Source organism: Drosophila persimilis, unplaced genomic scaffold (assembly GCF_003286085.1).
Source record: "Drosophila persimilis strain 14011-0111.01,24,50 unplaced genomic scaffold, DperRS2 tig00000652-arrow-arrow-pilon, whole genome shotgun sequence".
NCBI classification, from domain to species: domain Eukaryota; kingdom Metazoa; phylum Arthropoda; class Insecta; order Diptera; family Drosophilidae; genus Drosophila; species Drosophila persimilis.
The window spans coordinates 309915-411989 of NW_020825329.1; the positions used below are offsets into that span (position 1 = coordinate 309915).

At 42.8% G+C, this 102075-nt stretch overlaps 2 protein-coding genes and 1 pseudogene across 2 annotated transcripts; 2 read left to right on the forward strand and 1 right to left on the reverse strand.

Moving 5' to 3' along the window:
- Positions 1-2494: 2494 nt before the first annotated feature.
- LOC6602924 (dynein regulatory complex subunit 3) lies at positions 2495-57200 on the forward strand. Its single transcript, XM_002027911.2, has 6 exons — positions 2495-2705; positions 7402-7685; positions 19637-19815; positions 23321-23897; positions 23948-24282; positions 56902-57200. The coding sequence occupies exons 1-6, from the start codon at positions 2495-2497 to the stop codon at positions 57029-57031; spliced, it is 1716 nt and encodes a 571-aa protein (XP_002027947.2). The 3' UTR covers positions 57032-57200.
- On the reverse strand, positions 49868-50209 carry LOC6604348 (annotated as a pseudogene).
- A 9548-nt stretch (positions 57201-66748) lies between the features above and the next one.
- Positions 66749-81299, forward strand: LOC113566246. Its single transcript, XM_026991030.1, has 3 exons — positions 66749-66806; positions 70055-70390; positions 78124-81299. The coding sequence occupies exons 1-3, from the start codon at positions 66749-66751 to the stop codon at positions 81297-81299; spliced, it is 3570 nt and encodes a 1189-aa protein (XP_026846831.1).
- The last annotated feature ends 20776 nt before the right edge of the window (positions 81300-102075 follow it).

Consider the following 102075-nt stretch of genomic DNA (forward strand, 5'->3'; position numbering starts at 1 on the left):
GTATTTTTTTATACCCGATACTCAAAATGAGTATTGGGGTATATTAGATTTGTGGTAAAAGTGGATGTGTGTAACGTCCAGAAGGAATCGTTTTCGACCCCATAAAGTATATATATTCTTGATCAGCATCAATAGTCGAGTCCATTGAGCCCTGTCTGTCCGTCCGTCTGTCCGTCCGTCCGTCTGTCCGTCCCTATTAGCGCCTAGTGCTCAAAGACTATAAGAGATAGAGCAACAATGTTTTGGATCCAGACTTCTGAGATATGTCACTGTTACAAGAACATTTCAAAACATTGCCCCGCCCACTTCCTCGTAAACAAAGGGCGAAAATCTGTGGCATCCACAATTTCAAAGATACAAGAAAACTGAAAGCGCAGAATCTATAGGTTCTAGAGTGTAAAATCTGAACCAAATCGTTTAAATATTATAGCCACAATCAAGAAAACAATTTCATTCTTTCTCGCTCTGTCTCTCTCTAGCACACATGTTTCATGATCGATTTTGCCAATGGCAAAATGTGAGCTCAAGGATCTCAGAACCTATAAGAGCTAGAGCAACCATATTTTTGATCCACACTCCTGAGATATCGGACCTTGACGAGTTAGTTTCAAAATTTCGAAACACCCCCTTCCGCCCTCGCAAAGGACGAAAATCTGCGATATCCACAAATCTCAGAGTTTATTAAGGCTAGAGTAACCAAATTTGGTATCCACACTCCTGATAGATCTCACTATAAAACGTATATCTCAAAGGTTCGCCCCACCCCCTTCCGCCCACACAAAGGACAAAAATCTGTTGCATCCACAATATTGCAGATTCGAGAAAACTAAAAACGCACAATCATAGAGAATGACCATTTCTATCCGGTTGCGGAATCTGGATCAGATCGAATAATTTGTATAGCCAAAAGGAACAAATCAATTTGCAGTGGCTACGCAGCGCCCGACGTCACGCTCAGACTGATTTTCTGTCTCTCTCGCACGCACTCTTTGTCGTGTCGTTTAATATTCGCGGCGTCTGCCGGAGGAGAGCCATACTGACTAAGTATCGGGTATAAATGTAGTGTTGTGGTGTCCGCAGCAACTCACAACGTTCCCCCTCGTTTTTATGCATTAGCGAAATGCATGGAATGCGAGCAATGCAATTTAACACAGTGCACAGAGCAATGCACAGCTTCAGTACAGTGGTCCCTAGCCGAAAGGCGCTTTTCGTTGTGGAGCTGTGGAAACAATGTTAATGTGTGCCCATGTCGGAGGGGGATAAATCGAAAAGGGTGGATATTCGAAAGGTTTTTTTTACTATTATTAAGTTTTTATTTTTCCAGCCAGCAAATTAAATTAAGTTTTGGGAACTTTCACTGCTATCGAAATTTACATAAGAATGGAAGGGTTCAGAGGGAACCAAAGAAAATTAAAATTAAAGCTAAACTGTGCTAAAAAAATCTTGTTCCGGATCCATAACGGATTCTTCTACGCCGTCGCAGACAGCGAGTTAGTGGAGCATACGGGGGAGGGGGTGATGTGTGATCTGTGATCTGTATACCCTCTCTGGTCCGCAACTGCAAGGCGCAAAGAGGTCTGCGCGTAGTTTATGGATGGCGCAAGGGTTATGGCCGGGCAAGTGCACTTTTCCAACGATTTCCAAAGGCGAAAAAACTCGGCCCACACCAATATCGGCTCACGAAGAGAACTCCTGTCAAGGGGGGGAGTTTTGTGTGGGGGCAGAACTTTAGAGGGTGATGTGGGACGCAATTGGTGGCGAGGCGTGACAATTAGGCACTTTACGCCAGGGTAGTTGCCTTGCCAGTTTCCCCGGCGCACGGTTATTAATTTAGCCCGATTTTCGAGAAGCGCACTCCGCACGGGATCTCCGAAGTTTTTTTTCGAATCTATTTGGTTTCTTCCCTTTTTGGTTTCTTGCACGTGGTCGATTTTAAATATATATTTGTTACCGAGGCGGAGACAATCACCGGCTGCACCGACTCGAATTTTCAATAGTTAATTAGTAGTAATAGTTAATTAATAAATATTGTAACCTTAAGTATCGGACCTCAATCATATGTAAACGCTGAAATTCAGCGCGCATAAAAAGTGCATAAAGGCATTAACATAAACAGGAGCACGTAATTTTAGCTATTGGCGACAATTAAGAATGGCTGAAAGTTATATAGTTCTGAGTGGAAAATAATATTTCGATTTTGGAGCTGATCTCCGACTATTGCCTGACAATTTCCTCGTCGGGTAAAGTAAACACTGAAATATAATCAGTCTATTTCATTCTGCTAGCCTGCAGCATACTACTCTCATCGGTTTCTCATCAACAATTGTTCCCCGATTTATCCATTTTCACCAAAATTATATATGTCTACACTAAATAGAAAAATAGTAGCCTTAAACTATAAACTCATCGTAGAAGCGATAATTTACAAAATAATTCGGTAAACGTACGCTTCACAACAAACTTCTTTTTGTGCTAATCTGATTGTGTATCTAATATGGAAAATGATTATATTAAACAAGGAGACGATAGTAACAAGCCTCTCCTTGAGGAAGTTATTTATCCCGATATTGAACCTGGTATTATTAATCGAATAATGATTGAGAACTCCTTTTTGCAAGATGCATATCGTGGTGAAGAGCGACGCCTACATAAAATGGAACCCGTTGTATTAGATCAAATTACATCAATTCGCTTGGAGTTTAAAAGTAAGTTTATAAAAAGACATACAAAAGACATACAAATCCAATTAGCTCTTCTGGAGTTCACTTGTTCCTATAAAGTGGAGTATAAATATTAATTAATATGACATTTGAACTTAAAAGCAGGCAATATATATGCGAATCGCAGCATATAAATAAAAGTACTTTATTGGGGACAGTGAAAGGTTTTATTAAGACCACAAATACCCAGCGTACAGTGGGAGCAACCGTTATTATTGCTAGTGGGCAATAGCGGGAAGCGTAGGAAAAATACACTCGGAATCGGTACCTGTAAACCCTATAATACAAGGGTAGAATAAGTTGTTGAACTTCAATTTTGCTATTTTTACGTACTTCCCTACCTACTCATGCATCGCTAAATTACGCTCTAAGAACTCTGCACAGAAGGCAACTTATCCATAACTTGAGTCTCGGTCCCTTTTGCGATCACACGCGCTCCCAGCTCCATATCTCGTCTCCCCGAGCTGCTCAGCTCTCAGAGCAGAGCTCATCAGCCCTTTTCTGCTGTTTCGCAGCAATGGTTTGACTGGCAATTTAAGCTTGTTTGTTCCGAAAACTTTAATGCGCCACTATGCTAATAAACTACGTTCATTTCACTAATACGAACGAAATGCGGTGAAGCGTAATCAATTGAGCAATCGTATTGAAACTCTGTTCGATACAAATCATCCCTTGATGATTTCTTCCCGCTTGTCAAATATTATCTTGTACTTAAAATCTACGTTGAGATCGAATATTGCTGACTGCCCCCCGAGTCATTTTACCATATTATATCCACCACTTCCTTTTATTATAATACTAATACTCAACAATTTTATTTTTTTTTTTTTTGGTTAGAAAACGTTTGACAGCCCTGCAAAGACCTAGTTCATACAAAAAATTTAAATCGCCATGTTCCGCGGTCTTTTTTCCATTTTAAATATAGCCATCCTGGGACTGAATTTTATGATTTGGCCAAATTTCAGCTCAAGCGTTGTAGAACTCATCAAGCTTTCATATGAGCTATCATTTATATGTATGTAACATACGCGGATTAGTTTATTGATATTATTAAATCGCGGTAGTCTGGTATGTAGGAGAATAATAAGTGTTAAGCTTACGGCTTAAGCACGGCTGATTTATACTGCCGATGCTTAAGTTATTTCTTCTTTTGCTGTTCCTCTTCTTTTCTGCGGTGTTCTGTACCTACTCGGGAAATCCACATGCTTCAGCTCTGTGTTGCACGTAATAATCGTAGTCCTGCGGGTACAGGACCCAATGGGCTACCTCCCGCGGAACATCCTTTTTACTTAGAGTTTGCTTAAAAGCAGCTCAATCCGTTACAAGCTTAAAGTTTGTTCCAAGTATGTACTGACTGAATTTTTTGCACGCGAGGAAAATTGCCTTGGCTTCTTGTATATAGATATACTGTCGTGCTTCAGATTTCGGGGTGTTTTTACTCGGATGCAATTACCACTATAACAACACCGTTGCATACCCGTCCTTCGGCGCATCAGTGTGTATCACGATTTTTAGATTCCTGCATTAGATCGGCTCTGTCACCAATCATTCCTTTAATGTAGCAAAAGCCTGCAGCTCCTCCAGACTAATTTTAAATTAAAAATCTTTTTGTGCAGATTCGTCAATGGTTTGGCGATTAGCATATACTGATAAATTTACGGAAAAACCCAACTTATCCTAAAAACGACAGCACGGCCTTTATGTTTCTTGTCATCGGGAACTTGCTGATGTTGGTTGGTTTTGGTTTTCGGCAATTCTGCCTTGATTTCACCTCCTCCAACTTGATAACCTACCTCCTTCACTTCATCTTTAGCCCGTATTCAGCTGCAGCATCAAAAACCATCTTCAGCTTTTCCAGGCATTTTTATAGTGAAATTGACCATTAAACTATCTTTATTGATAAAAACGTGGGGGAACGATGTGAGTTGCTACTGCTGCCACTCTACATTTATACCCGATACTTAGTCAGTATGGCTCTCCTCCGGCAGACGCCGCTAATATTAAATGGCACGTCAAAGAGTGCGTGCGAGAGAGACAGAAAATCGGTCTGAGTGTATCGTCGGTTGATTTAATCCTTTTGGCTATAAAAATTATCCGATCTGATCCAGATTTAGCAATCTGATAGATATGGTCAATTTTTATGATTGCTCGTTTTTTTCTCGTTTCCTTTGTGGGGCGAAATTTTGAAATACACGTTTTATAGTGAGATCTAACAGGAGTATGGATACCAAATTTGGTTACTCTAGCCTTAATAGTCTCTGAGATTTGTGGATGCCCCAGATTTTCGTCCTTTGCGGGGGCGAAAGGGGGTGTGCCGAAATTTTGAAACTAACTTGCCAAGGTCCGATATCACAGGATACCACAGGTACCTATGGATACCAAATCTGGTTGCTCTAGCTTTTATAGTCTCTGATATCTAGAGAAAGATGTTAGAGAGATGAGATGATGTTAGAGAAAGACAGAGCGAGAGAAAATGAAATTGTTTTAGTTTTTATTATTTTGTTAATATTTATTTATTTTTTTTTGTTTTTTTTTTATTTTTTTAAGAGTTTATCAAGTGTTTTTCTACTTTCTCCCTAAATTGCGTTGCTGTACTAATACTTTTAATGTTGAAAGGTAACTCGTTCCATTCCAGAATAGCATTTTTTTAAAATTATTTTCCTGACTTGGCAAGTTTGTACCTTATGCTTACAAGATTCAACGTTCTATTTGATGAAGCAAAGGTAAATTTATCACATAATTTATATATCATATAATTATATAATTTATCATATAAGTAGCTCTGCTGTCTGGTATAGGTTATTCGATGTAGAAAAATAATTGTTCTGTACCCGATCGATGTCCTTAAATCCATATTTGTCTTGCTAAGATTGAGATATGATCGATTAGTCTTTTATTATATATGTATCGGGCAATGTTGTTATTTAACATTTGTTACCTTTTTTTAAGATTGAGCGTCACAATTTCCAAATATCTCAATCCCATAGAATAAGGTGGGTGTCAAATATGTCTTAGCTATCATTAGTTTGAGTATATCTGGTAAGAATTTTTGTGTTGGTGCGAGTTGTCTTAGTAGACTATATGTTTTACCAGTAGCTTTCACTACCTGGCTACTCTAAGAAAGCGTATTGTTAAATGTTAATCCAATGTTTTCCACATGATCTACGTAATTAATTTCTTTTCACGACCACGATTCTGAATTTTCAGCGAATTTTGGTAGATTTGGAGTTAGCTCAGAAGCCATTATCCACTATGTGCGATTTTGTCCAGTTCTAGAATTACAAATTTCGCAAATCTACCCATCCCTACCTCGTGGTTCTAGAGCGGATTCGCGGATCTAAGAGACCAACTGACCCAGGAGTCGTTCCTTATATACGTTTTGCTGGGTATTCCAACAATTTTGCTTCTAGCACAAGGTGCTTTTGGTACTGGGTCGTCTAAATTCAATTTTTTTATCACTAAAAATTACATTTTTAATCTCGATGTCCCAAAAAGGCCATGCACACATCTTTTTGGCGCTTAGCTAAGCGAGGTTTGCCAACTCTGTTTTGATATGTGAGGTTAAATTGGTTCAAAATTTGGTTCACACGCCTGGGCGATTGGTAATCCGAGCTCCACCTTAATTTTTTTTATAGCCGATACTCATAATGAGTATTGGGGTATATTAGATTTGTGGTGAAAATCGATGTGTGTAACGTCCAGAAGGAATCGGATCCGACCCCATAAAGTATATATATTCTTCTGTCTGTCTGTCCGTCCCTATGAGCGCCTAGTGCTCAAAGACTATAAGAGCTACAGCAACGACATTTTATATCCGGACTTCTGTGATATGTCACTGCTTCCGCCCCCACAAAAGGCGAAAATCTATGGCATCCACAAATTCAAAGATACAAGAAAACTGAAAACGCAGAAATTTTGACATAAAACGGTCAAGGTCCGATATCACAGGAGTGTGGATACTAAATTTGGTTGCTCTAGCTCTTATGGGTTCTGAGATCCTTGAACTCATATTTTGCAATTGGCAAAACCGACCATGAAACCTGTGTGTTAGAGAGAGACAGAGCGAGAAAGAATGAAATTGTTTTCTTGATTCTGGCTATAATAATTATACGATCTGGTTCAGATTTTGCACTCTAGAAGATATAGTCATCTTCTACGATTCTGCGTTTTTAGTTTGCTCGTATCTTTGAAATTGTGGAGGCCACAGATTTTCGCCTCTCGTGGGAGCAGAAGTAGGCGGGGGGAAGTTTTGAAATACACTTGTAACAGTGACATATTAGAGAGGTCTGGATATAAAATGTCGTTGCTTTAGCTTTTATAGTCTCTGAGCACTAGGCGCTCATAGGGACGGACAGACAGAGAGACATATAGGGCTCAATCGACTCGGCTATTGATGCAGATCAAGAATATATATACTTTATGGGGTCGGAAACGATTCCTTCTGGACGTTACACACATCCACTTTTACCACAAATCTAATATACCCCAATACTCATTTTGAGTATCGGGTATAAAAAATACAATCAGCAGTTTAAATAACAAACAATAATAAAAGGATATACTTTACTGCTGAACCACTGGCAAAAATATATATATAAATTTATATATTTATTATAGCTAATATTGAACTGCGTAAACTAACAATTGGAATCCTTCGAACTAAACCTATTTTATTTTACAGATATATTACGCATAGATCATTTGTGGATCATTCCAAATCTTACCAAGCTCAGTTTAAACTGTAATAAAATTGAAGTGATTGAAAATATGGAAATGCTGCCTGCTCTAACGGAGTTAAACCTAAGTTTTAACTACATTGAAAAAATAGAAAACCTTGAAAAACTTGTTAATCTTGAAGTTTTATCGCTATTTAATAACCGGATCGAAAAAATTGAGAATATGGATGCGCTTGAAAAACTTGTTATTTTAAGCCTTGGATGTAATTTAATTAATACTGTTGCAGGCGTAAGTAACTTATTATAAGTGCGATTTTTATACCCGATACTCAAAATGGGTATAAGGGTCTATTAGGTTTGTGGTAAAAGTGGATGTGTATTGGGATGAGATGTTGGATGGATGTTATACCCAGAAGGAAGCGTTTCCGACTCCATAATATACATATATTCTGTCAATCCGTCTGGTTTGACTCCAAGTCTCAGAGACTATAAGAGATAGAGCAACGAAATTTTGTATCCAGACTTCTGTGATATTACACTGAATCAGGTTTCTTTTACAATTTTGCCACGCCTACCTTCGCCCCCACAAAGGACGAAAAACTGTGGCATCCACAATTTCAAAGATACGAGAAAAGCATAAAAACGCAGAATCATGTAGAATGACCATATCTACCAGATTGCCGAATGCAGGATCAGATCGGGATATTATTATAGCCACAATGAACAAATTAATTTGCAATGACTACGCAACGCCTTCCACGCGCTAACTCATTCCCTCTCTTCCACACACTCTTCCTGGTGCAGTGCAGGGCGCACCACTCTGGCTACAAATGTAGAGTTGGGGCCTAGTTGCAACTCACATATTTCTGCTCGTTTTCAATATTATTAGCTACCGACAAACTGCAGTGTGATCTAATTGAAGACAGTAGCAATAAAAGACACATCCGCTATATTCTTTATTCCTTCTTATATTATCTAACTCAATAACCGTCAACTACACTTACAAATCGCCATGCTGTGAAACAGTTCGACCTTTAGGACACGGACAAAGCAGATAATCCATCTCTAATCATGTATATACCTGGTTTTCACTTTCACAAAATTTTTCCGAGCCATGAAATCAAATAAATGTTTACATTCCGCAAGATTTCTCTGTTTTCAAAACAAAAGAATTATCCACGACGAAATGAAAAGTAAACCGCTTTTTATACAACAAACCGAATCTTGATAGAAAATTTAAAAAAAATAGATGACCTATTGATACATTTACAAATGTTGTTTTACACCATTATCAGGGCAATTTAGCTTGTGCCTTCTTTATAAATAATATTTTCTTGACCCAACCTCAAATTTTGGGTCGGAAATAATTGGTCAGGGCAACGGCAGTTTTCGGATTCATACAAACACCTGACGCAGTCCGATTTTGTTATCGTTGGCAAGAAATACATTTTTGCGCATAACAGCACAAATTTGCTTTTAACAGCGCAGACTGTGCTCATAAGAGCATACACACCTTCAATGTAGGTGTTTCAGTTAAGATGTCTTGATCTTTAATTACGCACTTTCTGTTGCGTGACCTTCCATCCATGGCGGCGATTATTAGTTATTGATCTTAATTATGAAGTCTAGTGTAAATTAGGCTAGGGCAAAGCGGGGCGAATTCGCCAAGAGCGAGAGAGCGAGCTTTTATTGCGCCCGCTTTGCCACCGTAGGATAGCTAGAGTAAGAGATTTGAATTTTGAAGGAAATATAGTTGTTTGCTAACATTGAAATAGATCGAGCGTATCAATTTTTCACCCCGCCGAATAAATAATTTAAATTACAGCCACCCAAAGTTTTCGGTTAATTCATTAGAAAAACTCTTCTAATTTTTCATGGCGCCCCCGGGTGGACTGTAAAGTTAATTATAGGCAACAACAATAAGTGACAGTGACACAAGAAATTGCAGTATATGCAAACATATTCGTTTGCCCGCGTCGTGGTGTGTGTGTCAATCGGCAATCAATTTGCATAATATCATCGCGTCGGTCGCGCCAAGAATAATTTTTGTGCAAATTTCTGCTACCGCCGAGGGATGCCCTGCGATAAAGCCAGGAAAGTAGCAGTTGGATTCAAAGATCCAAAAGAGGAATCAGAGGTATTTGTGCAGAAAATTGAAGGCTGAGCAAAAGACATTCAGATCTCTCCTTGAGGTGTCTTGTGCTGAAAACATTGCACATCGCCTTCAATTCTAGGCACAGACGTATGATATACATATAGTAGAGCTTGATTGCATGCATTTTATTAGTAATTGCATAAATATAACTAAACACACATAAATACATACATATCGACCCATACAGACGTATGTGAACCGCTATTTGGACGCAACAGTTATATGTACATACATCTATCGTTTACTGCAATCACTGTCGCCCTCCCCCCTTTATTTTGTTCTACCTTTCTCGTCGTTAGAACCTCACAACGAACCTCGTTCGTTCACCCAAGCCACGGCGTATAGAAAATATCCACACATACATACAAGCAGCAGCACCGGTGCATTATTTCGTTTTCGCTTCTCCACTGCTGCTTGCGTTGTATTTGTTGGGAGAATTTTCGTTGCAGCTCTTGAGCTTAACGGTGCGCCAAGTGACGCGCTACCCTGTATCTAACGGGTATATTGTTTTCGGCCGTCACTTGCAACTACTCTTTCACTTGATACCTCGTGCCTCGACATTCAATTAAAATTCGTTTTCGATTATCGTTCTCGTTCAAACATTACAAAAAAAAAAATAATAATAATAATAATAAATAAATAAATAGAAATAATAGTGGTTTGTTGCGTAAAAACTTCATACACAAATATTATGGCAGAAAACAGTAAGTCCACTCTTGAAGACTTAAAGATTAAGCTCAAAAGTCGAGTAAAAAGCATTCGCCGCTTAGAGGATCGATTAGATCAAGGGTCGATTCCTTTGCAATTACCGGAATTACAATGTAGATTAGATTGTTTGAATGCTTCAATTGAAAAGGCTAACCATTTGCAGGAGCAAATCGAGGACATAACAGGTGATGATGCATATGCAGCCGAGTTGGAAGAGCTGACGATTGTCACCAAGGGAAAGATAATGTCGCTTATCGCCGCCTTTGATGCAGCAAGCGAGACGAAGCCAATGTCTTCTCATGCTCTCATGCCCCAACTCATGCTAGACTTCCGAAATTGGCATTACCCAAATTTAGTGGTAAACACTCGGAATTCAAAAATTTCATTAGCCTTTTTGAGAGACTAGTCCATAGCGACAACAGCATACCGGTGATCGAAAAATTTAATCGTTTGATTTCGTGCCTCTCTGATGAAGCATTAGGAACAATAAAGGCGTTCCAAGTCACCGAGGCAAATTATGAAAAGTCCATGGCTGGCCTAAAACGAGTATATGACAACGATTATTTGATTTTCACGAATAATATTTTCACATTTTTCAATCTGCCGAGAATATCGCATCAATCTGCATCATCTCTAAGGGCTCGCGCACACTGTAGCTGAAAGCGGAGCTGATAGCTGATTTATAAGCTCTGAAAAAACAAACACACTGCACCGGTGCAAGTGCGCACATTGCAGACTGAGCTGAGCCGAAAGCTGAAAAAGCTCGCTGAAATCAGCTCAGCTTAGTTTGATCGATCAAGCATGTTTGTTTTTTCAACAAGCTGATTGCTTATTTTGTTCGTGTGTATTGGTTCATAAGTGATCGAAAATGGGCTGCAAAACATTTTTAAGCGAAATTGCGGTTAACCCAGCGCTGGGGAATAAGCGGGACTATTAAAAATATTTGAATAATAGTTTTAGTTCTATAATTTCTGGAAGGCGATAAATTGGGCAATAAAGTTTTATTATTTACCATTACCAATGTAATGTAAAAATGTAATAATAATTCGTAAAAAAAAGTAATACGAATACAAACTCAACGGAAATGTGGTTAAAATACACTAACTTAAAAAAAAAACGAAGAAAACTTCCGCGTGGCTGTGTACGTGCTGTGAAGTAATAATCCATTAACAATATAATAATAATAATTATAATGATATCTATTGATGCCACTTAAGGAGATAGACAAAGGGAGGCAGTGGTTTTCAGCTTTCAGCAATCAGATCAGCCGACAATGTACGCACCTGCAAGCTGATTCTGCCTGAGAAAAGCTCTCAGATCAGCTGAGCTTTCAGCTTTGATTTCAGCTCCGCTTTCAGCTATAGTGTGCGCGAGCCCTAAGAACTCTAATCGATACTGTTTCGTCGATTTACGGATCTTACTGTCGATCGGAGATGATACAAAAATTTCGAATGCAATACTCATTCATCTCGTTTTAAACAGAGTCGACCCAGTGACGAAACAAAAGTGGGATGAACAGCTTACTTATGAGAAGTTGCCGCTTTGGTCCGACTTTGAGAAAGTCTTGAATCGTCGATACCAGCATCTGTCTGCTGAAGAATCGACCAAGCCAAGGCAAGACAGTCATGCCAAGCAAGCAACATAATCGCAGTTCATTTGCTTGTTCTTCCAATTCCACCAACAGTAGAACTCAGCAAACTTGTAGCTACTGCAATTCAGGAGACCATTTAGTGTCAAATTGACCTCCATTTTCGCGTCTCTCGGTGATGCAAAGGTTTGAGTTTGCTAAGTCGGCATCCCTATGCATTAATTGTCTGCGAAAAGGCCACGCTGTTGTAAAATGCAAAGCCAATAAATGTCGAGTGTGCAGCCGCTCATACATTATTGCATCGATACACAGTGTCGGCTAATAGTCTCGCGTTGCCACCACCCCAAGAGAGTTTTTCTCCTCCATCAAATCAGAATCAACCTTCCACGTCACATGTTTTGCATGCGACAGCGTTGGACAGGGTAATTCTGGCTACGTCGATCGTAAGCGTCCGAACTAAGAGCGGTGAACACATTCTGGCCAGACTGCTGCTCGACTCTGGATCACAAACAAATTTCATTACCGAGGACCCCGCTAATCGCTTACAGATCCGTAGAGAGGAGTCCTGTATTAACTTGCTTGGAATTGGTGAATCTAATTCTCAAGTAAAGGATAAAATACACACAGTGGTGAAGTCGCGAATAAATGGTAGTGAGTTCTCCTTTGATTTTTGGATCCTGAAATCAATTTCAGGTTATCACCCTGACCAGTCAGTGAATGTGACTGACTGGAGAATCCCAGAGAACCTACCACTGGCAGACCCTTATTTCTACAAGCCACAAAGAATAGATATGTTAATTGGAGCAGAATCGTTCTTTGAATTATTAGCTGTTGGTCAAATTAAACAAGGTCCTGACTTTCCAACTCTTCAGAAAACCCTTCTTGGTTGGGCTGTGTCGGGAAAATATGTTTCCAGGAGTTCTGCTCCTCAAATTACAAACAGTTTGAGTTGCAGTGAAGAGTTGCTAGTATCCATCGATAGGACCTTGAAAAAGTTTTGGTCACTGGAAGAAATGCCATTTACCAAGAAAATTGCCACACCTGAGCACAAGCTATGTGAAGAACACTATCGTAAGACGACTCAGGTACTATCATCAGGTCGGTTCGAAGTAAGGCTCCCGTTTAAATCAGATCCAAATTGTTTAGGCAACACCTTTGAGGTTGCGAAACGGCGCACGATTGCATCGTGACCCTGAGTTGAAGAAAATGTACTTGGAATTCATGGAAGAGTACCTCTCCTTAGGTCATATGTCTCCTACTGACAATACGATTCATTCTACTCCACACTACGTAATCCCTCATCAGTGTGTTCTGAGGCCCCAAAGTACGTCTACCAAGCTCCGAGTCGTGTTCGATGCTTCGTCCAAAACGTCCTCACAGGTGGCCTTAAATGACATTCTGATGGGACCTACCATTCAAGAGGAATTATACTCGACACTGCTCCGTTTCCGTCTGCACAGGTTTGCCCTGACTGCTGATGTTAAAAAGATGTATCGCCAAGTGATGGTGAACTAAGCGGATCGGCAGTTTCAGCTCATAGTGTGGAGAAGAGACCCTTCTGAATCCTTGAGATTATACAAGCTCAACACTGTAACCTATGGGACTGGACCAGCCCCATTCTTAGCTATCCGGTGTTTGAAAAGGTTGAGTGAGTCTGCGAAGCTCTCATTCCCTAGAGCTGCTAACGTTATTGGGTCCGACTTTTACGTCGATGACTTGTTGACTGGTGCTGCATGCGTAGAGGAGCTAAGGGCAATTAAGTCCGAAGTGTCTCAGGTTCTTCAGACCGCAGGGTTTGAGTTGACTAAGTGGTTTTCAAACTCACCCGAGATCACCGCATCTGAGAGCACAGCCAAACCCATAACAATCTCGGATTCAGAGTCGACAAAGGCGTTAGGAATCTCATTGTTACCTACTGACGATGCCTTTAAGTTCAAAATTGACAATTCAGTTATGGGTCTCCGAGCGACAAAACGGAACATACTATCGGTGACATCAAAGTTGTTTGACCCCCTTGGTTTATTAAGTCCTATCGTTATAAAAGGCAAGATCCTATTGCAGGAGCTTTGGCTTAACAAACTAGATTGGGATGAGTCGATCCCGCTGCATTTGGAAACAGCGTGGAATAAGTTGAAAAATACACTATCTCAATTGGAAGACATATCCATATCTCGGTTTGTGTATTCCGATCCGATGTCACCGGTTCAAATACATGCCTTTGCTGACGCCTCCATGAGAGCGTATGGAGCGTGCGTCTATATACGTAGCAGAACTGCAGAAGGTTTAAAAGTATCATTGTTGACTTCGAAATCCAAAGTAGCGCCGCTCAAGACCAAAACGCTCCCAAGGCTTGAGTTATGTGCCGCTCACCTTCTCGCAGATCTCTGTCACAGAATCAAGCCCCTATTAAACGTGCCAAGAACGCTCATTTCGAACACTCCGATGATCTTCAGCTGGAAAAGAGGAAGACTGCGGTCGGGCTGACCGCGGCTGTGCGAAGTTCGGAGCTGTTAGATGTCATCGAGGGATTCTCGTCACACCTCAAACTGCTTAGAGTGTTCGTGTATGTGTTCCGCTTTATAAGAAAATGTAAAGACCCAAGCCTAAAATTCGGAAAAACTACCTCACCGACCGAATACAATGAAGCCTTTTATAAAATTGTTGAAATCGTCCAGCATCACGAGTATCAAGGAGAAATCGAAAAGGTTAGGAAAGGATCTACAATTGGTCCTAGTCTTCAGCGGTTGAACCCATTCATCCATGAAGACACAGGGACTTGGTGTAACTTTTCGTTGTTGCGAGTGGGGGGCGACTAGCCAAAGCTCCTATATCATACGATGCCAAGTTTCCTCTGCTTTTGACTAAGCGCTCGCAATTCGTGCGAAGCTATATTCATCATCTGCACCATTCGAATTTTCATGTCGGCCCACGAGCACTTGTGAGCATCCTTCGACAGAGCGTGTGGATAGTGAAAGCTCAGGAGGTCTGCCGTCAGACAGTTCGATCATGTATGCGCTGTTTTAAATGCAAGCCTCGATTGCTGACGCAACTCATGGGGAATTTACCCGCAGATCGACTCCGTGCTCTCCGCCCATTTTCAATTTGCGGCGTTGATTTTTGTGGACCAGTGCACACGACATTGAAAATTCGCGGAAGGCCCCCATACAAGTCATACATTGCGCTTTTTGTTTGTTTTGCGTCCAAGGCGGTTCACCTAGAAATAGTTTCCGATCTAACCACTGATGGTTTTTTGTTGGCTTTTCAAAGGTTCGTCGGGCGCCGAGGATATCCCCAAGTCGTTCATTGCGACAACGGGACGAACTTCGTCGGAGCGAGCCGCCATCTCAGCGCTCTGCGGATCAGGCTCAAGGAGCAGGGAGACAAAATTCGCGACTTCGCGTCAAAAAACGGATGCGAATTTGCGTTCATACCGCCGCGAGCTCCTCACATGGGAGGGCTATGGGAGGCAGGTTTAAAAACTGCCAAGAGCCTACTCCTACGGGCGGTAACCTGACCGCCGAAGAGCTCGCCACAGTCCTCGTCGGCATCGAGGCCATAATGAACTCGAGGCCGCTGGGAGCCATCAGCCAAGATCCAAGCGACGGCGAGGCCCTAACACCCGGGCACCTGCTGACAGGCGGGTCGCTCATCGCCCCCCCATCACTGCGGACTCCGGACCAGGAGAGTCTCAGTTGCTTGCGGCGATGGCGACTTGTCTCGTCAGTCAGGCAAGCGTTTTGGCAGCGATGGTCCCGCGAATATGTCCTGGGGCTGCAGATTCGGGGCAATCTGCCGCCTCAGGAGTGGCTCGTGGGGAGGGTCATCGCCACGCACGCGAAATAAGGACTAGCACTGGAGCGGTTTTTCGGTGGGCCATACACAAATTAGCGCCGCTCCCAATGTGTTGAAGCCGATGCAGGCGTTCAACGGGGCCGGTGTTGCGTGACCTTCCATCCATGGCGGCGATTATTAGTTATTGATCTTAATTATGAAGTCTAGTGTAAGTTAGGCTAGGGCAAAGCGGGAGCGCAATAAAAGCTCGCTCTCTCGCTCTTGACGAATTCGCCCCGCTTTGCCACCGTAGGTTAGCTAGAGTAAGAGATTTGAATTGTGAAGGAAATATAGTTGTTCGCTAACATTGAAATAGATCGAGCGTATTAATTTTTCGCCCCGCCGAATAAATAATTTAAATTACAGCCACCCAAAGTTTTCGGTTAATTCATTAGAAAAACTCTTCTAATTTTTCACTTTCTGCCGTCGTTTTTCTTCAAAACAAGTAATTGAAAAAAGCCATTTTTATTACTGTGACGCCCAGCACCAGGAAGACCAAGCGCCGGCGCATAAACACAACAAAACATTAGAAACACCGAGAAGAAACCCTGAAGACTAATTATACTAGAAACACCAAGACAAGCTATGAAGACTAAACTATAAGTATTAGTAGGATAAGTAGAACATAAGCGACAATACATGAAGACTTGCCACATAAGGACAAAAGAAATAAGTAGAAATAAGCAAACAATGAAGATACATAAAACCAACCACAGCTGATCACCACCAATGGGCCCGAAGCACAGCCAACCACTGTCCCACCCACAGCTGACCGCCCCAAGTGCGCCATAACCCAAGCACTAACGGGCACACTATCAGCCGATCCGTACAAACGCGGTAGGGACACATCAGCACAAAGCGCTAGGGACATGCCGTACGGATCAGCTGCTTTTCGGAAATAAAAAGGGCTCCGCCAGAGTGATCATCATCAGTTCGGCTCCGGACAGTGGAGAGGTAAGCATCAGTAGCAGCCACCAGCAGCCCCAGCGATCCTCCTATTCTACTCGGAGCGCATTTACCCTCCGCAACATTATTTCTCCTCGGAGCGCATTTACCCTCCGCAACATTCTTTCTCCTCGGAGCGCATTTACCCTCCGCAACATTATTTATCCTCCGCAACATTATTTCTCCTCGGAGCGCATTTACCCTCCGCCACATTATTTCTCCTCGGATCGCATTTACCCTCCGCAACATTATTTCTACTCGGAGCGCATTTACCCTCCGCAACATTATTTCCCCTCGGAGCGCATTTACCCTCCGCAACATTATTTCTCCTCGCAGCGCATTTACCCTCCGCAACCTTATTTCTCCCCGGAGCGCATTTACACTCCGCAACATTATTTCTCCTCGGAGCGCATTTACCCTCGGCAACATTATTTCTCCTCGGAGCGCATTTACCCTACGCAACATTATTTCTCCTCGGAGCGTAGTTACCCTCCGCAACATTATTTCTCCTCGGAGCGCATTTACCCTCCGCAACATTATTTCCCCTCGGAGCGCATTTACCCTCCGCAACATTCTTCTCCTCGGAGCGCATTAGACCTCCGCGCCCTCAACCGACACCGACCAGAAGACTACGTGGACCCGCACGCAACCATCCGCCACGTGCGGCCCACCCGAAGGACGACCCCGGCAGCCGACCCCGGCAGCCGACCCCGAAGGAAGAGCCAGAAGAAAAAAACCCGCGCACCTACCCAAACTTTGTACCTTTTTAAGAACAATAAAAATAACTCCACCTCTTTTATTACCGCTCAAGCCCCGCCTTATTCTTGAACCACGAGACTCTCTTTCAGCTACCACACCCAGAGATCAAACAAATTTCTGTGGAACCCGGCGCGACGAGCATACCCCGGCCGAAGCGCCGTCACATTACGTTGTATATTTTCTAAGCAACTGACATCAAATTTGTAATCAACGAACCCAAAGGCCACCGAATGACGAGTTTCAAACAAATACGATCAATTTTTCAAATGAGCTTCCATATGTTTTGACCATATTGGTTTTGAGTTTAAGAAAAAAGCCTGACGTGATGTAGCAAATCTGACCTTGGATTTGTGTTCAGGGCCTGGTCTGGTCAGCCGCGCATGACAATTTTTTTGGTGGGCTGTCTAATTGTCACCCTTCTTCTTTTTGAACTCAGTGAAAATTGTGAGTTTTTTAAAGTGAGATTTCATCGCGACAAACTTATTTTTGAGCAAGGCGGTTCCAGCCATTTCACATTGCTAAATTAAGTTCTTAAACGAAGTTATTAACTGAACGAATACTTTTATAAAACAAGCTGCAAAGAAAAATCTTTAAACATGTAGTACACGGTACTACGCCGTCTAGAAGCTCAACAATATTGTGTGCATATGTGTCTTTATAATATAATATTTTTTAATCAATAAAGAAATTTCGGGGAAAATACCTAATATATTGTCGTAAAGTAAAGTAAAAGTTATAAAACAGCCCAAGCATTAGGTGGGTTGGAAAACAGGATCATTTTTTAAATTAAGTATTGATAACAATGAATGCACCTAATACAAGATACAACAAAAAGAATGCAAAACAGGTTCTTTCAGTTATTTCAATATTCATTACTTGTTCGCATGTTCCACCGTGCTTGGAGATCTCAATACAAGAGCACCTGCCCGCTTTTAACGCTGTTTCTTCCTCGCTATCAGATAAAGATCATATGATAATTCTTGGTGACGTCTACTTGCCAGGAACTGTTCAGTCTTCCGTAAACGAGTCTAATAACCTAGGACCCATGTCACGACATGACTTTTTTGACGGCTTGCTTAGCCTGTCTCAAGTCAACCGTGTGAAAAATTCCTTGGATCGATTGCTTGATCTGTGCTTTGTTCCGGATCCGACCCCAGTGTTGTGACCGGGGCGCTTCCACTCACTATACCTGAAGACGCCTACCATCCTACTGTCGAAGTGTCACTAGATGTAGGACCAAGTGTATTGGATCGGAGGAGTAGGCTGTCTCAATGTGTCCGATAAAGCCGAGTTTGCGAAACTTTAAAACCACATTAGGGATTTTGATTGGTCCGCCTTGTATATGTGCACTGTTATGTTAGTAAAAGGCACAAGCAATTTTTGCACTTGACACATTTTTTCACTCACATCATTTTTGGGTCCCCCTTTCTTGTCCGATTAGATCTTGGAAACCGCCCTAGTTTACCAAAGAGTCATCCAAACCAAATAGTCTAACAAACTTAAAATCATAACTTCATAACAAATTTCAAGAAGTTGGTTCTCCTACTTTTTTCTCTCGTAACAGTTTGCTCAAACTTTTCATTTCTTAATGCTCAATGCTATAAGAACTATCTATACCGATGCAGGATACGTTTTTCACAGGATACACACCTATCCTCGCTATCATTTCTCAATACGTCGGCAAATCGTCAAGCAATCGCCGATCTTTCATCCAATTTTTCGAAACCACCAATTCTCAGGAAAGCTACTCTGGTCAGCCGTACCCCTACGATTTACCGTGGTCAAACGGTATTTTCAGTGCCTTGCTTAGTAAAAGCTTGCTGCTTCATGATATTCGACTAGTTAAGTCATTGTTTTCCCCAGGTCCGTTCTGTGTGGACCCATTCTTAAATTATTCACCCTGTCCATTGATTCTTCATGCTTCCCCCTGATCAGAAAGAAATCGTTTATAAATCCTTTCCATAAGAAAGGTAGCAAGTCTGATGCAAAGAACTATATCTAAGTTATCCGTTTGCTGTTTGCGTTTGCTCTGTTTGCTGAGTTAGCACTCAAGCTTTCTTTAAATTTATGTTGTTATTTTTCCATTATAGTTTAACTGTGTTGTTAAAATTTAAAAAATAAATAAGTAATTTTCCTCCAATGATCAAAATTTATTGTCTCATTCTACAGATTATAAATTATTCAAAAATTTTATAAACTATTTATATTTTGACGATATTTCAAATTTTCCATTATTTATTCTTTTCTCCGATAGATTGAACGATTCCGTTTTATGACTAACTTAAAGGTCCTTAATTTGGAAGGCAACCCAGTTGCTAAGAGGACTGATTTCTGTTTATTGCTATATGTAATTGCTATATTACCAAAACTGAACTACTATGAATACACTTTCATAAAGAACGAATTACGTGAAGAAGCTTGTGCTTTGTTCTAGTAAGTTTAAAAATATATACAGCAATGCTCCGATTTTCGCTATCTTTTTCGATTCAAATTTTAACAAACATTTTTACGAATTAATATTTGTGTGCTCTTGTTTTCGCCACTTTTTACTATCCCAAATTGTTTTGGAACAATTGAAATATATTGGTTAAAAGGAAGACAAGAAAAGAAACGGGGATTAAAAGACAGACGACATATGTAACCCATGCACATTAAAGTGTCCCTTATATGGGGGAAATTTTTTTTTTCGAATTTAATCGCGCATACCCTCTTATTTTTTTATTATTATTTTTTTTTTAATCTTATTATTTGAAAATTTCGTCATTAACCCATGCCGAATCACACTCAAAGTTTTACATATGTACGTGAAAGGCTTTTGAGATATTTTACTTAGTAACCGATTTTTCATATAACTATACTATACTATTTATTGGAAATATTTCCTTTTTAAAGTTTCCTTTTTACAATCCGAATACATGATTCTATGTTCCTGAACGCAACGTAACAAAAACTGTTTTTGTTCTTCATCCACTGTTAGACGCTCGTGAAAGTGTTGCACCAATTTCACAGCTCTTTCGGCTGTATCATTTACTGCCTTAAGTAATGAAAGACTCTTCTTGCTTTTTAAGTAAGATGGGTTAATGTTCCATAATGAAGGGCACAGACTCAAAAAACTGTCATCAATTTTAAGGCGATCAAATGAGGACATCATTTTTTTTTTATACCCGATACTCAAAATGAGTAACGTGTGTAACGTCCAGAAGGAATCGTTTCCGACCCCATAAAGTATATATATTCTTGATCAGCATCAACAGCCGAGTCGATTGAGCCATGTCTGTCTGTCCGTCTGTCCGTCCCTATTAGCGCCTAGTGCTCAAAGACTATAAAAGCTAGAGCAACGACGTTTTATATCCGCACTTCTGTGATATGTCACTGCTACAAGAATATTTCAAAACTTTGCCCCGCCGACTTCCGCCCCCACAAAAGGCGAAAATCTGTGGCATCCACAATTTCGACGATACGAGAAAACTAAAAACGCAGAATCGTAAAAGATGACTATATCTTCCAGAGTGCAAAATCTGAACCAGATCGTATAATTATTATTAACACACAGGTTTCATGGTCGGCTTTGCCAAATGCAAAATATGAGTTCCAGGATCTCAGAACCTATAAGAGCCAGAGCAACCAAATTTGGTATCCACACTCCTGTGATATCGGACCTTGACGGTTTTGTGTCAAAATTTCGCCACACCCCCTTCCGCCCCCGCAAAGGACGAAAATCTGAGGCAACCACAAATCTCAGAGACTATTAAGGCTAGAGTAACCAAATTTGGTATCCGCACTCCTGTTAGATCTCACTATAAAACGTATATCTCAAAATTTCGCCCTACCCCCTTCCGCCCACACAAAGGACGAAAATCTTTTGCATCCACAATATTGCAGAATCGAGAAAACCAAAAACGCAGAATCATAGATAACGACCATATCTATCAGATTGCTGAATCTGGATCAGATCAGATAATTTTTATAGCTCGACGACACGCTCAGACTGATTTTCTGTCTTTCTCGCACGCACTCTTTGTCGTGTCGTTCAATATTAGCGGCGTCTGCCGGAGGAGAGAAATACTGACTAAGTATCGGGTATAAATGTAGAGTTGCGGCGTCCGCAGCAACTCACAACGTTCCCCCTCGTTATAGATATAAAATCGTCCATATGTTTGTCTAAAATGGAAGAAAAACAAGAAATTTCATATTTGAGTTAATACTTGAAGTTTCTAAAATTACTTACCAAATAGTGCACCGTTAAGATCTTCCATCGATGGTACATATCGTTTTTCTAAGCTGGTTCTATTTTGTTACATACAATTTGTGACCTTTCTTTCCTTTACATCAAATGTAACGTCATTTCATCATGTAGATAAAATAAATGATGACAACACGTCTTTAAAGCTGATTTTGATATAGCTTCATCAATAGTTTCATATTCGTTCAAAGATTTTAAAAAACATAAATCCTGATACGGTGCTTTTATAGCCGAGGAACTTTCAAGCTATGGTTTCACATAGGTAGACTCTATGAACAATTTCCATTGCTTCGGAATGGACAATATCAAACAAATTGTCCAAAGTTTGAACAAAATTCTCTCGACGGGATCTCTGATACTTTTTTAGCATCTTTTGAAGGTCTCTCCAAGGTCACCAAGATTTTGTGCTTTTCCCAAAAGATAATGCATTCGCGAAGCCAGATTAGCACTTTAATTTGTTGTCATTTTTACTTCACGCGTATTGTAAAATAGAACCTTAAGCACTTGGCGATTCGACGGAATCAACAATTTGTTGATTTATATCACCAACTAAAAAATATTCGGTTTGGAGCTGCGTAACACTTGAGTACTTTTAAAAGTATTATATTGTATTTTATTACTTGGTAAACGCTTTGCCGCCAAAAACACAAAAGTAACGGGGTCTGCCATATGTTTAATAAACAGTGAAATTTAACCTTTTTGTTATATATGTATATAATATATATTTAAAACATATACTTTTAAATGTATATAGATGTTTTATATATTATATTTAGTCAAACAAGGAATACAAATTAAATTTGACGCCAGTAACAAACAGGTTGCCACAAACCCAAATGTATAATGTATGCGTGGCACGCATAACACGATTCGGCACGGTTTAATGAAATTTAAAAAAGCCAAAATAATTTTTTTGTTATAAACATCAGATCAGCAAACATCTTAATAGCTGTTTTCCCGCAAAATTTTGTGCCATATGAAATTATATTTTTAGATTATCGTAGTCTTTACATATGGCACAAAATGTTGGCGAAAAACAGCTATGAAGATATTTGCTGATGTTTATAACACTATATATAGCAAAGGCTGCAATCCGAGAACGCAATTTTGAGATTTGACAGTCAATTCACAACTTTTGTGATTTGCAATAGCAGGAGAATGGCCTACACTCATAACCATTTCACAAAAATTTAATTATCCACTCAATGAGCTATCTACTTTTTAGTTTCCGCTTTTTCACCAAACTTTTCAGAGGTCTAATATCACTATGCAGCAGCATTTTTACTCAACGAACCAAACCACCTTTTCTTGATATATTTGGGGTTTTAAAATATTTAATAAACTATGGTTTTTCTGGGCAAATTTTAGAATTTAAAAAAATATCGCAAAAAAGATCAATTTTGCATTTGAAAGCTTAATAATTCCTACACGGTAAGCAGAGGCTGCATTTATAAGTTTGTCATACATGAAAAGTTCACTAAGATAAGCTACTTGAGACGTAAGAAACTTAAGTTATGTGAAAAAATAAGCACTACCTCTAATATAAAAAATTAATTTGTTAACAAAATAATAACAGTGGGTTGAATGCCACGGATTTTGTTGCTAATAAAAATCGGAAATGACTAAGTAACGTCAGTCTCCGATACTAGATTTTCTTTAATAAATTGAATACCACATATGCTTTAATTTAAACAGCCGAGAACTGCGCGAAGTAGAAGATAAACAAGAACAAGAGATACAATCACGCGAGTTAGAAGAACTGGAACAATCTGAAGCGAAACGGCTAGCTTCAAGTTTTGTTGAGCACTTGGATGGCCATCAACTTTTTGAGTCTTTATGGCGAGGTGACGAGGATGGACGTATATTGATGCTTGTGGGACAACAAGCGGTAGAGCTTGCGGATGAATACGATAAAGATATATTTGAGCTCACTCAAGAAATTTATAAACTGGGATTGGAACGATTTGGTGAGCGAGATGAAGAAATTCAAGATTTTTTAAACAATCTTAAGGAGGGTCAAGAAGAACTACAAATTATGGGACAAAAAGGGATCGAAGATTTTTTACAATTTAAAGAAACCATTTTTGAAGAAGCTCGTACTACACTACGACAGTTGGAGTATAACACAATGCATGGTGAAGACGAAGAATCTCCGGAAAATCTAGTCCTTTCTGATATTGTCGATAAACTAAATATTCAATTTGAAGATGCTATGAATGATTTGTGGCAAACTTTGATGACACAAGAACTGTATTTGCATGAGGCTATCGAGGTAGCCCAATTTTCTAAGTGAAAACTTTGAATTTTAATAAATATTTTCAGGAATCAACAACAAACTTTCATCGCAAAATTGCGGAGCTTATGTCAAAATTTGTGGAACAATCGCAGTCATTTTTTGTACAACTGCGAGAAATTTCTGTTCACTTTTCTGAAAATATGACGGAAATTGTGACACGTTTTATTTCTACAAAATTGGCACTTCAGGACTTTGATGATGTACCAAGTGATTTGCGAATGTGTATGGAGGATCGTGACGCTATATTAAACTTAATAGCTGGTATGAAGGATACACATACGTTGAGGATAGATGAACGAGAGGATAGAATTGCGACACGCAGTAAGGAATTTATAGATCAAATGATTGATAATCTAAATAGGTAAGCATTTTATTGTATTACATTTTATGCGATGTAATACAAATTTGGTGAAGCTAGGTTTTTAATACTGATGCTCACAGTTTGATAATGTAGTTTGTAATGTATCCTCTTCCAGTAGTTCGCAGGAACTCCGAAAGTGGGGTCGGCTCGTCTTACTGGGGCGGACGTGAAGGTCGAGAAGAAGGGGAGGGTGTCTCTTTATTGATGGCACATTTATTATATGCATTCTTTGTTCTTTAAGAGAAAAAAGGGAAAAATAAGGCGGTGACCATCTCCGTTTCCAGTAGCGGCTGCCGTATCTCCTCGATTAGCTAGCTGGGCTAGCTCTTCGATCAAGGAGAAGTCCGCTGGACTTTGCCTCTCCCGCGTAGAGTCGGCTTGAAGAAATCGTAGGATTTCCTCCAAGTCGCAGTCCGCCAGTAACTCATCCTGTCCTTCCCACACCATAGTTTGGGGGGTCGCCGCCATCTCTTGTTTCACCCTCCGTACGGTCATGGTGGGGTACCCGCAGTCCGGCCCCGTTTTTTACTGCTCCTCAGTTTCGGTCAGCTCCGCTTGTTGAACCGGAGCGGCGTTTCCATCTTCTGTAGTCCAGGAGGGCCATTCAGTGGGAGGGCCTTGCGCTGCTTTCGCGTGGGGCGCTTCGGCGTGTGTCGGCGTGGCCGCCGCTGGCTCTCCTGGAGGATTGGTGCGTCGGGGAGGATCTGATGCGCGCGTCGCCGGCTGCGCTTCGGCGTGCGTCGACGTGGCCGCCGCTGGCTCGTCTGGAGGATTGGGGCATCGGGGAGGATCTGATGCGGGCGTCGGTGGTCGCGCTTCGGCGTGCTTGGCCTGGCTGGGGCGGCCGGTTCGGAGCGGTAGTCGATTGGTTCCGCGGCTTCTCGGAATGTCCTGAAGAACGCGTTGACATTCCGGCCGGGAGGGACGAAGACGTCTACGGACATCTGGTGGTTCTCCATTCTCCAGGTCTCCATTTCGGCTATGAAGTGCCGACCGTAGGGCTCCTCCTCTTCGCTCTCCCCGTCGTCGTAGTACGCGTTGTATGGTTTCGGTGTGTAACGCTCCAGTCCCCTCTCGGGCCGGTAAATGCCACGGCCGGTTCGGGGATCGCGGCGCTGGTGATAACCGGTATCTTCGAACTCCTGTTCGAATGATGATGACCCTGGCTCCGGGGAGCAGGGCGCGGCTCGTCGTTTAAGCCGCGGCGGCGCTTTAATCTATTTAATCTACCTTCTTAATTCTAGGGCCTTCCGGGGGGCGTGACGAAAGCTTACATTGTTTTGGTTCTTGTATTATAGAGTTTTATCAAATCACCTTGCTCGCTCGGCGCTCGGAATCTGACGTATCTCGCGTATTTCTAACGTTATGCATTTCCCTCTGTTGACAGCGCGACTCACGGGAGTCGGTGTCAGCGGGCTTGCAATTCTGTAACCTAAGCTATAGTGAACGGATCCGTGGGACGATTATGAATGTTTGGGGCATGGGTTTATGAATGTGTGTAATGAGCGATGCATGAATCTCTTTATTTTTTTCTCTTTATTTTTCTCTCTTTTCCTTTTCCGAAGGCCTTGGGATTTAAGGCGGCGGTATAGCACCCAGATGATGACGCAGAGAGGGATGGCGACGGCGAGGGTGAACAAATAGGAGGCGGCGCTCCTTATCGTCGCCGTCTGGCTCAGGTCGTCGATGTAGTTTGAATTTTGCAGGCTCAGCTCCCGTAGGAACGGCAAGCTTAGCTTTTCCTTGTGCGCCGTTACGTTTATTCGAGTCATCGCCGGTACCACCGCCTTTCTTTTGGAGTCGCCGTGGTGATTTACGTACCAGTTCCCGTTAAACGAGACTCGGTGGGAATACGTAATCAGGTACGATCCCGTGATTGCTTGGGTGGTCCCCGCATCATCCACAACGGTGAACTTTGCGTCGTTGACGATGATGGTGCCGTGGTCTACCACGACGACCGGATCCAAGTGACCTCGCCCGGTCGCGCAGTGTGCGACGGACCTGGATAGCATCTGCTAAGCGCAGGTGGTCCCCTCGCGTCCTCTGCAAAACGTGGCGCCGATGATGGCTTCGCCATCCCAAATGTTGAGGGTTTGGGGCCTGCACTCTGCCACGATGTTTCCCTCGCTGAAATTTAGTATTTTGTTGTGGTGTTGGACCGGGAAAATAAGCATTTTTCTACAGACCAACAGACCAGGTTGGGGAAACTTGATGAGAAAGTGGAGTAGGTCTGCGCTCTGAAATGCTAATGTTTGAAACTTCTAGTAACTCCACTAGGCTGATGTTAGCGAGGTGTTGCTCGCCCAATTCCTTAATGTCAGCGCCGTCCAGAAGGGCGGGGCTGATCACGTTGATCTTGGCCAGAGTTAAGGCTAGGATGAGGTCTTCCAGGGCGGAATTGTACTGATTGGTGGTGGTGGGGTCTCGGACTGCCGAAGACGCTTATCGTGGGCTACGCCGTCGGCCGATCTAGTGTCGGTACCTCTCGGGATCCGGGCGGTCGTCGCTTGCCTCGCTCGGGTTTTCCGCGGCACGGGCGCCCCTTCTCCGCCTTTCCCCTTGGATGGATTCGAACTCTGTAGCCAACATCGTTGAGCTCTTGGGCAGCATCGTACCCGGCGTGGTGCATGAGCAACCTGAGCTCGATTATGAAGTCCTTTAATAATTCACCCGTCGCTTGATTGCGGGCTCGGATCTGATCGAAATACCGGGGCGGGAGAAAAAAGTCCAAAAATTCTTGCCGGAAGTCGACACACGAATCGCCTTGCAGCGTGCTGGTGCGGAACCAGCGGCTGGCTCGGTCGATAAGGATTTCCGCTATAGCTCGAGGCAAGTGGTTGGTGTCTATCCCGTACGAAAGCGCGTGCTCTTCCAACAGCTCGATGAAGGACAACGGATCGTCCTGTCCATCGAATTGGATTCCCCACCGTCTAGTCCGTTCCGCCATCTGGGCAGCTTGACTGTATCGATGGGCTTCCATTGCGTCGTTACCTCCCCGGGGTCTATCGCTTTCAGGGAGAAGCCTCCTCATGGGTGAGGGGCGGACCTCCGGGTACGGGGGTCTTGGGGGGTCGGTTGCGGTCACCACGACGAGCGGACCGGTTGGTCTGCCTTCGGGGGCTCCAGGGATCTGCAGACCGCTTTTGGGGTCTGCCTTCCGTCTCTCCGCCTCCCGAATGGCTGCCGCTTTGCGGAGCGTCCCAAAGCCGCGAAGGCAAGGGAGCGGGGGTTCTTATCGGCTAGTCTGTGCTTCGGGAGATTACGGTTAGAGGTGGGGGTAATGTGTTGGCACGGTGGGGAGTTGTCACCGGCAAACGGTTCGTGTCTCGGTAGCTTACGACTAAACGCGGGGCAATGTGTTGGTGTGGGGGGCGTTCTTATCGGCTTCGGGAGCTTACGGCTAAAGATGGGGGCAATGTGTTGGTATGGGAATGTGGGCTTGGCTGTCGTGAAATGGTAGGCGAAACGATATGGGGAAGGAGTCTCTTTATTGATGGCACATTTATTATATGAATTCTTTGTTCTTAGGGCTAAGTAACGATATATTTAAGAGAAAATAAAGGGAAAAAATGAGGCGGTGGCGATCCCGCGATGCAGCGCGCTGTGACGAACCGTCTTAAGGTTCGTTACAAGTTGTGTAAAGGAGGATATCAAATATATCTCCTTGATTTCAAATAGTTACGCAACGAACTTTTTAATAACTGAAATAATGTTTACGAAGGGTGCTATTTATATTTCGGGAATTGGCAATTCTAATGTCAATACGTAAAAGCTGACAACGCCTTAATAAATTTTGTAATTTTTTAGCACATATGTACGTACAACGTTTTTATATACAATTGGTTTTTGTTTTGTTCACAATCAGTTAAAAAAATTAATTTGGCAAAACAATGGAAATTTCTCGAGAGGGTTTTCGTTGTATTATTTTTCACAACTCAACAAGAATGTGTTGATGAACTTAGTTATTTTTATTCACCATCAAAACGACAGTTTATCGCTGGTTTGCAGAATTTAATCGTGATCGTAGTTCAGTCGATCACTAATTTCGTGAAGGTCGTCCAAAATCAGTTGTTTTGCCACTGTGGAGATAATGTTTTTTATCCCCAATCGGCCGACTAATTATTCCAATTAAATAAAACTCGGCGCAGAAATAAAATTGCGATATGTTCTTTAATGCGTGACATCCAAATTGCAAGTGTGGCTTGCCTGCCCTTTACATTGCCGCTCCGATCGCTAAGCGAAGCTTCGCTCGGCCGACGTCGGTAGGCAGACGCAAAGCGGAGATAGCGAAGAGCGAGCTGGCAGAGAGCGTTTAGCAGGGCAAGCAAGCGCAAAGCTTTAACAAACAAATGAGTGACATAGACATAAGTAACAAACAACATAAGCGGCTGAGGGCCAAGAATTAGGTGCTATTTGGTAAGCAGCTAATCGGCTGGGTTCTGCTCCGAACATTCACCCCCCGTTGGAAGGCAAAGGCTTTCAACAGATCCATCCTGAAGGGGCAGAACCGCTATTTTTCCAACGGCCCTCTTGAAAAGTCCTCTTTGAGTGCGGATGACGGCTACCCTGATGGTTCCATCTTTTCCTGGGATGACGCTCTCAATGCGGCCAAGCGGCCACCTTAATGGTGGCAGCGTTTCCTCCTTCATCATGACTAGCGCTCCTAGCTTGATGTTTGGAGACGATGACCGCCACTTGCTCCGCTCCTGAAGAATCGAAAGATACGCCGCGCTCCATTTTCTCCAAAACGCCTGCTTCATTTGACACAGCCGCTGCCATCGACTAAGTAGGTTGACCCGGAGATGCGTCACATCTGGCTCGTCGAATGCAGCTTTCGGGGCTCCATTGAGAAAGTGGTTTGGAATTTGGGAATTTAACAAAGCAGAGATTTCACAAGCCAAGGTCTGAATTTCATCAAGAGTAAAAATGTAGGTCCCGACGATGCGATGAAAATGATATTTAGCTGCTTTAACAGCCGCCTCCCACAAACCCCCAAAATGTGGTGAGCGAGGGGGGATGAATTTCCAATCGGTTCCACTGAAACGCAGAGATGTGACACAGCCGACGTATGAGGATCGCTGAGGAACATTTGACGAAGCTCCAAAAGCTCATTTTTTGCTCCTACAAAATTTGTTGCGTTGTCTGACCAAATGATTCGAGGTTTAGGACGTAGACTTATAAAACGCCTTAATGCTGCCAGAAAGGATTCTGTAGATAGATCCCGAACGACTTCCAAATGAGTTGCTTTGGTGCTAAAGCATACGAAAACAGTGATGTAACATTTGATAGGAGGCTTGCTTCTGACTTCCGACTTGTGATAAAAGGGTCCGCAAAAATCAACGCCCGTTGTGTGGAATGCTGGATTAGTCCTTACGCGATCCGCAGGCAAGTTTCCCATGATATGTTCCCTCAGCACTGGCTTCAAACGAAAACATCTAACACATTTGCGAATGATTCCCGCAACATATTTGCGTCCACCAATAGGCCAGAATTTTTGCCGAAGCCGTCCGAGCAATCCTTGAGCTCCTGCGTGGAGAAACCTTTCGTGAAAGAAGATAATAATAGAGACAGTGACAGGATGTCCCTTAGGAAGCAGGATCGGGTGCTTCGCGTCGTAGTCCAATTCGGCATTTTGGAGGCGGCCTCCAACCCGCAGCAATCCAAATCTATCCAGAAATGGATTCAGTGAGGCCATCGTGCTTTTTGGCGGTAGGGCCTGTTTGCTGGTGAGGGCCCTTATCTCTTCCGAAAATTGTTGCTGCTGTATTGCCCTTATGAGCAAATGCGTACCATTTTTGATGTCGATTACGGTAAGTTGACCCTTCGACCGCGCTATGCCTTTTTCCTTGATAATGTAGAATCGATATATGTAAGCAAAGACGCGCTGCATGGATCCGAATGAGTTTTGAAATTTGCAATCGTACGATGCATCCCTTTCGTTTGAAACAACCAATGCTGCATGACGACGTTCTGGTACATCGGTCGGCAATTGCAAGCCTGCAGGCCACTCTGAGCTCTCAAGACGTAAGAATGGTGGTCCAGAGATCCAAAGGCTGCTATCCATTAGTTGAGCGGGCGTGGATCCACGTGATATGATGTCGGCAGGATTCAACTTTGTGGGCACGTGATGCCAAGTCATTCCAGCGGTGAGCTCCTGAATCCGCTGAACTCGATTAGAAACAAATATATTAAAATTCAATGGTGATTCTCGAATCCAGGCAAGGGCTATGGACGAATCCGACCAGCAATGTATTTGGCAGTTCGGCTAGTTCGGCTAATACGAGGGCAGCGGATAGCTCAAGCTTGGGGATAGTCATACTTTTCAAGGGCGCGACTCTGGATTTAGAGCATAAGAGATGACTTTGCACAATGCCAAGAGCTTCCGAACGCATGTATACACAGGCGCCATATGCTGCTTGGCTCGCATCACAAAACGCGTGCATTTCTAATTTGGCTTGCTGCCGAAGCACGTAACGTGGAAACTTAAAGTTTTCAACCATCGACAACTGCGAAGTCAGCTCAATCCAAGTCGTATGTAGATCCTGGGGCAGGCTTTCGTCCCAATTCAACTTTAGGCTTTCGTTCCATAGCGACTGCATAAATATTTTAGCTTTTGTGATGATGGGAGAGATGAGCCTTAGAGGATCGTAGAACCCAGCTAGTGTAGACAGGACCGAACGCTTCGATATTGGGCCTGCAGCGGTTGCGACGTGAGCCAAGCTAAACAGAAGATTGTCCGTGGTCCCAAAACTAGACCAAGCGCCTTGGTTACTTCATTAAAGGTAGGGAACTTTTCGCGATCCGTCTTCCAAAGCAGCGGGTTCATTGGAACACCATTTACGTATGGGAAAACATCCTTTCGAAAGTAGCTCCTTTACCTGCTGACGAATCTTGATGACAGAATCAATGCTGTCCCCTCCAGATATGAGATCATCGACATAGAAATCTCTTCGAACAACATCACGCGACAAGCGGAAAACGCAATTCTTCATCATTTGCCAATTGATGCATAGCACGAATTGCTAAGAAAGCGGCAGGTTTGGTTCCGTACGTAACAGTCTCCAACTTGAACACCTGAATCTCCTCCTTCGGGTCATTGCGCCATAGGATGCACTGCACGTGCGTATCGGGATGGGAAACGCGTACACAGCGGTACATTTTGCAGATATCGCCACACAATGCGACTTTAAAAAAGCGGAAACGAAGCAGAGTTATCAGAATTTTAGGTTGGATGGTGGGTCCAGCCATTAGCTCATCATTCAGTGATACTCCAGACGCTGTTTTGGCAGATCCATCGAACACTACGCGTAATTTGGTGGTTGTACTATCCTGCTTGTGGACGCAATGGTGAGGCAAGAAGTACTGCGGGAGGTCTGACTGCCGCGAAGCTGGCGACATGTGTCCTAAATCACGATACTCCTGGAGAAACTCTATATATTTTGCCTTAGGCTGTGCATTTTTTGCTAGCTTCCTCTCCAAATTGAGAAATCTACGTAGCGCCTGCTGATACGATTCTCCTAATTCCTCTAGACTGAATTTGGTTGGCAAACGCACGGAGTAAGCTCCGGAATCTAGGCGAATGCAGTTTGTGACGAAATGCTGTTCGCAATGAACATCTTCCTCCGAAACTGATGAGGGAGAATAATCTCCATCGACTTCCCAAAAACGCCTTAGAATATCGCACAAATTAGTCTCGCAAGCGGAGATGACAGGGGGATCTTCAACGGCTGCTAGCGCCGCACGGGCTTTCTCAGAGTTTTTAATACTTCCTGACACAATCCAGCCAAGTTTCGTCTTCTGCAATGTTGGCAATTGGTCTGACAGTCGAATCTGTCCAACGCACATTATTTCGAAGAACAAACCAGCACCTATCAACAGATCGACACGCTGGGGCTTGGCGAAATTAGGATCAGCCAGTTTTAGATTATTTGGCATTGGCCAATCCTTTGCGTCTAGGCCGAAGTTAGGCTGCATTCCTGTGATTGAGGCAGTGATAATTGCAGAGAGGAAACCGTGATAGCTTTTGTCTTGAGATTGCAGGACGATGTCTACAGCCTTGCTGGATGGTAGAATTGACTCTCCAATACCGGCGATTTGAATGTGAGACGGGTGAGGATCTAACTGCAGCTGATTGGCGAGTCTCGATGTTATAAAGTTAACTTGAGAAGCGGAATCTAAAATGGCACGACATGGAATAAGCGATCCAAAACGGCCCCTGACATATACGATTGCGGTAGCTAGCAGCACGTTTTGGCTGGGCAGAGATTTCTGACTCGAGGGGGGAGGGCTAGTATATTTGCTGGCTACTAGGGCACTCGCAGGATCATGCTGGGCCGATTCCGTGCTCGGCGACGGCAACTCAGCGTCAGCGCCCGACTGCATGTGGAGCAGTGTGTGATGCTTGGCTTGGCAATTTCTACATGCCCCTGACTTGCAGGGTTGCAGTGAATGGCCTTTGTTGAGGCAGTTTAGACTCAAATGGCGCTTCTTCACCTCCTTGTATCGAGAAAAAACAGGGAGATCTAGAAATGCCTGGCATCGGGATATGTAGTGATCGGAAGATTTGCAATACTTGCATGTTGAGCTATTATGATCGTTAATGGAGGTGATTAGGGTGCTAGGTTTACTTTCTCCCACCTGCTGGCTAGGAATTGTTACCATAGCCGATCCCAAATTTTCCAGCATCCGACATCTTGTTTCCAAGAATGAGGCCATGCTTGCAATCCTGACGTCGGCAAGTTCTCCTCCCATTTCTCCTTGGTCTTGTGGTCCAATTTCGTGCCTATGATGAAGATCAGCAACCCATCGGAAATCTCCTGCGGGGTCGCCAAGGTCTGAAGTGCACGCAAGTGCGAATTGATTTTATCGCTGAGCGCGCGCAAGCCGATAGCCGAGCCCTTCTCCACCCCTTGCAGACCGAAAATAGCCTTGACGTGTGCCTGAAAATGTAACAGTTTATTATCGAATCGCAACATTAGTAAATTCAACGCCTTGTCGTAATTCTCCTCAGAAAGTTCCAAGGAACGAATCGTATCCAGCGCAGCACCATCTAGACATCCACGATTGGGATGGGATGATTGGACATGATTGGGATACGATGGTCTTTGTGCACCATTGTCGAGAACATTGAGTGGAATTCTGGCCAATCCATGTAGTTCCCACCGAATCGCGGAAGCTGCAACTCGGGCTTTCGAGAACGGCCTATACTACTATAGGCGAACAAACTACGAATTCCCCTCGAGAGTATGCCGAGCTGTTGAATTGGCAACTGTGCGAGCAGCCATCAACTCCCGCGACAGCCTGGACCTAACCTTGACATAAACATTCGAAAAGTCCAGCCGGGCATCATGGGCTAACTGCAGGAAATCCAGCCTTTCAAGGCTCGTTTGAGCGGCATCGAAATCCGCATTCATTCGCTCGATTTGCTCTAAGCGAGCTTGAAATTCTGCCTCATCTAACTCGGCAAGCTCTTCCTTGGTGAGAAAGCGATCCATGGCCTTTAGTTGGCGCGGGACGGACTCGGCCTTGTGCTTGTAGAAATCTACATCACTCGGCATTGCTGCGTTCGCGACATTGGTAGGCTCAGGTGCTACCATGTTGAGGTTTTAAAAGAGTCACTAAGCACGACCGAAAAAAACACCCTGTATACGTATAAACGTGGGAACCGAAAGCAAAGGGATTACAGCTAATGCCTTTAGCTGTGCGGCTGTGCGAGCTGTACGATTCCGCTTTGTACTCCGCTTGTGTGTATTACTGAGTTCGCTGCACTGCACTGACCGAATTGTCGCGACAGAGAAATTAATAGCCAGCAATGCGTGTATGTAGGTGTATGTAAGTATGTTTTAGCACCGAATTGTGCTTAACCGCCGAAAATTTATTAAGGCTAACGAATGTCGATCGCGAATGATAATTAATTGACACTGCTACTCAGAGATCACGTCGGGGTCACCAAATTTTATGTGGAGATAATGTTTTTTATCCCCAATCGGCCGACTAATTATTCCAATTAAATAAAACTCGGCGCAGAAATAAAATTGCGATATGTTCTTTAATGCGTGACATCCAAATTGCAAGTGTGGCTTGCCTGCCCTTTACATTGCCGCTCCGATCGCTAAGCGCAGCTTCGCTCGGCCGACGTCGGTAGGCAGACGCAAAGCGGAGATAGCGAAGAGCGAGCTGGCAGAGAGCGTTTAGCAGGGAAAGCAAGCGCAAAGCTTTAACAAACAAATGAGTGACATAGACATAAGCAACAAACAAAATAAGCGGCTGAGGGCCAAGAATTAGGTGCTATTTGGTAAGCAGCTAATCGGCTGGGTTCTGCTCCGAACAGCCACAAAACATCGATGGTGTGCGTGAAGTGATAGTGCAAGATCGCCACGTGACATATCGTGAGATAGAGAAATCCTTCCATTAGTTCTATTAGTTTCACTTCAATACATTCCATTTTGCATGAACACTTAGTTTTAAATAAGGTTTGTTCTCGTTGCATACCACATAACTTATCAATCGCTCAAAAAAGGCTCGCGTCGATTGGTGTAAGGAAATGCTTAAAAAGTTCGACCATGTTGCTTCAAAAGACGTTTATAAGGCATTCAAGGACGGATGTTACAACTTTTTACTCTTTGCTCTGTGGTGCCTTAACTGGGATGCGGGTCTGAGAATCACATCTTACTCTAGTAGACTGTTATTAGATGTTTACTAGTGGTTAGTTATTAGTGGTTTCCCATCCTTAGTTAACCGTAGAAAAATGCTTGGTGTGATTTTTGTGCACAACGTGATCATGGGTGACATAGACAGCCCTGAACTGTTGGGCCGCATAAACTTCACGATTCCTATTAGACTAACTAGAAAGTTTATACCGTTGTTCTTTTCCACTTTCATTCCACCTTCATGCTGAATTATTCCTTGTATGAACCGTTTAGGGTCTTATGCTCGGATTATAATTCCCTTATTAAGTTACTAATCCTCACAGACCTTCTAGTTATTAGTAATTGTAGTGGTATTTGTGTTTTGAATGCATGCTTAGTTTCTTAGTAAGTGTATTGCTAATTTTCCTCGAATATTAGTCTTTCTTTCTTTCTTTCTTTAGTCTTAGGACTCGCTACGCGCTGCGCGTCATGTGGCAACGCCCCTCGGTCGATTGGACGGGAGAAGGGCTGCTTTTTGCCTGGGATCCGCGCGTATCAGCTTTCTGCTGGTGTCACACGGGCCACTTGACGGTGCAGTAATCGCACCGAATCTTAAAAGATGCAGTATTTCATGTCAACGTCGAAATATATATAAAATCTTGATAGGTGATGAAACATGGATATATGCGTATGAGCCGGAAACTTAACAGCAATCGACCGTGGGGGTGTTCCAAGATGAGCCAAATCCATCAAAAGTTGTTCGAACACGAAGCACTTTGAAGCAAATGGTCGCCTCTTTTTTGGGGAGAACGGGTCATGTAGCCATTGTTCCACTAAAGCTACGTAAGACTGTCAATTCTGAGTGGTACGCGAGCAAAACCATGTTTTGGAGGTGTCTCAAAAGTAATGGAAAAACTGCTATGAGCAATGGTTCGAACGCATGGAAAACAAGTAAAAAAAAAACCAGCGCATAATAGCATATCGATTCGCTGATATCTATAAAAAAAAGCTTAATTTATATTCTTCGGTACATTCCACCTCACAGCATTAATATTGTAATGCGGCTGATAGTCAGTAATGTACTTTGCAACGACCGCCCTGAAAGCAGAGCTTTAGCTCCCATACTGAGGCTGCATGACGAAAATTACTGAGGATGCAACCTGGCTTTATATCATATGGAGCATCGTACGATTGTATTTGTTGCATTTGGTTGTGGTATGATCCTTTCTATCCCTATGTGGAGATAATGATTTATATTCGAATTAAATAAAACTCAGCGCAGATATAAAACTACGATATGTACTTTATTGCGTGACAACCAAATTGCAAGAAAATCTTGGTTGCCCTCTACGTTGCAGCTCCAATCCCTAAGTGCAGCTTCGCTCGGCATACATAGATAGGCAAACGCAAAGCGTATATAACGAAGAGCGAGCTTCGAGAGAACGCTTAGCAAGGCAAGCAATTGCTAAGCTTAAACAAATATACGAGTGACATAGACATTAGTAACAAACAAAATAAGCGGCTGTTAATCGAATAAGAATAGCATTCGAGAAGGGTGCACTTTCGCTAGATCCACTAAAAAAGCAATGTCGTTTGGAAGCAATGGCCCTGCAGTCCGAGATCGACAGTTTAGGTTAGGTTAGGTTAGGTTAAGGCGGTAGCCGGGAGGAGGGGGATAAGAGCCTCCCGCCCCCAAGCTCACTTGGACCTATAAAAGGTCCGTTGTGTTGCCGCATGGGCATGTGCCCCTTCGCGTTGCCGAACCGTGAGAGCATACTACTGCAGGTTAAGGGCAGTCCCATCCGGTGGCTTGGATGTATTTGGACAAGGTCCCTGGTTTGATTTCGGACAGGTCCGAAATGTCCGTGAGGAAAGCGGCCCCGAGAATACGAAGACGACGATTTCCAAGGGCTGGGCAGTGGCAGAAGAAGTGGGGGACCGATTCCTCCTTCTCCTCGTCGCGACAACTTCTGCAGAAGTCGTTATGAGGGATTGACAGTCTAGAGACATGAGTGCCGATCTGCCAGTGTCCCGTAATGGCTCTAGTAACTGCAGAGCACTGTGCTCTGCTGAGTTTATACAGCTCTGCTGAGCGCTTCTTCGATCGATATGGCCACATCAATCTTGAGACTTTACAGGAAACGGTTTGCTGCCATCTCCTATTGGCATTTTGCTCGAACAATTCGTGCGTTAGGAGCCTGCACGTAACCAAGGGCATCGCTACTTGCTCCCTCTCCGATAGGAGAGGAATCGTAGTGCCCTGCCTGGCTAGCTCGTCGGCGGCGTCGTTCCCCTCGATGTCCCTGTGGCCGGGGACCCATATAAGGAAGAGATCTAACTGCTCTGCGATCTCGTGCAGAGACCTGCGGCAGTCATTTACAGTCGCTGAGTTCGACGATATTGAGCCTAGAGCTTTGATAGCTGCTTGACTGTCCGAGAAGACGCACACTAAGTGCGTATCTAGAAGTAGTTTAGAGACGATCGAAATGGCCTCCCTGATGGCTTCAACCTCCGCTTGGAACACACTGCAGTGATCCGGGAGCCTGAAGCAATGACTGATGTTCAGTTCGCTGCAGTAGACTCCGCCTCCCACGCGGCCGTCTAGCTTTGAGCCATCAGTGTAGAAGTGGACCGCATTTGCAGGTCCTGGTTGTCTGAGTCTGAGATCAGACTGGACGGAATGCACGCCGTGAGATGCAGCCCCAGGAGCCGCTCCATCGCCTTTAGAAGAAAAGACGATAGACTTATGGGTCTGAAATCTTTTGGGGCAGTGTGCGAGGGCTTGCCTGCCTTGGGTATGAATACGACTTTGGTCTGAAGCCAGGTGTCAGGAATGCACCCGTGGGAGAAGATTCCCTCGTAGATTATTTTAAGCCAGTTAATGGCTTTATGTCCCGCGTGAATCAGTTGGGCAGGGAAAATGCCGTCTGGCCCTGCGGACTTGTTGGGTTTAAAGCTTCTGATCGCCCAAGAAATGTTTTCCTGGCTTAGCAGTCTCAGGATGTCATTTGAGGCGACAGAAGGAGGCGCGAGGTAGTTGGGTCTGTTTTCATCGCAGCCAGGGAAGTGGGTATTTAGGAGAAGATTTAGCGACTCATCGCTGGACGTAGTCCTCGACTGGTCGGTGTTCTTCAAGTAGCCCAGGGTGGGTGTTGTTTTCGAGAGAACTCTGCGCAAGCGTGAGGCTTCTGAGTTACTCTCGATTTCGCTGCAGAACTTACGCCAGGAGGCGCGTTTAGCTTTCCTAAGTTCTTTTTTGTAGGTTGACAGACTGGCCTTGTATTCGGCCCAGTTTTGCTCAACGTTTTCAGCCTTAGATTTATTGAAGAGTCTCCGGGAGGCTTTCCGGAGTTCACCCAGCTTCGGATTCCACCATTCAGGTTTCTTCCGGCCTCTGTTCTTGCCAGAGGGGCATGCTTTGTCGAGCGCCTTATTGCAGGCGTCGGTAAAGATCTTAAGAAGACGAGTCGTGGCCTCCGTGGAGAACTCCTCCTCAGATGGGGGCTCAGGGAGAACACGACAGAGGTAATCAGAGTACCGAGTCCAGTTTGTCCGCCTGATGTTCCGGAATCGGACTGGCTTCGGTACTGCGAAGGAGAAGACAGTTTCCACGTACCTGTGGTCCGAGAAGGAGTGCTCTTCCAGGACCCTCCAGGATACAATGTTACGCTGTATCTTATGAGAGGCAAGCGTGAGGTCCAGGACCTCCTTGCGGTTTTTAATAATAAAGGTGGGATCACTACCCCGGTTTAATAAGATCATCTGAGTGGTCAGTAAGTAACTGAAAAGGTACTCACCCCTTTCGTTTGTGTCAGTGCTTCCCCACTGACAGTGATGTGCATTGGCATCACACCCCACAATAAGGCCGATGTCCTTGGCCGAGCAGTCTGCGATTAGAGCCCGGAGAGGCGCGTGTGGAGGGGGGTCTGGTTGTTCATGCCCCATGTATGCGGAGCAGTTCCTCAGTGAGCGCTCCTGGCCTTCGAGGCTCACTGCGGTGTGGTCTTCATTGCTGAAATTTGGGAGCAAAAATAAGTGCAACTCTCTTTTTGCAAGAATGCAGGTACGAATTTTACCTGCGGTTTCAGCTACATATAGCTTGTAGTCAGAAGTCCTCAGACCGGAGACCCTGTTTCCGAGGATCCAGGGCTCCTGAATGAGGACTATGTCGGCTCCACCCTTGGCCAGGTGGAGCAGTAGAGCAGCGAATGCTGCCTTACAATGGTGGAGGTTTATCTGCAGGAGCGTCAACGACATTCCTGAGGCTCGCCTCCACCATTGTTACTTCTAGATCGCTGTCAGGGGACTCCGGCTCCTCCCCGACAACGATATGGCTGAGACCTCTGGCTAGGTCGCTCTCGTCGAACGCGTAGTCGTCCAAGATGTCGTCCGACATCCGACGCCGGGTTGTCTTCCTCGCACGAGGCCCCCTCTTTCGGGATCTCCGGCAGCTCCGGGTCTGGCTCGACCTCCGCTTGCCTGCCCTTGCGATCGGACTTGTAAGTGGATATGGTGACCTTCTTGTAGCCATAATCCACTACACCGTCCGACTTTGCGAGGAGATCTATGGATTCCTCATTTAGGACGAGGATAATCTGGCGCCTCTGCCCTTGGATATCCTCCACCTTTGCCACCTTCCAATCGGCTGTAGGAAGGTGGGGGTTGCAGACCTGCAGTAACCTGAGAATCTTCTCAGGCTCTGCAGGCTTAGCCGAGACCCACGCTCTGGCTCTCTGGCGACTAGGGACATCTTCCCACTTCACGGCCTCCAGTTTCGCCCCTGGATAGACCTCTTTTAGGGCCGCCACATGTAGAGGGCCGCAGAGCGAGCGTCGTGGCAGGCGATGGCTTTCACCTTGCCTTGATGCCACCCTGCGTCCTCACACTTTGGCGGTGGTCCGCCGTTCTCCTCCAGTTCCAGTAGGAACCGGTCCTGGAGCTCGTTCTCCACCAGGTGCCACTTATCGCGAGGGACATGGCCGTCCTCGGCGCCCCTGTCCAGGACACCGATCAGGGTCTTGCCCCTCGCCACCTCAGCGAACGACCGGTTCGTGAGGTGGGTTTTCACCCGCTTGGCTTGCTGGGCTTGGCCTGGCTGATTTGCGGGGTCCTCCGCTGAGCGTTGCCGCTTGTTGGGGGCCTTGGCTGCGCCCTTTCCGGCTTTGGCTGGCTGGAACAGAGGAACTTCGGCTGACGCCCTGAAGTTCGGGTCTTCGTTGGACAGGATGAAAGCCGCTCGTCTCCTGTCCTGGTACGACGGCTTTCCTCCCCGTGGTGCAGAGACGCTGCCCGCCGGGGTTCCCAAGGGTTCTTCGGTCCCGGTGCGCTTACCAGCCGCGATTACGCTCTGCTTGGCAGCCACCCCGGTATCCGCTTCGCCCTTGGAGCCACCCGACTTGGAAGGACCCGATTGGCTTTTCGGGCCCCCCCTCGCTGCGGCTGCTGCCTGAAAACGGTGGACCGACTCAGTCTCCTTCCCCGTCTTCTTTGGACCCGGTTTCCCAGGCGCTGGTGCAGAGGGATTGGCTTGTCCCTCCGGTACTTTAAGAGGAGTACCGAGCTCCTTTGCGGCTTTGTTTGTTTTTATATATTTATTATTTGGCATAGTAGTTCCCACGAGTAGGCGGGAATGGGATGGTCACCCGAGGCATAGCCCGCTTGCCCCGGGAAGCCTGATTTAAACTGGAGGTCGGCAGGTATCCAGAGTCCGCATATTAGCGACCGGGCACCCCCCGGCCATGCATCCCTCGGCATATAACAGTGTCACCTTGGATTGGGGTAATTTCACTGAGAGTTTTCTTCTCTCCGCCCGACTACCATTCGCCAGCATCCTAGCAGAGACATGACCGTGCTAGGACCTGTTTCCAGCCGCCCTCACGGGGAGAGTATAGTCGCACTTCCACCGGTGTGCACAGTTACGGCGGGTGACGGTTCGCTCGCAACCCTCTGTGTCCTAGGGGGGGTGTGAGACGCAGACCGCACCGGGTATTACTAACCGGAGAGGCTGCGCCTCAGTTCCGAGTTCACAGTTGTGCGAGCCGACCCGTCATCCGTTTGTCCCCCTGTAGCACCCGATGGCTGACGGCCAGATCGACAGTTTAGATCCAGAAAATCCGTTCTCTTTCGTAGTGATCAGACGTGTTTTTGTTTTGCGCTCCGCATTTTTTCCTTTTGTTTTGAATAAACAGCCGGTGTTTTCCTAACTAAATTCTAATTATACTTCCTAACCAGACAACAATCTGGAATCCTATTCTATTACGCGAGTGCATGCCTTTTGATTTGTGTTAAAACATTATTTAACTTTCTATTTTTCGGCTTTGGCTTGTGTTGTGTTGTTGCAGTGAGTGAGTATTGCATTGCAGTCCGCTCTCGTCTGGTAGCTTTTGTTGTTTTATCACTCTCTCGCTATCACCTCAACTTCAATAACTGTTCTTTCTCTCTCGCTCTTTAAACTTTCTGAGCAATAGCGCTCTCTGTTTAGTAGCTCTCGCTATAACCGCTCTCCACTCTGCTCTCTTTTTTTTTTCTTACCAATTCCGCTTTGAGCGTTGTCTGGCACATTGGTCTGATACCAATTTGTTTTGGAAATTTTAATTTTTCTTCGTAAATTTTCTTAAGAAAATATTTAAATAATAAAAATGGAATTCGCTGTGGTCTGCGCCAAAAAAACCTGTAAGAAGCAGATCACTCACGATCAGCCGAATGTCCCCTGCTGGCTCTGCGACAGCGTAGTCCACGAAAAATGCGCGGGATTTTCTGGCCTCGTGAGTGATGCTATAGCCAAACGTAATGGCTTGCATTACAGTTGCGAGGCATGCCGTGCGGTGGAGAAAGACATGGTGGCTTTCATGAGGCAGACGCGGAGTGGCTTTAAGGAGCTGACCGTTGGTTTTAAAAACCAATACGATCGGCTCCTAGCCATGGAGGCTCAGTTTAGCGGTTTAAAACTGCTGAATGAGTCTCCGAGGCGCAAAAAGGTCACTCCGCGGGATCTGCAATTGCCAACCGTCACTCAGCCGTGCGCCGCCGAAAAACTGACTCCGACCACTCCAAGTGTGCAGCAGTTGATCTCGTTTGCCACTCCAAGGGTAACGACAGCTGCTGGCGATGCAGATTCGGTAGCCGAATTCATCGCCTCGGAGAATGTGCAGCCAAGTACGTCTGCAGCGTCCGTGTCCGTGGTGTCCGCAAGTTCGCTAGTTGTCCCGTCTATCCCGATCCCACCAGTAAATAGACGTTCCGGACCTCCGGATATTGCCACCACAGGTACTAGGCCTGTGGTGACTAAACCACTGGTGGGAGTCCCACCAAAACGACAAGTTTTTGTTTCACGGCTGGCCCCTGACCTCACATCTAATGCTGTAATTGCTTTTATTCAAAGCAAAATAAAAGCCGTGGGTTTAAAGGTGGAGAAATTTAACTTCTCTTATGCCAGGGAGATAGCCTCGTTTAAGATAAGCATCTCCCCAACTCAATTTGACACCATTTGCTCCGCCAAATTTTGGCCGGAGCATTTGGTGGTGAAGGAGTTTAAGGCTAAAATCTTAAAATCTTTCCAGTGTGCCACCCTCAATCTCAACTTCCTCTTCCTCAACTTCCCGTCTTGCTTCCACCCTTCCAAAAAACTAACTTCTCTTTTAGTAACCTATCAGAATGTAAGAGGCTTGCGTAGTAAGGTTAGGTTAGGTTAACCCGGACGGCCCTCAGCGGGGCCGCGCATAGGCCAATATGGCCCTTAGTTATCCGGATGGGGGGGGGGGGTGTATGGACCGTCGCGGGAGTGTTAATGTCGTTTTAAAAAGTCCCCGAGAATCGAGGTGTTTTTAGCATAGGCCAGCAGTTCCTGAGGCGTCCTTTTGGAGGCATCTTCCAGTGATGCCAACACTGGGGCGCCCAGGTATCTCCTCCTCGCCCTTGAGAGAGCCGGACAGTTGCAGATGAGATGTTCCAGGGTTTCGATAGCCCCAGGTTCCTCACATTTCCTACAACTGTCTCTGTTGGTGATGCCTAGCTTTGCTGCATGTGCAGCAGCCAGACAGTGACCTGTTAGTATTCCCACTATCAATCTACAGTCCTTTCGTAGTAGGTGCAGTAGGTAGTGGCTAAGTTTCTCGTTGCGCTCCTTGCACATTATCTTCGAGGTTCTGCAGGTGGTGGTACTCCTCCACCTGCTATCAGTCTGTGCTCTAGCCTGCTTCTCTAGATCGCCTTGCAGCGTTCTGAGGGAGACAGGCACGTTCTCGGTTCTCCTATTCTCCAGCCCGACGCCTTCCTTAGCTAGTACGTCCGCCGCTTCGTTTCCTTCGATGCCCTGGTGGCTGGGAACCCAATAGATCCGCACTGTCTTTGTCGTGCTTAGGATGTCTAATGCCTCCCTGCTCGCCAAGACACTTCTGGAACTGACCACGGACGACTGCATGGATCTTATCGCCGCTTGGCTGTCGACGAATAGGTTGACCGCATCGTGTGCTCGTTCTGTGAGGAGAGCGACGTCCGCTGCTTTCCCGATGGCAAAAACTTCTGCCTGGAATATGCTGCATTGGTCCGGTAGCTTATACGACAGCCTTATCTCAGGGTCTGTGCAGTATAGGCCCGCTCCTACTCCTCCGTCCATCTTGGAGCCGTCTGTGTATATATTGAGGTGCTCAGTTTGGTCCCTTCCAATTTTCCAGTCTTCAGGTCCCAGAGATGTGGTTGTTTTGACGTCAAGGCAAGTTTGGGGGGTCATGTAGTCAGTTGATCTGGTCATTTCCCTGCCGATTGAACTATGCCCGTATCCTTGTGGCGATAGATTTCCTGATGCTATGAGGCGTTTCCCGCAATCAGGCGAGCGTGAATGTCCAGGGGGTCGATTCCGAGTATGGTTTCGAGTGCTTTTGTTGGGGTTGACCTCAACGCCCCTGTAATACAGAGCAGAGCCTGTCGCTGAGTCTTTTCCATAAGCTTATGGTATGTCTTCTTTTCAGTAGCCTGCCACCACACTAAGGCTCCATACAGCAGAGTTGGTCGCACCACCGAGATGTAGATCCAGTGCATTAGAGCAGGTGACAGGCCCCATGTGCTGCTGAGCATCTTCTTGGATGCATAAAGCGCAATGGTAGCCTTTTTCACCCTTTCCACTACATTGGGCCTCCATGCCAGCTTGCTGTCCAGTACTGTGCCTAGGTATTTCACCTGTGATTTTGGGGTCAGCCTAGTTTGGTCAATTTTCGGGGGGGTCCATATCGGTACCTTGTACCTCTTGGTAAAGAGGATGAGGTCCGTCTTGTCCGCGTTGATACTGAGTCCTACCTCTTCCGCCCACTCACGTATCTCCCTGAGTGTACGTTCCATTAAGGAGCTGAGGGTCGATGGACATACACCCGTAATAAGTATGCTTATGTCATCTGCATAAGCTGTTATCTTTGGGGCCTTCCTTTCAAATCTCTTGATGAGGTCGTCGACCACCAGATTCCACAGTAGTGGCAACAGGACTCCACCCTGAGGTGTGCCTCTGTGTGCCCCCTTTACCATGGAAGCAGTGCCCCACTCCGATTGCACCCGTCTGCAACTTAGGAGGTTTTTGATCCAGACGTTGATTGCAGGGTGTATGTTATTCGCTTCTAGGCGACTTGTTATTGCGGTTGTGGCAACGTTGTTGAATGCTCCTGAGATGTCCACAAATGCTCCCAAAGCATACTTTTTGTTGTGAAGGGCGCTCTCGATGGTGGCTACTAGCGAGTGTAGTGCCGTCTCCACTGATTTCCCTTTAGTGTAGGCGTGTTGGTTTGTTGACATCAGTCCCTCTACCTCATTCCTGATGTGCAAATCCAACAGCTTTTCTAGTGTTTTTAGTATAAAGGAGGTAAGGCTTATCGGTCTGTAATCCTTGGGACTCACGTGGCTGCACTTTCCTGCCTTAGGGAGGAAGACAACTCTCGAGGTTCTCCATTGGATGGGGATATAGCCCGTACTTAGGCATGCTGAGTATATTGAGAGGAGCCATGGGGTAATAACCTCTTTGGTCAACTGCATCATGGCTGGGAATATCCCGTCCAGTCCTGGTGCTTTTATGCCCGCGAAGGAGTCTATGGCCCAGTGGATTCTCTTAGTGGTTAACAGACCTATTGGAGGGTGCTGTTCCTCGGTTGCTATGTCCTGATGCTCCTTGGCGTCAGTGACCTCGGTGCATCCAGGGAAGTGCGCCTCCATTAGTGCTGTTAGGGCTTCTTTGCTGCCCTCTGTCCACCGTCCGTTGTCTAGTTTTAGTTGGCTCTGTACTGTGGGCTGCTTTGAAAGCAGCTTCCGAAGCCTGGCGGTTTCGGGCACTTTCTCGATGTTGGAGCAGAAGTTTCTCCACGAGTTCCTTTGTGCCTTACGTATTTCCTTATTGTAGCTCCTAAGTAGGATTTTATATTCCTCATTGACAATCTCCTGGTTCGCTTGTTTGGCGATCTTGAAGAATTCCTTGAGGTTGTTCCTTTGGAGAGAGAGATCTCGGTTCCACCAGAATGGCTTGGACCTCCTCTTCGTTCTCGAGGGTTTGCACGATGCATGGTAGGCGTTCAGTAGCTCGTTGGATACGGTCTTTAGGGACTTCTCTATATCCTCCGCGGATTTCACTGAGCCCGGATTCGCGAGCTTCGAAGTAACTGTCTTTTTAAACTTTGCCCAGTTTGTGTTCCGGGGGTTTCTATAGACTGTTGTCTTCGAAGGGTGTTTGAATTCGCACTTGAACTGAATGTACTTATGGTCTGAGAAGGATGGTCTATCGAGGACCCTCCAGCTAGATACCGTAGTACTGTTTCCCATTGCAAGTGTTAGGTCTAGCACGTTAGATGAGGTCGGACCTACGAAGGTGTGCTCCTCCCCAACGTTTGCTATATATAGATTAGTTGCTAGTATAAAGTCTAAGAGTGACTCACCTCTGTCATTGATGTCGGTGCTTCCCCACACATTGTGGTGGGCGTTGGCGTCCGTTCCGATGACGAGTTGATAGTTTTTGGTGCCGGCTTCTGTCACCAGGCTCCTGAGTTCGTCGGGTGGTGCGGGTCTGTCGTGAGCCATGTAGCAGGAAGCCACCAGAAGGCGCTTTTCCTCACTTTCCAGCATCACAACCGTCAGGTCATCCGTGCTGTAATGAGACATAAGGTAAGCATGGATTCCCTTTCGTACAAGTACGACGGTTCTGCTCCTGCTTACCGATGTTGAGTAGAACAGGTTATGATTTGAGGACTTTAGTCCGGCCACTGAATTGCCTGTCGCAATCCAGGGCTCCTGGACTAGAGCTATGTCGGCGAGCCCTTGCTCCATGGCGATGAGGAGCTCCGCCGACGCAACCTTGCTTTTATGCAAGTTGAGCTGCAGCACACTCAGCATGGGTGGCTGGCTCGCTTGCACCTGACGGGTTGACTACCAGCGTCAGGTCACCGTCTTCCTCTTCTTCGTCTTCAAGCGCAAGACCCTGGGCGGCCTCCACGATGGACTCGAGACCTAGGTCCTTTTCCACCTCGCCTGCCTGCAGGGTATGCGCGTCCTTGTCCTCAGGGTGGCGCTTTTTGAGGCGCAGGTAGACGCTACCCATGCCCCACGCCATCTTCCCGAACTTGGGGTATAGTAGATCCTCTGCTTCCTTGTTTATTTGGAGGATCACACACTGGCCCCCCTCGTTGGGTAGTGGGCTACCAATGTGTAGGATCCTCCAATCGGCCGTTGGCACGTCCGCGTTTTGCCGCTGAAGGAGCTTCAGCGCTCGGTCCCCCTGGATTGTGATGGGGAAGAGTACCTTCGCCTTAGGCTTGGACGGGATAAGCTCCCGGTCCACAACCTCCAGCTTGGCCCCCTCCCACATCGCCTCCAGTTGGCAGACCGTACGCGTCAGCCACCTTAGGGTTGGATCATCATTGCACTTCAGGATCTTAACCCCATTTAGCCACCCAGCACCATCGAACGTGGGCATTGGGGCCGCGGGGTCTTCCTCCATCTGTGCAAAGAGTGCGTCGACGAGACGCGCGTGCACCAGCTTCCACTGTGCCGCTGACATCTTGCCGTTTTCTTCGCTGCGGTCAATGAGTGCCACGATCAGATGTCGTTTGGTCACCTCGCTGACCTTCGCTTTCGGCTTCGTTGGCTTCTTGGCCGCTTTCGGTGGAGGGGCTGCACTCTTGGGCCCGCGTTGCCGCTTGCTCGCTGGAGTGTCCTTAATGGCACTCTCAGTCGAGCGTTGCCTCTTGGTGGCCATCATCTCCTCCACCTTATTGGCATATTCGCCATTCGACGCCCTCATCTGTGGCATCTGGGCATAGTGTAGCCGACCCTCCTCTACTCTCTGCTCGGCCCAGGCTAGCTTGACCTTCTCCTCCTGGGAGATGTCTGCTTTACCTTGCAGCCGGTTTTTTATGTTGAGGGCCGCTTTGTATTGCGCTTTGGCCTTCATCCCCTCCTTGGAACGCTTCGGCCCTTCCCTACGCAGGGAGCTGGTGCCTGGTTCCGGCGAGCGGAGAAGGCTCTCTTCATCCGTCCTGCTTAGAGAGAGCACGCTCTCCAGATCCGTGTCTGTATCGACTACGGCATCTGTGCGGCTCAACTTGCAGGCCACGGAGTGAGTTGTTTTTGTTGTTGTTATTGTGGCAGTAGCTTTACAACTGACCTGGCCTGCTCCCGCCAAGTCTGAGGTGTGACCGCTGGCGACACGCAGAGAGGACTGCTCCTCCCCGTGCCCGCCGGTGGTAGCAGTCACGCTTTCCACCGACGTTTGGGTTGACATCCCAACCCGTGCTTGCTCCTTCTTCGACTCCATAGTTGGCCCGAGGGTCCATACTGGTTAATATTTTTCGGGGGGACCACCCCCTAGCGTTTTAGGCCTGACCGCCAGGCACCTCTAGCCATGGCCCTGGTTCGGTTCCCCCGACTTTGAATCGGGAAGACGCCGGACCATAGCCTTAGCTAGACACTGCATTACCCCGGACAAGGGTAATGCACTGTCGCTTGCATTACCCCGGACAGAGCAAGCGACAGTGCATTACCCTTGTCCGGGGTAATGCAGTGTCCATTGCCCAGCCGGCACCCTCGTGGAGGGTTCAGCTAGAGGATTTTCGCCAGCCGCTTGCGTAGTAAGCTCAGCATTCTTTTCCGGGATAGTGTTGCATTTGCTTCCCACGTTATTGTGTTTACTGAAACCTGGTTAAAGCCGGACATTCTTAGTTCCGAGGTTTTGGCAGGTCGGTACACAACTTTTAGAAAGGACCGTTCGTCCCGACGTGCAGGAGGAGTTCTAATTGCAGTGGACTCTTACTTCACGTCAGAACACTTCACAGTCCAAGTTCAACAGGAACTTGAATTCCTGTGTGTAAAACTGATTCTTCCCGCTTTCGCTATATTCATTACTTGCTCGTATATCCCACCTTCTTCGGATATTTCAATTTATGAGCAGCACTTGTCCGCTTTAACCGCTGTTGCTTCCTCGCTATCTGATAAAGATCGTATGATAGTTCTTGGTGACTTCAACTTGCCAGGAAATGTTTGGTCTTCGGTAAACGAGTCTAGTATCCTAGTGCCCATGTCACGACATGACTTTGTTGACGGCTTGCTTGACCTGTCCCTCTCTCAAGTCAATCATGTGAAAAATTCCTTGGGTCGATTGCTTGATCTATGCTTTGTATCGGATCCGACCATAGTGTTGTTAACCCGAGCCCTTCCGCTCACTATACCTGAAGACGCCTACCACCCTACTTTCGAGGTGTCGCTAGATATAGGACCAACTGTATTGGATCGGTTGAGTAGACTACCTGAACGTGTCCGCTGCTTTCGTAAAGCCGAGTTTGCGAAGCTTAATAACCTAATTAGGGATTTTGATTGGTCCGCTTTGTACTTGTGCACTGATGTCACAAAAGGCACAAACATTTTTTACAATGCTCTCGGCACATTTTTTTATTCTTGTGTCCCGCTTTCTTGTCCGATTAGCTCTGGAAAACCCCCTTGGTTTACCAAAGAGTTATCCAGTCTAAAAAACTTAAAATCAAGACTTTATAAAAAATTTCAAGAAGTGGGCTCTCCTACTTCTCACTCTCGTCTCAGGACCCTAAACAGTTTTACTGCTTCGTAAACAGTAAGCGTAGAATGTCCGCACACCCATCCTCGCTATCATTTTGTAATACGTCGGCAAATAATGATCAGGCAATTGCCGATCTTTTTGCCCAGTTTTTCCAAACCACCTATTCTGAGGAACGCTACTCTGGTCAACCGAACCCATACGGATTACCGAGGTCGAACGGCATTTTCAGTCCCTTGTTAAATGAATATTCCCTACTTCATGATCTTCGACTAGTTAAGCCGGTGTTTTCACCGGGTCCAGACGGGGTTCCAGGTTGTGTACTCAGGTACTGCGCCGAGGCTCTGTGTGGACCATTGCTTAAACTATTCACCCTGTCCACTGATTCCTCTTGCTTCCCCCCAATGTGGAAAGAATCGTTTATAATTCCTCTCCATAAAAAAGGTAGCAAGTCTGATGCAAAAAATTATAGAGGTATAGCAAAGTTATCCGCTATTCCCAAATTGTTTGAGAAGGTTAGCAAGTCACTTATATCTCCAACTCAGCATGGATTTATAAGGCGGCGATCAACCACCACGAACTTGTTAGAGTTTACCGCTTTCATTATTAAAGGCTTTCAAGGTAACTTACAGACGGATGTTATTTACACCGACTTTAGTAAAGCATTCGACTCTGTAAACCATTCCCTTTTAGCACATAAACTTGACCTTTTAGGGTTTCCGCCCAACCTCCTGAGATGGATTTCTAGCTATCTTTGTTCTAGGTCTCAAAGAGTCCTCTTCAAAAACTCCCTCTCTTTACCAGTAAAGGTTTTTAACCAAATAACGTTCATTTATTAGCTGAATGAAAGCTCCCCCAGACGGGACAGCTTCTCGAAGCCAAATGGAGACAGCTTAAGGCTTAAGGCCTACAGCTAATGAAAGTTTTTTTTTTGTTGCTGTTGCGATGATGTTGTCCGTACTGGTCAAGGAATAAACCGCTGGGTTTATTTGCCGGACTGGGTGGCCTTCTTGGGCTTGGCCTGGGTGCGCTCGCGGACACCATTGCGGAAGCGACGACGGACAACCTTCAGGTGGCTCATGCGGCCAGTGCCAGTGGTCTTCCTCCTCTTGGCCTTCACGGACCAGTTGTACGAACGCAACTTGGCGGCTGGGTAGCCGCACTGAGCACAAGTCGACTTCTGGATGTGGTACGAAGAGCGTCCACAACGACGGCACAGAGTGTGCGTCTTGTTATGACGTTAACCAAAGCTGGAGGTACCCTTCGTCATCTTGTATGGCGAATGGTCTAAGAAGAAAGGTTTCTTCGGGAGTACCACAGAGCAGCCATCTAGGCCCCTTACTCTTCACACTCTTTATTAATGACTTACCTTCAGTATTAACATACTCTCGAGTACTTATGTATGCGGATGATGTTAAACTCTGTGTCCAGTACAAGGACATTTCATTTCATTCTCGCTTGCAATCCGATCTCAATAGCTTTCAGTCATGGTGTTGTGCAAACTTGTTACACCTTAATGCCTCGAAATGCAAAGTTATGACATTTCATCGTTCTAGCCCTTTGTTGGCTCCCTACACCCTATTTGGTGGTTCTCTTGAGAGAATTACCCTGGTGGATGATCTGGGTGTTATGTTAGACCCCAAGTTAAAGTTTTCCGAACACATTTCTACCACGGTAAATAAGGCCATGGGCGTGCTTGGGTATAAAGAGGTGGTCAAAGGAACTTGACGACCCCTATATAACAAAGACTCTCTATACCTCACTTGTTCGTCCGATCTTAGAATACGGCTCCTGTGTATGGTGCCCTCAGTACAAAGTACACCAGGACCGTATAGAATCAGTACAGAAAAACTTTTTACTCTTTGCTCTGCGGGGCCTTAACTGGGATGCGGGTGTAAGACTCCCATCTTACTCTAGTAGACTATTATTAGTAAACCTCCCATCCTTAGTTAACCGTAGAAAAATGCTTGGTGTGATATTTATGCACAACTTGATCAGGGGTAACATAGACAGCTCTGATCTGTTGAGCCGCATAAACTTCACGATTCCTGTTAGACTGACTAGAAATTGTATACCGTTGTTCCTTCCACTTTGTAGATCGAATTATTCCTTGCATGAACCGTTTAGGGTCTTATGCTCGGATTATAATTCCCTCTACCATATTATATCCAACACTAATTCTCTTCCTCTTATTAAATTATTAATCCTTACACACCTTTCTATTAATTAGTAACTGTAGTGGTATTTGTATTTTGATGGCATGCTTAGTTTCTTAGTGAGTTTAGTGCTAATTTTCCTCGTATGTTAGTCTAGTATCTATCTTTCTTGCATGTTCGCGTTTGGTTCGGCTACGCACCGCGCGTCATGCGGCAGCGCCCCTCGGTCGGTTGGGCGGGAGGAGGGCTGCGTTTTGCCTGGGATCCGCGCGTAACAGCCTTCTGCTGGTGTCACACGGGCCACTTGACGGTGCAGTAACTGCATCGCCTCTTGCAAGATGCAGTCATTGCATGTCAACGTCCAAGAATAACTCGGAAAGGTCGGCATTAGAAGAAACGTGTGTGATTACAAAGGCGTTGTACAAGTCGGCAGCACCAAACAGGTCTTCCCAAACACGAGGAAATTTAGTTCCCGTGCAGCACCGTTCTAATTTTCCAAGCACGCGGACTTTAAACAATTTATTATTTTGTTGGAAAGTTTGAAAGATTCCGACCGGTCGTTGTCCATTATTGAGAAATTGAACCATCTCATTTCGTGGATGTCCGATGAAGCCTTGGGAACGATACCGGCATCCCAAGTCTCAGATGCAAACTATTCGAAGGCTTTAGAAAGGTGGCAAAGGTGAAGGTGGCAAAGGTGACAACAAGTGCTTAATATATTTCAATACACTTGCCCAGTTGTTTAAAATCCCGGCTATGACAAATCCGTCCGCGTGTTCTCTGCGATTAGTTATAGATTCCGTGTCAGCAATTTTCGAGTAGCTCTTATCATTAGGAGACGAGCGAAAGGTTGTTAACGCCATGATCATAATCATAATCTGGCGTTGTCGCAGGTCGATTCATATACGAAATCGAAATATAATGGGCAGATGGACTATGATGTGCTGCCCTGCTGGTCCGATAGTGCAAAAACTTTAATGCAAGGGCAGAAAAGTCTATCGATCTTAAGTCCATATATTGTGGCTCCAACCACTCGATTCTAAATTGTCATGGATTTGGGGTGATTTGGGGTGACCCGTGTTGCAGCGGTTCGACTTCGCAAAGGGCAAGCAGCTGTGCATAATTGTCTTCAATCTGGGCATAGGGTTTCCCAGTGCACATCCTCTAAGTGCAGAGTTTGTTCACAGGTCCACCACACACTATTGCATCGATAAGGCTTGCACTCAGGGTAATAGAGAGCAGGCTTCGTCATATCCTGCGCAGGTTGAACGTGTTTCAAATGAGCCTGAACACGTCATCCTGGCCACAGCAATGGTTCGAGTTCGAAACAGGTTTGGCCAATTTCAGTTCGCAAGATCACTATTGGACTCAGACTCGCAGGTCAATTTCTGTCCGGAAAGCCTGGCGCAGTCTCTAAGGTTGTCAAGGGCTACCGTTGCTTGAAAATAACACACAATAACAGTGAAGTATCGACTACAATCTACTCGAGGTTAAATAGTCCTAGTTTCGTCGCCCAAACAAGTCCTTGACAAATGCAGAATCGAGAGTGCTTATTTCTGGACGGACTCCGAAATAACGCTACATTGGATAAAGACTCCGCCGTCGTCGCTTGATGTTTTCGTGTCAAATAGGGTAGCCACAATTCAAGAGCTATCAGAAGGTATTACATGGCGTCATGTGCCTTCGCTGTCGCATTTTAACATCCCAGCCGATGTCAGAATTCCGAGGTACAAAAGTCCGCCAAAGTTTTTATTGGTGTTGAGGACTTTCCCAATAAGATATTTGCTCGTTTTTCGTCGTACACTAAATTAGTTCGAGTATTTGCCTATGTGTACCGTTTTTAAAAAAAATAAACAGGCAAAAAGAGCGCTCCAGGGAGTTGACTGTAAAGGAGTTGCAGCAATCGTCCCTCAAACTAATGGAGCTGGTTCAACCAAGTGTCTTTTCGCAGGAGTTTAACCAGTTAAAAAAGAGACAGGCTCTGCCGCCAAGCCTGCAAATGATAGAACGGGTCCAAAAGATGTCCGAAAAAGGGAGAATGATTTCGCTTATCAGGGTGGAAGGCAGGTTGTTGCATGCGCCTGTGCCACTTGAGGCCAAGTTTATAATTCTACTGCCCGCCGAGAGTCACTTAGTCGAACTGTTTTTGAGGAATTTGTGGTGTGGATTTTTGTAGTCGACGTCCGCCCGTCAAAATGTATATAGCGGTATTTTTTTGTTTCGCTTCTAAGCTCGTCCATTTAGAGCTTGTTCCGGACCTGTCCACTAATGGTTTTCTCATATAGTTTAAAAGTTTCATCGCAAGACGTGGCATTCCGCAGAGGTCCCGACAACGGGACCAACTTCGTCTGAGCCCGGAACGAGCTGAGGAAGCTGCAGGAAATTTTTGGAGGAGCAGCAGACCAGCCTGCGGAGGGGTAGAGTGAAAATTCATCCGACTCGAGCACCGCACTTCGGCGGTTTGTGGGAGGCGGCGGTCAAGTCGGCGAAACAAATCAGCGTCCGACAGATCGCCAACGCATCGCTCACAGAAAGCGAAGTTCCGACGGTGTTGGCCGAGGAAGAGGCCATTCAGAACTCCACGCCACTCAGTCCGGCCAGCACAGATCCCAACGATGGAGAGGTGCTTACGCCAGGCCACTTGCTGATAGGCCAGGCCTTTTGCTCGCTGCCGCAAGTATTCGAGCCAGACGCACGGAGCAGCGGTACCACCTTTACCAAGAGATGTCATCTGCTCTCAGAGCTCAAACGTCCACAGCCTCCAGCGTCGCAGCAAGTGTCAAACGACAGAGCCCAACATCGAGGTCGGGGCCATGGTGGTGGTCCACGAAGTCCAAACGCCGCCGCAGCGGTGGATCACCGGCGAAGGACCGGATGGAAGGGCCAGGGTGGCCGAGGTGCGGACAGGAGCGGGCTTCATTAAGCGCCCAATTCATAAATTGGCCCATCTTACATCGGATTGAAGCCCGACGTGCGCTCATTCAAGGCCGCCGGAATGTCGGTACAGCGGTCGATGCAGCCGCAAGTTTGAAAAAGTTAGTTTTAAATTGTGAAGGAAATGAATGAAGTCGCTATCCTTTATGGATTATTATGGAGCAACATAACGATGTTGAGCAACATGCGCTGCTGCACAGCTTATTGTGAATAAAACTTAGAGAGAGTTTTGAAGTACACTTGTACCAGTGACATATCACAGAAGTCTGGATACAAAATATCGTTGCTCTAGCTTTTATAGTCTCGGAGAACTAGGCGCTCATAGGGACGGACAGACAGTCATGGCTCAATCAACTCGGCTATTGATGCTGATCAAGAATATGTACACTTTATGGGGTCGGAAAAGCTTCCTTCTGGACGTTACACACATCCACTTTCACCACAAATCTAATATTGTATATGTTGTATATCACAAAGCGCTTGACTGAAAAAAAAGAAATCCTAAATAAGTGAAAAAAAAATAATCGTTAAAATACAAAAATAAATACATAAACATAAAAATAACAAGGGGGAACGTTGTGAGTTGCTGCGGAGACCGCAACTCTACATTTATACCCGATACTTAGTCAGTATGGTTCTCCTCCGGCAGACGCCGCGAATATTAAACGACACGACATAGGTGCGTGCGAGAGAGACAGAAAATCAGTCTGAGCGTGACGTCGGGCGCTGCGTAGCCAGTGCAAATTGATTTGTTCCCTTTGGTTATAAAAATGATCTGATCTGATCCAGCAACCTGATAGATATGATCGTTATCTATGATTCTGCGTTTTTAGTTTTCTCGTATCTTCAAAATTGTGGATGCCACAGATTTTCGTCCTTTGGGGGGACGGAAGGGGGTGAGGCGAAATTTCAAGATATACGTTTTATAGTGAAATCTAACAGGAGTGCGGATACCAAATTTGGTTACTCTAGCGTTAATAGTCTCTGAGATTTGTGAATATCCCCAGATTTTCGTCCTTTGCGGGGGCGGAAGGGGGTATGGCGAAATTTTGAAACAAACTCGTCTCGGTCCGATATCTTAGGAGTGCGGATACCAAATTTGGTTGCTCTAGCTTTTATAGTCTCTGAGATCTAGGCGCTAATGTTTTACTCTAAGCAAAGCCGAATATGCTACATGTGTGTTAGAGAGAGAGACAGGGCGAGAAAAAATGAAATTGTTTTCTTGATACTGGCTATAATAATAATACGATCCAATTCAGATTCTGCAGTCTTAAAGATATGATCATTCTCTACAATTCTGCGTTTTTGGTTTTATCATATCTCAAATTCTCAAATTGTGGATGCCACAGATTTTCGTCCTTTGTGGGGGCGGAAGTGGGCGGGGCGAAGTTTTGAAATATTTTTGTAGTAGTGACATATCACAGAAGTCTGGATCCAAAACATCGTTGCTCTAGCTCTTATAGTCTTTGAGCACTAGGCGCTGGAGGGGACGGACAGACAGACGGACGGACAGACGGACAGACAGACAGGTCTCAATCGACTCGGCTATTGATGCAGATCAAGAATATATATACTTTATGGGGTCGGAAACGATTCCTTCTGGACGTTACACACATCCATTTTCACCACAAATCTAATATACCCCAATACTTATTTTGAGTATCGGGTATAAAAACGGGTCATCTAGAAATTGTTCGCTATAAATAAGCCACAATTAATTATGAACATTTTTTTGTTGCGCGGCAGAACAACGTCTGTGGGTTAGCTAGTTTTATAAATATTTTAAACTATAGATTATAATTTAAAATATCTAGATTATAATTAAATTAATTAAAATATCTATAAAACTCATTCAACTTATTTATTTGTGATGTGTTCGACTATGCGAACAAAACTGGCAGTCTCTCAAATGAGAGAGTTGTTTTTATTGTGTTTATACCGTTAAAATGGTACATTATTCAACAAGTGTACTGCTTATCTACATATGTGTAGTAGCATACATGGCTGTAAAGTGGCTCAATAACACAAGTTACGGTATTGGCTTGCATTGTCAGAGGATTGGCATTGGCATCGCATAGTGATGCCAACGATGTGAGGAATGGCTGCGATCTGTGGCTGTTGGTCCGGCCACCCAGGATACATTGTCGGCTGGATTTGGCGTTGGCATCAAGGTGTGATGCTGGCATACATGGCTACATGCTGGCATCAAGGTGTGATGCCCATGGTGAATGCGAATTGGCTGCATCCGATTAGCTGCTGGTCCGGCCACCCGGGATGCATTGTCGGTGGTATTGGCTTTGGCTCGTTTGCCAGTGTCGTTGTAGCGGCTGGCCTCGTCTTTGGAGATGGTTGCTGACTTCTTGAAGTTGGAGTGACGTCACGGCCATCGTATGGCGGCAGCGTCACTGGTGGGGCCTCCAAATTTCGCCCATTGAAATTTGAAAGTTGGTTTGGTTTTTTTGTGATGACACGGTAGATCACAGCCAATCTTTATTTTTTGGGCGGGCGGTGTTAAGTGTAAGTCTTTTGTCGGGCGTGTAATATTGTGAGGCCTGCTATCTGTGCATATCAATTGTTTAGAGAGGTCAGAGGCAGTCTTGCTCAGAGTATGAAAAGGGAAAAAATGAGAAAGAGAGAGACAGCGTACCAACAGCTAGTGTAGATTTCGCGTTTGGATTGCGGGGATTACTATTATTGATTGCTGGTGTTCACTGGACGAGTGGTAGGAAGAGTGTGAGAGAGAGGGAGAGCGAGTGCGTAGCCACACTAAAAGGTTTACTTAATTTTGGCTATTATAATAACATAGGTGTTGCCATCCTTATTTCTAGGTTTGCAAATGAATATAATTTGAAAATTTTTTATTTCTTTTCAGTAATGAAATTGAACGACATCGATCAAAAATTTTGGAAATCAATTCGTTTATCGAAATTCTGACTGAAGCTATGGCTTTGTTACCCCATGATATAAGAGAAGAACTAGCTGCCGAGGAATACGTTGTTTAAACGTTGTTTTAGAGACATCAGAACCGGTGTTGAAATTTATGTTATCAATATTACCTTACCAAACCCCTCATTATGCGTTGAAAAATTTTTTGCATGAGATTGTATGAGAACTTTGGATATTTTTAATAGACCAATTTGATAGAATAGCCGAATATCTTAGAATTCAAAATTTACAAGTGCTCAAAAATTTACTACACGTAAATCAAACTACTTTTGTCTATTTTATTCGGTGTATTAATTTTTAGCATTAGTCAATAAATTATCAGGCATGTAAACTTAATTTTCAATTTAATATTTTAATGACGTTTTTTGCCAGTTTTGTCATCGATATGTTGATTTCGTAATTTTTTCTGAATAATAAAAAGGTCTGACTTGGTATTTATCTTTTCTTATTGTAGGGACAAGGTTTGTATGAAAAAATATGTTATATATTTGTTTATTATTTTATATATTAAAAATACTTGTTGGATAAGAGTTCTCCGTTGTTAGATTTAAATTTAGTGGTTTATTGTTCGATGTTTCATTGAACAATTTTTAGAGGACATGGCAGTAACTTCGAGTTTTGATGCTAAACTGTAGAAATTTTAAGTAATGGAAAATGATGTTGAGCTCTCGTTCGATGATCATTTTTACTGGCTCTCGTTTAATGATAAATTTGACTGCACTGAGAAACTAGTTAAGTCTATTCATTGTCATTAAGTCTATACTGTTAATTGTTGCATCGCCCTATCAGGACCTTCATCCTCCGACGAGAGCTGCGATAGAGGATCACCTGACGTAGAATCGCCGAGACTAAGACCCAAATGCTATTGACCCTGTACCGTTGATTTCTTTGTAATCCTAGTCATTTGAAATTCACTCCAACCCTTTATACTAGTATCTATTAACAGCGACAGTGTATAATGTTACCGTTTATTGTTATTTTTTTATATTATGTATTATTAAAAAATATTATGTATTACAAAAAAAACGAGGGTGAACGTTGTGAGTTGCTGCGGACACCGCAACTCTACGGTTATACCCGATACTAAGTCAGTATGGCTCTCCTCCGGCAGATGGCGCTAATATTTAACGACACGACAAAGAGTGCGTGCGAGAGAGACAGAAAATCAGTCTGAGCGTGACGTCGGGCGCTGCGTAGCCACTGCAAATTGATTTGTTCCTTTTGGCTATAAAAATGATCTGGGGGTGGGGCGAAATTCTGAGATATACGTTTTATAGTGACATCTGAAAGGAGTGTGTGTACCAAATTTGGTTACTCTAGCCTTAATAGTCTCTGAGATTTGTGGTTGCCTCAGATTTTCGTCCTTTGCGGGGGCGGAAGGGGGTGTGGCGAAATTTGGACAGGAAACGGTCAAGGTCCGATATCACAGGAGTGTGGATACCAAATTTGGTTGCTCTGGCTTTTATAGGCTCTGAGATCCTTGAACTCATATTTTGCAATTGGCAAAACCGACCATGAAACCTGTGTGTTAGAGTGAGACAGAGCGAGAAAGAGTGATATTGTTTTCGTGATTCTGGCTGTAATAATTATACAATCTGGTTCAGATTTTGCACTCTAGAAGATATAGTCATCTTCTATGATTCTGCGTTTTTAGTTTTCTCATATCGTCGAAATTGTGGATGCCACAGATTTTCGCCCTTTGTGGGGGCGGAAGTGGGCGGGGCAAAGTTTTGAAATATTTTTGGAGCAGTGACATATCACAGAAGTCTGGATCCAAAACACCGTTGCTCTAGCTCTTATAGTCTTTGAGCATTAGGCGCTGAAGGGGACGGACAGACGGACAGACGGACAGGGCTCAATCGACTCGGCTATTGATGCTGATCAAGAATATATATACTTTATAGGGTCGGAAACGATTCCTTCTGGACGTTACACACATCCACTTTTACCACAAATCTAATATACCCCAATACTCATTTTGAGTATCGGGTATAAAAACAAAAAAAACTGTGTAAATATTTTCAAATTGCGATCTAAATTTACGCTTCTGAAAAAGCTCAGTAGTACGGTACAAAAACCTTCGCATCAAACCGCTCCTTCAGCCATCTAGAAAATAAAGCATATTTATATATGCCCCCAACCCACGCTTAACACGAAATCTCTTCCCCCTTCTAATACGCTAAAAACCTCGTTCTTAGGTTAGGTTAGGTTAGGTTGAGGCGGCTGCCGGGCTCGCTCGGAACTCGTCACACTTAGGCCGGTTTCGGCCCGTTGTGATACCGCATAGGATCATTCCTTCCTGCGTTGTGAGACTTCGTGTCAGCAATTATCCCATCCAGATGCTCTCACAAAGTTCGCTATCCTCAGCCCAGGTGCTGTAGCCTTCTTCTGCTGAGAGCTGGGCAGGAGCAGAACAGATGTTCCACTGTCTCCTCCTCTTCCTCGTCTCTACAGCTGCGACAAAAATCGTTATATGGGGCCCCCAGCCTGTTAGCGTGGGTGCCTATTATCCAGTGTCCCGTGAGGGAACGTGTGACTACGCTGCACCTTTTCCTGCTTAACTTCAGGAGCTCGGAGGTGCGCTTCATGTCCATGGTCGGCCATGTTTGCCGAGTTGTGCGACATCGTGGCACTGTTTGCCACATATCGTTTTTTAGTCGCCAGATCTGGCCAGCTCGTCCGCTATACAGTTGCCCTCGATGTCCCGGTGGCCCGGGACCCAAATCAGGCTAATAGCAAATTGCTGAGCCATCTCGTGCAGAGATTTGCGGCAGTCTGCCACGGTGGCCGAGTTCGAGGAAATCGCGCTTAGCGATTTGCCGTAACGGCAGCCGCTTGTAGGCAATCTAGAGCCTCCCTGATTGCTATGACTTCCGCTTGAAAGACACTGCAATGATCTGGGAGTCTGAAGAATGCCTTATGTTGAGCTGTTCAGAGTAGATTCCCCCTCCGACTCTGTCGTCCAGCTTTGATCCATCTGTGAAGATGTTTATGGCCCCATCTGGGCCTGGGAGTCCCTCGAGCCATTCGTCTCTGTGAGGGATGATTGTGTCGAAGGGAGTGACTGTGTACTCTCTTGGAACTTGGTAGTCTGTTTTTGAGGGGACGGTACTGCTATTATTTAATATGGCTGAGTGACCTATGCACTGTGTCACCCATTGATCTGAGTCTCTTAGACGTATTGCTGCTACTTCAGCCCGTTCCTTTCCTGCGAGGTCAAGGCTCTGTAGGCATAGGATGGCATTTAGCGCATCATTTCGGGTGGTGCGAAGAGCTCCGGTAATACATAGGGCGGCAGTCCGCTGGACTTTGCACAGTTGCTTGGTGATCGCCCTTTTTGATAGGGCCGGCCACCACACCGTAACTCCGTAGAGTAGTATTGGTCTAACTATAGCTTGATATATCCATTGGACGATGCTTGGGATCATACCCCATCTTAGCCCAATAGCTTTTTTGCATGTGTAGTGCGCAGTCATTGCCTTCTTCACTCTGTCTTTGACATTCAGGTTCCAGCTAAGCTTCTTGTCAATTACCAACCCTAAGTAACTGGCCCTGTCGCTAAAGGAGAGCCTGCATCCTTGTAGTATTGGAGGGTTGAGGGGCGGGACCTTGTATTTATTTGTGAATAATACGAGTTCCGTTTCTGAGGGATTTACTCCCAGACCGCGCGATTCTGTCCAATCCGACAGTTGCGCTAGCTTTGTGGTCATTAAGTCGCACAGTGTTTGAGGGTATTTCCCCGAGAAGATAATCGCAACGTCGTCCGCATAGGCCACGACTTTGCAGCCCCCCCCCCCTCCCCTTCTAGGTCACATAGAATCTTGTTGACTGCTATGTTCTACAGAAGAGGAGACAGGACACCACCTTGCGGGGTGCCTCTGTTGACATAGCTTGACTAGGCGGACGATCCCATCGATGATGTCACCGTCCTGCATGTGAGCAATTGATCAATGAGCATCACCAAGTGACGGTCCACACCCAGGTCAGTCAGGGCTTCTGTAATGGAGATGTACCGTCTCGATGGTTGTGCATCCTGGGAAATGCGTGTCTATTAGAATGTGCAGGGACTCCTCACTGGAGTTAGTCCACGTGCCGTCATTCCTTTTAAGATACCCTACCGAGGGGTTAGTTTTTGAGAGAATCTTGCGAAGCCTTGCGGCCTCTGACGTTTCCTCAATTTCCGAGCAAAATTGTTGCCAAGAGGCCCTTTTTGCTTTCCTTGTTTCCTTTTTATATAGTGACACACTGATTTTGTAGTCTGCCCAGTGGCTCTCCTCGTTCGCGCTTTTGGCCCTGTTGAAGAGTGTCCTGAAGCTTTTACGTAGAATGTCTATTTGTTTTGACCACCAGCGGGGTTTCTTTTTCACCCTAGGTTTGCTAGAGGGGCATGCTGCCGCGAAGGCTTTGTTGCATGCTTCTGTGAACCTGTTCACTAGGCGATCTAGGTCGTCTTTTGTGTCCGGGCATGATGGTGCTTTGGAGGGGAGTAAGTCCTCCAGGGCTGAGCTATATTTTTCCCAGTTGGCTTTCCTGGGATTAATATACTCCTTAGGTTTCGGACACTCGAGGGATAGTGTGGTCTCGATGTATCTGTGGTCAGAGAAAGAGTGGGCTTCAAGGACTTGCCAACTCTTGACTATGTCTAACAGGTTGGGAGACACTGAGGTGATGTCAATAACCTCCTGTCGATTTTTAATTATAAAAGTGGGGTCGTTGCCCCGATTACAAATAAATAGATTTGAGTTAAGGATGAGCCTGAAAGCTCCCCCATTGAGTGTTGTGAGCGTTGGCATCGCAACCTATTAGTACGTCTATGTCCGACCTCTCGCTGTCGCTGGCTCGTTTGCGAACAAGGTCGTTGGGAGGATCGTTTTCCTCATGGGCCATGTAGGACGACATCAGCCTTAGATGTGTCCCTTTCAGCTCTAGGCTTGCCGCCGTGTTGTCGCTATCGCTATAATTATGGAGCAGAAAGATATTAAGGTGCTTTCTGGCGAGAATGCAGGTGCGGGTTTTACCTTCATGTTGAGCTACAATTATCTTGTACTCCTTCGACCCTAGTCCACAAGCCTTGTCTCCCACTATCCAAGGTTCCTGGATCAGGGCTACGTCTGCTCCGCTCTTTTCGAGGCGGAATATAAGAGCAGCGGAGCTGCGAATAAGCGGACATCCCTAGGGAGAGAACCGAAAATAAGCAGCCCCGGACAGCCAGCGGGTGTTCGCGAAGTAGCAACACTGACGATGCGCTTGTGGTGCCGCCTCGTATAAGTAGCTCACACACTCCCCTATCCCTACACACTACCTACCCACATCCCAACCCCCACATTCAGCTCACACCGGGCCGGAAATCGTGAAGTTTATGCGGCTCAACAGATCAGGGCTGTCTATGTCACCCCCGATCAAGTTGTGCATAAATACCACACCAAGCATTTTTCTACGGTTAACTAAGGATGGGAGGTTTACTAATAATAGTCTACTAGAGTAAGATGGGAGTCTTACACCCGCATCCCAGTTAAGGCCCCGCAGAGCAAAGAGTAAAAAGTTTTTCTGTACTGATTCTATACGGTCCTGGTGTACTTTGTACTGAGGGCACCATACACAGGAGCCGTATTCTAAGATCGGACGAACAAGCGAGGTATAGAGAGTCTTTGTTATATAGGGGTCGTCAAATTCTTTTGACCACCTCTTTATAAACCCAAGCACGCCCATGGCCTTATTTACCATGGTAGAAATGTGTTCGGAAAACTTTAACTTGGGGTCTAACATAACACCCAGATCATCCACCAGGGTAATTCTCTCAAGAGAACCCCCAAATAGGGTGTAGGGAGCCAACAAAGGGCTAGAACGATGAAATGTCATAACTTTGCATTTCGAGGCATTAAGGTGTAACAAGTTTGCACAACACCATGACTGAAAGCTATTGAGATCGGATTGCAAGCGAGAATGAAATGTCCTTGTACTGGACACAGAGTTTAACATCATCCGCATACATAAGTACTCGAGAGTATGTTAATACTGAAGGCAAGTCATTAATAAAGAGTGTGAAGAGTAAGGGGCCTAGATGGCTGCCCTGTGGTACTCCCGAAGAAACCTTTACTGGTAAAGAGAGGGAGTTTTTGAAGAGGACTCTTTGAGACCTAGAACAAAGATAGCTAGAAATCCATCTCAGGAGGTTGGGCGGAAACCCTAAAAGGTCAAGTTTATGTGCTAAAAGGGAATGGTTTACAGAGTCGAATGCTTTACTAAAGTCGGTGTAAATAACATCCGTCTGTAAGTTACCTTGAAAGCCTTTAATAATGAAAGAGGTAAACTCTAACAAGTTCGTGGTGGTTGATCGCCGCCTTATAAATCCATGCTGAGTTGGAGATATAAGTGACTTGCAGAGATGTTGCAAGTGCGGAGTTAAAACCTTCTCAAACAATTTGGGAATAGCGGATAACTTTGCTATACCTCTATAATTTTTTGCATCAGACTTGCTACCTTTTTTATGGAGAGGAATTATAAACGATTCCTTCCAGATTGGGGGGAAGCAAGAGGAATCAATGGACAGGGTGAACAGTTTAAGCAATGGTCCACACAGAGCCTCGGTCCACACAACCTGGAACCCCGTCTGGACCCGGTGAAAACACCGGCTTAACTAGTCGAAGATCTTGAAGTAGGGAATATTCATTTAACAAGGGACTGAAAATGCCGTTCGACCTCGGTAATCCGTATGGCTACGGTTGACCAGAGTAGCGTTCCTCAGAATAGGTGGTTTGGAAAAACTGGGCAAAAAGATCGGCAATTGCCTGATCATTATTTGCCTACGTATTACAAAATGATAGCGAGGATGGGTGTGCGGACGTTCTACGCTTACTGTTTACGAAGCAGTAAAACTGTTTAGGGTCCTGAGAAAAACGTATCCTGCAACGAGATAGGTAGTTCTTATAGCATTGAGCATTAAGAACTGAAAAGTTTGACCGAGCTATTACATAACGAGAGTGAGAAGTAGGAGAACCCACTTCTTGAAATTTTGTATAAAGTCTTGATTTTAAGTTTTTTAGACTGGATAACTCTTTGGTAAACCAAGGGGGTTTTCCAGATCTAATCTAATTCCAGATCTATTTAGTACGATCAGTGGTGCCTCACATAAATAAATATTTGTGCCAAAACGGAGAGGGCATCGAACCTCATCGGAACGACGAAGACCTTCGGCGGACATGAAGAGTGAGTGTTTATCAAAAACCAAGAAATGTAAGGTATCTATTTGTTAAATTGTTTAATCACTAACCATACAGTATATAGATGTGCCAGTTCATACAACGAAAGCGTCACACACTGGCTAGCGCATTGCGTACCCCAGAGTGACGTCATCATGAGAGAGAGAGCGCAGAGAGAACATCTTTGCATGTGTTAGTACACACGCAATATGTTTCGACAAAAATATGTGATTGTATGCTTTTTCAAAATTTTTTGAACTCTCTCAGGTCTGGTTCTGTTTTGCCACCAGCATGTTTTAGTGTATGGGTGCACATGCATTCTCACGTACTTTGCGTGTGTGTGTTTAGTATTGCTGGCCGCTAAAACTGAAATTTAAGTTTGGTTCTTGTTTTGGGTCTTTTGATGGGCTGACCTACCGCCACAAAATAAATGAAGAATTGGCAGGGGTGGGGGTATGGTACACGAGGGCGCGGGAAATGAAATAAAAGCTCTTATTTGTTTGATTTATACCACCAAATATAAAATATTACAATAATATAATTACACATTTATTTCCTTATCTTAAGCAGGTTGATTATAAATTATACAAATTATGCAAACGCCGTCGGTTCTCGACTTTTTTGTTTATTATAACTAAAACAATGATGTATCTAAATATACAATATAAGAAAATATAGATATATACTTAAATAAATATGCATAAATATAAATGGAATTGGTTTTACATATATTTCAAATCAATTGTCAATTGCGCGCTTTCCGACGGGAAATTATAATTTTATAATTCAATTATAAAATATCTTATGTACATAAATATTAAAGATTATTACATTCGTATATTGCATGAGGGTAAAATTACTGTTGTCTTAATGTTGTCTTTATAATTGAATTAGAAAATGTATGGGTATTGTCCATGAGAGTATTCAAGGTGCGACCGGCATCTAAATTTTTGCTTTGCAGATTCCCGATCTGATAGATATGGTCGTTATCTATGATTCTGCGTTTTTAGTTTTCTCGAATCTGCAATATTGTGGATGCCCCAGATTTTCGTCCTTTGCGGGGGTGGAAGGGGATGTGGCGAAATTTTGACATAAAATGGTCAAGGTCCGATATCACAGGAGTGTGGATACCAAATTTGGTTGCTCTAGCTCTTATGGGTTCTGAGATCCTTGAACTCATATTTTGCAATTGGCAAAACCGACCATGAAACCTGCGTGTAAGAGAGAGTCAGAGCGAGAAAGAATGAAATTGTTTTCTTGATTCTGGCTATAATAATTATACGATCTGGTTTAGATTTTGTACTCTAGAAGATATAGGCATCTTCTACGATTCTCCGTTTTTGGTTTTATTGTATCTTTAAAAATGTGGATGCCAAGGATTTTCGTCCTTTGTGGGGGCGGAAGTGGGCGGGGCGAAGTTTTGAAATATTCTTGTAGCAGTGACATATCACAGAAGTCTGGATCCAAAACATCGTTGCTCTAGCTCTTATAGTCTTTGAGCACTAGGCGCTGAAGGGGACGGACAGACGGACAGACGGACGGACGGACGGACGGACGGACGGACGGACGGACAGACGGACAGACAGACATGGCTCAATCGACTCGGCTATTGATGCTGATCAAGAATATATATACTTTATGGGGTCGGAAACGATTCCTTCTGGACGTTACACACATCCACTTTTACCACAAATCTAATATACCCCAATACTCATTTATAAAAAAAATTTCATTTTCTCTTGCTTTGTCTCTGTCTAACACACACGTTTCATGGTCAGCTTTGCCTATTGCAAAATGTGAGTTCCTAGATCTTAGAGAGCAAACAAATTTGGTATCCACACTCCTGTGATATCGGACCTTGACGAGTTTGTTTCAAAATTTCGCCACTCCCCCTTCCGCCCTCGCAAATGACGAAAAATTTGGGGCTTCCACAAATCTCAGAGACTATTAAGGCTGACACGTTTTCTGTCTCTCTCGCACGCACTTTTTTTCGTGTCGTTTAATAGTAGCGGCGTCTGCCGGAGTAGAGCCATACTGACTAAGTATCGGGTAAAAATGTAGAGTTGCGGTCGCCGCAGCAACTCACAACGTTCCTCCTCGTTTTTGATAGATTTGGGTCTTTAACAATGTCTTACACACTGAGTGCGCCAAAAACCGGAACGAAACAACAACGAGCAGAAGGTACAGCGGTGACGAGAGACAGTTACTTTTGCTTGTGCACAACCGCCGGTCTAAAGCGAATTAACTAATTAATTAATTGGTTTTGTTTTTTTATCACGTCGGACCGACACCAACTGTTGAGCTCCTTAGCTTCTTCAGCAGCGTAGATTCGATCGTGAACTATTTGAAATGAGTACACTATTTGTTGGATAATACTATGTATAGGGTTTGCTTTATTAGCCGCGCAAAGCGAGTGGGGTGATTAAGATACGAGATTTATAAAAATCGTACCCAAATTGGCCCATGCTTAACATAACAACAAACTTAATAGGTCGAATTATGTGGCAGGCAGGTCACTGTGCCAACCAACGAAAAACGGTTGCCAACGCCGTCGATCGATTTGTGTCTTCTGCTATGACGAACGATGAGAAAATGCGTTACAATGATCTGCTCAAAATTGGTTGCAAGGCAGGTGTCACCGATAAGCTTAGGTCCTCAAATAGAATGTAGGTTGATGTGACCTTGCTGATTGTTCTGCTGAAGGACTAATGCATATTTCAGTATTACGAGCATTGCATTTTGGCTGCGGTGAAAGTAAATCAGTTCCTCTCAGCCGTATGGTTGACTGAGTTCTGTTGAAAATTGCCTGAAGTCCCATTGGGTTGCAAAAATCTATTTGTTTGGTTGCTAATTTTTTGATTACACCACACTGCCTTTCTTGACACAAAGTTTCTGATTTATAGTTAAAAAACCTACTCTCGCAACGAACCCCGTTTGATGATCAAAACAAATGAATTCTTCGGTGGATATTTTAAAGCAGCGTCAAAAGTTGCTTGGAGTAAAACCCATCTACTGTTTGCAGTTATTTTGGTTTTTGAAATCGAACAAACTTCACTTGAGTCGCAGACAGGACAATCTGAAGACTTCGAGCTTAACATTTGAGACTAGATAAAGCGTCATCTTAAAGACAACGTGTGGGGCAATCAATGATCATTCGGCTCGTATGAATCTGTAGGTGAATAACATTCTGTGTTTTTTGCGACATTTGGTCTAGTTGAGGTTGTACGGTTCAAGTAGTAGCTCACACACGCTTAAGTAGCTCACACACTTACCATATGTAAAATTACCTACCCGCAAAACCAACCCACACATTCACCTCACACCAGGCCGGACTAAGTGTGTTATTCGAAACGTGCCGAGAGTCAGCCAAGCGGGGGACCAGTCGTTAACGGAGAGCTCAGGAGCCTTATCGGACCCCATGGATCTCTGCGCGGACAGACCTCTCTGCAAATCGTTGGAGCAGAATGGAAGAATAAAAAAACAAAACCAAATGATTCTGACAGTTGCCAACAGGGAGTAATCAGAAATCACGAAAAACAGCGGCCCAAATGCCTGTCCATACCCGCTCCATAGCAAGCAAAGCCTGCACAGTTTAAGGCGCTATCGATGGTTCCAGTTACGGGAGATAGTTTTCCATCGACCTGTGCACAAGCCAAAAAAAATATACTTACACGGAAAAGAGAAGTACAGGGCACATATTCTATCGGCAACATGCGAGCACGGAAGTCAGCGACACGACAAAGAGTGCGTGCGTGAGAGACAGAAAATCAGTCTGAGCGTGTCGTAGGACACTGCGTAGCCACCAAAAATTTGTTCCTTTTAGCTATAAAAATTATCCGATCTGATCCAGATTCAGCGATCTGATAGATATGGTAAATTTTTATGATTGTTCGTTTTTAGTTTTCTCGTAACTTCAATATTGTGGATGCCCCAGATTTTCGTAATTTGTGGGGGCGGAAGGGGGTGGGGCGAATTTTGAAACTAACTCGTCAAGGTCCGATATCACAGGAGTGTGCATCAAAAATTTGGTTGCTCTAGCTCTTATAGTCTCTGAGATCCTTGAACTAACATTTTTCAATAGGCAAAGCCGACATGAAACCTGCGTGTTAGAGAGAGACAGAGCGAGAAAGAATGAAATTGTTTTCTTGATTCTGGCTATAATAATTAAATGATCTGGTTCAGATTATGCATTCTAGAAGATAAAGTCATCGTCTACGATTCGGCGTTTTCTGTTTTCTCGTATCTTTGAAATTGTGGAGGCCACAGATTTTCGCCTCTTGTGGGAGCAGAAGTAGGCGGGGGGAAGTTTTGAAATACACTTGTAACAGTGACATATTAGAGAGGTCTGGATATAAAATGTCGTTGCTTTAGCTTTTATAGTCTCTGAGCACTAGGCGCTCATAGGGACGGACAGACAGAGAGACATATAGAGCTCAATCGACTCGGCTATTGATGCAGATCAAGAATATATATACTTTATGGGGTCGGAAACGATTCCTTCTGGACGTTACACACATCCATTTTCACCACAAATCTAATATACCCATTATGAGTATCGGGTATAATAACCTACTACAACCTAAAACTTGGAAGTTGTTGCTTTTAACAATACAGCAACTATTATTTAAGATAAAGAGTGTGTCAAAAAATAGTTCGCTCTATATTTGTTATATAAAAGACTGTGGTGTTTCAGTGGCTTTGTCCAATATTGGCATGTCCCTATAGATCCCACCCAAAACGCTTATTATTTTCCAGACGGAAAGCTTAAGCTGTAAAGTATATTTATAGCTGCATTTATCAGCTTTTCAGAGTTGCAAAGTTCAATAAAAGATGTAAAAAGAAGCCTTAGTTCTGAAAAAAAAACATTAAAACCGAATTATAATAGGCTCAAAGCACGTAAATAATAGTATTGTCATCTCCAGTCTTATGTATGACCCACTCTGTGAGAGAGCGCTTCCTCAGCTTTGCTAAGTATCTCGCTGGTGCTGTCTGAAAGCTGCGCATGAGTTTTAAAAGGAATACTGAAATAAAATGACAAAGCAACCTACTTGTGTTTTTGGCTTCTTATAAACTGTACAATTAGTCCACATTGTATTTTATAAATAGTACCTTTGAGTCTTTAATCATTCCTGAGCTCTATGCGAAAATGAATACATGTGGCTACCGGTGGACACAATAAAACTGATACTTCTGTCTTTGCATATGACTATGCAAGTGGCCGAAAATAACGAACTGACCAGAGCCAAAATAAATATTTTTACTAATGAATATGTTCCATACGGAAGACCAACACCTATCGTCATTACAATGGAAGAGCTTCCAGTTAAGTATTCAATTACCATACACCTAAGCACTTCCAGCTACCTTTTAGCTTTCTTTGAAGTGGGAAAGGTAGCAAACAAGATGCAGCCAAAATTTTTGAAAACCCTATCAATCAGCAATCAGCTTTCTTTGCTCGGAATTAAGGCCCGAAGGAAAATAATGTATGATAAGGGTTACTTCGCAAAGATAATAGCCATTTTTTGGTCTGCGAATGATAAGGTCATTACACTACAAGGTCAATTGCCTTCACAGCCATGGGTACATAAAGTCATGGAAATCGTTGAAGTTAAAGTGAATCTGCCAACGCATTGTACGCCACAAATAGTAATATTAAAGGGCTCAGACCCCCAATCTCCAATAAAAATTGCCGTCAACCGCAGATTTATCATTAGGGTTCTCTTTTTGGAAACATGCAACTTTACAATTAGAGCTAGCTTTAGATGGCATTTGACGGACGCAGCTGAATTAAGTAAGTTTATGAATTCGATAATTTGTAACTCTAATTATTTATGTATATATTTGTCCACCCCAAAGAACACTTTTCAAAATACTTTACAGATAATCCTTGGCTGATTATTCGACGATATTCGTTAAGGTTTCAAACTAAACATGAAATTTGGAGAAACTTGTTAGTTTTCCATGTAGAGGGGAATTTTAATGGTTTTTCCTTCGCGTCCCGGTGTTATCTGAAGTTGGCTATGGGTCAAGTACAGGCCGTAATCGAAGGAGGTGAATCAAGACGTGCTGCACACAATGAAATACTTTGGATTAACGGTTCACTGAGCCGTGATTATTCAAAAAAATACGAAGTCAAACAGTTTTCTACTTACAATTGGAACTGTGACTCATGGGACGATTATAGTAATCCATTCTGCTATCATAATATATCTTCGGGTGAGATGTATAACAAAATTAAAATATATTTTAAATATATTTACAAAATATATATATATCTTTACAAAATACATACAATATATATATATATAGTTAAATATCCGCAACTCGATTTTAAGTTTTTAAAAAAATACTTTTATTTTACAAACTTAAATATCTTTATGTCACAAGATTTAAATGAATTCCCCGACTTGACTTTCGGTCTGCTTGTCTCAAACGGAACTGATCTCTCTGCTGCTGGCTAGTTTCCATGAGCCCTTCTCTTGGAACTCCCGACTCTGGCTTCGGGCGTTGCTTTCCTCGGCTGCATCTTCGTGTCGGTGGCGTACGTGCCTGGATCGATATTTGGGGATGCGTCGGCTTTGATGAAAGGCATCCACTGCTGGCGATCGGTGTTGCATTACATGACGGAGCTAGGAATGTGATACTCCTTGGTTTTATGTCTAGCTTTGATTGGTCCTCACGAGTGGCGTGATTCTAAAGAATCGATTTCTCGAGAGTGGCGTGATTCTAATGTTGCTGAAACAATGTGGTCCATTGTTTATATTATGGGGGGCCCTAGCTTGGAGTATGGGAAGAAACAGTTATTGATTCTTGAGTGGGGTCCTGTTACTTGTGTGGATGGGGTGGATGAATTGTACATAAACATAATGTGTATGGGATGTGGGGAATTATGGATATGTCACTCCCCCAACGTTTGTTATTAGCCTGTCCCTAGGCGATTACCCTCGGGTATAGTGACGGGGTGTCAAGTGCGGTGGCTGAGGTTGGTTCCTCTTCTGCTTCTATTATAGGGTTTATACATTTAACCGTGACTCTTTTAGAAGTTTTCGTAAATTTAACAGCTACATAACTTAGTAGTACTAATATAATTATGACAAATGAAATTAGTAGACTTATTTGTAATAGGTTACTATATGTGGTGTATTGCATAATTATTTCATTAGTTTGGACATACGACAGTGGTTTTATTTTAGTTATGTTGTTGTTGACATAAACATTCTGGGCAAAATCTAACATTGTGTTTGATATTGTAAATTCATTTAATTGGATAGAACAGTTGTAGATTTTTATAATGGTATTTCCTTCCGCTATGATTTCTTGGTTTACACAATTCTGATTTAGCGTTGTTTTTGGAAGATTCCACGTGATTAGTATATTGGGTTCAATAAAGTTTATTTGAAAGTTTTGAAATGTTTTGGAATATGGACATTTAGTGGGAGTTTGCATTAAAATTCCTTTTATACAATTGTCATTGGTTTTCAATCTAGTTTCTTTAACAAATACTTCTTCATTTTTTATGTAGTACTTGTCGTATGTCATATCTGTTAACATGTTATTTAATTCGTCTGGATACGGAACGATTTTATAGATTGGTACTTTTGTAATGTCTTTGGGAATGTTGGAAATTATTAGAATTTCGTTGGTATCGGATTTTAGCCATGTGGAGGTTTTTATATTTAGTATTTTCTCAGAATTTATTTGTTCCAGGTAGTCTTGTTTTAATAATTTTGGATTAAATATACCGAGCCTAGTTAATTGCATACCTAGTTCTATATCTTCGATATATTCTGTGAAATGTTGTAGATTGAATATCAAAATTTCTATTTGTTGATTCCTGTCTTTTTCTTCATTTAGTTTGTTTATAACGTTTATTCCGCTATTAACTGCATCTATTACCAAATTTAGTTCATTCATTTGAATACTATGGCTGGCTAAATTTTCTATTTTTTGTTCCAAATCGACTTTATCTTCCTGATCTAGTGTTCCAAAGAGATATTTGTAGGCTGTTCCTACTATATTGATCAGGCCTCTTTTATTTCTTTTGGTTATTTTTAGCCCGTTCATTTCTCTTTGCAATTTGTCTACTAGATATTTTATTTGGATTATGTCCTGGAATTTAGTGGCTTGCCTTAACAAATTTTGGTATAGTTCTTCGGTTTTAGTTACATTAACAGTTAGATAATGGTATTCGTAATTGATAGGTATGTTGATCGATCCAGTTTTGAATATCATATATCCGTTTTGGGATTTTATAGAATTTATTTCTATGTTTTGGCCCTGTGCCATTACGATGGTAATTATGAGGAAGATGAGGATTTTAATTGTGTTGAAGTTCGCCGATTCCATTAACTTCCTCGGTTTCTCTGGAATTATTATATTTGCTTCTATTAGATTTCTTCTTTTTCTTGAATTTTGATTTATAATGAGTTATTTTCCTACCCCTATTCTTTTCTTCATAATGTTTTTCGTCTACCTGTCTAATTTCACCCGTCCTTTTGAAAGGATTTGTTACCTTAGACTTAACTAGAGGTGATAGTTTATAGCGGGTATCTACTTCATACTCTATGCGGTTTTTATTTAATTGAGTGATTTTATTCACTTTATTTAGTTGTGTGTCATAATCAGGTGAGCCTGCATAAATGAATATATCAGCTGGTGTCCTATTTGTGGTATTATGTTTGGTTTTATGATTATAAGTATAAAGAATTAATTCAAACTTCGTGAATCTATCTTCTGTGTTATCCTCGCTAGATATTATTCTTAATTTTTCATTTACTGTTTTATGAAATCTTTCTACGTCAGATATTCCATTTTTGCTGGAAGTGATCTCTATTTTGACGTTTTCCGCATTCAGCCATGCTTGCAATGCTGTGCACATAAAAGCTGAATCTTTATCGGCTTTGATTTCAATTGGTTTGCCCATCTCGTTAAAAACTTTCATGATGGCTCTTTTTGCTTCTAACCAGTCACGACTTTTTACTTCTACAAGAGTGGCAAACTTCGAGTATACGTCAATACATGATAGGAACTGTTGGTTACCAACCATATAGAAATCCATGACGTATTTCTCTCTGATGTTCAGTATTTCCGGTGTAGTTTCGAATGCCAACTTCGTATTTCTATGCTCTGTTTTGGCAATATTACAAGTAGGACATTCGTTTATGATGTTTTGGATTAGTTTTTGATAATCCGGGTAATAGTATTTTCCCCTAAACCAATTGACGGTTTTCTCTATCCCTGGATGGAGTAAGCCTTTATGATTCTTTAATATGGTTTCTTTAAATTCAGCGTAATTCTGAATATCTAGGAGTTTCGTGCTTGATTTAATAGCTTTGGTTATATTGTTAGAATTAATGATTTCTAAATAGGCTTTTTGGAATGGAGGAAAATCTGTTTCGTTATGAAAATATAATGCGCTCTTTTTGGTGCATAGATATTCCTTTATTATATCCTTCGCTAAGGTGTTAGTCATTTCCTTATACGTGATCTTGATGATTAGCTTGTGAAAATAACGAATTGTTTCTACCTTATCTTCATTGCCTTTTATTAGCTCAATTTGCCGATTGTAATAGTTAATTGGTCTTTCCGTGATAGCAATGTGATTTAGATTGTCTTCCTGTGCGCTATGTACAGTTGCACCAACGCTATTGGAAGCTTCTCCCAGGAGATTTTCATTAATCCTTACCCTTGATAAGGCATCAGCTACATGATTTTCTTTGCCTGGTAGATATTTCATTTTAAAATCAAACTCATTCAGTTTTATTTTCCACCTTTGTAATTTCATATTTGGCTCCTTGAGGTTGTTCAACCAAATCAAGGGTTTATGATCGCTTTGTATCTCGAATGTTCTACCGAACAGGTATGAACGGAAATACTTGGTTGCCCATACGATCGCTAATAATTCCTTTTCGATGGCTGAATAGTTTATTTCATGTTCATTTAGGGTTCTGCTAGCGTAGCAGATCGGTTTGTGTTCTTGTGACAAAACCGCTCCCAATGCTATGTTACTAGCGTCGGTTGTTACCGTGAACATTTTGTCAAAGTCTGGGAACGCAAGGATAGGGTCTGAGGTGATGAGTACTTTTAGTCTCTCAAATGCCTCGACGTACTTTTCTTCCTTGGGGTCTATGACAGCTCCTTTCTTTAGTTTGAGTGTCATGGGTTTTGCTATGTTTGCAAAATTAGGAATGAATTTCCTGTAGAACCCGCACAGACCTAAGAATGACTTTATTTGTTTAGTCGTTTCTGGTATTGGAAATTTGACAATGGCAGAGATTTTGCCTGGATTTGGTACTATTCCTTCAGTAGTGACTACATGACCTAGGAATTCAGTTTCCTTTTTCATGAATTCACATTTATCCATTTGTAGCTTCAAGTTGGCGTCTCTCAACTTTCCAAATACTCTCCTTAGTGACAACAAGTGTTCTTCCAATGAAGTGGAAAATATAATGATGTCATCTAAGTATACAAAGCAATCTTTGAAGATTAACTCTTCTAGCAGATTGTTCATACATCTTTGGAAGGTAGCTGGGGCAGTGGTTAGCCCAAAGGGCATACGAGTGAACTCGTAATGTCCATGCTTAGTGGAGAACGCAGTTTTGGGGATTGAGCTAGGTTCCATGGGTATTTGATGGAAACCTTTTGCTAAATCGATTGTCGTAAAATACTGACATTTACCTAGTTTGTCTAGGATTTCATCCATTCTTGGAGTTGGGAATTTGTCCTTAACTGTTATTTCATTTAGACTTCTATAGTCTACTACCATTCGATATTTTTGCTTTCCTGAGGCATCTATCTTCTTCGGAATCATAGATATGGGCGAGCAGTAAGGAGAATTCGACTTTCGAATTATTCCCTGCCTGATCATATCTTTGATTTGCTGGTTTACCTCCTGATCATGTATCTGGGCATATTTGTATGGTCGTCTGTAGACCGGGTCTTCATGTTGAGTTTTGATCTCGTGCTTGATTGTACTTGTGAAAGTCAAATTGTCACCTTCTCTGTACTGCACATCCTTAAACTCATATAAGACCTTCTTTAACTCTTCCCTCTCTTCGTCGTTTAAGTGTTCCAATCTTAATTGATTACATTCCCTTAATTCACTGTCTAGAGCGGAAGCGAAGTATTGATCTCCCTCTGGAGATGGGTCAAGGCACTTAGGTGCGATCTTCTCTTCTTTTGTAGAGGGATCAGTGCACTTCTGTGCGGTCTTGCCGGCTTCAATAGCTTCTCCACTCTGAATGATTGGGTACGACCTAGCTCCTAGTGTTACAGTGTCATTTCTGTAATCGATGACGGCTTTACTTGCCATCAAGTATTCTCTTCCTAATAAAATATCATAATTTTCGGAAAAGTTATGTATGTAGAACTTTTGTTCGGACGGACATGTTTTGTTCGCATTCCTCATTATACTCTTAGTTAAACGGACAGGTCCATTGATGGTATGGACCGTAAGGTTATCGTCTTTTATCTCGGAATCTGTGTAATTTTCTTTCATGATGTTGATCGATGATCCCGAGTCAGCGATACACCTTAATATTCTTTTATTAATGGTAATGTTTATATAGGGTCCTCCTCGGTTTCTTCCGAGGCGGCTTGATGAAAATTTACGTCCATCTTCGTTTGGCCACTCTGGCTCTCCCTCCCTCTTTTAGTAGGTTGGTTGGGTCCACTCCCACTAGCTTGGTTTTGAAATATTTGCTGATTGAATGGATTCTGAGCCCTACCTTGATTCAAGGAATTTTTGAACTCATTGTATAATCCAGGATTTTGGGAATTTTGATTTTGATTTGTTCGATTCGTCTGACCTGTTCCAGATGAACTCTGAGTTTGATTGTGATAGTTAGTAGTATTATAATTTGGATAATAGTTTCCAACATTCTTTCGATTTGATTGAGACGATTTCGATTGATCTTTATTTGTACCTGAATCTGTTGTACTAGCTTCGTACAATCCTTCTTCTTGTGCTGCCTTCTTAAGATTAGACAATGTGGTAATATCTTTTCTTGCTAAGGTCATGAACATTCTGTCAGGAAGTTTTCGAGTAATGACATCTTTAATTGTGTTGTTCAAAGCGTTTTTATAAATGACATTATTTTCTGGTATGTTTTCTAAGTTTAGCTTATTGTTTATTAATAATGCTTTTATCTCTAATTCTTCTATAAACTTACGAAGACTGCCGTTGAATCTGGTGGTGTATAGTTGTCGTAAGAGTTCTTCATATGGTGTGTGATTTTTGAACTCGTTGATCAGCGCCGTCTTCAGTTCGAGCCACGTGTTGGGTTGTGTCATTTGCGATATGCGTTGTGCCTCTCCTGACAGTTGGATCTCGGTCGCTCCAAATAGGATCCTTTGTTGGCGAAGATCTTCAGTTGGATATAATCCGCATACATATTCGATTCGTTTGATAAATGAGCTTAGCTGTCCAGATGAACCGTCATAGGCAGGTATTTGTCGGATCGACAGCAGTGCCTGGTTCAAGTGGATTTCGCTCAATGATAGTGGTGGTAACGCCATGTTGTTGGTGTTGATTGGGTTTTGTTTTGTTGTAGTTTTTAACTTTATTTTGGTTCACTTGTAAGTTTTTTTTGATTTTGTATTAAGTGTTTCACTGTCCTTGGTGATTCACTATCTCCGCTTACTTCAGTTCACTTAAATTAGTTTTGCAAATCGTATGTGCTTGCAGCACATAGGTTCTTTGGCGGATTTCACAATTTTATTAACAATTCCGGGATTACGTGATCACAGTAATTATAAATTACACAAGCTGACCATTACCGAAATATAGGTGTTAATTTTAAACGAAATCCTACCGACTGCGCCAGTTAAATATCCGCAACTCGATTTTAAGTTTTTAAAAAAATACTTTTATTTTACAAACTTAAATATCTTTATGTCACAAGATTTAAATGAATTCCCCGACTTGACTTTCGGTCTGCTTGTCTCAAACGGAACTGATCTCTCTGCTGCTGGCTAGTTTCCATGAGCCCTTCTCTTGGAACTCCCGACTCTGGCTTCGGGCGTTGCTTTCCTCGGCTGCATCTTCGTGTCGGTGGCGTACGTGCCTGGATCGATATTTGGGGATGCGTCGGCTTTGATGAAAGGCATCCACTGCTGGCGATCGGTGTTGCATTACATGACGGAGCTAGGAATGTGATACTCCTTGGTTTTATGTCTAGCTTTGATTGGTCCTCACGAGTGGCGTGATTCTAAAGAATCGATTTCTCGAGAGTGGCGTGATTCTAATGTTGCTGAAACAATGTGGTCCATTGTTTATATTATGGGGGGCCCTAGCTTGGAGTATGGGAAGAAACAGTTATTGATTCTTGAGTGGGGTCCTGTTACTTGTGTGGATGGGGTGGATGAATTGTACATAAACATAATGTGTATGGGATGTGGGGAATTATGGATATGTCACTATATATATATATTTACATTTATATAAAAAACATATGTATTTATATCCTGTACTTAGATACTTAAGTATCTACCTATAAGATTATACGGGCATATTTGATTCGTATAGATGTTTGTAAAAACCAAAAGGAAGCGTTCCCGACCCCATCAAATATATTTCATATACATATATATTTTATATTGATATTCGAGGTCATGTCCGTGTCAGTCTTGTTTCTTGTTTTGTTCTCAGAGACTACAAAATATAGAGTAGAAGAAAACTAAAAATGCAGAGTCGCAAGAAATTATCTACTTGCGATCAGTTCGGATCATTATTAAAGCTAGAATAGAAAAATGTATTTCCTGTGGTTAATCCCCTTCCACGCGATCTCTACGTCTCTCTTTCACAGATAATGGGGAAAAAAATAAAGAGAGAGAGGGGCGGTTTTATATGGAAACAATAATTAGCTAGAAAGAAGATAAAGGGAGTGTTATAATAAATTGCTTGTTACATAAATCATGAGTAAGATATATAATAAATGATTTTTTTACAGTTGACGCTTTTATGATTCCTGCGTACTCCTTCAAAAGTGGGTGCAGCTATATCTTTCGTCTGCTTTTGGCTGACGATGACAACCCTAATCGCGGTTCACTAAATGTGCAGACAATTACAATGACAGACTATAGAATGCTGCAAGTTACGATCGAATGTTTATTCAACTGTGAAATGGATTTTTTTAGCCCTTTTTCTAATGTTCGTCTTGCTGCTAGATGCACAAACTGCGAAACTCAGACGGTGAGATACCAGTGGTATGTGGGTGGTCAGCTCACTCTAACTAGTAAAGACTTGAATTTGTATATACGCACCGTAGCGAATACTTCAATAGTTCAGCTCATAGTAACAGCAAAAGATGGATGGTTTGGTCAGGACATTAAGTATCTAACCAAAAACTCTGGACCGACTATAGGAAAATGTTTTGTAAAACCTACAAAAGGGCAAGAAGCGCTAACACCATTTTTTCCGTGCTGCAAGAATTTCGATACGAAGAACAATCCAATAGAGTATTGGTATTATGCTGGACATGTACTGCTTGACAATTGCTATGACTGCAATTGTGAAGTACACTTACCTGTTACTAATTTTATAAAAGTGCTTGCTTGTGATAGCTTTCAGGCATGCCGCACTAGCTGGATAAAGGTTAAAGTTACGGCTCTGCTGAATGTCCCCGCTCAGCCACCAGATATTCTTTGGAAATATATTACTAATTCACCTCATAATATTCTTACACTTCCTGAAGAAGGTCTCTTGCTTCGGTACTTTCAAACAATACAGTCTATTGCTTCGCACATAAATCACATTGATTCCGGCCTAATGTTGTTACGCGCCTTAAAAGGCATATATCCACAGACGCGTGTTTCTCTCGGAAAATTGGCCAATTTGACATTAACATTAGCACATCGTTTAAAGCCCATTGATGCAAAAGAACAACACTTGCTAGCTACTGTGGTGAAAATAATGAACAATAATTTTCAGCGTTTATATCATAATGATATGATCTACCTACTAATTGAACAGCCGCTTTTCGATGTAACCCAGGCTTGCGTAACCGTCTACCACATGATGAACCGTATGTGTAAAGAAACACCCCTACCACCCAAGTCCATTTATGTCCAATACCAGCTAGCTCTTAAATCAGGAAAGCTTGTAAAAGGTGTTTTTGATAAGCTTTGGGCTGAAATTAACAACTTTGATGATGAACAGGACAAGCTTAGATCCCTAACCTGGCTTAAGTCCACTTGGGAAACTCAACGACTATTTCACTATCTCGGATATGCTCGTCAGCATGGTCTTAAGGCAGACACCAGCGGAGACTCGTTCTACGAGGGAGTAGCACTGGAAATACAATGCTTTTCAATTGAGCGCGATCAATCATATAAAATTGAGACGAGTGACAGTATGCACAGAGTTTTTTTCTCTTCAGCACTTTTGAAAGAAGTAAAGGAAAACAACAAGGATTACATATGTCTTAAAGTAGTATCTATCAAACGTGAGCTGAATTGGTGGTATCCAGAAGAAAAGCAACCCAGTACTATTCTGCTTTCTGTTCGTGTGTTTCATTATGAAGAACATTTTAACGTAGAGACTGTTCTCAAGAATAGCGAAATTAGCTTTACTACATTTATAGGAAATGTGGAAAATGAGTCTTCAAGCAATATGCCGAGGACAACAGGTCTGAATTCTTCTAAAAGGTTGTCATACCTTGGATGGACATCCATTGGGGATGCTTCGACTCGTGCAGCCATACATTCCTATGATGCAACTGTAGATAGCAAGCATATAAATTGCCATGAAGAGGGTACAATTATAAAAATGCAAGATGTACGTATGTACCGTATTATGCTTGAAGAGAAAACAATGTTAGCAGTGCGGTTTATTAGCAGCACGCATAAACTTCAAGTATTGCTCAAAACTGAAGTACAACCACTGTTCTCGGATATATCGAAATCCTTATGTATTGTTCCGGCGAATTCCAGAAACAAGACTTTTCTCTTGCGAAACAACTGTATGCAGGGAAAACGGGCATATATGGCAGTACGAGTATGGGAAAAGTCCCCGTTAAAAAGTCGCCTTAAAACACCAGTACTAGATGGTCCTGCTAAATTCGACTTCGTTTTTGAAATGCGTAGCTGCGATTATTGGCTATACAGTCTGCCAGCAGATGAACAACACTGGGCGCACGACGGTTGCTATCCTTCGTTGGATTTCGGGGTTAAAAAGGGAATGCATTGTACGTGCAAGATTTTGGGCACATATACCAGCTATGTATACAATGTTCCCGCTATAATGGTGCCTGTAAATCCGTATGCGAAAGTGGAGCTTAACCTCATAATATTATTATTTTATTTACTTATTACTTCCTTTTTACTAATTTGGTTATTGTGGTTCTACTTATATCGAAACATTCCCATCAGCAAGACAGTTGTCTGCCAAATGGTTGATTTGGAAGACGACTCAGCAAGGGAAGTACATGATCTGTTAATCCATGTAAAAACAGGCGGACGAGTCAATGCCGAGACAACATCATCGGTTAAGCTTTCTCTTTTTAGTACCCAGCACCATGAGATGCAATTTACGCTCGTGCAGGATCCCGAACATCTAGATCTACAAAGAAATACAACGTATATTCTTTGGCTACGAACGCGTGACATAAGGGTACCTACCAAAATCGCCGTATCACATAACAACGCCGGACGATTTCCCAGTTGGTATTTGCGTCGAATTGAGGTAAATGATGTACAGACCCAGGAGACGCAAGTTTTTGTTGCCCGAAGATGGGTGAAAGAAAAGATTTTAATTTTGACATCGGTCTTGATCTTTAAACCTGGCGATGTGAGAGTAGTAGGAACTTGGAAACGTAGATTTCGACTAAACTATGAAATGCTTTGGACCAATTGGGCGATGTGGCAGCCAATAACCGGGAAATGGAGAGAAACAAATACTTTTCCTAGTATGTCACGGGCTAAACGCTTTTGTGTGTTTATTAGTAAACTAGTAATAACATACACCATCTGCGCTTGTTATTTTCGACCCACGACTCCAGACAGTTTGCAACTGGACCGAGCTAAGTTCCTTAATTTCGAAGATTTGATTATACTGAGCGTTATTTGCAGTTTTGTAGGATTGGTTATGCAATTAATTTTTGAATGGCTAATACGTCAATATGTCTAGCAATTTATTTAAAAAAATGGATTTCGTTTAAAAATTGTATTTTTTTCTTCTTATTTCTGTGGTTTATGTTGAATAAGCTTATGGTGGGCTATAATTTCCAAAGATTTAAGCTGAACAAAGGTTAAGTATGTGCTTGATGTTAATATTTGCTTTTATGTTGCAAAGTAGACAGGAAGTGGGTATTTTATATACACGGTACTCAAAGAGTTTAGGGGTATATACAATTTGTGCTGCAAGTGTGTAATATTTCAAAAGAAGCGTTTCCGACCCCATAAAGTATATTCTTGATCAACATCAATAGCCACTATTTCACTAGATGGCTAGATGGCTTTAAAACTAGTTACGTTAGTTAAGTAAGTTACGTTACAAACTTCAGAGCCAATATTCTGTAGTCCAATTTTGTAATGCATTTTTTGGATCCATTGGGTATGTAGTGCATTGTAGTTCATTGCAATGATTAAACTCGCTTTAATGATTTGCCATGTTATACACATGATATGTAGACAGAAAGATATCCCACAGAAATGTTCCCTCTTCTTACGCAAAAGTTGAGGCGGAGAGGTGATTGCGTTGGCTGCCATCCTTCCTCTTTAGCCGTTTGCATGTCTGCCCATTGAATAAATTCATCTTTAGTCAGCATTTTCGCGATCCTTGCAATACACCAAGTAATTCGGATCGTATTGCCCACCCAGCGTTGCCGCCCAGAAAATAAGGCTTTCAGTCCCTCCAGCAAGAGCTGCCGAGTTACCAACACGAAAAGCAATCGGTGAATTGGTTGAGCCACCAGTTGACCCGTTCCGCTCTGAATTATTTATTTATATCGTAAAGGTCACTTATTCTCATTTTCCTCATTTTCCATTCGTCTTAATAAGCGAAAATATGAAAATATTAAATTTGAATGCTATATGTGTGACTTCGGAGGGGTGAAATTGTATTTATTGATTTTCTAATCTAATTGTAATTGAGTCGAATCACAGTGATTCGAAAATATACGAAAATAGAACAGGCTTTGGCTTAGGCTTAGGCTTAGGCTTTGTATATACTTCAATAGTTCAGCTCATAGTAACAGCAAAAGATGGATGGTTTGTTCAGGACATTAAGTATCTAACCAAAAACTCTGGACCGACTATAGGAAAATGTTTTGTAAAACCTACAAAAGGGCAAGAAGCGCTAACACCATTTTTTCCGTGCTGCAAGAATTTCGATACGAAGAACAATCCAATAGAGTATTGGTATTATGCTGGACATGTACTGCTTGACAATTGCTATGACTGCAATTGTGAAGTACACTTACCTTTTACTAATTTTATAAAAGTGCTTTTTTGTGATAGCTTTCAGGCATGCCGCACCAGCTGGATAAAGGTTAAAGTTACGGCTCTGCTGAATGTCCCCGCTCAGCCACCAGATATTTTTTGGAAATATATTACTAATTCACCGCATAATATTCTTACTCTTCCTGAAGAAGGTCTCTTGCTTCGGTACTTTCAAACAATACAGTCAAACAGTTTTCTACTTACAATTGGAACTGTGACTCATGGGACGATTATAGTAATCCATTCTGCTATCATAATATATCCTCGTGTGAGATGTATAACAAAATTAAAATATATTTTAAATATATTTACAAAATATATATAGTTAAATATGAGACACTGCAGTTTACGTTTTAAAAAAGATTTTCTTCTTTCACTTAAACTTAGTGTACATTGATTAGTTATTTCCCCGACGATGACTGAGGTCCGATGTCTTGAATGGAATTAACTTTTGTTGAATTCTCCGACGGTGTCGCGATTGACGTTTGTCTTGAACAGAACTGATTTGCCTTCTTAAATGTAGACTATTTGCTCGGCTTGGGATTCGGATTTGGATTCGGAGGCGTTGGCTTCGACTTCGGCTTCGGAGATGGAGTACGTGACTCGATCGATATGTGGGAAAGGCGGCTTTTGATGAAAGGCTTCCGCTGCGTATGATCGGTGTTGCATTACTTGGGGGTGGTTGAGAATAGGGCTTCTGATTGGTCAGCTACGATGGCGTGGTTCTTGAGAATCGATTAGTAATTGATCTCTGAAGAGTGGCGTGATTCTAGTGCGGCTGGATTTTAGTGCGGCTGGATTCTAGTGCGGCATCTATTGTTTTATGTTCAACTTCTAGCTTATGGTGTTTGTTTACATTGCCTGCAATCGGCTACGCGTGGTCCATTTCGAGCGTGAGATTGCTTATGGGGGTTCGAAGCTGAGGGTGTCGGATTGTTTATAGTATTGTGGGTGCAGGGTAATAGACATAGACAAGGGTATGCGGAGCATGGACTATAGATATGTCACTGTTAGATGTAAGCCTGTCCTCAGGCGATTATCCTTGGATATAGTTCAGGTGCGTCTAAAACTGTGCCTGCTGGGGATTCTTCGTCTTCGTCTAAGGATGTTTCTATGTGCGGGTCGGTTTTAGGCTTATTGCTTTTACTTAGATTAAACAATTTGTAGCTTAATCCTATTATGATTATGACAAATAGTAGTATTAAGCTTACACGTAATACATTATTTTATCGCGTATTTTCTATTACGATTTCTTTGGTTTGCAAATAAGACAGTGGTTTAATTTTTGTTACGTTTTAATTTTAATAATAATAATATTAATAATATTAATAATTCGTTTAATTGTACACTGCAATTATGTATTTTTATTAATGCGTTACCTTCTACTTTTATTTCTTGGTTTAGGCAATCTTGGTTTAATATGGTTTTTGGTAATTTCCAAGTTAACAATATATTGGGTTCTATGAAACTTATTTGAAAGTTTTGGTGTGCTTTGGTGTATGGACATTTTGTTTCTACTTGTTTGACTATTCCTGAAATACATTCGTCATTTATTTTTCGTTTTGATTCTTTTTCATATACCTCGTTTACAAGAATGTAATAATTGTTTTGCGTTAGGTCAGTGAGGATGTTATTATTTTCATATGGATATGGGACAATTTTAAGTATAGGAATATTTCTGATCTCTCGTGGGATGTTGGAAATTATTAGTATTTCGTTAGTGTCTGATTTCAACCAGGTAGATGTTTTGATATTTAATAATTTCTCTGAATCGATGTGTTTCAGGTAATCCTGCCTTAATAATTTTGGATTAAAGATACCTAATCTTGTTAGCTGCATGCCTAATTCAATATCCTCTATGTACTCAGTAAAATGTTGAAGGTTAAATATTAATATTTCTAGTTGCTTATTTCTGTCATTATCCTTGTTTAATTTATTGACAACTTCTATGCCGGAATTTACTGCTTGAATTACTAAGTTTAATTCGTTAGCTTGAACACTGTGGCTAGCCAGATTGTCTATTTTCCCTTATAATTCAACCTTATCATCTTGATCTAACGTTCCAAATAGATATTTATATATTGTGACTACTGCATTTATAAGGCCTCTTTTGTTTCTTTTGGCTATTTTTATGCCGTTGAATTCACGTTGCAATTTCTCGACTAAATATTGAACTTGGATTTCGTTATTAAATTGGGTTGCCTGTTCTAGTAAACTCTGATATGTTTTATCTGTTCTTGTTATATTAATTGCTAGATAATGGTATTCATAATTAATGGGTATGTTAATGGTATTTGTTTTGAATATGAGATATCCATTCCTTGAGTTGATGGGATCTATCTCTATATTCTGTCCGGTAGATTGTAGGACGGTGAACATTAGTAAGATTATAATCTTAATCATGTTGTAGCTCCGGATTCCCAGTACTCTCTTCGGGTACTCTGCAATTATCGTATTTACTTTTATTAGATTTTTTCTTTCTTTTGAATTTCGTTTTATAGTGGGTGATTTTTCTCCCTCTATTTTTCTCTTCAAAGTGCTTTTCGTCTACCTGCCTAATTTCCCCTGTTCTTTTGAACGGGTTGGTTGTTTTTGTTTTAACTAGGGGTGCATTCTTGTAGCGTGTGTCTACTTCAAAGTCAATTCGATCGTTATTCAAATGATTGATCTTCCTAACTTTATTCAGTTGGGTGTTATAATCTGGTAGTCCGGCGTACAGGAAGATATCAGCTGGGGATCTTTTTGTAGTATTATGAACCGTTTTATGGTTATAAGTGTATAGAATTAACTCGAATTTTGTTAGCTTGTTTTCTATGTTATCCTCGCTTGAAATGATTCTTAATTTTTCATTGATCGTTTTATGTAGCCGTTCTACATCAGAAACTCCGTTTTTACTGGTAGTGATTTCGATTTTCACATTTTCCGCATTCAACCATGCTTGCAATGCTGCGCACATAAAGGCTGAATCTTTATCGGCTTTAATTTAATTTTATGATGGCTCTCTTTGTTTCTAACCAGTCACGACTCTTAACTTCTACAAGGGTAGCGAATTTAGAATATACATCAATGCATGATAGGAATTGTTGATTGCCTACCAAATAGAAATCCATGACATACTTTTCTCTGATATTTTGTATTTCAGGGGTGATTTCGAAGGTTAGATTGGTGTTACGATGCTCTGTTTTAGCAATGTTGCACGTAGGACATTCATTGATAATATTTTGGATTAACTTTTGATAATCGGGGTAGTAGAATTTTCCTTTAAACCAATTAGTGGTCTTTTCGATACCTGGGTGAAGTAGCTCTTTATGATTCTTCAATATTTGTTCTTTGAATTCGGAGTAGTTCGTAATATCTATGAGTTTGGTACTGGATTTGATCAGTTTAGTGAAGTGATTTGGACTGATTATCTCCAGGAATGCCCTTTGGAACAGTGGGAAGTCTACTTCATTATGGAAATATAGTGCACTCTTTTTGGTACACACATATTCCTTTCTTATATCTTTTGCTAATGATTCTGTCATTTCAGTATATGTGATTTTTATCAGTATCTTGTGAAAATAGTGGGATGTTTCTACCTTATCCTCATTACCTTTAATCAGTTCTATTTGCCTATTATTGTAATTGATTGGTCGCTCTGTAAGTGGAATATAATTTGTATTATCTTCTTGCGCGCTATGGACCGTTGCACAATCACTATTAATGGTTTCCCCGAGTAGGTTTTCGTTAATCTTTACTCTTGATAGCGCATCGGCTACATGGTTCTCCTTTCCTGGTAAATATTTTATTTTGAAGTCAAATTCATTTAATTTGATCTTCCATCGTTGTAGCTTCATATTTGGTTCCTTGAGGTTATTCAACCAAATCAAGGGTTTATGATCACTTAATATCTCAAACGTTCTACCAAACAGGTATGATCTGAAATACTTCGTTGCCCAAACTATAGCTAGTAATTCCTTTTCTATTGCTGAATAATTGATTTCATGTTCGTTTAAGGTTCTACTTGCACAGCAAATTGGTTTGTGGTCTTGCGGCAACACTGCTCCTAATGCAATGTTACTTGCATCGGTTGTTACCGTGAACATTTTGTTGAAATCTGGGAATGCGAGGATGGGGTCTGAGGTGATAAGTACTTTCAACTTTTCGAAGGCCTCGACGTATTTTTCCTCGGTTGGGTCTATGACTGCTCGTTTCTTTAATTTGAGTGTCATTGGTTTTGATATTTTAGCAAAATTGGGAATGAATTTCCTATAAAATCCACATAAACCTATGAATGATTTCATTTTTGTGGTTGTATTGGGTATTGGGAAGTTTATTATGGCGGATATTTTCTTTGGATTAGGAACTATGCCGTTAGTTGTTACTACATGGCCTAGGAATTCCGTTTCTTTCTTCAGGAATTCACACTTATCCATTTGAAGTTTGAGGTTTGCATCTCTCAACTTTCCAAAGACCCTTTTAAGAGACAACAAATGTTCTTCAGATGATGTGGAATAGATAATGATGTCGTCTAGATACACAAGGCAATCTTTGAAAATTAAATCTTCTAACAGATTGTTCATGCATCTTTGAAATGTGGCGGGGGCAGTGGTTAGCCCAAAATGACCATGCTTCGTGGAGAAAGCTGTTTTTGGGATTGAGCTAGGTTCCATAGGAATTGGATGGAATACCTTAGCTAAATCGATTGTTGTAAAATATTGGCACCTACCTAGTTTATCTAGTATTTCGTCCATTCTGGGTGTAGGAAATTTATCCTTGATTGTCACCTCGTTTAGACTTCTATAATCTACTACCATACGATATTTCTGCTTTCCTGACTTACGAATGATTCCCTGTCTAATAGTATAGTGAAGTGAAGTATAGTACTAGTGAAGGTCAAAATGTCACCTTCTTTATACTGCACGTCCTTAAATTCATAGAGAACTTTCTTTAGTTTCTCCTTTTCTTCGTCATTTAAATGTTCCAACCTTAGCTGGTTACATTCCCTTAATTCATTCTCTAATGCGGAAGCGAAGTGAAGGAATGGTTATCTCATATTCAAAACAAACCCATTAATTATGAATACCATTATCTAACAATTAATATAACAAGAACAGATGAAACATATCAGAGTTTACTAGAACAGGCAACCCAATTTAATAGCGAAATCCAAGTTCAATAGTTAGTCGAGAAATGGCAACGTAAATTCAATGGCATAAAAATAGCAAAAAGAAACAAAAGAGGCCTTATAAATGCAGTAGGCACAATATATAAATATCTATTTGCAACGTTAGATCCAGATGATAAAGTCGAATTAGAAGGGAAAATAGACAATCTGGCTAGCCACAGTGTTCAAGCTAACGAATTAAACTTAGTAATTCAAGCAGTAAATTACGGCTTAGAAGTTGTCAATAAATTAAACAAGGATAATGACAGAAATAAGCAACTAGAAATATTAATATTTAACCTTCAACATTTTTCTGAGTACATAGAGGATATTGAATTAGGCATGCAGCTAACAAGATTAGGTATCTTTAATCCAAAATTATTAAGGCAGGATTACCTGAAACACATCGATTCAGAGAAATTATTAAATATCAAAACATCTACCTGGTTGAAATCAGACACTAACGAAATACTAATAATTTCCAACATTCCAGGAGAGATCAGAAATATTCCTATATTTATCTTCTTGCGCGCTATGGACTGTTACACAATCACTATTAATGGTTTCCCCGAGTAGGTTTTCGTTGATCTTTACTCTTGATAGCGCATCAGCTACATACTTCTCCTTTCCTGGTAAATATTTTATTTTGAAGTCAAATTAATTTAATTTGATCTTCCATCGTTGTAGCTTCATATTTGGTTCCTTGAGGTTATTCAACCAAATCAAGGGTTTGTGATCACTTAATATCTCAAACGTTTTACCAAACAGGTATGATCTGAAATACTTAGTTGCCCAAACTATAGCTAGTAATTCCTTTTCTATTGCTGAATAATTGATTTCATGTTCGTTTAAGGTTCTACTTGCACAGCAAATTGGTTTGTGGTCTTGCGGCAACACTGCTCCTAATGCAATGTTACTTGCATCGGTTGTTACCGTGAACATTTTGTTGAAATCTGGGAATGCGAGGATGGGGTCTGAGGTGATAAGTACTTTCAACTTTTCGAAGGCCTCGACGTATTTTTCCTCGGTTGGGTCTATGACTGCTCGTTTCTTTAATTTGAGTGTCATTGGTTTTGCTATATTAGCAAAATTGGGAATGAATTTCCTATAAAATCCGCATAAGCCTATGAATGATTTTATTTTTGTGGTTGTATTGGGTATTGGGAAGTTTATTATGGCGGATATTTTCTTTGGATTATGGACTATGTCGTTAGTTGTTACAACATGGCCTAGGAATTCCGTTTCTTTTCTTCAGGAATTCACACTTATCCATTTGAAGTTTGAGGTTTGCATCTCTCAACTTCCCAAAGACCCTTTTAAGAGACAACAAATGTTCTTCCAATGATGTGGAATAGATAATGATGTCGTCTAGATACACAAGGCAATCTTTGAAAATTAAATCTTCTAACAGATTGTTCATGCATCTTTGGAATGTGGCGGGGGCAGTGGCCAAAAGGCATACGAGTGAACTCGTAATGACCATGCTTCGTGGAGAAAGCTGTTTTTGGGATTGAGCTAGGTTCCATAGGAATTTGATGGAATCCCTTAGCTAAATCGATTGTTGTAAAATATTGGCACCTACCTAGTTTATCTAGGATTTCGTACATTCTGGGTGTAGGAAATTTTTCCTTGATTGTCACCTCGTTTAGACTTCTATAATCTACTACCATACGATATTTCTGCTATCCTGAAGCATCTATCTTTTTTGGTATCATAGCAATGGGTGCACAATAGGGAGAATTCGACTTACGAATGATTCCCTGTCTAATCATATCTTTGATTTATTGAGTCACTTCTTGATCATGTATTTGAGCATATTTATATGGTCGACGATATACAGGATCTTCGTAATGGGTTTTAATTTCGTGCTTTATAGTACTAGTGAAGGTCAAAATGTCACCTTCTTTATACTGCACGTCCTTAAATTCATAGAGAACTCTTTAGTTTCTCCTTTTCTTCGTCATTTAAATGTTCCAACCTTAGCTGGTTACATTCCCTTAATTCATTCTCTAACGCGGAAGCGAAGTATTGCTCTCCTTCAGGAGATGGGTCAAGGCACTTAGGTGTAGTTATATCTTCCTTTGAAGATGGTTTATCACCTTTGTGTGCGGTCTTGCCGTCGGCAATTGCTTCTCCACTTTGGATGATTGGGTATGACCTTTCTCCTAACGTTACCGTTTCATTTCGGTAATCGATGACGGCTTTGCTGGCCATCAAATATTCTCTGCCTAAGAGTATATCATAATTTTCAGAAAAATTATGAATATAAAATTTTTGTTTTGTTGGACAGTTTTTGGTTGCATTACGTGTAATGCTCTGAGTCAGACGGACGGGTCCATTGATGGTATGGACGGTAAGGTTGTCGCTATCGACTTTGGAATCTGTATAGTTTTCTTTTATTATATTTATTGACGATCCCGAGTCCGCGATACCTCTTAATTTTTTATTATTTACGATTATTTCTATATATGGTCCTCCTCGATTTCTTCCGAGGCACTCTGCTGAAAATTTACATCCATTTTCATATGTCCACTTTGGCTTTCCCTAGATCATTTGACTGGCTGATTCGGTGCACTGCTACCTGCCTGAGTCTGGTTGATTTGATAGTTAGTGGGATTCTGTACTCTGCCTTGGTTTAAGGAATTTCCAAATTCGTTAAATAATCCTTTATTATTTACTGCATTATTTCCTGAATTATTTCGATTCGATCCATGATTATTTCTGGAAGTACTTGGGTTTTGATTGTTATAATCGTTACTACTATAGCGAGGGTAATAAGTTCCAACGTTCCTACGATTTGTATTTCCGTTTCTTGAGTGTTCGTGATTCTTGTTCGTAAATTTCGTAAATGAATTTTCGTAGATTCCTAACTCTTGAGCTGATTTTTCTAGTTTAGCCATAGTAGAAATGACTTTCTTTGCTAAAATAATGAACAGTCTATTGGGTAGAGCATCTTCTATGGTATGTCTGGTGGCATTTTCCAGAGCGTTTTTAAAGATTGTCTTATTTTCTGCGCTAGTTTCCAGATTTAGTTTACTCACTATAACATTTGACTTAATTTCTAGTTCCTCTATGACCTTACGAATACTCCCATTGAATTTGGTATCGTGTAATTGTTGTAGTAGCGTCTCGTATGGAGTGTGGTTGTTGAATTTGCTGATTAGGGCTTCCTTTAGGTCACTCCAGGTGTTGGGTTGAAGGCTCTCTGATAAAAGTTGTGCTCGTCCGCACAGTTGACCCTCAGTGGCTCCGTACATGATGCTTTGTTGCCGGAGGTCTTCTGTTGGGTACAATCCGGAGATGTACTCAATCCTGCTTATGAACGAACTTAGACGTTCTTGGCATCCGTCGTATGGTGGAATTTGCCTGATTGACTTCAAGGCTTGGTTCAGGTGTGTTTCTATTATGCCGCTAATTTTGATTTCTTTTTATTTATTTTTTTTTTCTAATATTAATTGAGTGGAATCGTGTGTAGATTCTTTGGCGGATCTCTTTAGTATTAGCGTTACTTTTTCTCTGATCACTGTAGGTTATTACGCACTGTAACTGTCACTACGCCAATTGATCGTCTAAAAAAAAGGGTTCACTTTTAACTGAGATCCTACCGGCTGCGCCAGTTAAATATGCGACACTGCAGTTTACGTTTTAAAAAAGATTTTCTTCTTTCACTTAAACTTAGTGTACATTGATTAGTTATTTCCCCGACGATGACTGAGGTCCGATGTCTTGAATGGAATTAACTTTTGTTGAATTCTCCGACGGTGTCGCGATTGACGTTTGTCTTAAACAGAACTGATTTGCCTTCTTAAATGTAGACTATTTATATCATGATGCTCGGCTTGGGATTCGGATTTGGATTCGGAGGCGTTAGCTTCGACTTCGGCTTCGGAGATGGAGTACGTGACTCGATCGATATGTGGGAAAGGCGGCTTTTGATGAAAGGCTTCCGCTGCGTATGATCGGTGTTGCATTACTTGGGGGTGGTTGAGAATAGGGCCTCTGATTGGTCAGCTACGATGGCGTGGTTCTTGAGAATCGATTAGTAATTGATCTCTGAAGAGTGGCGTGATTCTAGTGCGGCTGGATTTTAGCGCGGCTGGATTCTAGTGCGGCATCTATTGTTTTATGTTAAACTTCTAGCTTAGGGTGTTTGTTTACATTGCCTGCAATCGGCTACGCGTGGTCCATTTCGAGCGTGAGATTGTTTATGGGGGTTCGAAGCTGAGGGTGTCAGATTGTTTATAGTATTGTGGGTGCAGGGTAATAGACATAGACAAGGGTATGCGGAGCATGGACTATATACATACTAAATACATACAAAATATATATATATATATATATATTTACATATATATACAAAACATATGTATTTATATCCTGTACTTAGATACTTAAGTATCTACCTATAAGATTATACGGGCATATTTGATTCGTTAGCTGTTTGTATATTTCATATACATATATATTTTATATTGATATTCGAGGTCATGTCCGTGTCAGTCTTGTTTCTCGTTTTGTTCTCAGAGACTACAAAATATAGAGTACAAGAAAACTGAAAATGCAGAGTCGCAAGAAATTATCAGTTCGGATCATTATTAAAGCTTGAATAGAAAAATGTATTTCCTGTGGTTAATCCCCTTCCACGCAACCCCCGGGCCAGTGCCGACATACATACACATGTACATTCTCACGCATAACATATAAATTTGTACATCTGTGGGCACGGGCTGTTAACAGTCGACAAAAAATCTCTACGTCTCTCTTTCACAGATAATGGGGAAAAAAATAAAGAGAGAGAGGGGCGGTTTTATATGGAAACAATAATTAGCTAGAAAGAAGATAAAGGGAGTGTTATAATAAATTGCTTGTTACATAAATCATGAGTAAGATATATAATAAATGATTTTTTTACAGTTGACGCTTTTATGATTCCTGCGTACTCCTTCAAAAGTGGGTGCAGCTATATCTTTCGTCTGCTTTTGGCTGACGATGACAACCCTAATCGCGGTTCACTAAATGTGCAGACAATTACAATGACAGACTATAGAATGCTGCAAGTTACGATCGAATGTTTATTCAACTGTGAAATGGATTTTTTTAGCACTTTTTCTAATGTTCGTCTTGCTGCTAGATGCACAAACTGCGAAACTCAGACGGTGAGATACCAGTGGTATGTGGGTGGTCAGCTCACTCTAACTAGTAAAGACTTGAATTTGTATATACGCACCGTAGCGAATACTTCAATAGTTCAGCTCATAGTAACAGGAAAAGATGGATGGTTTGGTCGGGACATTAAGTATCTAACCAAAAACTCTGGACCGACTATAGGAAAATGTTTTGTAAAACCTACAAAAGGGCAAGAAGCGCTAACACCATTTTTTCCGTGCTGCAAGAATTTCGATACGAAGAACAATCCAATAGAGTATTGGTATTATGCTGGACATGTACTGCTTGACAATTGCTATGACTGCAATTGTGAAGTACACTTACCTTTTACTAATTTTATAAAAGTGCTTTTTTGTGATAGCTTTCAGGCATGCCGCACTAGCTGGATAAAGGTTAAAGTTACGGCTCTGCTGAATGTCCCCGCTCAGCCACCAGATATTCTTTGGAAATATATTACTAATTCACCGCATAATATTCGTACTCTTCCTGAAGAAGTTCGCTTGCTTCGGTACTTTCAAACAATACAGTCTATTGCTTCGCACATAAATCACATTGATTCCGGCCTAATGTTGTTACGCGCCTTAAAAGGCATATATCCACAGACGCGTGTTTCTCTCGGAAAATTGGCCAATTTGACATTAACATTAGCACATCGTTTAAAGCCCATTGATGCAAAAGAACAACACTTGCTAGCTACTGTGGTGAAAATAATGAACAATAATTTTCAGCGTTTATATCATAATGATATGATCTACCTACTAATTGAACAGCCGCTTTTCGATGTAACCCAGGCTTGCGTAACCGTCTACCACATGATGAACCGTATGTGTAAAGAAACACCCCTACCACCCAAGTCCATTTATGTCCAATACCAGCTAGCTCTTAAATCAGGAAAGCTTGTAAAAGGTGTTTTTGATAAGCTTTGGGCTGAAATTAACAACTTTGATGATGAACAGGACAAGCTTAGATCCCTAACCTGGCTTAAGTCCACTTGGGAAACTCAACGACTATTTCACTATCTCGGATATGCTCGTCAGCATGGTCTTAAGGCAGACACCAGCGGAGACTCGTTCTACGAGGGAGTAGCACTGGAAATACAATGCTTTTCAATTGAGCGCGATCAATCATATAAAATTGAGACGAGTGACAGTATGCACAGAGTTTTTTTCTCTTCAGCACTTTTGAAAGAAGTAAAGGAAAACAACAAGGATTACATATGTCTTAAAGTAGTATCTATCAAACGTGAGCTGAATTGGTGGTATCCAGAAGAAAAGCAACCCAGTACTATTCTGCTTTCTGTTCGTGTGTTTCATTATGAAGAACATTTTAACGTAGAGACTGTTCTCAAGAATAGCGAAATTAGCTTTACTACATTTATAGGAAATGTGGAAAATGAGTCTTCAAGCAATATGCCGAGGACAACAGGTCTGAATTCTTCTAAAAGGTTGTCATACCTTGGATGGACATCCATTGGGGATGCTTCGACTCGTGCAGCCATACATTCCTATGATGCAACTGTAGATAGCAAGCATATAAATTGCCATGAAGAGGGTACAATTATAAAAATGCAAGATGTACGTATGTACCGTATTATGCTTGAAGAGAAAACAATGTTAGCAGTGCGGTTTATTAGCAGCACGCATAAACTTCAAGTATTGCTCAAAACTGAAGTACAACCACTGTTCTCGGATATATCGAAATCTTTATGTATTGTTCCGGCGAATTCCAGAAACAAGACTTTTCTCTTGCGAAACAACTGTATGCAGGGAAAACGGGCATATATGGCAGTACGAGTATGGGAAAAGTCCCCGTTAAAAAGTCGCCTTAAAACACCAGTACTAGATGGTCCTGCTAAATTCGACTTCGTTTTTGAAATGCGTAGCTGCGATTATTGGCTATACAGTCTGCCAGCAGATGAACAACACTGGGCGCACGACGGTTGCTATCCTTCGTTGGATTTCGGGGTTAAAAAGGGAATGCATTGTACGTGCAAGATTTTGGGCACATATACCAGCTATGTATACAATGTTCCCGCTATAATGGTGCCTGTAAATCCGTATGCGAAAGTGGAGCTTAACCTCATAATATTATTATTTTATTTACTTATTACTTCCTTTTTACTAATTTGGTTATTGTGGTTCTACTTATATCGAAACATTCCCATCAGCAAGACAGTTGTCTGCCAAATGGTTGATTTGGAAGACGACTCAGCAAGGGAAGTACATGATCTGTTAATCCATGTAAAAACAGGCGGACGAGTCAATGCCGAGACAACATCATCGGTTAAGCTTTCTCTTTTTAGTACCCAGCACCATGAGATGCAATTTACGCTCGTGCAGGATCCCGAACATCTAGATCTACAAAGAAATACAACGTATATTCTTTGGCTACGAACGCGTGACATAAGGGTACCTACCAAAATCGCCGTATCACATAACAACGCGTCGAATTGAGGTAAATGATGTACAGACCCAGGAGACGCAAGTTTTTGTTGCCCGAAGATGGGTGAAAGAAAAGATTTTAATTTTGACATCGGTCTTGATCTTTAAACCTGGCGATGTGAGAGTAGTAGGAACTTGGAAACGTAGATTTCGACTAAACTATGAAATGCTTTGGACCAATTGGGCGATGTGGCAGCCAATAACCGGGAAATGGAGAGAAACAAATACTTTTCCTAGTATGTCACGGGCTAAACGCTTTTGTGTGTTTATTAGTAAACTAGTAATAACATACACCATCTGCGCTTGTTATTTTCGACCCACGACTCCAGACAGTTTGCAACTGGACCGAGCTAAGTTCCTTAATTTCGAAGATTTGATTATACTGAGCGTTATTTGCAGCTTTGTAGGATTGGTTATGCAATTAATTTTTGAATGGCTAATACGTCAATATGTCTAGCAATTTATTTAAAAAAATGGATTTCGTTTAGGTTAGGTTAGGTTAACCTGGACGGCCCTCAGCGGTGCCACGCATAGGCCAATCTGGCCCTTAGTTATCCGGATAGGGGGGTGCACTGGGGCGCCCAGGTATCTCCTCCTTGCCCTTGAGAGAGCCGGACAGTAGCAGATGAGATGTTCCAGGTTTTCGATAGCCCCAGGCTCATCACAATTCCTACAACTGTCTCTGTTGGTGATGCCTAGCTTAGCTGCATGTGCAGCAGCCAGACAGTGACCTGTAAGTATTCCCACTAGCAATCTACAGTCCTTTCGTGGTAGGTGCAGAAGGTAGTGGCTAAGTTTCTCGTTGCGTTCCTTGCACATTATCTTCGAGGTTCTGCAGGTGGTGGTACTGCTCCACCTGCTATCAGTCTGTGTTCTAGCCTGCTTCTCTAGATCTCCGTTCTCTTTCGTAGTGATCAGACGTGTTTTTGTTTTGCGCTCCGCTTTTTTTCCTTTTGTTTCGAATAAACAGCCGGAGTTTTCCTAACTAAATTCTAATTATACTCCCTAACCAGACAACAATCTGGAAACCAATTCTTTTACGCGAGTGCATGCCTTTTGATTTGTGTTAAAATATTATTTAACTTTTTATTTTTCGGCGTCGGCTTGTGTTGTGTTGTGTTGTTGCAGTGAGTGAGTATTGCATTGCAGTCCGCTCTCGTCTGGTAGCTTTTGTTGTCTTATCACTCTCTCGCTATCACCTCAACCTCAATAACTGTTCTTTCTCTCTCGCTCTTTCAACTTTCTGAGCAATAGCGCTCTCTGTCTAGTAGCTCTCGCTACTGGCACATTAGCTACTGTCTGGCACATTGGTCTGATACCAATTTGTTTTGGAAATTTTTAATTTTTTTGATTTTAATTTTTCTTTGCAAATTTTCTTAAGAAAATATTTAAATAATAAAAATAATAAAAATAAAAATGGAATTCGCTGTGGTCTGCGCCAAAAAAACCTGCAAGAAGCAGATTACTCACGATCAGCCGAATGTCCCCTGCTGGCTCTGCGACAGCGTAGTCCACGCAAAATGCGCGGGATTTTCTGGCCTCGTGAGTGATGCTATAGCCAAACGTAATGGCTTGCATTACAGTTGCGAGGCATGCCGTGCGGTGGAGAAAGACATGGTGGCTTTCATGAGGCAGACGCGGAGTGGCTTTAAGGAGCTGACCGTTGGTTTCAAAAACCAATACGATCGGCTCCTAGCCATGGAGGCTCAGTTTAGCGGTTTAAACTGCTGAATGAGTCTCCGAGGCGCAAAAAGGTCACTCCGCGGGACCTGCAAGTGCCAACCGTCACTCAGCCGTGCGCCGCCGAAAAACTGACTCCGACCACTCCAAGTGTGCAGCAGTTGATCTCGTTTGCCACTCCAAAGGCAACGAAAGCTGCTGGCGATGCAGATTCGGTAGCCGAATTCATCGCCTCGGAGAATGTGCAGCCAAGTACGTCTGCAGCGCCCGTGTCCGTAGTGTCCGTAAGCTCACTAGTTGTCCCGTCCATCCCGATCCCACCAGTAAATAGACGTTCCGGACCTCCGGATATTGCCACCACAGGTACTAGACCTGTGGGGACTAAACCACTGGTGGGAGTCCCACCAAAACGACAAGTTTTTGTTTCACGGCTGGCCCCTGACCTCACATCTAATGATGTAACTGCTTTCATTCAAAGCAAAATAAAAGCCGTGGGTTTAAAGGTGGAGAAATTTAACTTCTCTTATGCCAGGGAGATAGCGTCGTTTAAGATAAGCATCTCCCCAACTCAATTTGACACCATTTGCTCCACCAAATTTTGTCCGGAGCATTTGGTGGTGAAGGAGTTTAAGGCTAAGAAGAAGAATAGGCCCCCCATATCGCTTCCAAATCTTTCCAGCGTGCCACCCTCAACCTCAACATCCTCTTCCTCAACTTCCCGTCTTGCTCCAACCTTTCCAAAAAACTAACTTCTCTTTTAGTAACCTATCAGAATGTAAGAGGCTTGCGTAGTAAGCTCAGCATTCTTTTCCGGGATAGTGTTGCATTTGCTTCCCACGTTATTGTGTTTACTGAAACCTGGTTAAAGCCGGACATTCTTAGTTCCGAGGTTTTGGCAGGTCGGTACACAACTTTTAGAAAGGACCGTTCGTCTCGACGTGCAGGAGGGGTTCTAATTGCAGTGGACTCTTACTTCACGTCAGAACACTTCACAGTCCAAGTTCAACAGGAACTGGAATTCCTGTGTGTAAAACTGATTCTTCCCGCTTTCGCTATATTCATTACTTGCTCGTATATCCCACCTTCTTCGGATATTTCAATTTATGAGCAGCACTTGTCCGCTTTAACCGCTGTTGCTTCCTCGCTATCTGATAAAGATCGTATGATAGTTCTTGGTGACTTCAACTTGCCAGGAACTGTTTGGTCTTTGGTAAACGAGTCTAGTATCCTAGTGCCCATGTCACGACATGACTTTGTTGACGGCTTGCTTGACCTGTCCCTGTCTCAAGTCAATCATGTGAAAAATTCCTTGGGTCGATTGCTTGATCTATGATTTGTATCGGATCCGACCATAGTGTTGTTAACCCGAGCCCTTCCGCTCACTATACCTGAAGACCTACTACCCTACTTTCGAGGTGTCTCTAGACATAGGACCAACTGTATTGGATCGGTCGAGTAGACTACCTGAACGTGTCCGCTGCTTTCGTAAAGCCGAGTTTGCGAAGCTTAATAACCTAATTAGGGATTTTGATTGGTCCGCTTTGTACTTGTGCACTGATGTCACAAAAGGCACAAACATTTTTTACAATGCTCTTGGCACATTTTTCGATTCTTGTGTCCCGCTTTCTTGTCCGACTAGATCTGGAAAACCCCCTTGGTTTACCAAAGAGTTATCCAGTCTAAAAAACTTAAAATCAAGACTTTATAAAAAATTTCAAGACGTGGGTTCTCCTATTTCTCACTCTCGCTATGTATTAGCTCGGTCAAACTTTTAAGTTCTTAATGCTCAATGCTATAAGAACTACCTATCTCGATGCAGGATACGTTTTTCTCAGGACCCTAAACAGTTTTACTGCTTCGTAAACAGTAAGCGTAGAACGTCCGCACACCCATCCTCGCTATCATTTTGTAATACGTCGGCAAATAATGATCAGGCAATTGCCGATCTTTTTGCCCAGTTTTTCCAAACCACCTATTCTGAGGAACGCTACTCTGGTCAACCGTACCCATACGGATTACCGAGGTCGAACGGCATTTTCAGTCCCTTGTTAAATGAATATTCCCTACTTCAAGATCTTCGACTAGTTAAGCCGGTGTTTTCACCGGGTCCAGACGGGGTTCCAGGTTGTGTACTCAGGTACTGCGCCGAGGCTCTGTGTGGACCATTGCTTAAACTATTCACCCTGTCCATTGATTCCTCTTGCTTCCCCCCAATCTGGAAGGAATCGTTTATAATTCCTCTCCATAAAAAAGGTAGCAAGTCTGATGCAAAAAATTATAGAGGTATAGCAAAGTTATCCGCTATTCCCAAATTGTTTGAGAAGGTTTTAACTCCGCACTTGCAACATCTCTGCAAGTCACTTATATCTCCAACTCAGCATGGATTTATAAGGCGGCGATCAACCACCACGAACTTGTTAGAGTTTACCTCTTTCATTATTAAAGGCTTTCAAGGTAACTTACAGACGGATGTTATTTACACCGACTTTAGTAAAGCATTCGACTCTGTAAACCATTCCCTTTTAGCACATAAACTTGACCTTTTAGGGTTTCCGCCCAACCTCCTGAGATGGATTTCTAGCTATCTTTTCTCTAGGTCTCAAAGAGTCGTCTTCAAAAACTCCCTCTCTTTACCAGTAAAGGTTTCTTCGGGAGTACCACAGGGCAGCCATCTAGGCCGCTTACTCTTCACACTCTTTATTAATGACTTGCCTTCAGTATTAACATACTCTCGAGTACTTATGTATGCGGATGATGTTAAACTCTGTGTCCAGTACAAGGACATTTCATTTCATTCTCGCTTGCAATCCGATCTCAATAGCTTTCAGTCATGGTGTTGTGCAAACTTGTTACACCTTAATGCCTCGAAATGCAAAGTTATGACATTTCATCGTTCTAACCCTTTGTTGGCTCCCTACACCCTATTTGGGGGTTCTCTTGAGAGAATTACCCTGGTGGATGATCTGGGTGTTATGTTAGACCCCAAGTTAAAGTTTTCCGAACACATTTCTACCATGGTAAATAAGGCCATGGGCGTGCTTGGGTTTATAAAGAGGTGGTCAAAGGAATTTGACGACCCCTATATAACAAAGACTCTCTATACCTCGCTTGTTCGTCCGATCTTAGAATACGGCTCCTGTGTATGGTGCCCTCAGTACAAAGTACACCAGGACCGTAGAGAATCAGTACAGAAAAACTTTTTACTCTTTGCTCTGCGGGGCCTTAACTGGGATGCGGGTGTAAGACTCCCATCTTACTCTAGTAGACTATTATTAGTAAACCTCCCATCCTTAGTTAACCGTAGAAAAATGCTTGGTGTGATATTTATGCACAACTTGATCAGGGGTGACATAGACAGCCCTGATCTGTTGAGCCGCATAAACTTCACGATTCCTATTAGACTGACTAGAAACTTTATACCGTTGTTCCTTCCACTTTGTAGATCGAATTATTCCTTGCATGAACCGTTTAGGGTCTTATGCTCGGATTATAATTCCCTCTACCATATTATATCCTCCACTAATTCTCTTCCTCTTATTAAATTACTAATCCTTACACACCTTTCTAGTAATTAGTAATTGTAGTGGTATTTGTATTTTGTATTTTATTGCATGCTTAATTTCTTAATAAGTTTAGTGCTAATTTTCCTCGAATGTTAGTCTAATATCTATCTTTCTTGCATGCTCGCGTTTGGTTCGGCTACGCACCGCGCGTCATGCGGCAGCGCCCCTCGGTCGGTTGGGCGGGAGGAGGGCTGCGTTTTGCCTGGGATCCGCGCGTAACAGCCTTCTGCTGGTGTCACACGGGCCACTTGACGGTGCAGTAATTGCATCGCCTCTTGATAGATGCAGTCATTGCATGTCAACGTCCATATATCGCATTACAGCGTTCTAAGGGAGACAGGCACGTTCTAGGTTCTCCTATTCTCCAGCCCGACGCCTTCCTTAGCCTGTACGTCCGCCGCTTCGTTTCCTTCGATGCCCTGAAGGCTGGGACCCCAATAGATCCACACTGTCCTTGTCGTGCTAAGGATGTCTAATGCCTCCCTGCTCGCCAAGACACTTCTGGAACTGACCGCGGACGACTGCATGGATCTTATCGCCGCTTGGCTGTCGACGAATAGGTTGACCGCATCGTGTGCTCGTTCTGGGAGGAGAGCGACCTCCGCTGCTTTCCCGATGGCAAAAACTTCTGCCTGGAATATGCTGTATTGGCCTTATCTCAGGGTCAGTACAGTATAGGCCCGCTCCTACTCCTCCGTCCATCTTGGAGCCGTCTGTGTATATATTGAGGTGCTCAGTTTGGTCCCTTCCAATTTTCCAGTCTTCAGGTCCCAAAGATGTGGTTGTTTTGACGTCAAGGCAAGTTTGGGGGGTCATGTAATCAGTTGACCTGGTCATATACCTGCCAATTTAACTGTGCCCGTATCCTTGTATCGATAGATTTCCTGATGCTATAAGGCGTTGTGCTGCCTTTCCCGCAATCAGGCGAGCGTGAATGTCCAGGGGGTCGATTGGGGGGTGCTGTTCCTCAGCATCCAGAGATGTGCGCCTCCATTAGTGCTGTTAGGGCTTCTTTACTGCCCTCTGTCCACTGTCCGTTGTCTAGTTTTAGTTGGCTCTGTACTGTGGGCTGCTTTGAAAGCAGCTTCCGGAGCCTAGCGGTTTCGGGCAATTTCTCAATGTTGGAGCAGAAGTTTCTCCACGAGTTCCTTTGTGCCTTACGTATTTCCTTCTTGTAGCTCCTAAGTAGGATTTTATATTCCTCATTGACAATTCCTTGAGGTTGTTCCTTTGGAGAGAGAGATCTCGGTTCCAACAGAGTGGCTTGGACCTCCTCTTCGTTCTCGAGGGTTTGCACGATGCATGGTAGGCGTTCAGTAACTCGTTGGATAGGGTCATTAGGGACTTCTCTATATCCTCCGCGGATTTCATAGGGTTTCTATAGACTGTTATCTGCGAAGAGTGTTTGAATTCGCACTTGAACTGAATGTACTTATGGTCTGAGAAGGATGGTCTTTCGAGGACTCC

Coding starts and splice junctions, on each gene's coding strand:
- LOC113566246 (XM_026991030.1), top strand. CDS start 66,749: ATGACGAACGATGAGAAAATGCGTTACAATGATCTGCTCAAAATTGGT. Junction 66,807..70,054: donor CAAAATTGGTTGCAAGGCAG/GTGTCACCGATA, acceptor AATACTTTACAG/ATAATCCTTGGCTGATTATT. Junction 70,391..78,123: donor CTATCATAATATATCTTCGG/GTGAGATGTATA, acceptor ATTTTTTTACAG/TTGACGCTTTTATGATTCCT.
- LOC6602924 (XM_002027911.2), top strand. CDS start 2,495: ATGGAAAATGATTATATTAAACAAGGAGACGATAGTAACAAGCCTCTC. Junction 2,706..7,401: donor AATTCGCTTGGAGTTTAAAA/GTAAGTTTATAA, acceptor TTTATTTTACAG/ATATATTACGCATAGATCAT. Junction 7,686..19,636: donor TAATTAATACTGTTGCAGGC/GTAAGTAACTTA, acceptor TTTCTCCGATAG/ATTGAACGATTCCGTTTTAT.